Consider the following 144,179-nt stretch of genomic DNA (forward strand, 5'->3'; position numbering starts at 1 on the left):
AACACTTAGTGTTTGAATCTAATCCTAACTATCTAATTCTAGTAGAAGTAGGAAAACTATACTTAAGGTCCAAGTTACTTGTTACCTAAGTAATCGTGCAAGGCTTGGTGCACAAGATGCTCGCCACCAACGCAACTACGAAGGCCCACTCTGGCGCGCGCGCCTGGCCAGGCCCAAGCATCGCTCGCAGCTCGCCTTCGGCCCACTGCTTGTCGCTGCTTGTTGCTGGCCTTCGCACGCTGCTTGTCGCAGCTGGCCCATCGCACACAGGCCGACCCATCGCACACAGTCAGTGCCCAGCTGGACGCACGGTCCAGCGCTGGCGCTGGGCCTTTGTGCTTGGTGTTGGCGCTGGGCCTTGTGCCTAGCGTTGTGCGTACGGCCCTTGCCCGTCGAGTGATGGGCCGGCTCCCTTGCCGGCTTGTCGCTCGTCATGCTTCCGATTCGTTTTCCGATTCCATAATTTATTTCCGTTTCGAACAATATTTACGTTCCATTAATATTTCCGACTCCGAAAATAATTTCCTATCCCGACAATATTTCCGATTCCGGTAATATTTCTGTTTCCGGCAATATTTTCGATTCCGGCAATATCTCTATTTACGTTAATATTTTCCGAAACGAACCATGTTTCCGTTTCCGGCAACATCTACGACTTGGGTAATATTTATATTTCCGTCATGAACCATATTTCCGTTTCCGTCAACATCTTCATTTCCGGAATATTCTTTACTTTTCCGTTTGACAATTTCAGCTCCCACTGGAACTGAGATCCGTCATTTCCGAATGATCAGAAATAGAGTACTTTAATGAATAATATTTTCACTTAAATACTTGATACGTTCACGTACTATTTGTGTGACCCTACGGGTTCAGTCAAGAGTAATTAAGTTGTGGATTAATATTATCAATTCCACTTGAACTGAAGCGGCCTCTAGCTAGGCATTCAATTCGCTTGATCACACTGAATTATTAACTTGTTAATTAATACTGAGCCGCATTTATTAGACTTAGCATTAAATGCATTAAATGCAAACTTGGACCAAGGGCATTATTTCCTTCACATACATCTCAACCTTCTCTTTTTCAAGGCGCCGGACCTCGGCTCTCTAACCCCGAATGTCATCCTCCAGCACGGGAACCTTCTCAGCAGCAGCCTCAATCAGAGATCGGCTCTCCACCATCCTTGCCATAACATCCTCCTTCTCCTTGACGAATTTATCTTTGTCCTCCAGCTGTTGCTCAAACTTGGCCTTGTCTTCGGCTTTCTCCTCTTCGAGACGACGTATCTTTTCTGAATCAATCATGACTTAGATAAAAAGTTTTCCAACCTCATCACCAATCTTCTCAGCCACAACCTCCCCCTCCTTGGCGAAGTCAATGGCCATCTTCTTGACTTCATCAAGCTCGGAAACGAGATAGTTGGCCTTCTCGTCAAGGTTAGGGATGTCACGAGCATAAAGCTCCTCAAACCTCTAAAGTCGCTTCTCGTCATAATATTGGCATTCAGCCGAGAATGAAGTCCATTAGTTGGCTTAGAAGAGAAAAGAGTAGACAAAATCAGTCCATACCCGAAGGACAGGCAATAAATAAACAGAAAAGATGGACGAAGAAGTTGGAATTCTCACTCACCTCATTCAGATGGTATTGAGCCATTTGGGTAAGATGCCTCTCTTCCTCCTTGTAACTTTGAATTGAGGGATCACCCGAAGCATGCTCTCACGAGCTGCCGCAGGGCCAACCATAGACCTTGCATGAGCATAAGGATCTTCGCCCATGACCGAGGGCCGAAAAAACCTAGCCATGGTCTCCCGAACCGCAGCAGGCGCCCTCCTCAAAGGAACATTTGAGCAAGGGTCAAATTGGACCAACCCCTTTAGAAAAGAAGTGGAGGTCGAGCCCAGCGTCTCCCGATGCCTCTTAAACCGGCGCCTCGGATCAGAACCTTCCCTTTCAGAAGAAATAGGTGGAACATCCTGCATCTTCTCTTTAGAAGACGCAAGAGCAACCACCTTAGTCGCAACACCGAAGGGTCAACGAAAGCCTTCGGAGGAGTCTCCGGATCACCCCCCAAATGAATAACAGATACCTCGCCCCCCTCAGGAACGACAGGTTCAGAATTACCCAAGGGTAGTTTGGCAACTTCAGCCGCTTCAGAGGCCTCTTCGTGAGTAATGTCCTCAACCGACACCTCAATGGGATTTATTGGCTTCGGCGGCGATGGTACGGGAGTTTCCTCAACTAGGGGATGATCCACCGGTTTACTCGCAGTCGATACTATTGCACTCTTCAACTTCTGTCCAGTGAGGGGAATGAGACGTTGAAGACTTTTAGGCGAACCCATCTGGCGAGCAAGATAGCATTCACCCGCCTCAGCAAGATTCGGATCCTCAGCGACCACCTGTCGAATCAATGCCTCGGAAAGGAAGGGGCGCTGCTTTATGAATTTAATGACCTCGGGACTAGGTTTTACCTTCTTAGAAGGCTGCGAAAACTTCTTCCTCAACATCAAAGGAGACTTCCCTTCAGAAGACTTCCTCTTCTTCGATTTCTTCTCCTGAGTTGCAGAAGAAAGCAAGACGTCAGAACAGGAAGATAAAAGGAGCAAGTGAAGAAATCGAAAGAAAGAGCCAAAAGAACGAAAATGTTGCTTACCTCAGTCACGGCGAGTGAAGGAGGAGACGAGGATGACAAAAGAATAGGAGCGGCAACTGGCACCTCGGGACCCTGAAAGAAGAATTAAGCGGAGATCTGAGCCTCGTCATAAGAAACAGAGGAACGCAGACCCGAAACAAAGCAAAGGAAAAGTTAGCGGATCAGAGGTAGTTACCAATTTGCGTAAAATGGTCCGCAAAGGAAACGACTCCTCAGGGTTGGCAGAATCCCAAGGATTAGCCTGAACGTCTTTTATCCAAGCGAGCGAACGCTTTTCTCTAGCTTTGGCTGACGAGGGTTGTGCTTGTTAAAATCGTAGGACGGTCAACGCTGGAGAATCTCGTTGGTCTCCTTTACATAGCTAAGTACCCTCGGATTAATAGCAGCTCCACCAGTCTCTGCACAGAAAAAAAGAGAAGTCAGATCCAATACATTATAAAAAGGAGGCAAATAACTCAGCCGAAGCACGATCTCATCACAAGAAACCTCACCCATGTCATAAATCCGGCTGAGACATGTAGTAGCTAGGATAAGATCCCGAGTGATGTAGTGCATGTTCGAAGGCCAGAACTCGGGCTCCTTATCCGTTTTGGCTTGGAACCACTTCAGCAGGGCGGTATGGTCCGAATTCCTAGGGTTGAAAGAGCCGACCCTCGACATCTCCTGGTCAACCTTAACAAACCATTTCGGCGCCGTGTAAAAGTTGGGATGCTTCGGATCAACAGGCATCCGAACCAGATGCCACTGCCCCTTACACTCATGAACCGAGGAGACATAGGGCAACGCCGTCAAATAAGTGACCTTGTTCTTCCGAGCCCTCTTATTAACTATGGTCCACCAGCCGTACCCAAAATTCAAATTCCTCTGAAGCTCATGCATCTCTTTGAAAACGCGAATAGAAGGTCGGTACCCGAGGTAATTGTAATGTTATGAATAATATAAACAATATATTTCATGCGGAAAAACCATAAAGCCAGGAATCCAAATTAATTGCCACATAGTCAATTAGCATAATTTAGGTTACATATATACAAAGTGATGCGTGCCTTCCCTAGATGCTCCCGAAGCGAACAAGAACAAGTCTTTAGAGCTCCAAGTGTCGCCCCTCCGTAGAAAGTCCACAACACGTTCGGATCCGCCTTAGGTTCAACCAACTAGGATATTCACTAAGGTTTTATTCACTTGGGTTAGGCTATTAATTATGTTCTCCGTTGAACACAATATATGTAAAGTATATGTTATGGGTTGTCATAAATTATGAACACTAATCACCTATTTATAGAGTAGGAAATAAGGAATTAGTATTCTACTAGGATTCAATTAACTAATCCTATTAGGACTCTAGTTAATTAGTAGCATTAGAATTCTAGGATTAATTAAACACTAGGTGTTTCAAATCTATCCAATATATCTAATTTTAGTAGAAGTAGGAAAACTGATTTCTTAAGGCCCAAGTTACTTGGCGCCAAAGAAATCGCACAAGCCTTGGTGCACAAGGACTCGCCACTAACGCAGCCTTGCAGGCCCATGCTAGCGCGCTCCTTGGCTTGGCCCAAGCGAGGCTCGCTGCTGGCCGTGGCCCATTGCTTGCTGCTGCTTGGTCGTGGCCCATCGCACAACACGCCAACACCATTGTTGGGCGATAGGACTAGCGTTGGCGCTGGGCCTTGTGCTCGGCATCGACGCTGGGCCTTGTGCCTTGCGATGTGCGTGCGACCTTTTCTTGTCGAGTGATGAGCCGACTCGCTTGTCGGCTTGTCGCTCGTCGAGCTTCCGATTTGTTTTCCGATTCCGGAATTTATTTCCGTTTCGAACAACATTTACGTTTCTGTTAATAATTCCGATTCCGGTAATAATTTCCTATTCCGACAATATTTTCCTATTCCGACAATATTTTCCTATACCGACAATATATTCGATTCCGGTAATATTTTCGTTTCCGGCAATATTTTCGATTCCTGCAATATTTCTCTTTCTTAATATTTTCCGATACGAACCTTTTTTTCGTTTCCGGCAACATCTACGACTTGGGTAATATTTATTTTTCCGTCATGAACCATATTTCCGTTTCCGGCAATATCTTCATTTCCGGAATATTCTTTACTTTTCCTTTTGACGATTTCAGCTCCCACTGGAACCGTGATCCGTTATTTTCAAATGATCATAAATAGAGTACTTTAATAAATAATATTTTCACTTAAATACTTGATCCGTTCACGTACTATTTGTGTGACCCTACGGGTTTAGTCAAGAGTAAGTTGTGGATTAATGTTATTAACTCCACTTGAACTGAAGCGGCCTCTAGCTAGGCATTTAGTTCAGTTGATCTTACTGAATTATTAACTTGTTATTAATAGTGAACCGCATTTATTAGACTTTAGCATTAAATGCATTAAATGCAAACTTGGACCAAGGGCATTATTTCCTTCAGTCTCCCACTTGTCCATAAGGACAAGTGTGCATTTCCTAGTTCTTTGTCGTTCGATGCCTTCTCATGAACATAAGGTAAGATTAGTCATCCTTATTTTGTCAAGAGGTAGTCCTCGGTGTCAAAGTTCAACTGATCAAATAAATAGATAATCATAGCCTATGATTCATCTGAGCATGACCATGCATTTTTCAATTTCTAGCTCTCCGAGTTGCCTTGTATAACTTTCGGCATCTCATCCCGATTTATGGGAGGACAATCCCAATCTTGTGATGTTGAGGTTAGACTTTGTTTGATAGGTTATTACTTGAGCGTTGCCGTTATAGTCTCCTTTTACGGTGCAACGCTTAACAATGTCAAAGTAACCAGTTTTCAAACAAGTAATCTCAAATTACTCAGGTATTGAGGATTAGTGTCTAATAATGTAATGAAATTTACTTATGATAGATTTTCATCTCTTACAGTAAAGTTTCATAGGTCTGTCCGATACTAATCTTATCAAGTAAGTATCTATGCAAATGATTGCGATATTTCCATGTCCACATAGTTCAAGAAACAAAACTACTAGTCATCTTGCATTCTAGTCGTCTAGAGTTTTCTATGCGTCCACCTTTATAGAAAACTTCCGACCAGGGACCATTTTCAACTTTTGACATTTAAGTTCACTTGGTAGACATTTCTTAGTCACAGGACTGATCCTGACAGTCTATCTTGAAAATATTGTCAAATTGAAAGGACTCATCATTTAATAAAGCATAAAATTAAATGGAAAATGAATTCTATTCATTTCTATGAATGGTTAACCAAAATGTTTTACAAAGTATTAAACTATAAAACGTTAAAACATTCATTAAGGACATCAAATCCATTCTCCAACATGCTTGGTTCCCATAGCTGCGGTGTGCGTGTTGTGCTTCGCTTGCGGCATAGGTTTAGTTAATGGATCTGATATGTTGTCGCCAGTTCCAATCTTGCTTATCTCGACTTCTTTTCTCTCCACGAACTCTCGTAGAAGGTGAAATCTACGAAGTACATGTTTGACTCTCTAGTGGTGTCTAGGCTCCTTTGCCTGTGCAATAGCTCCGTTATTGTCACAATATAGAGCTATTAGTCCTTTAATGGAGGGGACTACACCAAGTTCACCTATGAACTTCCTTAGTCAAATAGCTTCCTTTGCTACTTCATGTGCAGTAATGTACTCCGCTTCAGTTGTAGAATCCGTAATGGTGCTCTGTTTAGCACTTTTCCAGCTTACTGCACCTCCGTTGAGGCAGAAGACAAACCCAGAATGTGATCTGAAATCATCTTTGTCGGTTTGGAAACTTGCGTCCGTATAGCCTTTGAAAATTAATTCATCATCTCCACCATAGACCAGGAAATCATCTTTGTGCCTTTTCAGGTACTTCAGAATGTTCTTGGCAGCAGTCCAATGTGCCTCTCCTGGGTCTGACTGGTATCTACTCGTAGCACTGAGTGCGTACTCAATATCCGGGCGTGTACATATCATAGAATACATTATTGAACCAATCAATAATGCATATGGAATCCCATTCATTCGTCTTTGCTCATCTAGTGATTTTGGGCACTGAGTCTTGCTTAGAGTCATTCCATGAGACATGGGTAGGTAGCCTCGCTTGGAGTCAACCATATTGAACCTATCAAGCACCTTATTGATATAAGTTCTTTGACTAAGTCCAATCATCCTTTTAGATCTATCTCTGTAGATCTTGATGCCCAATATGTAATGTGCTTCTCCTAGATCTTTCATCGAAACACATTTCCCAGGCCAAATCTTGACAGAGTTCAACATAGAAATGTCATTTCCGGTAACTAATATGTCATCGACATATAATACTAGAAAACCAGTTTTGCTCCCACTTACTTTCTTATATACACAAGATTCGTCTGCGTTCTTGACGAAGCCAAAGTCACTGACTGCTTCATCAAAATGTATATTCCAGCTCTTTGATGCTTGCTTTGATCCATAAATGTATTTCTTAAGCTTGCATACCTTTTTAGCATTCTTTGGATCCTCAAAACCCTCAGGTTATGTAATAAGCACAATTTCTATTAAAATGTTGTTTAAGAAAGCGGTTTTGACATCCATCTGACATATTTCGTAATCGTAATATGCAGCCATTGCTAACATTATCCGAATAGACTTTAGCATTGCAACTGGTGAAAAGGTTTCATCATAATCCACGCCGTGGACTTGACTGTATCCTTTTGCAACCAATATAGATTTGAAAACTTCTAGTTTCCCATCCTTGTCCTTTTTCAGTATAAAAACCCATTTGCTTCCTATGGCTTGGTAGCCATCTTGCAAATCGACCAAATCCCAAACTTGGTTTTCATACATGGAGTCTAATTCAGATTGCATGGCTTCTTGCCACTGCTTGGAGTTAGGCTCGATATAGCTTGTTTGTAATTCGCAGGCTCATCGCTTTCCAGCAATAGAATTTCATGGCTCTCATTCGTCAAAATACCTATGTTTATTTCTGGTTGAGACCTATATCTCTGCGATCTACGCGGGGTTACATTTCTATTTGATTCTTGATTCTCACCAGATACTTCTAAAGATCTCTGAGTATCAACCTGAATGTCATCTTGATCATTCTCTAGAGTTTGTTGTTCGACTCGAATTTCTTCGAGGTCTAATTTTCTCCCACTTGTCATTTTGGAAATGTGATCTTATTTTAAAAAGATACCATCTTGAGCAACAAACACCTTGTTCTCATATGTAATGTAGAAGTAATACCACTTTGTTTCCTTTGGGTAACCCACAAGGATAAACTTGTCAGATTTCGGTTGAAGTTTGTCTGAAGTTAATCGTTTGACGTATACTTCGCAACCCCAAATCTTAAGAAAAGGCAGTTTTGGAGGCTTTCCAAACCATAACTCATATGGAGTCTTTTCGACAGCTTTAGACGGAGCTCTATTTAGTGTGAGTGCATCTGTGTTTAATGCATGTTCCCAAAATTCTATTGGAAGTTCTGTTAGGTTATGATACATATGACAATTCATAAATCATGCGGAAAAACCATAAAGCCAGGAAAACATATTATTTACACATAATCATTTAGCAAAGTTTAGATGCATACTCTTTGTTGCGTGCCTTCCCTAGCTGCGCCCGAACCGAACAAGAACAAGTCTTTAGGACTCCAAGTGTCGTCCCTCCGTAGATAGTCCACAGCACGTCCGGATCCGCCTTAAGATTGACCAACTAGAATCGCCCTTGAGGTACTTAGAATTTTCGGCACTTTATAGGCAATTGTATGACTGAATTTTGCTCTCAAAACTCACTTTGAATACTTCAATTCTAGATGTAAATATGTGACCCTAGGCACCTATTTATAGAGTTATGGAAAAGGATTTGGAATCCTATTAGGATACTAATTTATTTAATTATAATCCTACTAGGACTCTAATTAAATAAACTAAATCTTTTAGGATTAGATTTAATCATATGACAAATCCCGGTAGATTTAGGATTCGAGTAGCACACAAACACACACGCACGCACAGCAGCCCACGAGGGGCGCCATGTGCGCGCGCGCAGCCTGCGAGCTCGCAGCCCACTGCCGCAAGCCCACACGCTGCCGTAGCCTTGGCGCGCGCTGGGCCTGCCGTGCGGTGGCCTGGCGCAGCCTTGGCTGGTGCGTTTGTGGCGCGCTGGCTTGCTGGGCGATGGCCCGGCTTCGTGCTGGGCCTTCGTCTGGCAGGCCTCGTCCGATGCTAATTCGTACGATACGCTTCCGATTAATTTCCCGATTCTGGAATTCATTTCCGATACGAACAATATTCAATATTTCCGATTCCGGAATCAATTTCCGTTTCGAACAAATATTTAATATTTCCGTTTCCGGAATTATTTTCCGATTCCGATAATATTTCCGATTCTGACAATATTTCCGTTTCCGGCAATATTTCCGATTCCGGCAATATTTCCATTTCCGATAATATTTTTCGATACGTACCATTTTTCCGTTTCCGGCAACATCTATGACTTGGATAATATTCATATTTCCGATACGATCCATATTTCCGTTTCCGGCAATATCATCGTTTCCGGAGTATTCATTTCTTGCCTGTGACGATCTCAGCTCCCACTGAAACCAAGATCCGTCGATTCCGAATATCCATAGATGGAGTATTTAATGCCATTAAATACTTGATCCGTTTACGTACTATTTATGTGACCCTACGGGTTCAGTCAAGAGTAAGCTGTGGATTAATATCATTAATTCCACTTGAACTGAAGCGGCCTCTAGCTAGGCATTCAGCTCACTTGATCTCACTGAATTATTAACTTGTTAATTAATACTGAACCGCATTTATTAGACTTAACATTGAATGCATACTTGGACCAAGGGCATTATTTCCTTCAGTCTCCCACTTGTCCTTAGGGACAAGTGTGCATTTCCTAATTCCTTTGTCGCTCGATGCTTGCTCTTGAACATAAGGTAAGAGTTGTCATCCTTATTATGTCCAAAGGTGTTCCTCGGTTTCAGAGTTCAACTGATCAAATAAACAGATAATCATAGCCTATGATTCATCCGAGCACGGCCATGCATTTCACAGTTTCTAGCTCTCCGAGTGGCCTTGTACAACTTTTTAAGCATCTCATCCCGATTTATGGGAGGACAATCCCAATCTTGCGATCTTGAGATTAGACTTCGTTTGATAGGTGATTACCTGAGCGTTGCCTTTATAGCCTCCTTTTACGGTGCGACGGTTGGTCAACGTCAAAGCAACCAGTTCCCAAACAAGTAATCTCAAATCACTAAGGTATTGAGGATTTAGTGTCTAATAATTTAATGAAATTTACTTATGACAGATTTTCATCTCTTACAGTAAAGTTTCATAGGTCTTGTCCGATACGAGTCTTCCCAAAGTAAGTATCTATGCAAATGATTATGACATTGCCATGTCCACACAGTTCAAGAAACAGAACTACTAGTCATCTTGCATTCTAATCGTCTAACGTTTTCTATGCGTCCAATTTTATAGAAAACTCCGATTAGGGACCATTTTCAACCTTTGACATTCAAGTTCACTTGATAGACATTTCTTAGTCACAGGACTGGTCCTGACAGTCTATCTTGAATATATATCGTCAAATTTGAAGGGACTCATCATTTAATACTAAACCAAGATTAAATGGAATATGAAAATACATTTCATATATGATAAATGTTCAACCCCATTGTTTTACAACCATGGGCCTCAAACCCATCTTTAAAACAGTTCATGGAATTCAAAGCTATGCTTGATTTCCAGTGCTACAACGTGAGTGTTGCTTCTCACTTGTTGCATAGGTTTAGTTATCACGCTTTGCCAATCTTAACATCCTTTTCATCGAATGTTCTTCGAGATATGATGATAAGAACTTTTGAGTATGTTTATTTTGTGATCTAGTCTTTCTTGCTACATTAGTGGTTCTACGCATTTTGCAATGAAGAACCATTAAGTCAACAGACATGTGATCTTCCCAAGATCAATGAAGAATTAATATAAACAATTCTATTTTATTGCTTCTTAGGCAATAATTACTTTTACTTCAACTGTATAGGTTGCTAGTGATGCTTTGTTTGGATCTACTTATCCAAGCAGTTCACAGATATGTGGAAGACTCTCCAACTATATTTTAGAACATAGAAATTATTATTTTAATTTCCCACGCAACAACTCATGGTCTTCAATCCATGTTGCCATTTCAAAACACGATGCTCTTTAGCTCGTCCTTGTCAATGGTTAACTCCAAAGGGTCTTGCTTGATCCTTTGCCAGTGTTTATGCGTGTAGCATCAATATTTAGCATATCTTTATTTCCTTGAATCAAGAACTATTCCTATGTACTTTTTCAAGTACCATAAGTGTTCTTGATCTCAATCTAGTTGATCTTCACTTAGATCAATAGAGATTGGTATATGTTCGTCATGCCTAAAGTCATACGATACGTTTTTGGCGATCCTCATATTATATCATACATGATAAATTCTTTTGCAGAATAATTCCCAATTGAATTCTATTCATGTAACTTTAGCTCATTCAGTTACAGTAGATACTGAATTCAACTAAATTCTTTGACATATAATATAGGTGAAGAATCTCATTAGATTCTTTGATGTTTAACTTAGTAAATGCTTATACATAGTTCAACCATTCATTACTTAGATTTATTCATATGGATCGAATATCTCCAATGGAGTCTTTCGTGTTTGATTTAGTAAATGCCATTACTTAATCCAAAACAATATCATAAGATCTTTGTAAATAGATCTTAATACCCAGTATGTACTAAGTTCCGCCATGGTCCATCATTGATGAATAATCTCAAATCTAAGTCATTAGCATTTGAATGTTATTTCACAATAGAGAGATATGTGTGATACACATAGGACCAATTAAGTTTTACGTACTCCCACTAAACTTCTTATATATCTATAAGAATCATGTACATTTTATGAAACTAAAATACTTATTAGCTTCACTAAAATACATTTCTAATTCCCAATTGCTTGCTTAAATCTGTATTAGATTTCATAAGCTAGCTTTCCCTTTCAAGTATTTATTTGGATCCACAAATCCTATGACATACCATGTACATAGTTTATTCCAACATTTTATTGAGGAATTGTTTTGTCATCCAATTGCCGTGAATTTGCGTGTAACCTTTAGCAACTAATCTAGCTTTGTGTGTGAACACAATTTCATGTTTGATGGTTTTTATCTTTAAAACCAATTTGCAACCAATAGGTGTGAAACTATTCTTGCAAATCAACAAAATTTCAATTTTGTCATCAAAACATTGAGTATGTTTTATGGCCTCTAACCATTTAAAACATTTGAGTCTATATATGGCCTCTAACCATTTTAGGGAATCTGGGTTTCGCCATAGCTTTCTTACAAGTCACAAACTCATTAATCTACATGATAATAGTTTGACTGCAAGTTGTAGGTTTCTTCACTATCTAATAGAAGAATCTCATAGTTTCATTGACCAGAACTCTATGTTTCTTTACTATCTAATAGAAGAATCTCATAGTTCCAGTGACTTGAACTCTATGCCTACTTGGGTATAGAACATCAAACAATAGAATATCAATAGCCACTTGAAAGTCCTTTGAATATTCTGTTCTCCTTGAAGCACTTGTAAAGTCTTCTAAGAGATGTCTATTCTTTAAAGCCACTTCTAAAGTCCTTAAAGAATACGTGTTCGGATTTTCTAAAGAACTTCGAAAAGCCTCCGGAATGTCCGTCTATGTTTGTTGTTCGCCTCGAAGACTTTCGAGGTCTTATTTTCTCCCACTTGTCATTTTGGAAACGAATCTCCAAAAGGACATTATTTCGAGCAAACAAACATTATGTTCTCAAAAATTCGTGGTAGAAACAATACCCTTGTGTCTCATTTGAATAAATCACAATGAAACATATATCTATACTTGGGCCTTAGTTTGTTGAATAACAAACACTAAGCTCCCACTGAGTTTAGGAACTCTTTAGATATATTATGAAAAGATATTCTGAAATTACTTTTCAATAGCTTTGACGAATTTGGTTTAGTTTGGTGGTAGTTGAGCATTTTGTTTTAGAAATTAAAGGAAAAGTCTTTATGATCCATCATTGACCGAATCAAGTACTAATCGACTTCGATCATTCCAACTTAGATATGCCATATCTTATGGAGCTAGATTGTGAATTTTACTACACAATCATTGATGATCATTCTTGATTTAAGTAATCATCAACATGATCTAACCTAGATCTTTATGATTTCTTACCAAGTGGGATTTATACTTCTGAATCTTTGAACTAGCCAAACAGATTCAAACTTATATCACATTGAGTAAATAAACCTATATTCACTCAAATCTGTGTGAAATAATAAAGTCATAAAACCTTTCTTTAGCTTTGAACTCTATTGTCTAGGCGTTCTAACAATAGTTCATATCTTTTGTTACTTTCAACAAGTAAGACTAGTCGTCTTAAATTGATCTAGAAATCAATGAACTTTCAAAAGTCCATCAAAATAGAGCTTTTGAATGTTAATTTGTTGATATGGTCTAAGCAACAATGCCAAAGATTAGTGGAACTCAAATCAAGGGGTTGATTTGAACCTAGTAAAGTTCTTTAAAGAGTTGTTTGTTTTAATCAAGCATATTGACTCAACCTGTAATTGACCATTTCATTCAAATAAACAAACAAACATTGTTTTTGTTTTTCTTGAATGTGAGTCTTTATGTGTTTGAAAACAGAAATTTAGGTATGTTGATTATGGAACAAAATAGCCATTAAGTTCCAGCCTTTGAAAGGACTTAAAACAAACTAGATGACCCTACAACTAATGTAGCATTGCCATGCTTCATTTCCCACTTGTAGGTCATTAGTATATCCTAGCTTCCATTGTTTGAGTTATTACCGAAGTAAGAACCTCAAGCGGTATATGATACCAACGAAGTTTAATTTCTAGGTCACTTCTCTTTAAACATAAACTTATAGGCAGAAACGGAATCGTAAATTCCTTTCATTCGTTCCTCGTTTTCCTATTTCTTGTACCCTTTCTTATAGTCTTAAGAATTGATTTCTTTAGTGTTGACTTTTATACTTTGTTAGACATGTCCAATGTCACCAACAAGGTTTTTACCATTTTAATTTATGTTGAATATTTTGCTTCAACTAGATGATCTTACCAGAAGCTTCTAAAGTTCTCTAAGCATCGATCTATTCGAATGTCTAGGGACTAGACTCATTCGAGAATTAAATGGACAAAGATGTTTAGGTTGTTAACCATGGGTAAAGCTGAGCGTTTAAGCTCAATGCTTTATGATCTCAAAACTACAGTGTATTTTGAATTCACAAGCACCAATTGGTTTGCCATTCGATTTTGATACTCGAAAACAACCATAAAAGTCGCTATAAGAAACGTACATTTTAAATTGCTCATTTTCTCTCATTTCCGTGAATCGTTCTTGGATTCACTACCAATCAAGGAAATTTACTGTTACCTTTCTAAAAGGATTTATTGCAGTGCAAGATATTTAATTATAAACAATAATTAAAACATACATTGAAGCATGCAAAGTCTAAACATTTATCATGAATAATAACTTGAAAATTAAAGCAATCATGCAACAAGTCATTAGCATTTTATTCGAGTTATGTGTTCCGGCAGGTGTGAATAAAATGATTCCAAGACCTTAAAACCATTGAAGAATTAAGCACAGTTTGTCGACTCAATTCTAAAACATTTTAGGTAAGCAAAAGCCTTTTGCTAATAGTCTAGAAACTACTCTTGGTTGATAGGTACGTCTAAGAACTTATTAGGTAAACCTATCGATTTTGCCACGACATAAAAGGACTCCTTACTTATATCGTTGAGTTTCACCAAAACTAACATGTACTCACAATTATTTGTGTACCTTGCCCCTTTAGGACCAATAAGTAACACCTCGCTGAGCGAAAACTATTACTAGATTGATGTAAAGGATATCCAAGCAAGTGTATATTTTGGCATGGCACCTTTTAACTCAATTTTTAAGTTTGGAACTTAAGGCTCTTACTATGTTGGTTAGATTTTAAGTGAACTAAAATCCTTAATCATGCAACATAATCAAGCTTTTGATCTCATGCATTTTAAGACATATTTAAAAGCAATAAATAACTTAAAACATGCATAAGATAAATGTGATCTAGTATGGCCCGACTTCATCTTGAAGCTTTAACTTCAAAGTGTTAGGTTATGATACATATGATATTACATAAATCATGCGGAAACAACCATTAACCCAGGAATACATATTATTTACACATAATCATATAGCATAATTTAGATGCATACTCTTTGTTGCGTGCCTTCCCTAGCTGCGCCCGAACCGAACAAGAACAAGTCTTTAGGACTCCAAGTGTCGTCCCTCCGTAGATAGTCCACAGTACGTCCGGATCCGCCTTAAGATTGACCAACTAGAATCGCCCTTAAGGTAATAGAATTTTCGGCACTTTTGAGCAAGATGTGTGGCTGAATTTTTCTCTCAAAAACTCACTTTGAATACTTGAAAACTCGTTATAAATTGTGAACCCAGGCCACATATTTATAGGGGTATGGAAAGAGAATTGGAATCCTATTAGGATACGAATTAATTAAATTAAAATTATATTAAAACTCTTATTTAATTAATTTATCAAATAGAATTAGGAATTTAATCATTAACCGAACTCTGCACGTTTTAGGTTTCGTATGCGAACACAAACACTTACGCGAGCATGACCCGCATGCGTGCAGGCCATGCCCGCGCACAGCCCACACGGCCGCACGGCCCACGCGAGCTACAAGCCCACACAAGCAGCTGCGCGCGCTGCCACGGCCTGCTGGGCCTGGCCTTGCGCTGGGCCTGGCGTGGCCTTGGCTGTTCGTGTGGCGCGCTTGGCTTGCTGGGCGATGGCCTGGCTTCGTGCTGGGCCCTCGTCCGGCAGGCCTCGTCCGATGCTTATTCGTACGATACGCTTCCGATTAAATTCCCGATTCCGGAATATATTTCCGATACGAACAATATTTAATATTTTCGATTCCGGAATTAATTTCCGTTTCGAACAAATATTTAATATTTCCGTTTCCGGAATTATTTTCCGATTCCGATAATATTTCCGTTTCTGACAATATTTCCGATTCTGGCAATATTTCTATTTCCGATAATATTTTCCGATACGTACCATGTTTCCGTTTCCGGCAACATCTACGACTTGGATAATATTTATATTTCCGATACGATCCATATTTCCGTTTCCGGCAATATCATCGTTTCCGGAGTATTCATTTCTTGCCTGTGACGATCTCAGCTCCCACTGAAACCAAGATCCGTCGATTCCGAATATCCATAGATGGAGTATCTAATGCCATTAAATACTTGATCCGTTTACGTACTATTTGTGTGACCCTACGGGTTCAGTCAAGAGTAAGCTGTGGATTAATATCATTAATTCCACTTGAACTGAAGCGGCCTCTAGCTAGGCATTCAGCTCACTTGATCTCACTGAATTATTAACTTGTTAATTAATACTGAACCGCATTTATTAGACTTAACATAGAATGCATACTTGGACCAAGGGCATTATTTCCTTCAGTCTCCCACTTGTCCTTAGGGACAAGTGTGCATTTCCTAATTCCTTTGTCGCTCGATGCTTGCTCTTGAACATAAGGTAAGAGTTGTCATCCTTATTATGTCCAGAGGTGTTCCTCGGTTTCAGAGTTCAACTGATCAAATAAACAGATAATCATAGCCTATGATTCATCCGAGCACGGCCATGCATTTCACAGTTTCTAGCTCTCCGAGTGGCCTTGTACAACTTTTAAGCATCTCATCCCGATTTATGGGAGGACAATCCCAATCTTGCGATCTTGAGATTAGACTTCGTTTGATAGGTGATTACCTGAGCGTTGCCTTTATAACCCCCTTTTACGGTGCGACGGTTGGTCAACGTCAAAGCAACCAGTTCTCAAACAAGTAATCTCAAATCACTCAGGTATTGAGGATTTAGTGTCTAATAATTTAATGAAATTTACTTATGACAGATTTTCATCTCTTACAGTAAAGTTTCATAGGTCTTGTCCGATACTAGTCTTCCCAAAGTAAGTATCTATGCAAATGATTATGACATTGCCATGTCCACATAGTTCAAGAAACAGAACTACTAGTCATCTTGCATTCTAATCGTCTAACGTTTTCTATGCGTCCAATTTTATAGAAAACTCCGACTAGGGACCATTTTCAACCTTTGACATTCAAGTTCACTTGATAGACATTTCTTAGTCACAGGACTGGTCCTGACAGTCTATCTTGTATATATCGTCAAATTGAAGGGACTCATCATTTAATAAACCACAAATTAAATGGAAAAATGAATTCTTTTCATTTATTGTGAATGATTAACCAATAATGTTTTACAAAGATTTAAACTCTAAAACTTTAAAACATTAAACAGAGACATCAAAGCCATTCTCCAATATGCTTGATTCCCATAGCTGCAGTGTGCGAGTTGTGCTTCGCCTGCGGCAGAGGTTTAGTCAATGGATCTGATATGTTGTCATCAGTTCCAATTTTGCTTATCTCGACTTCTTTTCTTTCAACGAACTCTCGTAGAAGGTGAAATCTACGAAGTACATGCTTGACTCTCTGGTGGTGTCTAGGCTCTTTTGCCTGTGCAATAGCTCCGTTATTGTCACAATACAGGGCTATTGGTCCTTTAATGGAGGGGACTACACCAAGTTCACCTATGAACTTCCTTAGCCATATAGCTTCCTTTGCTGCTTCATGTGCAGCAATGTACTCCGCTTCAGTTGTAGAATCCGCAATGGTGCTTTGCTTAGCACTTTTCCAGCTTACTGCTCCTCCGTTGAGGCAGAAGACAAACCCAGACTGTGATCTAAAATCATCTTTGTCGGTTTGGAAACTTGCGTCCGTATAGCCTTTAACAATTAATTCATCATCTCCACCATAGACCAGGAAGTCATCTTTGTGCCTTTTCAGGTACTTCAGAATGTTCTTGGCAGCAGTCCAATGCGCCTCTCCTGGGTCTGACTGGTATCTGCTCGTAGCACTGAGTGCGTACGCAACATCCGGGCGTGTACATATCATAACATACATTATTGAACCAATCAATGATGCATATGGAATCACATTCATTCGTCTACGCTCATCAAGTGTTTTTTGGCACTGAGTCTTGCTTAGAGTCATTCCATGAGACATGGGTAGGTAGCCTCGCTTGGAGTCCGCCATCTTGAACCTATCAAGCACCTTATTGATATAAGTGCTTTGACTAAGTCCAATCATCTTTTTAGATCTATCTCTGTAAATTCTTATGCCCAATATGTACTGTGCTTCTCCTAGATCCTTCATCGAAAAACATTTCCCAAGCCAAATCTTGACAGAATTCAACATAGGAATGTCATTTCCGATAAGTAATATGTCGTCGACATATAATACTAGGAAAGCAATTTTGCTCCCACTGACCTTCTTGTATACACAAGATTCGTCTGCGTTCTTGATGAAACCAAAGTCACTGACTGCTTCATCAAAACGTATATTCCAGCTCCTGGATGCCTGCTTCAATCCGTAGATTGACTTCTTTAGCTTGCATACCTTTTTAGCATTCTTTGGATCCTCAAAACCTTCAGGCTGTGTCATAAACACAGTTTCTGTTAAAACGCCGTTTAAGAAAGCAGTTTTGACATCCATCTGCCATATTTCGTAATCGTAATATGCAGCGATTGCTAACATTATCCGAATAGACTTTAGCATTGCAACTGGTGAAAAGGTTTCATCGTAGTCCACACCGTGGACTTGCCTGTAACCTTTTGCAACCAATCTAGCTTTGAAAACTTCAAGTTTCCCATCCTTGTCCTTTTTCAGTTTGAAAACCCATTTGCTTCCAATGGCTTGGTAGCCATCTGGCAAATCGACCAAATCCCATACTTGGTTTTCAGACATGGAGTCCTATTCAGATTGCATGGCTTCTTGCCATTGCTTGGAGCTAGGGCTCGTCATAGCTTGTTTGTAAGTCGCAGGTTCATCACTTTCAAGTAATAGAACGTCATAGCTCTCGTTCGTCAAAATACCTAAGTACCTTTCCGGTTGAGATCTATATCTTTGCGATCTACGCGGGGTAACATTTCTAGATTGACCATGATTCTCACCAGATTCTTCTAAAGATCTCTGAGTTTCATCCTGAATGTCATCTTGAGCATTCTCTAGAGTTTGTTGTTCGACTCGAATTTCTTCGAGGTCTACTTTTCTCCCACTTGTCATTTTAGAAATGTGATCTTTCTCCAAAAAGACACCATCTCGAGCAACAAACACTTTGTTCTCAGATGTATTGTAGAAGTAATACCCCTTTGTTTCCTTTGGATAGCCCACAAGGATACATTTGTCAGATTTTGGATGAAGTTTGTCTGAAATTAATCGTTTGACGTATACTTCACATCCCCAAATCTTAAGAAACGACACATTTGGAGGCTTTCCAAACCATAATTCGTATGGAGTCTTTTCGACAGCTTTAGACGGAGCTCTATTTATAGTGAGTGCAGCTGTATTTAGTGCATGTCCCCAAAATTCTAATGGAAGTTCGGCCTGACCCATCATTGACCTGACCATGTCTAGCAAGGTTCTGTTCCTCCGTTCCGACACACCGTTCCATTGTGGTGTTCCAGGAGGAGTCAATTCTGATAGAATTCCACATTCTTTCAGATGGTCATCAAATTCATAGCTCAGATATTCACCGCCTCTATCAGACCGCAGTGCTTTAATCTTCTTGCCTAATTGATTCTCTACTTCACTATGAAATTCCTTGAATTTGTCAAAGGATTCAGACTTATGCTTCATTAGGTAGACATAACCATACCTACTGAAGTCATCAGTGAAAGTGATAAAGTAGCTGAAACCACCTCTAGCATTTGTATTCATTGGTCCACATACATCTGTATGGATTAAACCCAATAGTTCATTTGCTCTTTCTCCAACTTTAGAGAAAGGTTGCTTTGTCATTTTGCCAAGTAAACATGATTCGCATTTACCATAATCCTCTAAGTCAAATGGTTCTAGAATTCCTTCCTTTTGAAGTCTTTCTAGGCGTTTCAAGTTTATATGGCCTAATCGACAATGCCACAGATAGGTGAGATCTGAATCATCCTTTTTGGCCTTTTTGGTATTTATGTTATATACTTGTTTGTCGTGATCTAATAAATAAAGTCCATTGACTAATCTAGCAGATCCATAAAACATCTCTTTAAAATAAAACGAACAACTATTGTCTTTTATTAAAAAGGAAAATCCCTTAGCATCTAAGCAAGAAACTGAAATGATGTTTTTAGTAAGACTTGGAACATGGAAACAATCTTCCAGTTCCAAAACTAGCCCGGAGGGCAACGACAAATAGTAAGTTCCTACAGCTAATGCAGCAATCCGTGCTCCATTTCCCACTCGTAGGTCGACTTCACCCTTGCTTAACTTTCTACTTCTTCTTAGTCCCTGTGGATTGGAACATAAGTGTGAGCCACAACCTGTATCTAATACCCAAGAAGTTGAATTAGCAAGTATACAGTCTATAACGAAAATACCTGAAGATGGAACGACTGTTCCGTTCTTCTGATCTTCCTTTAGCTTCAAGCAATCTCTCTTCCAATGCCCCTTCTTCTTGTAGTAGAAGCATTCGGATTCAGAAGTGGGTTGACTGACCTTCCTCTTTACAGATTTGGCGCCAGTTTGCTTAGTTGGGCTGGCCTTGTTGCCACCTTTCTTAGCATTCCTCTTCTTTCCAGATTTCTTGAACTTGCCCCCACGCACCATAAGCACATCCTGCTTATCACTTTTGAGCGTCTTTTCAGCGGTCTTCAGCATACCGTGAAGCTCAGTGAGCGTTTTTTCCAGACTATTCATACTGTAGTTCAGTTTGAACTGATCATACCCGCTATGAAGAGAATGGAGGATGGTGTCTATAGCCATTTCCTGAGAAAATTGCTGATCCAGCCGACTCATATTCTCAATGAGTCCAATCATTTTGAGAACATGTGGACTTAGGGGCTCGCCTTTCTTAAGCTTGGTCTCAAGAATTTGCCTATGAGTCTCGAATCTTTCGACTCGAGCCAGATCTTGGAACATGTTCTTCAACTCACTGATGATTGTGAAAGCATCTGAGTTGATGAACGTTTTCTGCAGATCCGCACTCATGGTGGCGAGCATTAGACATTTCACATCCTTGTTGGCATAAATCCAACGATTGAGGGCTGCCTGAGTGACCCCGTCGCCTGCGGCTTCGGGCATCGCCTCATCTAGGACATACTCATTTTCTTCCTGCATAAGAACTATTTGCAAGTTCCTTTGCCAGTCAAGGAAGTTTTTCCCGTTCAACTTCTCCTTTTCGAGAATTGATCGAATGTTGAATGAATTGTTGTTTGCCATATTAAAAACTACAATTGAAAAGAATAAACAAATAAATAACCATTCACAGTTTCTCTTAATAAACTTAAATTCTAGCATACATGCATAATTCAATGTTTATTAAGCATTTTATTCAAGTTATGTGTTCCGGCAAGTGTGAATAAAATGATTCCAAGATCCTAAAATCATTGAAGAACTAAGCACAGTTTGTCGACTTAATACTAGAACATCTTAGGTAAGCAAAAGCCTTTTGCTAATAGTCTAGAAACTACTCTTGGTTGATAGGTACGTCTAAGAACTTATTAGGTAAACCTATCGATTTTGCCACGACATAAAAGGACTCCTTACTTATATCGTTGAGTTTCACCAAAACTAACATGTACTCACAATTATTTGTGTACCTTGCCCCTTTAGGACCAATAAGTAACACCTCGCTGAGCGAAAACTATTACTAGATTGATGTAAAGGATATCCAAGCAAGTGTATATTTTGGCATGGCACCTTTTAACTCAATTTTTAAGTTTGGAACTTAAGGCTCTTACTATGTTGGTTAGATTTTAAGTGAACTAAAATCCTTAATCATGCAACATAATCAAGCTTTTGATCTCATGCATTTTAAGACATATTTAAAAGCAATAAATAACTTAAAACATGCATAAGATAAATGTGATCTAGTATGGCCCGACTTCATCTTGAAGCTTTAACTTCAAAGTCCGTCTTGAAAATCTCCGTGGGAGGCACCATTTTCTTCAAATAGGATAAGCTATAACTAATTACAACTATTTGATTGTACGCAGACCATATTTGAATTGAAAAATAACTTTGGTACTTTAGACCAATTACATTCAAATTAATGGTACGCAGACCATATTTTCTATCCTATTTGGGCCATACTAGTCACTTCATAACCTGCAAAACAGTACATATACAATATATACCATTCACCCATTCATTATCATGAATGGCCCACATAGCTGGTTAGTAAAACACATTATGCATCACTTAAACATTTGCAGCAATTAATCAAGGGCACCAATAATCTACCAATTATTCAGTCCTTATTAATTCTAATCAAGTTGTTTTAACCTTAAGAATTTGTAGACCTAATCAAGAGTTTTATGACTAAAAGGGCTCCCACTTAAACCAATAAATTCATATGCTTTACTAATTTTAAACATAAAAATGTATTTCAAGTCTAACCGGAAACATACAAATTTAAATAAAATTTAAAGCTCATATAAATTTATAATTGAATCCAAAAAGTTTAATTTAATTTCAGTCGTATTTAAATTAATTCATGATTTTAATTTTAGTAAAATAATTAGAATAAATAAAATTTATTATAATTACAATATTCAAAATTAAAATCCAAGAAAATAATTTAAATTATTAATTTTAAAATTAATTAAAATTACGTAAACTGAAAAATTTCAAATTAAACATTCAAAACGATCTAATCGCAACGCAAACACCCTACGCATTGCACGCCCATGGGCCGTACGCACACAGCCATCGCTGGCCATGTGCGCGCAGCCCATGCGCTCGTGGCATAGCTGCTGCATCTCCATCGCAAGCCATCGCACGCTGTGGTGCTTGCTGTGCGCGCGCCAGCGCTCGACGCACGCGAGCCATCGCTCGCTGTGCGCGCTCGCCAGCGCACGCTGCGCGCGCTCCGTCGCTCGCTGTGCGCGCGAGCCATTGCTCGCTGTGCACGCGAGCCATCGCTCGCTGTGCGCGAGCAATTGCGCGCGTTCAACACTGGGCGCAGCGCTCGTGGCACGCGAGCTTGCGCTCGCTGCGCGCGAGGTTGCGCGCGCTTGCGCGAGGCAGTGCGCGTCGTGGCGCAGCTCGCTTGCTGCCCACACGCGACTGCCTTGGCTTGCCTTTTGCCCATGCCCATTTGTTCATAGCTCGTGGCCCACGACACAAGGCAGGGCTGCTGCCTTGTGCTCGTGCACCATGCCTTGCTCATTGCATTCGTGCCGCACGGGCGACGAGCTCCCTTGCTCGTCGTCGCATGCCCGCACTATACAACACCCCTTAAGGGTAACACGAAGCGTCCATTGCTTTGTGCGTGCAAGTTATATGAACGAATCGCATAAAAATTTAAAATTTATATTTAAAATTAATGACAAATTAATAAATAATATTAATTTCATAATTTTAGGGCGAAAAATCGAAAATTTATTATTCAATTGATTTCCGATTTACATGGATTCAAGTCTAGGTCATAAAAATTTAAAATTTATCATAAATTTACAATTTTTATAGGTGGTTTTTAATCATAGGTTTCTAATTAAATTGTAATTAATTATGAAAATCAAATTAATTCTAAATTATTCTAATTTTCAACAAATTAATCATAATTACAAATTAGATTGCATAATTAACAAGGCTAGGCATTCAAACTTGTTAAACATATACAGTAGGTCAATCAAAAATTCAAGATTTATCAACAAGAATCGCAAATATTTAATTTAACATCTTAAATTTACGAAATTTTGCATTCGAAAAACTAAAACCTTCGAAAAGTCATAGTTAGGCTTCGAATTTGAGAATTCTGGGTTCGGCAGAAAAATATAATTTTTGTCAAAATTTTAGAATGCCTTTTACATGCGGAATTGACACAAAAATCACTCGATTTGGATGAGTAACGAAGAAACTGCCGAAAAACTGCGTACGTATAATTAAATAAACGCAATTTGCAATTAATTAACAATTACGAAAATTAATCACCCCTTTTAATTCTTGCAAATTTGTAATATTTAACCATGTTCATGCAATTTAGATTATGAAAATAATAAGGGGCTCGTGATACCACTGTTAGGTTATGATACATATGATATTACATAAATCATGCGGAAACAACCATTAACCCAGGAATACATATTATTTACACATAATCATATAGCATAATTTAGATGCATACTCTTTGTTGCGTGCCTTCCCTAGCTGCGCCCGAACCGAACAAGAACAAGTCTTTAGGACTCCAAGTGTCGTCCCTCCGTAGATAGTCCACAGTACGTCCGGATCCGCCTTAAGATTGACCAACTAGAATCGCCCTTAAGGTACTAGAATTTTCGGCACTTTTGAGCAAGATGTGTGGCTGAATTTTTCTCTCAAAAACTCACTTTGAATACTTGAAAACTCGTTATAAATTGTGAACCCAGGCCACATATTTATAGGGGTATGGAAAGAGAATTGGAATCCTATTAGGATACGAATTAATTAAATTAGAATTATATTAAAACTCTTATTTAATTAATTTATCAAATAGAATTAGGAATTTAATCATTAACCGAACTCTGCACGTTTTAGGTTTCGTATGCGAACACAAACACTTACGCGAGCATGACCCGCATGCGTGCAGGCCATGCCCGCGCACAGCCCACACGGCCGCACGACCCACGCGAGCTACAAGCCCACGCAAGCAGCTGCGCGCGCTGCGCGCGCTGTGCGCGCTGCCACGGCCTGCTGGGCCTGGCCTTGCGTTGGGTCTGGCTTGGCCTTGGCTGTTCGTGTGGCGCGCTTGGCTTGCTGGGCGATGGCCTGGCTTCGTGCTGGGCCCTCGTCCGGCAGGCCTCGTCCGATGCTTATTCGTACGATACGCTTCCGATTAAATTCCCGATTCCGGAATATATTTCCGATACGAACAATATTTAATATTTTTGATTCCGGAATTAATTTCCGTTTCGAACAATTATTTAATATTTCCGTTTCCGGAATTATTTTCCGATTCCGATAATATTTCCGTTTCTGACAATATTTCCGTTTCCGGCAATATTTCCGATTCTGGCAATATTTCTATTTCCGATAATATTTTCCGATACGTACCATGTTTCCGTTTCCGGCAACATCTACGACTTGGATAATATTTATATTTCCGATACGATCCATATTTCCGTTTCCGGCAATATCATCGTTTCCGGAGTATTCATTTCTTGCCTGTGACGATCTCAGCTCCCACTGAAACCAAGATCCGTCGATTCCGAATATCCATAGATGGAGTATCTAATGCCATTAAATACTTGATCCGTTTACGTACTATTTGTGTGACCCTACAGGTTCAGTGAAGAGTAAGTTGTGGATTAATATCATTAATTCCACTTGAACTGAAGCGGCCTCTAGCTAGGCATTCAGCTCACTTGATCTCACTGAATTATTAACTTGTTAATTAATACTGAACCGCATTTATTAGACTTAACATAGAATGCATACTTGGACCAAGGGCATTATTTCCTTTACAAAGTCCGTCTTGAAAATCTCCGTGGGAGGCACCATTTTCTTCAAATAGGATAAGCTATAATTAAAACTAATTACAACTATTTGATGGTACGCAGACCATATTTGAATTGAAAAACAACATTGGTACTTTAGACCAATTACATTCAAATTAATGGTACGCAGACCATATTTTCTATCCTATTTGGGCCATACTAGTCACTTCATAACCTGCAAAACAGTACATATACAATATATACCATTCACCCATTCATTAACATTAATGGCCCACATAGCTGGTTAGTAAAACACATTATGCATCACGTAAACATTTGCAGCAATTAATCAAGGGCACCAATAATCTACCAATTATTCAGTCCTTATTAATTCTAATCAAGTTGTTTTAACCTTAAGGATTTGTAGACCTAATCAAGAGTTTACGACTAAAAAGGGCTCCCACTTAAACCAATAAATTCATATGCTTTACTAATTTTAAACATAAAAATGTATTTCTAGTCTAACCGGAAACATACAAATTTAATTAAAATTTAAAGCTCATATAAATTTATAATTGAATCCAAAAAGTTTAATTTAATTTCAGTCGTTTTTAAATTAATTCATGATTTTAATTTTAGTAAAATAATTAGAATAAATAAAATTTATTATAATTACAATATTCAAAATTAAAATCCAAGAAAATAATTTAAATTATTAATTTTAAAATTAATTAAAATTACGTAAACTGAAAATTTCAAATTAAAATTTTAAAACGATCTAATCGCAACGCAACAACCCCACGCAACGCACGCCCATGGGCCACACGCACACAACCATCGCTGGCCATGTGCGCGCAGCCCATGCGCTGCGTCGCATCGCTGCTGCTGCTCTCCTTCGCAAGGCATCACGCGAGCTGGTGCTCGCTGCGCGCGCCAGCACTCGATGCACGCGAGTCATCGGTCGCTGCGCTCGCTCGCCAGCGCTCGCTGCGCGCGCTCGCCAGCGCTCGCTTTATGCGGGCCATTGCTCGCTGCGCGCGCTTGCCAGCGCTTGATCCTGCGAGCCATCGCTCGCTGCGCGAGGCATCGACGCTGGGCGTAGCACTCGTGGCACGCGAGCTTGCGCTCGCTGCGCGCGAGGCTCCGCACGCTTGCGCGAGGCAGTGCGCGCTGTGGCGCAGCTCGCTTGCTGCCCACACGCGACTGCTGTGCCTTGCTTTCGCCCTTGCCCATTCGTCCATTGCTCACAGCCCACGACACAAGGCAGGGCTGCTGCCTTGTGCTCGTGCACCATGGCCTTGCTCATTGCATTCGTGCCGCATGGGCGATGAGCTCCCTTGCTCGTCGTCACATGCCCGCACTATACAACACCCCTTAAGGGTAACACGTAGCGTCCATTGCTTTGTGCGTGCAAGTTATATGAGCGAATCGCATAAAATTTAAAAAATTTATATTTAAAATTAATGACAAATTAATAAATAATATTAATTTCATAATTTTAGGGCGAAAAATCGAAAATTTATTATTCAATTGATTTCCGATTAACATGGATTCAAGTCTAGGTGATAAAAATTTAAAATTTAACATAAATTTACAATTTTTATGGTGGTTTTTAATCATGGGTATCTAATTAAATTATAATTAATTATGAAAATCAAATTAATTCTAAATTATTCTAATTTTCAACAAATTAATCATAATTACAAATTAGATTGCATAATTAACAAGGCTAAGCATTCAAACTTGTTAAACATATACAGTAGGTCAATCAAAAATTCAAGATTTATCAACAAGAATCGCAAATATTTAATTTAACATCTTAAATTTACGAAATTTTGCATTCGAAAAACTAGAACCTCCGAAAAGTCATAGTTAGGCTTCGAGTTTGAGAATTCTGGGTTCGGCAGAAAAATACTGTTTTTGTCAAAATTTTAGAATGCCTTTTACATGCGGAATTGACACAAAAATCACTCGATTTGGATGAGTAACGAAGAAACTGCCGAAAAATTGCGTACGTATAATTAAATAAACGCAATTTGCAATTAATTAACAATTACGAAAATTAATCACCCCTTTTAATTCTTGCAAATTTGTAATATTTAACCATGTTCATGCAATTTAGATTATGAAAATAATAAGGGGCTCGTGATACCACTGTTAGGTTATGATACATATGATATTACATAAATCATGCGGAAACAACCATTAACCCAGGAATACATATTATTTACACATAATCATTTAGCATAGTTTAGATGCATACTCTTTGTTGCGTGCCTTCTCTAGCTGCGCCCGAACCGAACAAGAACAAGTCTTTAGGACTCCAAGTTTCGTCCCTCCGTAGATAGTCCACAGCACGTCCGGATCCGCCCTAAGATTGACCAACTAGAATCGCCCTTAAGGTACTTAGAATTTTCGGCACTTTATAGGCAATTGTATGACTGAATTTTGCTCTCAAAACTCACTTTGAATACTTGAATTCTCGATGTAAATATGTGACCCTAGGCACCTATTTATAGAGTTATGGAAAAGGATTTGGAATCCTATTAGGATACTAATTTATTTAATTATAATCCTACTAGGACTCTAATTAAATAAACTAAATCTTTTAGGATTAGATTTAATCATATGACAAATCCCGGTAGCTTTAGGATTCGAGTAGCACACAAACACACACGCACGCACAGCAGCCCACGAGGGGCGCCATGCGCGCGCGCGCAGCCCGCGAGCTCGCAGCCCACTGCCGCAAGCCCACACGCTGCCGTAGCCTTGGCGCGCGCTGGGCCTGCCTTGCGGTGGGCCTGGCGCAGCCTTGGCTGGTGCGTTTGTGGCGCGCTGGCTTGCTGGGCGATGGCCCGGCTTCGTGCTGGGCCTTCGTCTGGCAGGCCTCGTCCGATGCTAATTCGTACGATACGCTTCCGATTAATTTCCCGATTCCGGAATTCATTTCCGATACGAACAATATTCAATATTTCCGATTCCGGAATCAATTTCCGTTTCGAACAAATATTTAATATTTCCGTTTCCGAAATTATTTTCCGATTCCGATAATATTTCCGATTCTGACAATATTTCCGTTTCCGGCAATATTTCCGATTCCGGCAATATTTCCATTTCCGATAATATTTTCCGATACGTACCATGTTTCCGTTTCCGGCAACATCTACGACTTGGATAATATTCATATTTCCGATACGATCCATATTTCCGTTTCCGGCAATATCATCGTTTCCGGAGTATTCATTTCTTGCTTGTGACGATCTCAGTGCCCACTGAAACCAAGATCCGTCGATTCCGAATATCCATAGATGGAGTATTTAATGCCATTAAATACTTGATCCGTTTACGTACTATTTGTGTGACCCTACGGGTTCAGTCAAGAGTAAGTTGTGGATTAATATAATAAATCCACTTGAACTGAAGCGGCCTCTAGCTAGGCATTCAGCTTGTTGTGGGCAAAATTACCATGCCTTCGTGTACCAATGAGGATGTGACACATGGCACGTATTACGCCCCCTAAGCAGAAATCATACGAAGTCTACTCCGGGGCATGAGTATTAATCTAGGTATCTACAATGTATGTATTTAAGTGTGTATAAATGTATGGATAAAACCTATACCTGGAAAGGGGCTTAATTAGTATGTATCCCAAGTGAATGACTAAGCACAGTAGGCCCAAATAGCCCACTATTGCCAAAAGGGACCAGAGAATTGTAAGGAGAAAGGACACGTGTCCTCCTCCCATTCCCCAGCCAATCATGTAAGGGGAATATTAGGTCATTCCCACAAAAACCTAGTACTATAAATATTCCCACTTCCCTAGAAAAAGGGGTCACAATCAATACATTCAAGAGCAATTGCTGCTCTGCCTTCTCTCTACTTTCTCTCTCTATAAAAATACAATCTTGTTAAATCCTTAAAAGTTACCGGAAAACCTCCAAGGTATCTCAGCGGAAAAACCCCACAACATTTGGCGCCGTCTGTGGGGAGGTACGGTAACATGGAAGATCAACGACAGGACAACGATACTAGGCGGCCTACGCGAGTAGAGCGGCCACCCCTCGAAAGAGAAATGCCGACTGAACATCATACGCCGGCCACAAGAGTCACCGAAGATGCCGCGCGTATATTTGCGGCCGGGCACACCCCTCGTCACGCTGCCGAGGTAGAGGTGCTCAGCGAGGAGGACGACCAGGCCAATCGCACCCCTCCTGGAGGACACCTGGATCCTCGGGTGGATACGGTAATAGAGGAGAACCCTGATATGCCTGTCTCTGTGGGTGCTCTTCGGGCTATTTTGGCTGAGTTCCAAGCTGATGTGGGAAAGACAGTTAATGCTGAGGTACAGAAGAGTATGCTGATCTACACCACTGCTGTGGCTGCAAATCATGAGAGGCCGGCAAGCAATAGGCCAACACTTTCTTTGCGCCCCCCAAATGTCTGGACCAGGCTGACAGGCGAGGACCTGAGGAGACAACCGCCAGCAAGTCAGCCCAATCAGGCAATGTCTTACCTACCACGCCGAATGCCACGACGGCTGATCGGAGAAACGTCCCGAGGACGTGAGCAGCCACGCGCAGAGCAATTGCCTGACTCTGAATCTGAACTTTCTGACACGGGGTCAACCCCCGTCATGCCGGATAGACCTCTCCCTCATCCAACTTATACGCATCTGAGCCAGGCGTGTCCAGGGGTCACCCGTCCAACCCGTCAAACTCGCGGACGCGAGTCTTCCCAGCGGCTACCCTACTCAAGGCGTCAAGATCCTGTGTATCACATTCAGGAGGGGGTGTCCAACATGGCCCTAGGGCACACCACCCCTTTTGCAGACTCCATCATGAGAGCCCCGAGGGAACCCAAAGTCAAGCCGCCCAACATTGATGCTTACGATGGTACCACAGATCCAGACATGCACCTCTTGGTTTACCGGCATCACATGTATGTCCAAGGAACAACTGACTCAACCTGGTGTAAGTATTTTCCGGGCACACTCAAAGGAGTAGCATCTAAGTGGTTCGAGAGACTTCCAGCCGGAACTATTCTCTCTTTTTCGGAGCTCGAGCTATTGTTCTCTACTCGGTTCATGGCTCACAAGGAAGAGAAGAAGACGAGCATGCATCTGAGTAGGATTCATCAAGGGAAGGACGAGTCTCTGAGGAGTTATGTGAAGAGATTCAATCTAGAGGCAGGGCAAATTCCGGATTTGCCAGATGGTGTTGCATTCGATAACTTCATTCGAGGGCTTAAAAAGGGCTCTTTCAAGTTTGATCTGGTAAAGAAAAGCGTCCGAACAATGGCAGAAGTGCTGGATGAGGCCGAGGCCTTCATTCATGCAACAGAGATTTGCAGCGTCCCGAAAGATCCCAGAGGAAGTGATACCGCCGAGCTAGCGGCAAAAAAGGAGAAATTCGAAAAGAAGAACCGGCCTAACGGGACGTGGGCTATTGCAAAAGAGTCAGACAGGGCCCCCGGAGCGGCAGGTCAGAAACGGCCCAGAACTTATGATCGGGAGCGATTCGAGTATAACACAGACATGTACACAATTCTGATGGACGTCGGGTCCAAATATGACATTGATCGTCCATTTCCCATGAAGTCGCCACCAGAAAGTAGGGACCCCAAACTGTACTGTCACTTTCACAGTGACATTGGGCATGACACCAATGAATGTAAGAGCTTGAAAAGGGCATTGGACGGCCTAGCCACCAAGGGATTCTTAAAAAGTTATATCAGCAGGAACACGGGAGGTTCTGGCAAACCCTTCTACAAGAAAAACAAATCCCCTCCCTCGGAGGAAGATGGGAATCGTACCGACCCAGAGTGCGTGGCAGTCATCTCAGGAGGATTGGCCGCCGGCGGGCCGACCATGAGGGGCCAGAAGGATTATGCCAAGCGATTGGGGCAAGTGATGCTGTCCGGCAAGGCCACAGTTGACCCGTTTCCAAAAGTTGAAATCGGCGAGGCCGACCGTGGGAAAATCTCCACCCCGCATGACGATCCTTTGGTAATTGAGTTAAAAGTTGCTAACCTGAGGGTTAGGCGTATTTTGGTTGATACAGGAAGTTCGTCGGACATAATTAGTCTAGAGTGCTTGAATCGGCTGCAACATGATTCCTCAAATATTGAGAAAATCCACTATCCCATTATAGGCTTCGGAGGTAGTATCATCCACCCAGTCGGCATAATTACCCTTCCTCTGAGGATGGGAAATAAAAAGGAATCTCGGCAAATGGATGTTCGTTTTCTCATAGCGAAAGACCTGACGGCATATAACATCATCTTGGGGCGTCCCACGTTGAATAGGGCAAAGGATGTCATTGTGACTCATCTGATGCTTCTTAAGTTCATTTGTGACGATGGGAGTGTCAGCACTATACATGGTGACCAGCAACAAGCTAGAGATTGCTACCTAACCACCTTGAGTCCAGAAGCATGGGGGACGGGTGAAGAGAAAGGGACATCGAGCAACAAACGAAAATGTGGCGACACGCAACCCAAGGTCGTCAAAGAAACATTAACTATCTCAGCAGGGCACATGGAAGAGAGACGCCCAGAGCCTGTTGGGGCCCATTTCAATGTGGTATTAAACACAGATAAACCTGACAGAGTAGTGCCCATCGGGATTTCTCCTGACGACCCGCTGGCGGCAGAGTTGGTCTACCTTTTGAGAGAATTTGAAGATATCTTTGCTTTCACAGTGGACGAAATGCCGGGTATTGACCCTGCTGTGGCCGTCCATAAGCTGAATGTGGACCCAAACTTCAAACCGGTTCGTCAGAAGAAAAGGAACCATGGGGAAGATAGAAATCAGGCGGCAGCCGCGGAAATACAAAAGTTGATGGAGGCTGGGTTCGTCAGGCCTAGTCAGTACCCCGACTGGGTTGCTAACGTGGTCCTCGTCAAAAAACCTAATGGTACCTGGAGAATGTGTGTTGACTACACCAACCTCAATAAGGCATGTCCAAAGGACAGTTTCCCATTGCCCAAGATTGACCGGCTCATCGACTCTACAGCAGGGCATGCTATGATGAGCTTTATGGATGCATACTCAGGGTTTCATCAAATTCCGTTGTGGCCTGACGACCAGGAAAAAACGTCATTTGTTACTGAACAAGGCCTTTACTGCTACAAGGTGATGCCGTTTGGGTTAAAGAATGCACCGGCCACCTTTCAGCGTCTTATTAACACTGTGTTCATTAAGCAGCTCGGCAGAAATATTGAAGCTTACATTGATGATATGATCGTAAAAAGTAAGCTGAGGGCGGCGCACATAACTGATCTCAGGGAGACATTTGAGACTATTCGAGCTTACAACATGAGGTTGAATCCTAAGAAGTGTGTGTTCGGGGTGACGGCAGGCAAATTCTTAGGTTTCTTGATTGATGAAAGAGGAATTGAAGCCAACCCAGACAAAATCCAGGCAGTAATTGATATGAGCTCACCAAAGACAGTGAAGGAGGTCCAGCGGCTCACAGGTTGCTTGGCCGCCCTGGGCAGATTCCTTTCCAGGGCTGGAGACAAGTGCCACTACTTTTTTAGGTCTGTCAGAAAGAAGGCCAAGTTTGAATGGTCGGACGAGACCGAGGCGGCATTGGTCAGATTAAAGGAGCACTTGCATACCTTGCCTCGTCTTGTTAGTCCCTTGCTAGGAGAGACTTTGTACATGTATCTCGCCGTGTCCGAGCACTCGTTGAGTGCCGTTCTACTGACAAAGAGGGAGGGAATACAGATGCCGGTATACTTTGTCAGTCATGTTCTTCAAAATGCTGAAGTTAGATACCCTACAGTGGAAAAGTTTGGCTTAGCTCTGTTCATGGCCAGCAAAAAGCTCCGTCCTTATTTCTTAGCTCACAAAATAGTGGTCTACACAGATCAACCGCTCAAACTGCCCTTCACAAAGCTGGAGGCGTCAGGACGAATGCTGAATTGGGCAATAGAGCTGAACGCCTTTGATATCACCTATGAGCCGAGGAAAGCTGTCAAGGGGCAGGCATGTGCCGACTTTATTGTTGAAATGACGAGGCCAGACTTTGCCAAGAATACAAACACGGTGTGGACAGTGTATGTAGACGGCTCATCCACACAGAATGGATGTGGAGCAGGGATAATCTGTCACTCCCCAGAAGGAGATACTTTTGAGTATGCTATGCGATTTAACTTCCAGGCGTCAAATAATGAAGCCGAATATGAAGCCCTGCTTTGTGGCATTAAAATGTGCAAGGCGTCAGGCGCCGAGGAGATTGTAGCACTATCTGACTCCCAACTGATTGTGAGCCAAGTTAATGGGACCTACGAAGCTAGGGATCCGACTATGGTCAAATACATGCAGGCCAACCATCAGGAAGTAGAGCCACTGAAAAGTTTTGAAGTAAGGCAAGTCCCTCGCTTGGAAAATAACCAAGCTGATGCCCTGTCAAAATTGGCAAGTTCCGCGTCTTGTGATACCCCTTGGCACGTGTTTTGGGAGGTAAAAGAGCACAAAAGTGTTGAGCAAATGGAGGTGGAAACTCTTGACAGAACGTTCACATGGATGGATGACATAGTAAACTTCAAAATGAATGGAGTCTTGCCCGAAGACTCAAGGGAAGCGGCAAAACTTCAAAAGAAATGCTCTTGGTTTGAAATGTGGAACGGCACCCTCTATAAAAAGGCCTACTCCCGTCCTTTGTTAAGATGTGTAACACCTGAGAAGGGGCAGAAAATTCTAGAAGACCTTCATCAGGGGTTGTGCAGCTCGCATATTGGTGGAAGGGCTTTGGCTGAAAAGGCACTTCGAACCGGCTATTACTGGCCGACTCTTAAGGAGGACGCAATTTCACTGGTCAAGAAGTGTGACAAATGCCAGCGTTTTTCTCACCTAATACACCAACCGGCACGACTTCTGACGCCCATTACAAGCCCAATTCCATTTGCTAAATGGGGGATGGATCTTCTAGGCCCATTTACGACCGCACCAGGAGGAAGGCGTTATGTCATCGTTGCTGTAGATTACTTCACCAAATGGGTGGAGGCAGAAGCGCTCAAAAACATAAAAACTACTGATGTGAGAGCATTCATTTGGAAGAACATCATGACTCGCTTTGGGATTCCACAGGCTATCGTCTTCGATAATGGGCCCCAGTTTGAGACGCCTAAGCTGAAAGAGTGGCTGGCAGATCACGGTATACACACTTGTTTTGCATCAGTCGGACGACCCCAAGCCAATGCTCAGGTTGAGGCGTTCAACAAAATTATCTCCGAAGGAATGAAAAAGAAGCTTGACGAAGCCAAAGGTCTATGGGCTGATGAGCTGCCAAATGTCTTATGGTCCATCCGCACCACGGCTAAGAATTCAACCGGTGAAACACCCTTCTTGCTAGCCTATGGCGCCGAGGCTGTCCTACCCATAGAAATGTGTGAACCAACGTTGAGAGTCATGCTGTATGACGAAAATGCTAACTGGGAGACAATGAAAGCAGCCTTGGACTTTCTGCCCGAGGTTAGAGGAAATGCAGCGCTCAGACAGCAGCTGTACAAGATAAGGATGGCAAGAGAATACAACAAGAGAGTCTCTAATAGAGTGCTCAAAGTGGGAGATTTTGTCCTCGGGAAAATGGAGTCCACAGGACGAGCAAATGAACAGGGTAAGCTGACGCCCACTTGGGAGGGACCTTACGAGATCTATGATGAGGTTAGAGATGGAACCTACCACATTCAAGACATGCAAGGCCGGCCTATTTTGCGCACTTGGAATGCCGACAATCTCAAGAAGTATTTCTTCTAGATATGTGCTAAGCTTTGTCTTACTTACCACGATCCATTGCCCAAGGGGCGGCCTCTAATGGTCATAGTAGGGTAGTAACTACTTTTGTAACCGGCTAAATTCGCCTTGCAAAGTTATAAATAATACTACTCTATGTATCTCGTAATATTTATTGCTCGCACAATGAATATAAAAATGTACACTCCAATGCATAAACAAAGCCTAATTATATGACGGCCTGAGAAGTGGCCCAGATTAGCAAAAACTCTCAGCAAGACTAATTGTTTGAAGCCTAAGAAGTGGCCCAGATTAGCACCAAGTTGTAGGCTGATCACCTATCCAACTCCCTTCCCAGTATAGCAAGCCGCTGGCCAACCAGTACGGCATAGTAAGTGCCAGCGGCACAAATAAACTAAAATCATAGGTTGTTTGCTCAAAAGCGCAGCGGCACCAATAACTTTGAGACAGGTTGTTTGCTCAAAAGTGCGGCGGCACGAACATTTGGCCGTCCAGTCCATTTGACAAGCATGTCTAGCGGCAATCATACCTATTGATTGACTTGCGTCAATCAATATCGTTATAGACACGCTCGCCAAAGAAAGAGACGACCACAGTAGTGCCTAGCGAATGCTCAGTTGCCTGCGGCACCAATATCTTTGAGACAAAGGTTGTTTGCTAAAAAGTGCGGCGGCACCCAGCGGCATGAACAACTTTGAAACATAGGTTGTTTGCTCAATAGCTCAGCGGCACAAATAACCATAAATCATAGGTTGTTTGCTCAAAAGCTCAGCGGCACCAATAACTTTGAGACAGGTTGTTTGCTCAAAAGTGCGGCGGCACGAACATTTGGCCGTCCAGTCCATTTGACGAGCATGTCTAGCGGCAATTATACCTATTGATTGACTTGCGTCAATCAATATCGTTGTAGACACGCTCGCCAAAGAAAGAGACGACCACAGTAGTGCCTAGCGCATGCTCAGTTGCCTGCGGCACCAATATCTTTGAGACAAAGGTTGTTTGCTAAAAAGTGCGGCGGCACGCACGTTTCGCCGACCAGTCCATTTGACGAGCATGTCTAGCGGCAATCATACCTATTGATTGACTTGCGTCAATCAATATCGTTATAGACACGCTCGCCAAAGAAAGCGACGACCACAGTGGGGCCTAGAACATGCTCAGTTGCCAGCGGCACCAACAACTTTGAAACAAAGGTTGTTCGCTCAAAAGTTCAGCGGCACGATTAACTTCGAAACAAAGGTTGTTTGCTCAGAAGTTAGGCGGCACGAACGTTTGGCCGTCCAGTCCATTTGACGAGCATGTCTAGCGGCAATCATACCTATTGATTGACTTGCGTCAATCAAAATCGTTATAGACACGCTCGCCAAAGAAAGAGACGACCATAGTAGTGCCTAGCGCATACTCAGTTGCCTGCGGCACCAACGTGCTTAGTGTACACTCAGTTGCACCTTGGCTACCATACCTATTGATTAAGCCTATTGATTAAGGAATAATCAAATTATGAAGAGAAAATAAATGCGAGATAAGAGAAGCATCAAAAACAACCTATTTACTTATAAAACAACGCCCGTAGAAAGGCGTGTAAAGTAGCTCAGAATTCAAAAACAAAAAAGAAAGAAAATTGTTGTGTGCTCAGCAGGCACAATGGTACAGACGCCAGCAGCGCCAAAACTTAACAAAATAATTGTTTTTTGCCCTTAGGCACGGGAACACTTGAATAAAATTTTAAAGAGCGGGAAAGGAAGCAAATCAGGGAGCGGCCGCATCGTCCTCATCATCAGATGATACAAACTCAGGGGGCGGCTGACCAAGACGCTCAGCAGCCAACACAGCGGCACTGTGTTCCATTCGCCGCTGGAACCACGCAAGATCATACTCTGACATGTGGCTCTCCCAGGCGTGCTTAACAGCGTCCTTGGTCGCTTGCTCCCCCTGATCATAGGATTCCAGAAGACGCTCACGCAAGGTGCGAACTTGCGATCTGGCCGTCTCCAGCTCCCCACGAAGATGCTCGGTTCCTCAGCCGCCTCTTTGACCTGAGGGTACTCCCGCAACTGGTCCTGAAGCGTCCGTATTTCCGCCGCCGCTGTCTTGGCCTCCTCGACCATTGCCACCATGTCTTTGTCTTGCGCCAAGATCTTCTTAAGCAGCTCGGCCTTGTCAGACCTCAACGCAGCTACCTCCTTTGCTTGAAGGTCTATGGTCGTCTGCATCTGCAGGCGGACCTCTTCAATGGATTTGAACGCATAGTCGCCATGGTGGGTGGACTCAGCCACCTGAGCTTTGAGCTCCTCAGCAGTGCGGGTCTTCCAACTCTTGCAAAATTCCATGCGGCAGAACAACTGCAAAAGGAGATACATGTTAGTAAATGACTCTAAAAGAGAAGACAAGTACAAGCAAGTTGGAAATAGACTTACGTCGAGAAGAGTGGCCTGGATCGCACCAAACTGGGCGTCAGTCTTGCGGCCAGGAAGAGAAGCAACATACTCTGCGGGGACGGCCTTAAAAACCTTACGGCATATAGCCACCCTATCCTTTGACGAATAGTGGGGAGTAGCGGGTACGTTCTCGTCCTCTGCAGCAGCTGCATCCTTTCCTTTGTCTTTGGCTATAGGAAAAACAACGGCCTTAGGATGACGCGGAGAGTAAGAAGAACTGCCAGAGGAGGCTCGATACGTCTGAACAACGTTCGAATAATACTTACCGCCCGATGACCTAGCTCGGCGGGCCACCTCCGCAGGTATCTGAGAGCGAACGTCGGCCGGGTTTCCAGAAAGAGGGTCCTCCAGCTCGTCCGGATGCCCACCGGACTTCGATTTGGACACCAAGTCCGCAACCAGAGACGGCTTGTCCACGCCAATCTCATCGTAATCAGGGCAACCCCCCTCAGCAACCTTCGACTCGTCCTTCTTCACGAGACGGCGGGGTATGGGTTTGGGCTTTTTGAAGGTACTCGGAGTCTCCGAGCCAGCTGGCACAGCTCTCTTCTTCAGCTGGGACAGAGTCGTCCCCTTCTTCTTCCCTGACGCCCTAGCCGCGTCCTTAGCTTGCTAAAAAAGAAAGTAAAGGACAGTCAAATATTGGGCCTCGTCATCAATCACAAGTCACTCACCAGATAGTGGCTCGTCATCACAAAGGACGCCCGTCTCAAAAATGACGAGGCGTACCTTATCAATCACAAGTCACTCACAAGATAGTGGCCCGTCATTAAAAAGGACGCCCGTCTCAAAAATGACGAGGCGTACCTTATCAATCACAAGTCACTCACTAAATAGTGGCTCGTCATTAAAAAGGATGCCCATCTTAAAAATGACGAGGCGTACCTTATCAATCACAAGTCACTCACAAGATAGTGGCCCGTCATTAAAAAGGATGCCCGTCTCAAAAATGACGAGGCGTACCTTATCAATCACAAGTCACTCACTAAATAGTGGCTCGTCATTAAAAAGGACGCCCATCTTAAAATGACGAGGCGTACCTTATCAATCACAAGTCACTCACAGAATAGTGGCTCGTCATTAAAAAGGACGCCCGTCTCAAAAATGACGAGGCGTACCTTATCAATCACAAGTCACTAAATAGTGGCTCGTCATTAAAAAGGACGCCCGTCTTAAAAATGACGAGGCGTACCTTATCAATTGCAAGACACTCACAGAATAGTGGCTCGTCATTAAAAAGGACGCCCGTCTCAAAAATGACGAGGCGTACCCTATCAACCACGAGTCACTTGTAAAAAAAAAAAAAAAAAAAAAAAAAAAGAGGACGACCCGTCTTAAAAGGTGACGAGGCGCACCTTGGCAACCGCAGGAAAAACACTAACTAAGGGGCCCGTCATTAAAAAATGACGAGGCCTACCTTAGCAAACACGGGTCACATGTCAGGATATCGGCTCGTCACTAAAAAGACGTCCACTGTAGACACTGGACGGGAGAAGCTTAACTTGTAAAAACAACCTAAGAGAATACTCACCTTCTCCTCCAACTCGGCCTTGGCTTTCTGCATCTTGGCCTCATAGATGTCCGCCATCCAATCGGTCATATCGCCCTTCCCAGTATCCACCGCCGATAACTTGCTCATTCCTTCCTCTGTGAACAAAAGAAATCCAAAGTTAGAAAAATGAATAGACCAAGGCGGAACGGCACATAAATTGGCATACAACCTCGAGTCATAGAATATCCTAAGCCTACGGCCGCTAGAAAGGCCTCGATCCGAAACTGGCTAATGTGCGGCAACCACTCGGCCGGCACATGGAAACTCTTGTCCACTGTTAAGTGGTAAGTGTTGGCCCTGAACAGGACCATTATCTGATCCCACTCTTCGGCAGTAAGGGGTGGAAGGGGCTCGTCACGGTCCATGTAGTTGGCGTTGCAGTTCCAGCGGCTCATCCTCTCATACATCTCCTGGTCGTCCGTGTAAAACACGACCCACCTTTTCCTCCACATATGCCATTTGCTGAGCTTGCCGACCACTGTCTGGTAGGTACCACGGCTGCTCAGATTAAACCACCCTTTGGCGGCACTGGGGGAACGAGAGAGGGAGACCAGATGCAGAAAAGCGTTGAAAGACGGCTCCACGTCGTTCAGCGCACATTTGGCAATATAGCCAAAGATATCCTCCCATGAGTTGGGGGTCAGCTGGGCCACCCCAATGTTAAATCCATCTAACACCTCCACAACGAAGGGGTGTGGAGGGAATCTCATGCCGAGTTTGATGGATGCGGCATACACGGGGAATTCTCCCTCGGCAAGCAGGCTGATTGTCGAGTCCAGACCGGCCGGCACGCGCATTTGGTACCCTTCCCCCACGCAGAGGTCATCCCTCATCTTGGCCCCGTGCCTGTCTAGCCACCGCATCCAGCCCACGTCTGGGTGAATCTCCGACGGAAGCAATTGGGCCTCCTCCCGCCCTCTGGGCCTAATAGGCTGGGGAGCAGCCTCTTGCTCCTGGGCGGCCAATGACAATGGAGCGACGCTTGACTCCCCCACTGCCTGACTCGCTGTACCCTCTGACGAGCTTGCCGCTTGCTCCCCCGCCTCGACAACTCGTCGATCTCTTGAAAGAGTTCGGCATATTCTTCGTCGACTGCCGGGGCGGTGGAAGAATATCTCTCCCTAGGGGGTGTCGATGCTTCTTCCCGCAAGCGCAGGCGCGTAGGATCTGCCGTTTGCTTGGTTCTAGCCATGCCTTCTGCATAGTGAACGAAGCACGGCTTAGGAGTGACCAACAATGAAGAAAAAGACGCGATTGGACGTCCGCCCCGACAAAAGATGAACGGCGGAAAAATCTTAAATAAAACCTTCAAACCCTTACCTAGTACTAAGAGGTCGGCCGCTAACAAAGAGAAAAATGACGAGAGGATAACAAAAACAAGAAAGAAAGGCGAAAACTAACCTTGAAAGATCTGCGAAGTACTCGGTGAAGAACAGGATGAGTTTCGCGAAGAACAGGATGAGTTTCGCGAAGAACAGGATGAGTTTCGCGAAGAACAGGATGAGTTTGACGAAGAAAAGGATGAGTCTCGTGGTGGCCGGAAATCGCCTGATGGTGGTGGGAATACGCCGAAAATCGCCTATGAGACAGCTCTGTGAAAACGAAATGTAAAAAAATGAAATTTACCCCCCCTCTATATATATAGGGAGGGGCAAAATGGAGAAAGGTGACACGTGTCACCACCTCAACACCTGACCCAAAGATGAAGATGCAAATCAAAGGTCAAGAAGCGATACCCGGAAAGTGTTTCCAGAAATGCCCTTCTTGAGGGGCAAATGTTGTGGGAAAAATTACCATGCCTTCGTGTACCAATGAGGATGTGACACATGGCACGTATTACGCCCCCTAAGCAGAAATCATACGAAGTCTACTCCGGGGCATGAGTATTAATCTAGGTATCTACAATGTATGTATTTAAGTGTGTATAAATGTATGGATAAAACCTATACCTGGAAAGGGGCTTAATTAGTATGTATCCCAAGTGAATGACTAAGCACAGTAGGCCCAAATAGCCCACTATTTCCAAAAGGGACCAGAGAATTGTAAGGAGAAAGGACACGTGTCCTCCTCCCATTCCCCAGCCAATCATGTAAGGGGAATATTAGGTCATTCCCACAAAAACCTAGTACTATAAATATTCCCACTTCCCTAGAAAAAGGGGTCACAATCAATACATTCAAGAGCAATTGCTGCTCTGCCTTCTCTCTACTTTCTCTCTCTATAAAAATACAATCTTGTTAAATCCTTAAAAGTTACCGGAAAACCTCCAAGGTATCTCACCGGAAAACCCCCACAACACAGCTCACTTGATCTCACTGAATTATTAACTTGTTAATTAATACTGAACCGCATTTATTAGACTTAACATTGAATGAATACTTGGACCAAGGGCATTATTTCCTTCAAGTTCGGCCTGACCCTGTTAGGTTATGATACATATAACTGAATATAAATCATGCGGAAAAACCATTGAAGCCAGGAACTCAAATTAATTGCCACATAACAATTAGCATAATTTAGAATGCATAATCTTTGTAGCGTGCCCTCCCTTGCTGCGCCCGAACCAAACAAGAACAAGTCTTTAGGACTCCAAGTGTCTTTCCTCCGTAGAAAGTCCACAGCATGTCCGGATATCCATGCCCCAAAGGTACTATGTTTTTCGGTTATTGTGAAGCAAATAAGTGACTGAATTTTATGCCTAAAACTCTCTTGAATACTTGGAAAACTCGTTATAAATTGTGAGCATTGATCACCTATTTATAGGGTATGGAAAAGGTATTGGAATCCTACTAGGAAACGAATTAATTAATTTGAATTTAATTAAAACTCTATTATTTAATTTATCTAGTAGATATAGGAATTTAATATTTAAACGAATCCTACACGTTTTAGGTTTCGTACGTAAGCACAAACAACACACGAGCATGACCCGCACGCGCGCAGGCCTTGCCCGCGCATACGCATAGCCCACGAAGCCCACGCGTGCTTCCTTGTGCTCGCAGCCTAGGCGCTCGCTGGGCCTGGCCTTGCGCTGGGCCTGGCGTGGCCTTGGGCTGTTTGTGAGGCGCGCCAGGCTTGCTCGAAGTGGGCCTGGCTTTGCGCTGGGCCTTCGTCTAGCAAGCTCGTCCGATGCTAATTCGTACGACGCGCTTCCGATTAATTTCTCGATTCCGGAATTCATACGAACAATATTTAACATTTCCGATTCCGGAATTAATTTCCGTTTCGAACAAATATTTAATATTTCCGTTTCCGGAATTATTTTCCGATTCCGATAATATTTCCGATTCCGACAATATTTCCGTTTCCGGCAATATTTCAGATTCCAGCAATATTTCCATTTTCGATAATATTTTCCGATACGTACCATGTTTCCGTTTCCGGCAACATCTACGACTTGGATAATATTTATATTTCCGATACGATTCATATTTCCGTTACCGACAATATCATTGTTTCCGGAGTATTCATTATTTTCCTTTGACGATCTCAGCTCCCACTGAAAACAAGATCCGTCGATTCCGAATATCCATAGATGGAGTTGAAGGAAATAATGCCATTGGTCCAAGTATGCATTCAATATTAAGTCTAATAAATGCGGTTCAGTATTAATTAACAAGTTAATAATTCAGTGAGATCAAGTGAGCTGAATGCCTGACTAGAGGCCGCTTCAGTTCAAGTGGAATTAATTATATTAATCCACAGCTTACTCTTGACTGAACCCGTAGGGTCACACAAATAGTACGTAAACGGATCAAGTATTTAATGGCATTAAATACTCCATCTATGGATATTCGGAATCGACGGATCTTGGTTTCAGTGGGAGATGAGATCGTCACAGGCAAGAAATGAATACTCCGGAAACGATGATATTGCCGGAAACAGAAATATGGATCGTATCGGAAATATAAATATTATCCAAGTCGTAGATGTTGCCGGAAACGGAAACATGGTACGTATCAGAAAATATTATCAGAAATGGAAATATTGCCGGAATCGGAAATATTGCCGGAAACGGAAATATTGTCAGAATCGGAAATATTATCGGAATCGGAAAATAATTCCGGAAACGGAAATATTAAATATTTGTTCGAAACGGAAATTGATTCCGGAATCGGAAATATTAAATATTGTTCGTATCGGATATGAATTCCGGAACCGGGAATTTAATCGGAAGCGTATCGTACGAATAAACATCGGACGAGCTTGCTAGACGCAAGGCCTAGCACGAAGCTAGGCCTAACGCCTAGCAAAGCCCGCGCGCGACCAAAGTAAGCAAAGCCCAAACGCGAGAGCAAGGCCAGCAGGCGCGCGCCCCTCGTGGGCTGCGAGCACTTGCTGGGCCAAGGCTCAGCGCGCGCGCGCGCGCAAGGCGCCCCTCGTGGGCTGCTGCTCCTGCGTGTGTGTTTGTGCTTGCGTACGAAACCTTGATCGGTTAGGATTCGTATAAGATTGATTTCCTAAGTCTACTAGATAAATTAAGTGATTGAATTTTAGATTAATTCAGATTCACTAAATCGTTTCCTAGTAGGATTCTAATATCCGATACCCATGCCCTATAAATAGGTGATCAATGCTCACAATTTATATCGAGTATTCAAGTATTCAAAGTGATTTTTGAGAGCAAAAATTCAGTCATACAATTGCCTATATGTGCCGAAAATTCTAAGTACCTTAAGGGCGATCCTAGTTGGTCCAGCTTAAGGCGGATCCGGACGTGCTGTGGACTATCTACGGAGGGACGACACTTGGAGTCCTAAAGACTTGTTCTTGTTCAGTTCGGGCGCAGCTAGGGAAGGCACGCAACAAAGTGTATGCATCTAAACTATGCTAAATGATTATGTGTAAATAATATGCTTTCCTGGCTTTATGGTTTTTCCGCATGATTTATGAATTGTCATATGTATCATAACCTAACAGTGGTATCACGAGCCTCTTATTATTTTCATAATCTAAATTGTATGAACATGGTTAAATATTACAAATTTGCAAGAATTAAAAGGGGTGATTAATTTTCGTAATTGTTAATTAATTGCAAATTGCGTTTATTTAATTATACGTACGCAGTTTTTCGGCAGTTTCTTCGTTACTCATCCAAATCGAGTAATTTTTGTGTCAATTCCGCATGTAAAAGGCATTCTAAAATTTTGACGCTACGTGTTACCCTTAAGGGGTGTTGTATAGTGCGGGCATGTGACGACGAGCAAGGGAGCTCGTCGCCCATGCGGTACGAATGCAATGAGCAAGGCCATGGTGCACGAGCACAAGGCAGTAGCCCTGCCTTGTGTCGTGGGCTGTGTGCGATGGGCGAATGGGCGAGGGCGAGAGCAAGGCACGAGCAGTCGCGTGTGGGCAGCAAATGAGCTGCGCCACAACGCGCACTGCCTCGCGCGCAGCGAGCGCAAGCTCGCGTGCCACGAGTGCTACGCCCCAGCATCGACCGCTCGCGCGCAGCGAGCGCTATTGTGCGTGCGACAAGCGCTGCGCCCAGCGATGGCGTGCAGCGTGCTTGTTGCGACGTGCGACGAGCGCTGCGCCCAGCGATGGCAAGCAGCTTGCTTGTTGCGACGTGCGACGAGCGCTGCGCCCAGCGATGGGCTGCGGCAGCATGCTCGTGCGTCGAGCGCTGGCGCGCGCAGCGAGCACCAGCTCGTGTGATGCCTTGCGATGGTGAGCAGCAGCGATGCGACGCAGCGCATGGGCTGCGCGCACATGGCCAGCGATGGCTGTGTGCGTGTGGCCCATGGGCGTGCGATGCGTGGAATTGTTGCGTTGCGATTAGATCGTTTTGAAATTTTAAATTTGAAATTTTCAGTTTACGTAATTTTAATTAATTTTAAAATTGATAATTTAAATTATTTTCTTGGATTTTAATTTTGAATATTGTAATTATATTAAATTTTATTTATTCTAATTATTTTACTAAAATTAAAATCATGAATTAATTTAAATACGACTGAAATTAAATTAAACTTTTGGATTCAATTATATATAATATGAGCTTTAAATTTTAATTAAATTTGTATGTTTCCGGTTAGACTAGAAATACTTTTTTATGTTTAAAATTAGTAAAGCATATGAATTTATTGGTTTAAGTGGGAGCCCCTTTTAGTCATAAACTCTTGATTAGGTCTACAAATCCTTAAGGTTAAAACAACTTGATTAGAATTAATAAGGACTGAATAATTTGTAGATTATTGGTGCCCTTGATTAATTGCTGCAAATGTTTATGTGATGCATAATGTGTTTTACTAACCAGCTATGTGGGCCATTCATGATAATGAATGGGTGAATGGTATATATTGTATATGTACTGTTTTGCAGGTTATGAAGTGACTAGTATGGCCCAAATAGGATAGAAAATATGGTCTGCGTACCATTAATTTGAATGTAATTGGTCTAAAGTACCAAAGTTGTTTTTCAATTCAAATATGGTCTGCGTACCATCAAATAGTTGTAATTAGTTTTAATTATAACTTATCCTATTTAAAGAAAATGGTGCCTCCCACGGAGATTTTCAAGACGGACTTTGAAGTTAAAGCTTCAAGATGAAGTCGGGCCATACTAGATCACATTTATCTTATGCATGTTTTAAGTTATTTATTGCTTTTAAATATATCTTAAAATGCATGAGATCAAAAGCTTGATTATGTTGCATGATTAAGGATTTTAGTTCACTTAAAATCTAACCAACATAGTAAGAGCCTTAAGTTCCAAACTTAAAAAATTGAGTTAAAAGGTGCCATGCCAAAATATACACTTGCTTGGATATCCTTTACATCAATCTAGTAATATTTTTCGCTCAGCGAGGTGTTACTTATTGGTCCTAAAGGGGCAAGGTACACAAATAATTGTGAGTACATGTTAGTTTTGGTGAAACTCAACGATATAAGTAAGGAGTCCTTTTATGTCGTGGCAAAATCGATAGGTTTACCTAATAAGTTCTTAGACGTACCTATCAACCAAGAATAGTTTCTAGACTATTAGCAAAAGGCTTTTGCTTACCTAAGATGTTTTAGGATTAAGTCGACAAACTGTGCTTAGTTCTTCAATGATTTTAGGATCTTGGAATCATTTTATTCACACCTGCCGGAACACATAACTTGAATAAAATGCTTAATGAACATTGAATTATGCATGTATGCTAGAATTTAAGTTTATAAAGAGAAACTGTGAATGGTTATTTATTTGTTTATTCTTTTCAATTGTAGTTTTAAATATGGCAAACAACAATCAAAACATCATCATGGGTTCTGAGCTTATGGTCAAGCTGAACTTGGCAAATTTTCTTGAATGGGAAGCTATGCTAGTTGAAATAGTCAAACTCAATGGACTTGAGTATGTACTATCACATCCCATGCCAAGCTACTATGCCAGAGACATGACCCCTGAGAGATTTTACGCCTGGGATGCGGATCTCAAAAAGGTTATGAGTCTCATGCTGAACAATATCCCTGATGATTGGGCTAGAAGGTTTGTAGCCTATGAACCTTTTACGCTCATCAAGAATCTGGGGGATATCTGTCGTGGAAGCACGGAGGACAGGGACCTGAACGTCCATGAGTTGATTGAATCAATGTCTGGTCTAAAGGTTAGTTCTCCCAACAGGTGTTATAGGATGGAAGTCCAAGAAACACATGTTCAGCTCCTTCGCACTAAACAGAGGGTAGGCGTCCCACTGAGGTTCCATGTGGATCTTATGCGTTCATACTTTGATCGCCTAAGTCTACTAGGAACACCAATAAGCGAAAGGATGGCAGTCTCTATCTTGCTCAATTCACTACACAGTGGGTTTGGTCGCTTCAAGCAACTATACCTAAGTGAACCAAGAGAAGAAACAGTTGCAGAATTTGTTCACCTTGTCAGAAAGGCTGAAATAATACTAGACTCTGAAGCTAAAGATTTACTCAAGGCTAGAAGGAGACCGTTCAAGAAAAGTGGAAAGTCCAAGGGCAATGCTAAATCAAAGCAGGACAAGTCCACATCAAGCTGTCTTTATTGTGATGGAATAGGCCATTACAAAAGAGAATGTCCAAAGCTAAAGGAAGATCAGAAGAACGGAACAGTCGTTCCATCTTCAGGTAATTTCATTATAGACTGTATACTTGCTAATTCAACTTCTTGGGTATTAGATACAGGTTGTGGCTCACACTTATGTTCCAATCCACAGTGACTAAGAAGAAGTAGAAAGTTAAGCAAGGGTGAAGTCGACCTACGAGTGGGAAATGGAGCACGGATTGCTGCATTAGCTGTAGGAACTTATTATTTGTCGTTGCCCTCCGGGCTAGTTTTGGAACTGGAAGAATGTTTCCATGTTCCAAGTCTTACTAAAAACATCATTTCAGTTTCTTGCTTAGATGCTAAGGGATTTTCCTTTTTAATAAAAGACAATAGTTGTTCGTTTTATTTTAAAGAGATGTTTTATGGATCTGCTAGATTAGTCAATGGACTTTATTTATTAGATCACGACAAACAAGTCTATAACATAAATACCAAAAAGGCCAAAAAGGATGATTCAGATCTCACCTACCTGTGGCATTGTCGATTAGGCCATATAAACTTGAAACGCTTAGAAAGACTTCAAAAGGAAGGAATTCTAGAACCATTTGACTTAGAGGATTATGGTAAATGCGAATCATGTTTACTTGGCAAAATGACAAAGCAACCTTTCTCTAAAGTTGGAGAAAGAGCAAATGAACTATTGGGTTTAATCCATACAGATGTATGTGGACCAATGAGTACAAATGCTAGAGGTGGTTTCAGCTACTTTATCACTTTCACTGGTGACTTCAGTAGATATGGTTATGTCTACCTAATGAAGCATAAGTCTGAATCCTTTGACAAATTCAAGGAATTTCAGAGTGAAGTAGAAAATCAATTAGGCAAGAAGATTAAGGCACTGCGATCTGATAGAGGCGGTGAATATCTGAGCTATGAATTTGATGACCATCTGAAAGAATGTGGAATTCTATCAGAATTGACTCCTCCTGGAACACCACAATGGAACGGTGTGTCGGAACGGAGGAACAGAACCTTGCTAGACATGGTCAGGTCAATGATGGGTCAGGCCAAACTTCCATTAGAATTTTGGGGACATGCACTAAATACAGTTGCACTCACTATAAATAGAGCTCCGTCTAAAGCTGTCGAAAAGACTCCATATGAATTATGGTTTGGAAAGCCTCCAAATGTGTCTTTTCTTAAGATTTGGGGATGTGAAGTATACGTCAAACGATTAATTTCAGACAAACTTCATCCAAAATCTGACAAATGTATCCTTGTGGGCTATCCAAAGGAAACAAAGGGGTATTACTTCTACAATACATCTGAGAACAAGGTATTTGTTGCTCGAGATGGTGTCTTTTTGGAGAAAGATCACATTTCCAAAATGACAAGTGGGAGAAAAGTAGACCTCGAAGAAATTCGAGTCGAACAACAAACTCTAGAAAATGCTCAAGATGACATTCAGGATGAAACTCAGAGATCTTTAGAAGAATCTGGTGAGAATCATGGTCAATCTAGAAATGTTACCCCGCGTAGGTCGCAAAGATATAGATCTCAACCGGAAAGGTACTTAGGTATTTTGACGAACGAGAGCTATGACGTTCTATTACTTGAAAGTGATGAACCTGCGACTTACAAACAAGCTATGACGAGCCCTAGCTCCAAGCAATGGCAAGAAGCCATGCAATCTGAATTAGACTCCATGTCTGAAAACCAATTATGGGATTTGGTCGATTTGCCAGATGGCTACCAAGCCATTGGAAGCAAATGGGTTTTCAAACTGAAAAAAGACAAGGATGGGAAACTTGAAGTTTTCAAAGCTAGATTGGTTGCAAAAGGTTACAGGCAAGTCCACGGTGTGGATTACGATGAAACCTTTACACCAGTTGCAATGCTAAAGTCTATTCGGATAATGTTAGCAATCGCTGCATATTACGATTACGAAATATGGCAGATGGATGTCAAAACTGCTTTCTTAAACGGTGTTTTAACAGAAACTGTGTTTATGACACAGCCTGAAGGTTTTGAGGATCCAAAGAATGCTAAAAAGGTATGCAAGCTAAAGAAGTCAATCTACGGATTGAAGCAGGCATCCAGGAGCTGGAATATACGTTTTGATGAAGCAGTAAGTGACTTTGATTTCATCAAGAACGCAGACGAATCTTGTGTATACAAGAAGGTCAGTGGGAGCAAAATTGCTTTCCTAGTATTATATGTCGACGACATATTACTTATCGGAAATGACATTCCTATGTTGAACTCTGTCAAGATTTGGCTTGGGAAATGTTTTTCGATGAAAGATCTAGGAGAAGCACAATACATATTGGGCATCAAGATTTACAGAGATAGATCTAAAAAGATGATTGGACTTAGTCTAAGCACTTATATCAATAAGGTGCTTGATAGGTTCAAGATGGCGGACTCCAAGCAAGGCTACCTATCCATGTCTCATGGAATAACTCTAAGCAAGACTTAGTGCCCAAAAACACTTGATGAGCGTAGACGAATGAATGGGATTCCATATGCATCATTGATTGGTTCAATAATGTATGCTATGATATGTACACGCCCGGATGTTGCGTACGCACTCAGTGCTACGAGCAGATACCAGTCAGACCCAGGAGAGGCGCATTGGACTGCTGCCAAGAATATTCTGAAGTACCTGAAAAGGCACAAAGATGACTTCCTGGTCTATGGTGGAGATGATGAATTAATTGTTAAAGGCTATACGGACGCAAGTTTCCAAACCGACAAAGATGATTTCAGATCACAGTCTGGGTTTGTCTTCTGCCTCAACGGGGGTGCAGTAAGCTGGAAAAGTGCTAAGCAAAGCACCATTGCGAATTCTACAACTGAAGCGGAGTACATTGATGCACATGAAGCGGCAAAGGAAGCTATATGGCTAAGGAAGTTCATAGGTGAACTTGGTGTAGTCCCCTCCATTAAAGGACCAATAGCCCTGTATTGTGATAATAACGGAGCTATTGCACAGGCAAAGGAGCCTAGACACCACCAGAGAGTCAAGCATGTACTTCGTAGATTTCACCTTCTACGAGAGTTCGTTGAAAGAAAAGAAGTCGAGATAAACAAGATTGGAACTGATGACAACATATCAGATCCATTGACTAAACCTCTGCCGCAGGCGAAGCACAACTCGCACACTACAGCTATGGGAATCAAGCATATTGGAGAATGGCTTTGATATCCCTGTTTAATGTTTTAAAGTTTTAGAGTTTAAATCTTTGTAAAACATTATTGGTTAATCATTCACAATAAATGAAAAGAATTCATTTTTTCCATTTAATTTGTGGTTTATTAAATGATGAGTCCCTTCAATTTGACGATGTATTCAAGATAGACTGTCAGGACCAGTCCTGTGACTAAGAAATGTCTATCAAGTGAACTTGAATGTCAAAGGTTGAAAATGGTCCCTAGTCGGAGTTTTCTATAAAATTGGACGCATAGAAAACGTTAGACGATTAGAATGCAAGATGACTAGTAGTTCTGTTTCTTGAACTATGTGGACATGGCAATGTCATAATCATTTGCATAGATACTTACTTTGGGAAGACTAGTATCGGACAAGACCTATGAAACTTTACTGTAAGAGATGAAAATCTGTCATAAGTAAATTTCATTAAAATTATTAGACACTAAATCCTCAATACCTGAGTGATTTGAGATTACTTGTTTGAGAACTGGTTGCTTTGACGTTGACCAACCGTCGCACCGTAAAAGGAGGCTATAAAGGCAACGCTCAGGTAATCACCTATCAAACGAAGTCTAATCTCAAGATCGCAAGATTGGGATTTTCCTCCCATAAATCGGGATGAGATGCTTAAAAGTTGTACAAGGCCACTCGGAGAGCTAGAAACTGTGAAATGCATGGCCGTGCTCGGATGAATCATAGGCTATGATTATCTGTTTATTTGATCAGTTGAACTCTGAAACCGAGGAACACCTTTGGACATAATAAGGATGACAACTCTTACCTTATGTTCAAGAGCAAGCATCGAGCGGCAAAGGAATTAGGAAATGCACACTTGTCCCTAAGGACAAGTAGGAGACTGAAGGAAATAATGCCCTTGGTCCAAGTATGCATTCAATGTTAAGTCTAATAAATGCGGTTCAGTATTAATTAACAAGTTAATAATTCAGTGAGATCAAGTGAGCTGAATGCCTGACTAGAGGCCGCTTCAGTTCAAGTGGAATTAATTATATTAATCCACAGCTTACTCTTGACTGAACCCGTAGGGTCACACAAATAGTACGTAAACGGATCAAGTATTTAATGACATTAAATACTCCATCTATGGATATTCGGAATCGACGGATCTTGGTTTCAGTGGGAGCTGAGATCGTCACAGGCAAGAAATGAATACTCCGGAAACGATGATATTGCCGGAAACGGAAATATGGATCGTATCGGAAATATAAATATTATCCAAGTCGTAGATGTTGCCGGAAACGGAAACATGGTACGTATCGGAAAATATTACCGGAAATGGAAATATTGCCGGAATCGGAAATATTGCCGGAAACGGAAATATTGTCAGAATCAGAAATATTATCGGAATCGGAAAATAATTCCGGAAACGGAAATATTAAATATTTGTTCGAAACGGAAATTGATTCCGGAATCGGAAATATTAAATATTGTTCGTATCGGAAATGAATTCCGGAACCGAGAATTTAATCGGAAGCGTATCATACGAATAAACATCGGACGAGCTTGCTAGACGCAAGGCCTAGCACGAAGCTAGGCCCAACGCCTAGCAAAGCCCGCACGCGACCAAAGCAAGCAAAGCCCAAACGCGAGAGCAAGTACAGCAGGCGCGCGCCCCTCGTGGGCTGCGAGCACTTGCTGGGCCTGGGCTCAGTGCGCGCGCTTGCAAGGCGCCCCTCGTGGGCTGCTGCGCCTGCGTGTGTGTTTGTGCTTGCGTACGAAACCTTGATCGGTTAGGATTCGTATAAGATTGATTTCCTAAGTCCACTAGATAAATTAAGTGATTGAATTTTAGATTAATTCAGATTCACTAAATCGTTTCCTAGTAGGATTATAATATCCGATACCCATGCCCTATAAATAGGTGATCAATGCTCACAATTTATATCGAGTATTCAAGTATTCAAAGTTATTTTTGAGAGCAAAAATTCAGTCAAACAATTGCCTATATGTGCCGAAAATTCTAAGTAGCTTAAGGGCGATCCTAGTTGGTCAAGCTTAAGGCGGATCCGGACGTGCTGTGGACTATCTACGGAGGTACGACACTTGGAGTCCTAAAGACTTGTTCTTGTTCGGTTCGGGCGCAGCTAGGGAAGGCACGCAACAAAGTGTATGCATCTAAACTATGCTAAATGATTATGTGTAAATAATATGCTTTCCTGGCTTTATGGTTTTTCCGTATGATTTATGAATTGTCATATGTATCATAACCTAACAAGAGTATTTAATGCCATTAAATACTTGATCCGTTTACGTACTATTTGTGTGACCCTACGGGTTCTGTCAAGAGTAAGCTGTGGATTAATATCATTAATCCACTTGAACTGAAGAGGCCTCTAGCTAGGCATACAGTTCACTTGATCTCACTAAATTATTAACTTGTATAACTAATACTGAACCGCATTTATTAGACTTACCATTAAATGCATACTTGGACCAAGAGCATTATTTCCTTCAGACCCATCATTGATCGAACCATGTCTAGCAAGGTCTGGTTCCTCCGTTCTGACACACCGTTCCATAGAGGTGTTCCGGGAGGAGTCAATTCTGACAAGATTCCACATTCTTTCAGATGGTCATCAAATTCATAGCTCAGATATTCACCGCCTCTATCAGACCGTAGTGCTTTAATCTTCTTGCCTAGTTAATTCTTTACTTCACTCTGAAATTCCTTGATTTTGTCAAAGGACTCAGACTTATGCTTCATTAGGTAGACATAACCATATCTACTGAAATCATCATTGAAACTGATAAAGTAGCTGAAACCACCTCTAGCATTTGAACTCGTTGGTCCACATACATCTGTTTGAATTAAACCCAATAGATCAATTGCTCTTTCTCCAACTTTAGATAAAGGTTGCTTTGTTATTTTGCCAAGTAAGCATGATTCGCATTTACCAAAATCCTCTAAGTCAAATGGTTCTAGAATTCCTTCCTTTTGAAGTTTTTCTATGCGTTTCATGTTAATATGGCCTAATCGACAATGTCACATATAGGTGAGATCCGAATCATTCTTTTTGGCCTTTTTGGTATTTATGTTATATACTAGTTTGTCATGATCTAGTATATAAAGTCCATTGACTAATTTAGCAGATCCAGAAAACTGAAGGAAATATGTCCTTCACCCAAGGTGCATTAAGTCTAATACCAAGGTTCAGATTAATTGCGAACAATTAATTCAGTAAGATCAAGTGATCGGAACAGCTAGCTGGAGCAATGCTTCCGATCAGTGAGTTCTAATGGATATTGAACTCACAACTTACTCTTGACTGAACCTACAAGGTCACACCAATGACACGTAACAGATCACCGGATTAAATGAATCGGAAATTCATTTAATAGCTTTTGGGATTTAAGTTGGAAACGTATTATACGATACGACCTTGCATCGGAATCGTATATCGTATCGCGAATATTCGTAAGCTAGGCGAGACGAATAAATCGTATCGTACGACGGTGATTCGTCGTATACGAAACGATAAATAAATATATCGGAAATATATTTAGTCGCGAATACAAGGAGCGGCCCACGAGCCGAGTGCACGAAGCACTCGAGGCCCATGGGCGCGCGCATAGGCGAGCAAGCAAAGCGCGGCAGCAGCGAGGCCAAAGTGGCTAGGGCTGTGCGCGTGCGAGCTGAAGTTAATAATGCCCTTGGTCCAAGTATGCATTCAATGTTAAGTCTAATAAAAGCGGTTCAGTATTAATTAACAAGTTAATAATTCAGTGAGATCAAGTGAGCTTAATGCCTAGCTAGAGGCCGCTTCAGTTCAAGTGGAATTAATGATATTAATCCACAGCTTACTCTTGACTGAACCCGTAGGGTCACACAAATAGTACGTAAACGGATCAAGTATTTAATGGCATTAAATACTCCATCTATGGATATTCGAAATCGACGGATCTTGGTTTCAGTGGGAGCTGAGATCGTCACAGGCAAGAAATGAATACTCCGGAAACGATGATATTGCCGGAAACGGAAATATGGATCGTATCGGAAATATAAATATTATCCAAGTCGTAGATTTTGCCGGAAACGGAAACATGGCACGTATCGGAAAATATTATCGGAAATGGAAATATTGCCGGAATCGGAAATATTGCCGGAAACGGAAATATTGTCAGAATCGGAAATATTATCGGAATCGGAAAATAATTCCGGAAACGGAAATATTAAATATTTGTTCGAAACGGAAATTAATTCCGGAATCGGAAATATTAAATATTGTTCGTATCGGAAATGAATTCCGGAACCGGGAATTTAATCGGAAGCGTATCGTACGAATAAGCAACGGACGAGGCCTGCCGGAAGAGGGCCCAGCACGAAGCCAGGCCATCGCCCAGCAAGCCACACGCATCCAACAACACGCCAATGCCTCGACCAGGCCCAGCGCAAGGCCAGTCCCAGCCAAGGCTGGCGCGCGCGCACAAATGGGCTGCGGGCAGTGGGCCTGTGCGCCATGCGCACAGCGTGGGCCGCAAGGCTTGCGCATGGGCGTGCGATGCTCGTGCGGTGCGTGTGTACGTGCTATACGAATCCTAAAGCTATCGGGATTCGTGCATAGATTAAATCCTAATCCTAAAAGATTAAATTAATTATTTAGAGTTCTAATAGGATTCTAATTAATTAATTAGTATTCTAACAGGATTCGAAATCCTTTCCAAGGTTCTATAAATATATGCCTAGGGTCATAAATTTATACACAGTTTTCAAGTATTCAAAGCTAGGATTTTTAAGCAGAAAAATCAGCCATAACTCTTGCACATTTAGCCGAAAATAAGTAGTACCTTAAGGGCGATTCTAGTTGGTCAATCTTAAGGCGGATCCGGACGTGCTGTGGACTATCTACGGAGGGACGACACTTGGAGTCCTAAAGACTTGTTCTTGTTCGGTTCGGGCGCAGCTAGGGAGGGCACGCAACAAAGAGTATGCATCTAAAATATGCTAAATGATTATGTGTAAATAATATGTTTTCCTGGCTTTATGGTTTTTCCGCATGATTTATGAATTGTCATATGTATCATAACCTAACAGTGGTATCAGAGCCTCTTATTATTTTCATAATCTAAATTGCATGAACATGGTTAAATATTACAAATTTGCAAGAATTAAAAGGGGTGATTAATTTTCGTAATTGTTAATTAATTGCAAATTGCGTTTATTTAATTATACGTACGCAGTTTTTCGGCAGTTTCTTCGTTACTCATCCAAATCGAGTGATTTTTGTGTCAATTCCGCATGTAAAAGGCATATTAAAATTTTGAAATTCGAAGCCTAACTATGACTTTTCGGAGGTTTTAGTTTTTCGAATGCAAAATTTCGTAAATTTAAGATGTTAAATTAAATATTTGCGATTCTTGTTGATAATCTTGAATTTTTGATTGACCTACTGTATATGTTTAACAAGTTTGAATGCCTAGCCTTGTTAATTATGCAATCTAATTTGTAATTATGATTAATTTGTTGAAAATTGGAATAATTTAGAATTAATTTGATTTTCATAATTAGTTATAATTTAATTAGATACCTATGATTAAAAACCACCATAAAAAATTGTAAATTTATGTTAAATTTTAAATTTTTATGACCTAGACTTGAATCCATGTTAATCGGAAATCAATTGAATAATAAATTTTCGATTTTTCGCCCTGAAATTATGAAATTAATATTACTTATCAATTTGTCATTAATTTTGAATATAAATTTTAAAATTTTTTATGCGATTCGCTCATATAACTTGCACGCACAAAGCAATGGACGCTACGTGTTACCCTTAAGGGGTGTTGTATAGTGCGGGCATGTGACGACGAGCAAGGGAGCTCGTCGCCCATGCGGTACGAATGCAATGAGCAAGGCCATGGTGCACGAGCACAAGGCAGCAGCCCTGCCTTGTGTCGTGGGCTGTGTGCAATAGGCGAATGGGCGAGGGCGAGAGCAAGGCACGAGCAGTCGCGTGTGGGCAGCAAGCGAGCTGCGCCACAGCGCGCACTGCCTCGCGCAAGCGTGCGGAGCCTCACCCGCAGCGAGCGCAAGCTCGCGTGCCACGAGTGCTGCGCCAAGCATCGATCGCTCGCGCGGAGCGAGCGCTGTTGTGCGTACAACGAGCGCTGCGCCCAGCAATGGCGTGCGAGTGCTTGTTGCGACATGCGACGAGCGCTGCGCCCAGCGATGGCGTGCGAGTGCTTGTTGTGCGTGCGACGAGCGCTGCGCCCAGCGATGGCAAGCAGCTCGCTATTGCGACGTGCGACGAGCGCTGCGCCCAGCGATGGGCTGCGGCAGCATGCTCGTGCGTCGAGCGCTGGCGCGCGCAGCGATCACCAGCTCGCGTGATGCCTTGCGATGTTGAGCAGCAGCTATGCGACACAGCGCATGGGCTGCGCGCACATGGCCAGCGATGGCTGTGTGCGTGTGGCCCATGGGCGTGCGATGCGTGAGGTTGTTGCGTTGCGATTAGATCGTTTTGAAATTTTAATTTGAAATTTTCAGTTTACGTAATTTTATTTAATTTTAAAATTGATAATTTAAATTATTTTCTTGGATTTTAATTTTGAATATTGTAATTATAATAAATTTTATTTATTCTAATTATTTTACTAAAATTAAAATCATGAATTAATTTAAATACGACTGAAATTAAATTAAACTTTGTGGATTCAATTATAAATTTATATGAGCTTTAAATTTTAATTAAATTTTTATGTTTCCGGTTAGACTAGAAATACATTTTTATGTTTAAAATTAGTAAAGCATATGAATTTATTGGTTTAAGTGGGAGCACTTTTTAGTCATAAACTCTTGATTAGGTCTACAAATCCTTAAGGTTAAAACAACTTGATTAGAATTAATAAGGACTGAATAATTTGTAGATTATTGGTGCCCTTGATTAAATACTGCAAATGTTTATGTGTTGCATAATGTGTTTTACTAACCAGCTATGTGGGCCATTCATGATAATGAATGGTTGAATGGTATATATTGTATATGTACTGTTTTGCAGGTTATGAAGTGACTAGTATGGCCCAAATAGGATAGAAAATATGGTCTGCGTACCATTAATTTGAATGTAATTGGTCTAAAGTACCAAAGTTGTTTTTCAATTCAAATATGGTCTTCGTACCATCAAATAGTTGTAATTAGTTTTAATTATAGCTTATCCTATTTGAAGAAAATGGTGCCTCCCACGGAGATTTTCAAGACGGACTTTGAAGTTAAAGCTTCAAGATGAAGTCGGGCCATACTAGATCACATTTATCTTATGCATGTTTTAAGTTATTTATTGCTTTTAAATATGTCTTAAAATGCATGAGATCAAAAGCTTGATTATGTTGCATGATTAAGGATTTTAGTTCACTTAAAATCTAACCAACATAGTAAGAGCCTTAAGTTCCAAACTTAAAAATTGAGTTAAAAGGTGCCATGCCAAAATATACACTTGCTTGGATATCCTTTACATCAATCTAGTAATAGTTTTCGCTCAGCGAGGTGTTACTTATTGGTCCTAAAGGGGCAAGGTACACAAATAATTGTGAGTACATGTTAGTTTTGGTGAAACTCAACGATATAAGTAAGGAGTTCTTTTATGTCGTGGCAAAATCGATAGGTTTACCTAATAAGTTCTTAGACGTACCTATCAACCAAGAATAGTTCCTAGACTATTAGCAAAAGGCTTTTGCTTACCTAAGGTGTTTTAGGATTAAGTCGACAAACTGTGCTTAGTTCTTCAATGATTTTAGGATCTTGGAATCATTTTATTCACACCTGCCGGAACACATAACTTGAATAAAATGCTTAATGTACATTGAATTATGCATGTATGCTAGAATTTAAGTTTATTAAGAGAAACCGTGAATGGTTATTTATTTGTTTATTCTTTTCAATTGTAGTTTTAAATATGGCAAACAACAATTCATTCAACATTCGATCAATTCTCGAAAAGGAGAAGTTGAACGGGAAAAACTTCCTTGACTGGCAAAGGAACTTGCAAAAAGTTCTTATGCAGGAAGAAAAGGAGTATGTCCTGGAAGAGGCGATGCCCGAAGCCGCAGGCGAAGGGGTCACTCAGGCAGCCCTCAATCGTTAGATTGATGCCAACAAGGATGTGAAATGTCTAATGCTCGCCACCATGAGTGCAGATCTGCAGAAAACGTTCATCAACTCAGATGCTTTCACAATCATCAGTGAGTTGAAGAACATGTTCCAAGATCTGGCTCGAGTCGAAAGATTCGAGACTCATAGGCAAATTCTTGAGACCAAGCTTAAGAAAGGCGAGCCCGTAAGTCCACATGTTCTCAAAATGATTGGACTCATTGAGAATATGAGTCGGCTGGATCAGCAATTTTCTCAGGAAATGGCTATAGACACCATCCTCCATTCTCTTCATAGCGGGTATGATCAGTTCAAACTGAACTACAGTATGAATAGTCTGGACAAAACGCTCACTGAGCTTCACGGTATGCTGAAGACCGCTGAAAAGACGCTCAAAAGTGATAAGCAGGATGTGCTTATGGTGCGTGGGGGCAAGTTCAAGAAATCTGGAAAGAAGAGGAATGCTAAGAAAGGTGGCAACAAGGCCAGCCCAACTAAGCAAACTGGCGCCAAATCTGTAAAGAGGAAGGTCAGTCAACCCACTTCTGAATCCGAATGCTTCTACTGCAAGAAGAAGGTGTTAGGTTATGATACATATGACAATTCATAAATCATGCGGAAAAACCATAAAGCCAGGAAAACATATTATTTACACATAATCATTTAGCATAGTTTAGATGCATACTCTTTGTTGCGTGCCCTCCCTAGCTGCGCCCTAACCGAACAAGAACAAGTCTTTAGGACTCCAAGTGTCGTCCCTACGTAGATAGTCCACAGCACGTCCGGATCCGCCTTAAGATTGACCAACTAGAATCGCCCTTAAGGTACTACTTATTTTCGGCTAAATGGGCAAGAGTTATGGCTGATTTTTCTGCTTAAAAATCCTAGCTTTGAATACTTGAAAACTTGTGTATAAATTTATGACCCTAGGCATATATTTATAGAACCTTGGAAAGGATTTCGAATCCTGTTAGAATACTAATTAATTCATTAGAATCCTATTAGAACTCTAAATAATTAATTTAATCTTTTAGGATTAGGATTTAATCTATGCACGAATCCCGATAGCTTTAGGATTCGTATAGCACGTACACACGCACCGCACGAGCATCGCATGCCCACGCGCAAGCCTTGCGGCTCACGCTGTGCGCACGGCCCACAGGCCCATTACCCGCAGCCCATTTGTGCGCGCGCGCCAGCCTTGGCTGGGACTGGCCTTGCGCTGGGCCTGGTCGAGGCATTGGCGTGTTGTTGGATGCGTGTGGCTTGCTGGGCGATGGCCTGGCTTCGTGCTGGGCCCTCGTCCGGCAGGCCTCGTCCGATGCTTATTCGTACGATACGCTTCTGATTAAATTCCCGGTTCCGGAATTCATTTCCGATACGAACAATATTTAATATTTCCGATTCCGGAATTAATTTCCGTTTCGAACAAATATTTAATATTTCCGTTTCCGGAATTATTTTCCGATTCCGATAATATTTCCGATTCTGACAATATTTCCGTTTCCGGCAATATTTCCGATTCCGGCAATATTTCCATTTCCGATAATATTTTCCGATACGTGCCATGTTTCCGTTTCCGGCAAAATCTACGACTTGGATAATATTTATATTTCCGATACGATCCATATTTTCGTTTCCGGCAATATCATCGTTTCCGGAGTATTCATTTCTTGCCTGTGACGATCTCAGCTCCCACTGAAACCAAGATCCGTCGATTCCGAATATCCATAGATGGAGTATTTAATGCCATTAAATACTTGATCCGTTTACGTACTATTTGTGTGACCCTACGGGTTCAGTCAAGAGTAAGCTGTGGATTAATATCATTAATTCCACTTGAACTGAAGCGGCCTCTAGCTAGGCATTCAGCTCACTTGATCTCACTGAATTATTAACTTGTTAAGTAATACTGAACCGCTTTTATTAGACTTAACATTGAATGCATACTTGGACCAAGGGCATTATTTCCTTCAGAAGGGGCATTGGAAGAGAGATTGCTTGAAGCTGGAAAAGTGCTAAGCAAAGCACCATTGCGGATTCTACAACTGAAGCGGAGTACATTGCTGCACATGAAGCAGCAAAGGAAGCTATATGGCTAAGGAAGTTCATAAGTGAACTTGGTGTAGTCCCTTCCATTAAAGGACCAATAGCCCTGTATTGTGATAATAACGGAGCTATTGCACAGGCAAAGGAGCCTAGACACCACCAGAGAGTCAAGCATGTACTTCGTAGATTTCACCTTCTACGAGAGTTCGTTGAAAGAAAAGAAGTCGAGATAAACAAGATTGGAACTGATGACAATATATCAGATCCATTGACTAACCCTCTGCCGCAGGCGAAGCACAACTCGCACACTGCAGCTATGGGAATCAAGCATATTGGAGAATGGCTTTGATATCCCTGTTTAATGTTTTAAAGTTTTAGAGTTTAAATCTTTGTAAAACATTATTGGTTAATCATTCACAATATATGAAAAAAATTCATTTTTCCATTTAATTTGTGGTTTATTAAATGATGAGTCCCTTCAATTTGACAATATATTCAAGATAGACTGTCAGGACCAGTCCTGTGACTAAGAAATGTCTATCAAGTGAACTTGAATGTCAAAGGTTGAAAATGGTCGCTAGTCGGAGTTTTCTATAAAATTGGACGAATAGAAAACGTTAGACGACTAGAATGCAAGATGACTAGTAGTTCTGTTTCTTGAACTATGTGGACATGGCAATGTCATAATCATTTGCATAGATACTTACTTTGGGAAGACTAGTATCGGACAAGACCTATGAAACTTTACTGTAAGAGATGAAAATCTGTCATAAGTAAATTTCATTAAAATTATTAGACACTAAATCCTCAATACCTGAGTGATTTGAGATTACTTGTTTGAGAACTGGTTGCTTTGACGTTGACCAACCGTCGCACCGTAAAAGGAGGCTATAAAGGCAACGCTCAGGTAATCACCTATCAAACGAAGTCTAATCTCAAGATCGCAAGATTGGGATTGTCCTCCCATAAATCGGGATGAGATGCTTAAAAGTTGTACAAGGCCACTCGGAGAGCTAGAAACTGTGAAATGCATGGCCGTGCTCGGATGAATCATAGGCTATGATTATCTGTCTATTTGATCAGTTGAACTCTGAAACCGAGGAACACCTCTGGACATAATAAGGATGACAAATCTTACCTTATGTTCAAGAGCAAGCATCGAGCGACAAAGGAATTAGGAAACGCACACTTGTCCCTAAGGACAAGTGGGAGACTGAAGGAAATAATGCCCTTGGTCCAAGTATGCATTCAATGTTAAGTCTAATAAAAGCGGTTCAGTATTAATTAACAAGTTAATAATTCAGTGAGATCAAGTGAGCTGAATGCCTATCTAGAGGCCGCTTCAGTTCAAGTGGAATTAATGATATTAATCCACAGCTTACTCTTGACTGAACCCGTAGGGTCACACAAATAGTACGTAAACGGATCAAGTATTTAATGGCATTAAATACTCCATCTATGGATATTCGAAATCGACGGATCTTGGTTTCAGTGGGAGCTGAGATCGTCACAGGCAAGAAATGAATACTCCGGAAACGATGATATTGCCGGAAACGGAAATATGGATCGTATCGGAATTATAAATATTATCCAAGTCGTAGATGTTGCCGGAAACGGAAACATGGCACGTATCGGAAAATATTATCGGAAATGGAATATTGCCGGAATCGGAAATATTGCCGGAAACGAAAATATTGTCAGAATCGGAAATATTAACGGAATCGGAAAATAATTCCGGAAACGGAAATATTAAATATTTGTTCGAAACGGAATTTAATTCCGGAATCGGAAATATTAAATATTGTTCGTATCGGAAATGAATTCCGGAACCGAGAATTTAATCGGAAGCGTATTGTACGAATAAGCATCGGACGAGGCCTGCCGGACGAGGGCCCAGCAAGAAGCCAGCCATCGCCCAGCAAGCCACACGCATCCAACAACACGCCAATGCCTCGACCAGGCCCAGCGCAAGGCCAGTCCCAGCCAAGGCTGGTGCGCGCGCACAAATGGGCTGCGGGCAGTGGGCCTGTGCGCCGTGCGCACAGCGTGGGCCGCAAGGCTTGCGCATGGGCGTGCGATGCTCGTGCGGAGCGTGTGTACGTGCTATACGAATCCTAAAGCTATCGGGATTCGTGCATAGATTAAATCCTAATCCTAAAAGATTAAATTAATTATTTAGAGTTCTAATAGGATTCTAATTAATTAATTAGTATTCTAACAGGATTCGAAATCCTTTCCAAGGTTCTATAAATATATGCCTAGGGTCATAAATTTATACACAAGTTTTCAAGTATTCAAAGCTAGGATTTTTAAGCAGAAAAATCAGCCATAACTCTTGCCCATTTAGCCGAAAATAAGTAGTACCATAAGGGCGATTCTAGTTGGTCAATCTTAAGGCGGATCCGGACGTGCTGTGGACTATCTACGGAGGGACGACACTTGGAGTCCTAAAGACTTGTTCTTGTTCGGTTCGGGCGCAGCTAGGGAGGGCAAGCAACAAAGAGTATGCATCTAAACTATGCTAAATGATTATGTGTAAATAATATGTTTTCCTGGCTTTATGGTTTTTCCGCATGATTTATGAATTGTCATATGTATCATAACCTAACACGAGCGGGCCGAGACCACGACACAAGCAGCAGCGCGGCCCACGACCCTTCGCTGTGCGTGTCCGTGTGACTTGGCTTGCAGGCTTGCTAGCCGGCCTTGCCTCTTGGCTTGGTCGGTTAGTAAGGTTATGTAAATAACCTTACAACCTAATTTCCAACTTAACACAATCACAATTCAGAATACACACAACCCTAGGAGAAAAAAGAGAACCCTAATTCTCTCTGTGCCTCCATAGTGTGTTCATCCCAAAAAGCAAAGTATCTTGATCAATTGCCCAAGCTACGATAATCAAGACGGATCTGAACGTGTCGGTGAACCAAGTAGAGGAACGACAAGTGGAGTTCTTTGTTCGTGTTCGTTGACAGATTATTGTGGAAAACACGCTTCGAATGTAAGTTTGCTTAATCTGTGCTTGATACATGTTTCCTGGCTTTGGGGATTGTTCCGCACATGTTATTATGTTTAACTGTATTCCCCTACAGTGGTATCATGAGCCTTATGTATTCAAAGCATGAATTAGCATGATTTTATTGTTTTTGCATCTGTCGAAAATTTTGAATTTTTTGTTGAATTTTCGGAATTTTTACGAATTATTGGATGAATTGCGTAATAATCAGGTCCGAAATAAAAAATATTCGTTTTTTCGAGTTTTAATACCCTAATCTGATGGAAAACGATTTTCTAAGATCAACTCATTGAACAGAATTGCGAAAACAGGCCTCGAAGTATCGTTTTTTGGGCGTTTTTGTTAATTTTTCATTAAAAATTAAAAGTGTCCGACAGTAATTCAATTAAAAGGTCGACCTAAACTACTCGGAATTGCTTGAAATTTTGACACAATGTTACTAGGTACATGCTTAATCTATGGTAAAAATTGTTGTTTTTCGAAAATAAAAATCGTAACTTTTTTGAAAAATAAAATTAATGCAAGTTCGTGAATTAAATTTAATTTTAATTAAGTTGGTCCGTATTAGGAACCAAAGGCACGAACATGAGCATGGTGGAAGTATGGCTCGTCGAGCCATACGAGGCCATTGTGCTTAGGCCGAGCCATGCGACACGGGCAGCAGCAGCTATGCTGCGTGCCTCGTGCGCGCTAGGCGAGGAAAGGGCAGGCGAGGGAGCTTGCGGGGCTACGACGAAGCAAGGCGCAAGCCTTGCGACGTCCAGCACACACACGATGCGCAACACGCAGCGCAGGGGCAGCATGGCTGCGGGGACGCGGTGCGCGCGCGCGATGGGGCTGGGGGTGTGCGAGCCTTGCTCGTGCGCTCTTGGGCCTCACGCAAGGCACGGGGCTGGGCGCAAGCCTAGCCCGACTAAGTAATTGGACTTTTTTTATTAAAAATCGTTTAATTTCGTTGGGCTTCGTATATTTGCATTAATTTGGGCTAACGGGATATTTAATTTAATATTTTATTTGCTTGGGCCGGGCCGCGAGTTTTAATTTAATATTTCATAAATAATTATCCGGAATAATTATTGGTTTGAGTGGGAGCCACTAAATGAAATTAAAATGAAATAATTATTTTAATTATTTTCGTAGGTCGCATTATTTTAATTAAATTCAAGTTTAATTAGAATAAAGTCTAAGGATTAATAATTTGGAAATTGATTAATCTTTTAGGACGCGTTTATGTGAACGTGAATTTTAATTAATTCACGTAAATACTTGCATATTTACATGGGCCATTCGTTTTAGCACACGAATGGGTGAATGCATAGAATGTATATTTTATGTAATGCAGGTACTTCAAAGTGACTAGTATGGCCAATTTAGGATAGTTAAATACGGTCTGCGTACCGTTCTATCTTTGAATGTAAAGTTTTAAATATGGTCTGCTTACCATGGAAATTTTGATGTAATTTTATTATTTTCAAGTATTTCTAAGTTTAGAACTTTAAGTTAGCATTTGAACGAAGATTCAAGACGATGCCAAGCTAACAAGGAGGTGATGAAGATTGGATGCTTCAAGACAAGATGTTTTGGGCCATACTAGATCACCATTTATTTATGCACTTTTATATATACATTATGCGTGAATGTTTGAATGTATGTATGCTTTGCATGAACAGGTTGTTTCATATGACTCGATTAGATTGAGTTCACTAAGTAATCGAACCAACATAGAAACAACTAGGTCCAAGTAATATTGAGTTTTAAAAATTGCCTTCCAAATCAAGAACTTACAAAAATCTAAGGATCTAAGATAGTAGGTTTACGCTAAAGCGAGGTGCTATTTTAGTTGACTTAGGTGGTAAGGCGTCCTAAAGGAGCACGTTGATTGTGGTTTCAACTCAAACAACAATGGCATTATGTTGTGGCAATGGGATAAATTATGGAATTAATTTATTAACCAAGAGTAATTTGGAGATTACTAGCAATAGGTTTTGCTTACCTAAAATCTTAAACTACTTAAGACATGCCAAAGCTCCTTAAGGATTTAGGACTTTTGGGATCTTGGAATCGTTTCATTCATTTTGGACCATGTTTTATTTTTTGCATGAATGAAATGTTTAATAGCTTTGATGATTGCGTGAATGCTTTTATTTCAAGTTATTAAAGTATGATAAATGTTTTCTTTGCTAGTTCATTTTGTAGAATAGTCAATCTTCAACCTTATTGCGTTCGGACAATAGAACTGCGATATTTCCTCGATCGATTGGTAACTATTTTGAGAGCGATTCTCAAAGAAAAGGAGAGTGAGAGCGTATCTTGAATGCTATTTTCTTATAGTGATCTTCATGGTTGTTTTCAAACTAGAATTTGAATGGTAGACCAATTGGACCTTATATATTCAGAATACTGGGTAGTTTTGAAATAATGAAGTATTGAGTTAAAGACTCATGTATAACCAATGGTTAACAACCAATTTTCTTTTGATTCGATGATGAATTAGACTCATTGGATGTTGTCATTCAAAGTGAACAAAAGAAAGGGAATTTATAAGCGTAACAAAGTAAGAAGATCAAGCAAAGAGTAAAATATTTAGGACTATAAGAAAATGTGCTAGAAAGGATAGGAAAGGGGAACAAAAGAAATGAATTCAATATTCAATTTCTACCTTGAAGTAATGTTAAAGAGAAACGACTTAGCAAATAGACTCCTATGGTATTAGATTACCGCTTGAGATTCTAACTCTTGTTAAGAACTCAAATTCCGGGAGCTAAGTCTGGTTATTGACCTATAAGTGGGAAATGAAGCAAAGTTGTGCTACATTGATTGTAGGGTCATCATGTTTGTTTTAAAGTCCTTCTAAAGGCTGGAACTTAATGGTATTTTGTTCCATTAATCATCATAATCAATTTCTGTTTGGACAACGGAAAGACTCACATTCAAAGTAAACAAAAACATTCGTTGAGTGTTTATTTGAATGAAATGGTCATTTAAGGGTTGAGTCATATGATTGATTAATAAACAAACGAATCTCTTCACACTCAAGCTTCAGAAGGTTCAAATAAAACATTTTGATTTGTGTTCCACATATCTTTGGCAATGTCATACGACCATATCAACAAGTCAACATTCTAAGATTCCATGGCATGGATTTCTGAAAGTTGGTTAATTAAAGACACATGGGTCTTGCTTGTTGAACATGACATAGAAATGGACTATTGTTAGAATTTTCTAGACAACGAAGTTCATGGGCCAAAGATGGATTTTATGACTTACCTATTTCACAAGAATTTGAGAAAATATGGCTATATTTACTCAAAGTGAAATGTGTGAAATGCTTCAATGCAATTCACAAAAGGGTATAAAATCAACTTGGCAAGAATTTTGGAACATCTAGGCTGGGTCAAGGTGATGTTTGCATGAGCCAAGAAAGATTATCTAGATTGTTTATATGGCATTATAACAATCGAAGCTCCATAAGAATATGGTATGTCCAAATGGAGAAATCGGAATCCATTCGATTAACGATAATCACGACTATTTTCCTATATAGTTTCTAAATGATACTCTCAAGTAACTTTCACACTAAACAAAGTTGTCAAAGCTAAAGATAAGATGTCATAAGGATTGAACTTCGGTTCAGTACATCTTTTCAGTACATATATATCTAGGGTTGTCGAACCCAGTGGGAGTTAGTGTTTACATCAAACAAACTCAAGGATAGATATATGTTTCTTTATGAGCGACTCATAGAAACAAAAGGTATTGATTCTACCACAAATCTAAGAACATATGGTTGTTGCTTAAGATAATGTCTTTTAGGAAACCATCATATTTCCAAAAAGGCAAGTGGGAGAAAAATGACCTCGAATGGACTTCGAGTCAAGCAACAAACAAATGTAGGATACTTAGGAGTCTTTGAAAAGCTCCGTACTTAGAAGCCTTTGGAAGAGCTTCATGAAGACTTTAGAAGTGCTTCAAGAGAATCCTAATACTCAAAGGACTTGAGTAATGTCTTTATAGACACTAACGTTTGATGTTCAATACCTAGGCAAATCGTATAAGGAATAGAATTCAACCAAGATAGATACATAGATATCTTGAGGAATGAAAACTTGCTTAGCATTCTACTTCTTCTTAGTCCATGTGAATTGGAACATAAGTGTGAGCCACAACCTGTATCTAATACCCAAGAAGTTGAATTAGCAAGTATACAGTCTATAACGAAAATAGTTGAAGATGGAACGACAGTTCGATTCTTCTGATCTTCCTTTAGTTTCAAGCAATCTCTCTTCCAATGCCCCTTCTTCTTACAGTACAAGTATTTGTTAGGTTATGAATAATGCAATAATATAATTCATGCGGAAAAACTATAAAGCCAGAATCCAAATTAATTGCCACATAGTCAATTAGCATAATTTAAGTTACATACAGTGTGATGCGTGCCTTCTCTAGCTGCTCCCGAACCGAACAAGAACAATTCTTTAGAGCTCCAAATGTTGCCCCTGCGTAGAAAGTCCATAGCACGATCCGCCTTAGGTTCAACCAACCAAGATTTTACTTAAGGTTTTATGTATTCGGGTTAGGCTATAAATTATGTTCTCCCTTGAACACAATTCTAAGTAAAGAATATTGTTTTTGATGTATTAAATTATGAGGGCCTAGCCTTATATTTATAGGGTAGGAAATAAGGAATTTGGGTCTTACTAGGAAAAGAATTACCAACCCTACTAGGATTGAAATTCTTAACCAATTAGAATTATAGCAATAATTAAACTCTTAATTAATCCAATTCTAGTAGGACTAGGAAAACTAATACTTAATGCCAAAGTTAGTTGGAAACTAAGTGATCGGACTTTTCTTGGAGCCCAAGACGAAGCAACCAATGCAGCCACAATGGGCCACGCTGGTGCGCGTGCCTGCCTAGGCCCAACCGCAGCCGCATGTGGCCGAAGGCCCAGCGCGCTGCAGCCTTGCCTTGGTGGGCTTGCTGCTTTCTTGGCGGGCTGCATGGCTGCTGCTGCCTTGCTTTCTTGGCGCGAACCACTATGCTGCTAATCCATCGGCTGGGCGCTGGCGCTGGGCTTCGTGCTCACTGCTATGCGCTCGACCATTGCTTGTCGAGCGATGGGCTAGCTCGCTTGCCGGCTTGTCGCTCGTCGAGCTTCCGATTTGTTTTCCGATTCCGGAATCCATTTCCATTTCGAACAAATATTTACGTTTCCGTTAATATTTCCGATTCCGGAAATAATTTCCTTTTCTGAAAATATTTTCGATTCCTGTAATATTTCCATTTCCGGCAATATTTCTGATTCCGGCAATATTTCTATTTCCGATAATATTTTCCGATACGAACCATGTTTTCGTTTTCGGCAACATCTACGACTTGGATAATATTTATATTTCCGTCATGAACCATATTTCCGTTTCCAGCAATATCATCATTTCCGGAGTATTCTTTATTTTGTTTTTTGACGATTTCAGCTCCCACTAGAACCGAGATCCGTCGTTTCCGAATGATCATAAATTGAGTACTTAATGAATAATATATTCATCACTTAAATACTTGATTTGTTCACGTACTATTTGTGTGACCCTACGGGTTCAGTCAAGAGTATGTTGTGGATTAATATTATTAATTCCACTTGGACTGAAGCGGCCTTTAGGTAGGCATTCAGTTCACTTGATCTCACTGAATTATTAACTTGTTAATTAATATTGAATCTCATTTATTAGACTTAGAATCAAATGCATACTTGGACCAAGGGCATTATTTCCTTCAGTTTCCCACTTGTCCTTAGGGACAAGTGTGCATTCCCTAATTCCTTTGTCGTTTGATGCATGCTCATGAACATAAGGTAAGAGTAGTCATCCTTATTATGTCCAGAGGTATTTCTCGGTTCTAAATTTCACCTGATCAAATAAATAGATAATCATAGCCTATGATTCATCTGAGCACGACCAATCATTTTTCAGTTTCTAGCTCTCCGAGTGGCCTTGTACAACTTTCGACATCTCATCCCGATTTATGGGAGGAAAATCCCAATCTTGTGATCTTGAGGTTAGACTTCGCTTGATAGGTGATTACCTGAGCGTTGCCGATATAGTCTCCTTTTACGGTGCGACGTTTGACAACGTCAAAGTAATCAGTTCTCAAACAAGTAATCTCAAATAACTCAGGTATTGAGGATTAGTGTATAATAATGTTATGAAATTTACTTATGACAGATTTTTATCTTTTACAGTAATTTTTCACAGGTCTGTACGATACTAATCTTCTTAAGTAAGTATCTATGCAAATGATAGCAACATTGCCATGTCCACATAGTTCAAGAAACAAAACTACTAGTCATCTTGCACTCTAGTCGTCTAGCGTTTTCTATGCGTCCACCTTTATAGAAAACTTCCGACCAGGGACCCTTTCAACTTTTGACATTCAAGTTCATTTGATAGACATTTCTTAGTCACAAGACTCGTCCTGACTGTCTATCTTGAATATATTGTCAAATTGAAAGGACTCATCATTTAAAACTAAACCAATATTAAATGGAATATGAAAATACATTTCATAAATGATAAATATTCAACCCCAATGTTTTACAACCATGGGCCCCTAACCCATATTTAAAACAACTAATGGAATTCAAAACTATGCTTGATCTCCAATGCCACAATGTGAGTGTTGTTTCTCACTCGTTGCATAGGTTTAGTTATCATGCTTTGCCAATCTTAATATCCTTTTCATCGAATTCCTTTCGAGATAGGATGATAAGATCTTTTGAGTATGTTTATTTTGTGACCTAGTCTTTCTTGCTTCAATAGTGGTTCTACGCATTTTGCAACGAAGAACCATCAAGTCCGCAGACATGTGATCTACTCAAGTTCAGTGAAGAACTCTTTAACATAAAAAAACTCTGTTTCATTGGTTCTTAGGCAATAATAACTTTTACTTCAACTGTATAGGTTGCTAGTGATGCTTTGTTTGGATTTTACTTATCCAAGCAGTTCACAAATATGTGGATGACTTTCCATCTGCATCTTAGAACATAGAAATTAATGTTTAATTCCCACGCAACAACTCATGGTCTCCAATCTATGTTTCCATTTCAAAACACAATGCTCTTTAGCTCGTCCTTTCCAATGGTTAACTCCAAAGGGATCTTGCTTGATCCTTTGCCAGTGTTTATGCGTGTAGCATTAATATTAGCATATCTTCATTTCCTTGAATCAAGAACTAATCCTATGTACCTTTTCAAGTACCATAAGTTTTCTTGATCTCAATCTAGTTGATCTTCACTTAGATAAATAGAGATTAGTATATGTTCGTCATGCCTAGAGTCATACGATACATTTTTGGCGATCCACATATTATATTATACATGATAAATTCTTTTACAGATAATTCCCAATTGAATTCGATTCATGTAACTTTAGCTCATTTAGTTTCAGTAGATATTGAGTCCAGCTAAATTCTTTAATATATAATATAGGTGAAGAATATCATTTAGATCCTTTGATGTTTAACTTAGTAAATGTTTATACATAGTTCAAACATTCTTTACTTAGATTTATTCATATGGGTCGAATATCTCTAATGGAGTCTTTCGTGTTTGATTTAGTAAATTTCATTACTTAATCTAAAACAATATTATAAGATCTTTGTAAATAGATCTTAATACCCAGTGTGTACTAAGTTTCGCCTTGGTCCATCATTGATGAATAATTTCAAATCTAAGTCATTAGCATTTGAATGTCATTTCACAATAGAGAGATATGTGTGTGATACACATAGGACCAATTAAATTTTACGTACTCCCACTAAACTTCTTATATATCTATAAGAATCATGTACATTTTATGAAAATAACTTATTAGCTTCACTAAAATATAGTTTCAATTCCCAATTGCTTGCTTAAATCCGTGCTTAGATTTTATAAGCTAGCTTTCCTTTTCAAGTAATTATTTGGACCCACATATCCTATGACATGCCATGTCCATAGTTTCTTCCAACATTTGATCGAGGAAGATTTTTTGTCATCCAATTGCCATATGTACCAATTTTTTGTCATCCAATTGCCATATGTACCAATATGCAATCATTGCTTGATTCATAGACTTGAGCATTACGATTATGCATGAGGTTTCAACACAATCTACGCCATGAATTTTCTTGTAACCTTTAGCAACTAATCTAGATTTGTGTGTGAACATAATTTTATATATTGGTTGTTTTTATTCTTAAAACCAATTTGCAACCAATAGGTGTAAACCTTTCTTGCAAATCAATAAAATTTCAATTTTGTCATCAAAACATTGATTATGTTTTATGGCCTTTAACCATTTAAAATATTGAGTCTATATATGGCCTCTAACCATTTTAGGGAATATGGGTTTTGTCATAGCTTTCTTACAAGTCACTAAGTCATTAATCTACATGATAATAGTTTGACTGCAAGTTGTAGGTTTCTTTACTATCTAATAGAAGAATCTCATAGTTTCAGTGACCTGAACTCTATGCCTACTTGGGTATAGAACATCAAACAATAGAATATCAACAGACACTTTAATGTCCTTTGAATATTCTGCTCTCCTTTGAAGCACTTGTAAAGTCTCCTAAGAGATGTCTATTCTTTAAAGCCATTTCTAAAATCCTTAAAGAATAAATGTTCGGATTTTCTGAAGAACTTCTAAAAGCCTCTGGAATGTCCGTTTATGTTTGTTGTTCGCCTCGAAGATTTTCGAGGTCTATTTTCTCCCACTTGTCATTTTGGAAACGAATCTCCAAAAGGACATTATTTCGAGCAAACAAACATTATGTTCTCAAAAATTCGTGGTAGAAACAATACCCTTGTGTTTCATTTGAATAAATTACAATGAAACATATATCTATACTTGGGCCTTAGTTTGTCGAATAACAAACACTAAGCTCCCACTAAGTTTATATATATATACATATATATATATATATATATATATATATATATATATATATATATATATATATATATATATATATATATATATATATATATATATTATTGAAAAGATATTCTGAAATTACTTTTCAATAGCTTTGACGAATTTGGTTTAGTTTGGTGGTAGTTGAGCATTTTGTTTAGAAATTATAGGAAAAATCTTTATGATTCATCATTGATCAAATCAAGTACTAATTGACTTCGATCATTTCAATTTAGATAAATTATATCTTATGGAGTTAGATTGTGAAATTACAACACACAATCATTGATGATCATTCTTGGTATAGGTAATCATCAACATGATCTAACCGGCCTAGATCTTTATGATTTCTTGCCAAGTGGACGTTTTTATACTTTTCTATGAAGCTTTGAACTAGCCAAACAGATTCAAACTTATATTACATTGAGTAAATAAACCAATATTCACTCAAAACCAGGTGATATAATAAAGTCATAAAATCTTTCTTTAGCTTTGAACCTATTGTCTAGGTGTTCTAACAATAGTTCATATCTTTTGTTACTTTCAACAAGTAAGACTGCCTTGTCTTGAATGATCTAGAAATCAATCAACTTTCAAAAGTCCATCAAAATAGAGCTTTAGAACGTTAACTTGTTACCATGGTCTAAGCAACAATGCCAAAGATTAGTGGAACTCAAATCAAGAGATTTATTTTAACCTAGTAAAGTTCTTATTGTTAAAGAGTTATTTGTTTTAATCAAGCATACATGACTCAACCCGTAAATGACCATTTCATTCAAATAAACAAACAAACATTGTTTTTGTTTTTCTTGAATGTGACTCTTTCTGTGTTTGAAAGAAGAAATTTAGGTATGATGCTTATGCAACAAAATAGCCATTAAGTTCCAGCCTTGAAGGACTTAAAACAAACTAGATGACCCTACAACTAATGTAGCAATGCCATGCTTCATTTTCCACTTGTAGGTCATTAGTGTAACCTAGCTTCCATCTTTTGAGTTATTACTGAAGTAAGAACCTCAAGCGGTATATGATACCAAAGAAGTTTGATTTCTAGGTTACTTTTCTTTAAACATAAACTTATAGGTAGAAACGGAATCGTATGTTCCTTTCACTTGTTCCTTGTTTTCCTATTTCTTGTACCTTTTTCTTATAGTCTTAATAAGAATTAACTTCTTAAGTTTTGACTTTTATACTTTGTTAGACATGTCCAATGTCACTCCAACAAAGTTCTTACCATTTTATTTATGTTGAATATTTTTCTTCAACTAGATGATCTTACCAGAAGCTTCTAAAGTTCTCTAAGCATCGATCTTTTTGAATGTCTAGGGACTAGACTCATTCGATAATTAAATGGACAAAGATATTAGGTTGTTAACCATTGGTAAAGCTGAGCATTTAAACTCAATGCTTTATGATCTCAAAACTACATTGTATTTTGAATCTATAAGCACCAATTGGTTTTCCATTCGACTTTGTTACTCGAAAACAACCATTAAAGTCTTTATAAGAAACGTACATGTTAAATTTCTCATTTTCTCTCATTTCCGTGAATCATTCTCGGATTCACTACCAATCGAGGAAATTTACTATTACCTTTCTAAAAGGATTTACTGCCGAGCAAGATATTTAATTATAAACAATAATTAAAACATACATTGAAGCATGCAAAGTCTAAACATTTATCATGAGTAATAACTTGAAAATTAAAGCAATCATGCAATTAAACAAGCCATTAGCATTTTATTCGATTTTATTGTTCTGGCAGGTGTGAATAAAATGATTCCAAGACCCTTAAATCATTGAAGAATTAAACACATTTAGACTCAATTCTAAAATATTTTAGGTAAGCAAAGCCTTTGCTAATAGTCTAGAAACTACTCTTGGTTGATAGGTACGTCTAAGAACTTATTAGGTAAACCTATCCCATTTGCCACGACATAAAAGGGCTCCTTACTTATATCGTTGAGTTTTACCAAAACTAACATGTACTCTCAATTATTTGTGTACCTTACCCCTTTAGAATCAACAAGTAACACCTCGCTATGGCGGAAAACTATTACTTAGATTGATGTAAAGGTTATCCAAGTAAGTGTTATTTTGGAATGGCACCTTTTAACTCAATTTTTTAAGTTTGGAACTTAAGGCTCTTACTACGTTGGTTAGATTTTAAGTGAACTAAAATCCTTAATCATGCAACATAATCAAGCCACAATCTCATGTATTATTAAGACATATTTAAAGCAATAGTAACTTAAAACATGCATAATATTTAAATGTGATCTAGTGTGGCCCGACTTCATCTTGAAGCTTCAACTTCAAACTCCGTTTTGAAAATGGATTGGAAACTCCGTCTTGAATTTCACCATGAGAGGCGCCATTTCCTTCAAATAGGATATTTGATGGTTCGCAGATCATATTTAATTAAAAACTTTGGTGCATAAGATCAATTTTACATTCAAATTAATGGTACGCGGACCATATTTACTATCCTATTTGGGTCATACTAGTCACTTTCCATAACCTGCAAAACAGTAAATTTATCAATGAATGGCCCACATAGCAAGTTAGTTGAAAAATCATGCATCACATAAACATTTGCAGCAACTAATCAAAGGTTCCAACAATCTACAAATTATTCAACCTTATTAGTTCTAATCGAGTTGTTTTAACTTTAAAGGAATAAAGATCTAATCAAGAGTTTAATGACTAAAAGCTCCCACTAAAACCAAGAATTTACATGCTTTACAAATTTCAAACATAAAATTGTATTTCCTAGTCCAACCGGAAACTTACCAATTTAATTAAAATTTAAAGCTCACATAAAAAAAAAATTAAATCCCTTTATATTATTTTCAGTTGATTAAAATTAATTAATTATAATTTTACCATGGTTTTAATTTTATTAAAATAATTAGTATAAAATAATTTATAATAAATAAATTAATCAAAATTAAATTCCGAGAAAAATTAAAATTACGAAATTAAATTTGATTAAAATCGTCAACCGAAAATTTTAAAAAACAAAACGAAACAAGTTAATCGGCCAAGGCAAGGCACATGGGTGCAAGGCCCATGCCTCGCCAAGGCCAGCAGTTTCGCATAAGCCGGCCGCACGCATGGCCAAGGCCATCGCACAGCCAAGACCATCGCACAACCAAGCCCACGCCAACGCCATTGGCTCGACGCCATCGTTGGCTGCTGCTGCATGCTTGCTTGCTTTGCGCGCATGGCACGAGGGCATCCATCGATGCCTCGTCGCCATCATTGTTGGGCACAACGCGGGCTGGTAGCGTTTCCCACTCGCCTTGCTAGATCATCCGCACAGCACACACAATGCACAGGGGTTGTCCTCTCGCGTGTGGCTCGATCATTGCTCGCTGCCTCGTCCCGCATGGGCGACGAGCTCCCTTGCTCGTCGTCGCATGCCCGCGCTATGCAACACCCCTTAAGGGTAACACTTAGCTTCCATTGCTTTGTGTGTGCAAGTTTGTGAACGGTTTATAAAAATCAAAACTTTTATATTTAAATTTAAAGACAAATTAATAATCCATATTAATTTCACTAAATTTAGGGAAAAAATCGAAAATTTATTATTCAAATTAATTTTCAATTACATGTTTTCTTAGGGATTAAAATCTAGGTCATAAAATTTTAAAATATTTTAATTTTAACAAATTTTAAGGTAGTTTTCAATCATAGGATCCTAATTAAATTATCAATTAATTATAAAAATCAAAACAAATTCTAAATTATTTGAAATTCAACAAATTAATTATAATTACAAATTAGGTTGTATAATTAAAAAAAATTAGAACTAAAAATTGTTAAACATAGTAGGTCAATCATAGAATAAAGATTTACATACAAGATTCGCAAATATTTAATATAACCTCATAAAAATTACAAATTTTGCATTCGAAAAACTAAAACCTCCGAAATGTCAGAGTTAGGCTTTCAATTTGGGAATTCTGGATTCGGCGTCAAATCTATGATTTTTGTCAAAATTTTAAAACATCGTTTACATGCGAAATCACTATAAAAACATAAGATTTCGACCGTTATTGACAAAACTGTCGAAAAATCCTGCGAACATATAATCAAATAATTAATCGCACGAATTTGCAATCAATTACATTCACGAAAATAATCACCCCTTTAATTCATTGAAAATTTATAAAATTTAATCCATGTTAACTATAATTGATTATGGAATTAATTAGAGACTCTGATACCACTGTTAGGTTATAAATAATACAATAATATAATTCATGCGGAAAAACCATAAAGCCAGAATCCAAATTAATTGCCACATATTCAATTAGCATAATTTAGGTTACATACAATGTGATGCGTGCCTTCCCTAGCTGCTCCCGAACGGAACAAGAACAAGTCTTTAGAGCTCCAAATGTCGCCCCTCCGTAGAAAGTCCACAGCATGTTCGGATCCGCCTTAGGTTCAACCAACTAGGATTTTACTTAAGATTTTATGTATTCGGGTTAGGCTATAAATTATGTTCTCCCTTGAATACAATTCTAATTAAAGAATATTGTTTTTGATGTATTAAATTATGAGGGCCTAGCCTCATATTTATAGGATAGGAAATAAGGAATTTGAGTCTTACTAGGAAAAGAATTACCAACCCTACTAGGATTGAAATTCTTAACCAATTAGAATTGTAGCAATAATTAAGCTCTTAATTAATCCAATTCTAGTAGGACTATAAAAATTAATACTTAATGCCAAAGTTAGTTGGCAACTAAGTAATCGGACTTTTCTTGGAGTCCAAGACGAAGTAAGCAACGCAGCCACAATGGGCCACGCTGGTGCGCGTGCCTGCCTAGGCCCAACCGCAGCCGCAACTGGCCGAAGGCCCAGGGCGCTGCAGCCTTGCCTTCCTTGGTTGGCGCGGCCCACCGTGCTGCTGATTCCGGAAATAATTTCCTTTTCCGACAATATTTCCGATTCCGACAATATTTCTATTTTCGATAATATTTTCCGATACGAACCATGTTTCCGTTTTCGGCAACATCTACGACTTGCATAATATTTATATTTCCGTCATGAACCATATTTCCGTTTCTGGCAATATCATCATTTCCGGAGTATTCTTTATTTTTCCTTTTGCCGATTCCAGCTCTTACTGGAACAGAGATTCGCCGTTTCCGAACGATCATAAATGGAGTACTTAATGAATAATATATTCATTTAAATACTTGATCCGTTCACGTACTATTTGTGTGACCCTACGGGTTCAGTCAAGAGTAAGTTGTGGATTAATATTATTAATTCCACTTGAACTGAAGCGGCCTCTAGCTAGGCATTCAGTTCACTTGATCTCACTGAATTATTAACTTGTTAATTAGTACTGAACCGCATTTATTAGACTTCGCATTAAATGCATACATGGACCAAGGGAATTATTTCCTTCAGTATTCAGATTTAGAAATGGGTTGGCTCACCTTCTTCTTTTCAGATTTGGTGCCGCCTGTTTGCTTAGGTGGGCTGACTTTCTTCCCACCATTCTTAGCATTCCTCTTCTTGCCAGATTTCTTGAACTTTTCCCCACGCACCTTAAGCACATCCTGCTTATCACTTATGAGCGTATTTTTAGCGGTCTTCAGCATACCGTGAAGCTCAGTGAGCGTTTTGTCCAGACTATTCATGTTGTAATTAAGTTTGAACTGATCATACCCGCTATGAAGAGAGTGGAGGATGGTGTCTACAGCCATTTCTTGAGAGAATTGCTGATCCACCCGACTCATATTCTTAATTAATCCAATCATCTTGGGAACATGTGGACTTACGGGCTCGCCCTTCTTGAGCTTGGTGTTAAGAATCTGCCTATGAGTCTCGAATCTTTTGACTCGAGTTAGATCTTGGAACATGTTCTTTAACTCACTGATGATTGTGAAAGCATCTGAGTTGATGAACGTTTTCTGTAGATCTGCACTCATGTGTAGACACCTACTTTTGTCCCCATTCCCGAAAGGGAAAGGTTCGATGATGAAAGCATAAATCTCCACTTGACAACGCATCTCCTATAAAATAAACGAATCTCAATTCCCCTTTTCATTTCACCCGAAACCTGCTATTTATAGAAACCTGCTATTTATGGAAACCTGCTAAAAATAGTAACTGCCGTAAAAGGTAGCTTCTAAAAGTGGCAAGTCATAAAAGATAGAAACCTGTCAGAATTAGGTGTTGCATTCCAACATAAATCCTAAATGAGATAGGAAACTGCGAGAATCCTATTCCTAATATGATTCAGAAATAAGAGTTACGTATTAATTAAAATCCTAACGAGCCTAGAGTTCGTAACGGGCCCAGACGCATTCCGTCATGACATTGATACGCGCTAAAAGACTCCATTAAGTCTCAAACTCTACGGATTTCAGGAATCCGAATCTGACTAAGAAAACAGCCCAGACCCTATTTTCAACGCCTGGCTCTGGGCGCCGAAATCTTCGGCGCCCAGGCCTGGGCGCTGAAAATACCTGGGTACGTGTTTTTTCCTAATTCTTTGTGGATTAGAATTCTGCAATTCTATCTTTCCACGAACTCTTCCCTATAAATACAGCCCCAAATTCGACGTGAAAAACACACACAATTCATATTCTGAGTATTGACTCCAACCCTTAGCCTAAGCCTCACGCTGCGAAATTGTTCATGCGTTATGTCGCAATCGATCCATAAATCGAATAGAACGTATCCTGTCCCATAATTTGAGATTCGTTAAATAAAAAGGAGAAATAGCAAAGTCAAAGTGGTTAGTTTTCTGAGAACCGTGACGCACCTCTCAAGGGTGCGTCGTAATGTGTGCCTTTTCGATGATTTAATTGCTTTCCTCGCCCTTTTTATGAACTGTTAAACTAACTAAATCTGATTGTTCTATCACGCCTAACAAATATAATATTTTTGGGAAATTGGATTAGAATGCTAGGTCCCTTAATGCTATTTAAATCAGATAATCACGATCTATCTAGTATTATATGTTGCATATTGCTAAAATCAACTCAGATTAGTTTAATAGTTAACGCATGTCCCTTCAATTATTTATGCTGAGCTAGTAAGGATACCCTGCCTCTGGAGTTATCGACGAGCGAGTACTCCTCTCGGTAGTTACAGTTCCCCGAACCCTCAATCTCTACCTTGCGGGTGTATGTTGAGAGATCCCCACACCAGGGATCACAAGGGAACCTACGACCGTCGTGGTCAAACATAATTGCACTCCCTTTATGTCACGATAACCGGGTTTTGTCAGTTTTTCTCATTGTTGTTAAAAACTGAATGGCGACTCCTATATTACTAGTCAATTGGGTGTATACTCACAGGAAATCCAATTACACTTGATTGAATAAAAAGAATCGTCACACCCACGAGGGACGAGGTCACGCATTAGCCTCGTGCTTTTTCGACCCCCCTCACAGTGGCGACTCCACTGGGGATAGTGAAGGAAATACTCGTGCTTGTAGGTAATCAAAATAGCCGAAGGGTGAAACGATCCTACCCCGCGTTTATTTCCCCATCAAGTTGGGACGACCTGAAAATCAGCATATTAATGTGAACGGGCAGAACCGCATAACGAATCTCGGCTCCCTCGGGAGTTGGGACTAAGGATAACTTTTTTCGCCAATAGGGGGGTGCATACGCCGCACATGTTACCCACTCGGTACTTGTGCAGGTAGTACACCTATCCCGAACCCAATCGCTCGCTCATTAGGTCCCTCTCGCCTGCATGCCCCCTTGGCTTGCACTTGCGGGTTGGCCTCTTGGGTGAAATTCGTCTGTTGAAGACACTACCTCGACCGGGGCATGTGTTGGATCTACGATAGAAGCGGTACCAAGCCAGGCGCAAATAACTACCCATAGAAGCCTATCATAAACTACATGACATGTTATTATCGCCTCATGATGAATGTTAGTTATGTGTAGCGAAATATGTGATTGTGTGTGACAAACTATCCTAGAAAACCAACGACCTTTAAAATTGCCCAAACATTCATAGACTAATTTGCCAAAGAGTTATACCGAAATACGTGTTCCGCAAACCCGAATGATCGCCACAAAAATAAGCGACGCTCGGGATGGCCTGTAACGAATCCCACAAACGCTGCTACGCGTAAAGGACGTTATTAGGCAAGCACGCAAATCGAAGTCACATAAACAGAAGACAGAAAACGAGAACCAGCCAGGGACGCATTTTCAACGCCCCTGGCTGGGCGCCAGAATTTCTCACGCCCCTCGCTGGGCGCTGAAGTTGCTGCTTGGCCTTCTGGTCAGGCGCAGCAGCCTCGGTGCCCGCGCAAAAGGAAAATACGTAGCACAAAAAAAATGTCCGTAGAAAGAATTGCTACGAGAGAGTAAGAAAAGCACTCGATTTCAAAAGCGACTCGTAAAAAATTTAATAAATCTTTGCGTCGTTGTTAGGCCTCCTACGACGGCAATGCTCGACACTAAAAGTCGACCATGCAAATAATTATGAATGTCACACGGGCAGAGATTTTCGAAAATATAAAGAGTTCAAAGTGCACACATAGCAGTCCAGATATACTGGTCCGACTTAAGGGTAGTCATAGAATGTCTAAAAAACCGACTCACGAAACAAACTAATGTGTCTCCTACTCCACAACAATAATGCAGGGCCCCTGAGTACCTGCCCGTGATAGCCATCAAGGAACGCGATGGAAGAAGCATATCCCGAACATCTATACCTAGAGGTCACATAAACCCAAGAGATGCATGCTCTGGGACACGACCCTTTACGTTCTCAAAGGCCACTCGCCCCAAAGAATCGTGATATGCCAAAAACGCTCCCCAACTCACATGCTTTCGGGCTATTGTTTGGGTTAGAAAAGAAAAGAGCGAAGAATGAAACAGAAATTATGGCATTAGCTCTCCAAGATGAAGTGTTCGATCCTACTAAATTGATCGCTCCATCACCCTCAAAAGATGACCAAATTCAACGAGGGTGGCGCAAGACTTTCAAATGGACTAATGCTCGTGGGATGAAGTTCAAGATATCTGCGGGAGAGGGTCCGATGTACGAAGACTTAGAGTCTGAATCCGAGTCTGACTCCGAGTCCGAACCTAGCAAAATTGTAACCCCTCCCAAAAATAGTTTAGACCCGGAAATCTCTACTCCGGGAGATCTTTTTGATGTAATGCTTCATGACTTTAATAAGATAAACAAAACTTTTGAGTATGTGCCGCTTAAAAATCCGAGTAATAATGCAGAATGTCTCGCCACTAATGAGCACGAAAAAGAGCCAGAAGAGGAATATACCGAACTAATAAAAGTTGTAAGTGAACAAGAACTCAAAACTCCTATAATTGAGGACACATAATCGGTAAATATTGGAACAGAAGAAAATCCTAAAATCATTAAAATTGGCCTCACCTTAACTCCCACTGAAAAGGCCGATCTAATCTCCACTTTGCGGGGATTCGAGGGTGTCTTTGCTTGGTCCTACAAAGACATGCCAGGAATAGATCGAGAAATCGCTGAGCATAAAATTCCGCTAGATCCCAAAATGACGCCAGTAAAACAAAAGCTACGGCGGCTCAAACCAGAGATAGCGTTGAAAATAAAAGAAGAAGTCACTAAACAATTAGACGCCGGCTTTATAAAAGTCTCCAACTACCCAGAATGGGTGGCCAATATTGTCCCCGTAGCTAAAAAAGATGGACGAGTGCGAATGTGCGTAGACTTTCGAGACCTCAACAAGGCCAGTCCTAAAGATGACTTCCCTCTACGTCACATTGACATACTAGTAGACAACACCGCAGAGCACGCTCTCCTCTCCTTTATGGACGGGTACGCCGGATATAACCAAATACTCATGGCAGAAGAAGACATGGAAAAAACAACTTTCATTACCCCTTGGGGTACATATTTTTACACTGTAATGCCTTTTGGTTTGAAAAACGCGGGGGCCACCTATCAAAGAACAGCCACCACGTTACTCCAGGACATGATACACAAAGAAATCGAGGTCTATGTGGACGACATGATCGTCAAATCTAAAGACCGACACGGTCACCTCCCGGCACTTAAAAAGTTCTTCACCCGAATCTTGAAATATAACATGAGACTAAATCCACAAAAATGTGTGTTCGGGGTAACCTCGGGAAAATTGCTAGGATATGTTGTTAGTACGCGAGGAATCGAGATTGACCCATCTAAGATCAAAGCCATTACCGAAATGCCCCCACCAAAAACTGAAAAACAGATAAGGGGCTTCCTAGGAAAGCTGCAATACATTAGTAGGTTCATTTCCAAGCTTACTATGACTTGTGAGCCAATATTCAAAAAATTAAGAAAAGAAGAAAAAGTTGAATGGGATGAACAATGCCAAACTTCCTTCGATAAAATCAAAGAATACCTAAGCAAACCACCCGTCCTCTCCCCGCCTTTGCCTGGAATCCCTTTACGCCTATACCTAACCGTCACGGATACTGCAGCGGGAGCTATGCTCTCACAGTGTGTACATGGATCCGAGCGAGCCATTTACTACTTGAGCAAGAAGTTCATACAGTACGAGACGAGATACACAGAACTTGAGAAAACCTGCCTCGCCCTCGTCTGGGCATCCAAAAAACTCAGATATTACCTATTGGCCCACACTGTTCATATAGTGTCACAACTAGACCCCTTAAAATACATGTTCGAAAAGCCCTCCCTTAATGGTCGCCTGTCCAGGTGGCTAGTCATGCTCTCAGAATTTGACCTAAAATTCATGCCAGAAAAAACAATCAAAGGAAGAGCGGTAGCCGAATTCCTGGCCGAGCATGCCACGAATGAGGAAACCACGAAAGCTTACCTCCTCCCCGACGAGGAACTTCTGATGATACGAGACGACTATTGGACACTATACTTCGATGGCGCGTCCAACCAGAAAGGATGCGGCGTCGGAGTTCTCCTAGTCAGTCCCGAAGGGGCCCATATACCAATTTCCGTCAAACTTGACTTCGAGGCCACAAACAACGCCGCCGAATACGAGGCCTGCATAGTTGGGCTAGAGGTCGCAGTTAGCCTCGGAGTCAAACATCTAAAAGTCTTCGGGGATTCTTCCCTAATAATCAACCATATATCCAAAAGATGGAAGGTCCGAAGCACTAGTCTCTCAAAATATCAAGCTCACTTAGACCAAATAGTCGAGCAATTTGAAAAAATTGAGTATACGTACTTACCAAGAGACGACAACCAATTCGCGGATGCACTAGCGAAGCTAGCTTCAATGCTCAACATCCCGAATGAATGAGAAGGAATGACCCTTCGGGTCGAGCGAAGGAAAGAGTCGGCTTATTGCTGTGCCATAGACTCCGAACCTGAAAACATCGAAGAAGAACCATGGTACACGGACATCCTTCGTTACAAAACAAGTGGGGAATTCCCCCCAAATACCTCCCCGCGAGCACGAAAGGCCCTACGCCTCCTCGCTTCACAATATAGCATAATTCTGGGAGAACTGTACAAATATACGCCGAATAAAATCAAGTTACTTTGTGTCCACCAAAACCAAGCCCAAAGACTAATGGAAGAATACCATAATGGCGTGTGCGGACCCCATATGAACGGAAAAATGCTATCCCGAAAAATATCCCGCTCAGGGTACTATTGGACCACTATGGAAACCGATTGTCACCACTTTGTAAAAACTTGCCCAAAATGCCAAATCTTCAGTAACCTTAACCATTTGCCTCCCTCGGAACTATACACCTTCACTTCTCCATGGCCCTTTTCCACCTGGGGTATAGATATAATCGGCAAGGTAACACCAACAGGCGTAGGGGGACACGAGTACTTTTTAGTCGCAATTGATTACTTCACTAAATGGGTAGAGGCAGTCTCCTATGCAAAATTAACGGCCAAACATGTCGCTCGATTCCTAGAAAAGAACATATTCTGTCGATACGGGGCTCCACATGAAATCATAAGTGACCAAGGTTCCCACTTTAGGGCCGAAGTCCAAGACATGCTCGAAAAATATCATGTCAAACACCATAAATCCTCTCCCTACAGGCCACAAATGAACGGCGCGGTAGAGGCGGCCAACAAAAATATTAAAGTCATAATCGAAAAAATGGCCGAAAATTATTAGGATTGGCCCAACAAATTACACTTCGCATTATGGGGCTATCGAACCTCAATCCGCACCTCCATTGGAGTAACACCCTACTCCTTGGTATACGGAATGGAAGCAGTTCAACCGATTGAGTTGGAAATTCCCTCCCTCCGGATCGTCCTAGAAAGCAAGCTACCCGAAGCTGATTGGGTTCAAGCTAGGTACGACGAGCTCGTCCTTTTAGAAGAACGGAGGTTGAGAGCTTTACATCACGTGCAAGTGTATGAAAAGCGCATCGCAAGGCAATTCAACAAAAGAGTCAAACCTCGAAATATCAAAGAAGGCGATTTTGTATTAAAAGAAGTCCGCGCACCTACTACGGACCCTCGAGGAAAATTCCGGCCTAACTGGACAGGACCATATTTTGTAAAGACCATCCTACCTGGCGGAGCAGTCCAACTAGCTGACATAGATGGAGCGGAATTCGCTAACCTCACGAACTTAGACCAATTGAAAAAGTACTATATTTAATAAAATCCAGTCCGGAGTTAAGGCATATAATAAAACACGTTAAGACTCATAAGCGAGCATTCTGTACATTACTCTAAGCAAACGGCATAAAACTCAATAAAGTAGGAAAAAGAGAAGGAAAAAACTTCAACGCCCAGGACTGGGCGCTGTTATTTTTCACGCCCAGGCCTGGGCGCCGATATTTCTTCCGCCCTTGAACGGGCGTCATTCTCTCTTACCACCTATCCTCCCGATTCTGCAAGTGTTCGTACTCCTTTTTCGAACCATCAAAAGAACCACGAACAGTTGGGGGGGGGGGGGAAGCAGACGTGTAATGAACACCCTTTCAAAAAAATTTCAAAAGCTAGAACTACGCGCGACTTGATTCTGACAAGATACGTAGGCAATCCTTATCAAGGATTCGGTCCAATAAAAATTAAAAAAATAATAAAGTCATGCAACGCATCAAGAAGAAAAGATATTGCAAAGGGCACTATACCCTAACCCATGCACGGGCAAGACCAAATAGAATGAAAAACAAAGCCACAAGAATTTTCAGGAACAAGCCCAACAAAGGAGTATGGCACGAGTCGGCAAAAAACAAAAAAAATAGTGAACATGCATATGTAATACCCCAAGTAGTCGGTTAGTCTAAAAATATGTGTGCACTCTTGTATGAACTCATTATTTTTACGAAATTCTTTCCCTTTTCAAAATTCGGCGTTGGTTTAGAAAGCTAATATTACTATAATATGTTAAAGCAAAGCCCACGGAAGGCTCAAAACGTTCTTGCACCAAAAATCGCAAAAAAAATATATATACATGCGGAATACAAGAATGAATATGTACAAAACAGGAGGTAAGCCTAAGACTCGTCATCGGCTCCATGTCTCCAAGCCTTGCCGGTCCATCCACTCCACTCCCCGTGGTATGAGGGCCCCCAGCCAGAATCACCCCAAAAATGAGGCTGTGACTGCAACTCAGGGCTAGGCTCTCGGGCCACCGACACGGAACGTCGCCTACGCTCCGGCTCAGACCTCTCCCTGGAGGAACTCACCCCCGCGTCTGAACGACGATGCCGTAGGGGCGAGTGTCGTGCCCTCTCTCTCTCACGACCGTGTCCCCCACCCGAGGGACCCGCGTCGTCATCCCCGGCTCATCCAGCACCCGTCTACAAGAAAAGACAAAAGGAGAGTGAGTAATAGAAAGCCAAACAAGAGATACAGATCAAAAGAAAAAAAGAGGGCACATTACCCGAGTAGAGTGGGGGCTCCTTCAAGAAAGTGCAGATCGGGCTCGAACCAACGCGCACTTCAACCGGTTGATCACCCCGACCATCGCGTTGGCCGTATGGACCGGAACCTGAAACAGGAATGTTAATAACAAAAGAAAAAAAGAAAGATATAAGAAGAGTGCACAAATAAAAGGTGCATACCGCCTGTACTCCCTCAGGGAGCGGAGCATGGAAAACTCGGTCTTCCGGGAAAGTCTCCACAATCTCGGATCCGCTCTCTCCGGTATACGAGATCCGAGCATCGGGAAGCACCCATCCCCCCAACGAAGGGTCAGGACACTCCTGCACAAAACACAGTAGACATAAACACATGGGTACGAGCATGCAAACACTAAAATCAATACGAAAAGAGAGGGGAACTTACAGCGCCAGGCTCCGGGAGACGAAGAGAATCCTGGATAAACTGATGATAGCTAGCTCCCTCTATCACCAACTCCGTCGCCGGCACGCCAGTCCTCGAGTGGACCCTCCACGACTCGCCTATCGAGCGAGTAGACAGCATGGTCGCAGGCGGAGGCCTAGGCACCGAAAAAGCCCCGACCGTCTGCATACGTACCCGCTCTCCCAGGTACCAGACAGGGTCCCGACGGCCAACGAACAAGACCCGCATCTGGCTCAGGGCATAACTATCCCTGACCGAAGCATGAGTACCCCTAAAAGAGAGCCATGGGGTCCAAACCACCTGTTTTTGTACAAACACGGTCAGATCTCGCACATAGAAAATAAAAAGAATGACGAAACACGAGATAGAGGATAAGATTCTGTACATGCTCAGGGTTCCCGTCCCGAATAAGATCCCACACGGTATCGGGCGGTGGACGCACTGTCAGCTTCTTCTTCCAACCCCAACAGCGACCGACAGGGAACTCCAAAGGCCTCTGCCCCTTTCGGGGAGCCAGCCAAGGTAAGTGCTCAAAGGCCCACAGCTGCAAAAAATAAACCACAATAAAACATCAAAAAAAGAGGCCCGGTAAAAGCGAGAAAACAAAAGAAAGTCTAGGCACATACCTCGATCAAACGCGGCACTCCCGCTAATGTAATCACAAAGTGACGTCTACTCGGGTCCGAGTCGCGCACCGCCAAACTCATCTGGTCGACGATCGTCGCATAGCCCAAATCGCCCCAGCGATAGTCACCCAGTGTAGAACGTCCTCCACCATGCCTATCCACCTCGGGTCAAAGGTGTCAGTCGGACCCGATAGAAAAGTGGAAGTAATAAAATGGAGGTAGAACAGCCGAGCCTGTCTCGAAGGCGACTCCTCTACCCCATGCTCTAAGGCCCACATCAGGTCAGCGAAAGGTATCCCACGGGGCTGGTACGAAGGTAATCTCCTACTCATCCACGAGCCCAGGAGCCTGGTACCCTTTGCAACAGTAGGCGATGGGCCATCCGACCTCAGACGAACGGGATTCCCTGTAAAGGTCAAGCCCGTCAAAGCCGTGTAGTCCTCAGGAGTGATCGTCATCTCGCCCCAAGGAAAATGGAAGGTGTTGGTGGTATCCCACCACCACCTCATGAACGACCGCAGAAAGGGCAGGGAGATGTTAAGCCGCAGTATCTCCCAGAAGGTCTCGACCACCGGAAACATTGAGCTCGCCCTCACCAAAGCCTGGGCGTCCGAGCTCAGGAAGCTAAAAACGGTCTCACTCGTCGCTGCGCCATAGCCGCGAACCGTAGTCTCTCTCCTCGCGTGAAGGCGGGAAGTCACGTGGTGCTCTAGGTCATAGTGCAGATCACGACCGTCGTAGAGCTCAGGGCCCACCCATAGGGGACCCGCGCCAGTAGACTGACGCGTCATGCCATGCTCCTCGTGGGCACCAGAAGGGGGTGACGACTCGTCAGGCATGCTGATCAATAATACAATAAGGCATTATACCTTTAACAAAACTGGCACTGACACCAATCACTAAAGGAGTGCATTCCGCTCATAAAATAGAGTCATACAATTTTTGTTCCCTAAGACATGATACTAAGTTCATATTCAGCAAAAATTCCCTAAGTGAATTTTTTTTAATTAACTCCAACAAAATGAAAATTCTTCCATAATTTGTCATTCCTGAATCATGAGGAATGCAAGCAATATACCAAGAACACCTACATTGCAAGAAAACACTAGAGTCGTAGGTATACTTGGGGGCTAGCATGAAAATGCCCAAATTCAACAAGAATCAGCATACTTGCGAAAATTAACATGCACAAACTAATTAACATGTTATGAGGAACATTTCCAACTATCTAATTAAAGGAAAGGGGCACAAAATCAAAAACCCCCAAATCAATTTCATGCATAAAAATACTTGACAAAAATATTGAAATTGACAAAAAAGCTTAAAATTACTGAAGATTACTTATATTGGGAAGATTAGGAAGTGATTTGGAGTAGAATTCGTAAAGAAAAGTGAAGAAACGAGCAAGAAATCAGTTGAAAGAGATGAGGAGCTTGAGCGAAAATGGTGGAAATGTGAAAAGAAGGAGACGGTCCGCGAATTTAAAGACCCGTCTCCCCTTTCGCATTTGCAACGCCCAGCTCTGGGCGTTAGAAATTCTCGCGCCCAGAGCTGGGCGCTGAAAATGCTTCCCAGACAGCGAATATTCGCTGTCGGGCACGCGCAATCCCCTATTTTGTGTAAGATATCTGTTATCTTGATATTTCTTTCCCAAAAACGGTATTTTGCAATATCGTTAAAAATATACACAGTGTGGACCCACTTATAGGACACACCTGATCAGGAAATATTGCGACCCACCAACAGGTTGTAATCACAAAAGCCCTTCTACGTAGGCAAAATAAGAAATTCAAAATGGGCTCGCCCACCCTCAGCGGGCGGGGTCTGCGTCACTAGCCGCGCAGGTCCTCAGTTTTCGAAAAATAACGTCTTCAAATTTAAAATAGGCTCGCCATCTTCAGCCGGCGGGGTCTACGTCACGAACCACGTAGGTCCTTATTTTCAAAAAAGCACAAACAAATTTCAAAATAGATTCGTCCACTTCTATCGGACGGGGTGTCCACCCTTAGCGGACAGGTTCGCCATCTTTAGCCGGCGGGGTCTACGTCACAAACCGCGTAGGTCCTTATTTTCAAATTTCAAAAAACAGATTCGTCCACTTCTATCGGACGGGGTGTCCACCCTTAGCGGACAGACTCGCCATGTTTAGCCGGCGGGGTCTGCGCCACTAACCGCGCAGGTCCTTAGTCGCTGCAGCGATAACTTTTTTCTGGTTTTCCCTTTTCCAAAATTTAAAAGGATTGGTTTTCCGTTTTTTCCAAAAAAGAGCGATGTATTGGATTTTCCTTCGTTTTACGTCCCATAAAAACAAGGGGGTTTTCTCGTTTAGCTAGCCCTGAAAATGAGAATCTTTAAAAACATTTTTACCTCGTGATTGGGCTTGGCCAGACCCAATTACACTTTATAGCTTTGATTTCGAAAACATCTGTAGCTACTCCCAATGACAAAGTGAGGGAGTTTCTACGCACCTTTAGATCCTTCCAATGACAAAGTGAGGAAGTTTCTATACTATCAGTTGACAAATCCCAATGACACGTGAGGGAGATGTCGACGTTTCAAGTGATGACCCTTAAGTCAAATGTTATCACTCGGGGGCTCGTGAGACCCTCGCAAAACAGGTCACATACACCATGGCTTGTGTGACGCACTCCGTCTAGTATTTTGACCATCGTCTTACCCCAAGACTCAGTCAAAGTGGGGGCTAACTGTAGACACCTACTTTTGTCCCCATTCCCGAAAGGGAAAGGTTCGATGATGAAAGCATAAATCTCCACTTGACAACGCATCTCCTATAAAATAAACGAATCTGAATTCCCCTTTTCATTTCACCCGAAACCTGCTATTTATAGAAACCTGCTATTTATGGAAACCTGCTAAAAATAGTAACTGCCGTAAAAGGTAGCTTCTAAAAGTGGCAAGTCATAAAAGATAGAAACCTGTCAGAATTAGGTGTTGCATTCCAACATAAATCCTAAATGAGATAGAAAACTGCGAGAATCCTATTCCTAATATGATTCGGAAATAAGAGTTACGTATTAATTAAAATCCTAACGAGCCTAGAGTTCGTAACGGGCCCAGACGCATTCCGTCATGAAATTGATACGCGCTAAAAGACTCGATTAAGTCTCAAACTCTACGGATTTCAGGAATCCGAATCTGACTAAGAAAACAGCCCAGACCCTATTTTCAACGCCTGGCTCTGGGCGCCGAAATCTTCGGCGCCCAGGCCTGGGCGCTGAAAATACCTGGGTACGTGTTTTTTCCTAATTCTTTGTGGATCAGAACTCTGCAATTCTATCTTTTCACGAACTCTTCCCTATAAATACAGCCCCAAATTGGACGTGAAAAACACACACAATTCATATTCTGAGTATTGACTCCAACCCTTAGCCTAAGCCTCACGCTGCGAAATTGTTCACGTGTTCTGTCGCAATCGATCCATAAATTGAACAGAACGTATCTTGTCCCATAATTTGAGATTCGTTAAATAAAAAGGAGAAATAGCAAAGTCAAAGTGGTTAGTTTTCTGAGAACCGTGACGCACCTCTCAAGGGTGCGTCGTAATGTGTCCCTTTTCGATGATTTAATTGCTTTCCTCGCCCTTTTTATGAAATGTTAAACTAACTAAATCTGATTGTTCTATCACGCCTAACAAATATAATATTTTTGGGAAATTGGATTATCATGCTAGGTCCCTTAATTCTATTTAAATCAGATAATCACGATCTATCTAGTATTATATGTTGCATATTGCTAAAATCAACTCAGATTAGTTTAATAGTTAACGCATGTCCCTTCAATTATTTATGCTGAGCTAGTAAGGATATCCTGCCTCTGGAGTTATCGACGAGCGAAGTACTCCTCTCGGTAGTTACAGTCCCCCGAACCCTCAATCTCTACCTTGCGTGTGTATGTTGAGAGATCCCCACACCAGGGATCACAAGGGAACCTACGGCCGTCGTGGTCAAACATAATTGCACTCCCTTTATGTCACGATAACCGGGTTTTGTCAGTTTTTCTCATTGTCGTTAAAAACTGAATGGCGACTCCTATATTACTAGTCAATTGGGTGTATACTCAAAGGAAATCCAATTACACTTGATTGAATAAAAAGAATCGTCACACCCACGAGGGACGAGGTCACGCATTAGCCTCGTGCTTTTTCGACCCCCCTCACATCATGGTTGCAAGAATTAGACATTTTACATCCTTGTTGGCATCAATCCAACGATTGAGGGATGCCTGAGTGACCCCCTCGCCCGCGGCTTCGGGCATCGCCTCTTCCAGGACATACTCCTTTTCTTCCTACATAAGAACTATTTGCAAGTTCCTTTGCCAGTCAAGGAAGTTTTTCCCGCTCAACTTCTCTTTTTCGAGAATTGATCGAACGTTGAATGAATTGTTGTTTTCCATAATTAAAACTACAATTGAAAAAAAATAAACAAATAAATAACAATTCATACATGCCTTTAATAATCTTAAATTCTAGCATACATGCATAATTCAAAATTTATTAAGCATTTTATTCGAGTTTTTGTGTTCCTTCAGGTGTGAATAAAAGGAATCCAAGATCCTTAAATCATTGAAGAATTAAGCACATTATGTATTTTGACTCAATTCTAAAATATTTTAGGTAAACAAATTCTTTGCTAATAGTCTAGAAACTACTCTTGGTTGATAGGTACGTCTAATAACTTATTAGGTAAACTTATCCCATTTGCCACGACATAAAAGGACACCTTACTTATTGAAGGAAATATGTCCTTCACCCAAGGTGCATTAAGTCTAATACCAAGGTTCAGATTAATTGCGAACAATTAATTCAGTGAGATCAAGTGATCGGAACAGCTAGCTGGAGCAATGCTTCCGATCAGTGAGTTCTAATGAATATTAAGCTCACAGCTTACTCTTGACTGAACCTATAAGGTCACACCAATGACACTTGATAGATCACCGGATTAAATAAATCGGAAATTCATTTAATAGCTTTTCGGGAATTAGTTGGAAAACGTATTATACGATACGACCTTGCATCGGAATCGTATATCGTATCGCGAATCGTAAGCTAGGCGAAACGAATAAATCGTATCGTACGACGGTGATTCGTCGTATACGAAACGATAAATAATATATCGGAAATATATTAATCGCGAATACGAAGAGCGGCCCACGAGACGAGTGAGCAAGGCACTCAAGGCTCATGGGCGCGCTGGGCATGCAAGCAAGGCCGCAACAACACGGCAGAGCTGGCCCATGGCCGAGCGAGCTGCGCGTGTATGTGCGCGGGCCGAAGCAGCAACACAGCAACAGCAAGCGCGGCCCACGACCCAGCGCGTTGTGCTCGTGTTTGCTCTTGCGCGGGCTTGCTGGCCGGCCTTGCCCTTGTGGCTTGGTCGGTTAGTAAGTTTATGTTAATAACCTTCTAACCCTTTTTACAACACACACAATTCAGTCACACTCAAACCCTAGAGTCATAGAGAACCCTAATTCTCTCTGTGCCTCCAAAGTGAGTTCTTCCCAAAAGCAAAGTATCTTGATCGATTGTCTAAGCTACGATAATCAAGACGGATCTGGTCGTGTCGGTGAACCAAGTAGAGGAACGACAAGTGGAGTTCTAAGTTTGTGTTCGTTGACAATTTGTGGAAAACACGCTTCAAACGTAAGTCTGCTTAATCTGTGCTTTATACATGCTTCCTGGCTTTGGGGATTGTTTCCGCACATGTTAATATGTTTAACTATATTCCCCTACAGTTATATCGTTGAGTTTTACCAAAAATAACATGTACTCACAACTATTGTGTACCTTACCCCTTTAGAATCAATAAGCAACACCTCGCTATGGCGGAAAACTATTCCTAGATTGATGTAAAGGTTATCCAAGTAAGCGTTATTTTGTAATGGCACCTTTTAGCTCAATTTTAAAGTTTGGAACGTAGGGCTCTTACTATGTTGGTTAGATTTTAAGTGAACTAAAATCCTTAATCATGCAACATAATCAAGCCACAATCTCATGCATAATATTAAGACATATTTAAAACAATAAATAACTTAAAACATGTATAAGATTTAAATGTGATCTAGTATGGCCCGACTTCATCTTGAAGCTTCAACTTCAAACTCTGTCTTGAAAATGGATTGGAAACTCCGTCTTGAATTTCACCATGGGAGGCGCCATTTTTTCTTCAAATCGGATATGATATAATTAAACTAATTACAACTGATTGATGGTACGCAGACCATATTTAAATAAAAACTTTGGTGCATAAGACCAATTTTACATTCAAATTAATGGTACGCAAACCATATTTACTATCCTATTTGGGCCATACAAGTCACTTTCCGCAACCTACAAAATAGTACATTTACAATATACCATTCATCCATTCATTTATCAATGAATGGCCCATTTAGCAGGTTAGTAGAAAACAATATGCATCACATAAACATTTGCAGCAACTAATAAAAGGTTCCAACAATCTACAAATTATTCAACCTTATTAGTTCTAATCGAGTTGTTTTAACCTTAAAGGAATAAAGACCTAATCAAGAGTATAATGACTAAAATCTCCCGCTAAAACCAAGAATTTACATGGTTTAATTTACTAATTTTAAACATAAAATTGTATTTCCTAGTCCAACCGAAAACTTACAAATTTAATTAAAATTTAAAGCTCACTTAAAATAATTTTAATTCCCTTAATTATTTTACATTTGATTAAAATTAAATAAATTATAATTTTACCAAGGTTTTAATTTTATTTAAAATAATTAGTATAAAATAAATTATAATAATTAAATTAACAAAATTAAATTCCGAGAAAAAATAAAATTACGAAATTAAATTAATTAAAATCGTTGTTCAACGGAAAAATTAAAGCGAAACGACCCCACAAACTAAGGCAAGGCAGTAGGCCAAAGCCCACGCCTCACCCAAGCCGTACATCAGCAGCGCCCATGGGCCGCTTGCGCGAGTGCAGCGCCCACGGCCTGCTCTGTCGATGGTCATGTGGTGCATCGCAGCGAGCAACGCAACAGCCAACGATGTGCTTGCTCCTGTGCGCTGGGCAGTAGGCTAGGCGCAGTGGCACGCGAGCTCCCTTGCTCAGCGTGTTTCCGCACATGTTAATATGTTTAACTGTATTCCCCAACAGTGGTATCATGAGCCTTATGTATTAAAAGCATATTTTAGCATGATTTATTTGTTTTTGCATCTGTCGAAAATTTTGAATTTTTTGTTGAATTTTCGGAATTATTATGAATTATTGGATGAATTGCGTAATAAGCTGTTCCGAAATCAAAAATATTCGTTTTTTCGATTTTTAAAACCCTAGTCTGATGGAAAACGATTTTCTAAGATCAATTCATGAGAACGGAATTACAAAAACAGGCCTCGAAGTGTCGTTTTTTGGACGTTTTTGTTAATTTCTTAATAAAAATTAAAAGTGTCGGAAAGTAATTTAATTAAAAGGTCATCCTAAACTACTCGGAATTGCTTGCAATTTTGACACGATATTTCTGGGTATATTCTTGATTTATGATAAAAATTTCAGATTTTTCCGATAAGTATAAACCCTAACTTTGCCTTTCCCCAATTCGTAAAATTTGGAACACTAATTGTTTTTTATTTAATTTTGGTTTAATAATTCGGTTGATTGGGAAAGGGGATATAATTTCATGGGTCAGTGGCTAATTTTAAAAATTATTGGACCAAAATTTTGAATGGTTTCGTTAATTTTAATCGCACTTAAACCTAATTATTAAAATCTGAAATTTAAATGTTAATGAACGATTTAAAGTTTTGGATTTTATTATTTAAAAGTTCAAAATTTTCAAGTTAATTCGTTCGTTCTTAAAAATTTGAATAATGTTCGCCTTTGATTTAATATTTTACGAAATTGGATTGTCGTTAAAGTTTATTAAATCGTTAAAAATCGTTGTTTTTCGAAAAAACAATCGTGACTTTTTTTTGAAAAATAATATTAATACAAGTTCGTGAAATTAAATTTATTTTTAATTGAGTTGGTCCGTAGGCACGAACCAAAGGCACGAACACGATGTGTGGTAGACGTATGGCTCGGCGAGCCATGCGGGCTGCTGTACGAGAGCCGAGCCACAGCGACACGGGCAGCAGCAAGCGAGCTGTGTGCCTCGTGCGCGCTGGGCGAGGAAAGGGCAACGATGCTTGCGGGTGCTGCGATGAAGCAAGGCGCAAGGCCTGCGACGAGCTGTGGGCACGCGCGCGCGCGCCAGGCTGCGGGGTGTGCGAGCTTGCTCGTGCGCCTCGTAGGCCACACGTAAGGGCGATGGGCTGGGCGCAAGCCTAGCCCAACTACGCAAATGGACTTTTTTGTTGAAAATTTGTTTATTTCGTTGGGCTTCGCATATTTGCATTAATTTGGGCTAACGGGATATTTAATTTAATATTTTATTTACTTGGGCCGGGTCGCGAGTTTTAATTTAATATTTCGTAATTAATTATCCGGAATAATTATTGGTTTGAGTGGGAGCCACTAATTGAAATTAAAATGAAATAATTAATTTTAATTATTTTTGTAGGTCGCATTATTTTAATTAAATTCAATTTTAATTAGAATAAAGTCTAAGGATTAATAATTTGGAAATTGATTAATCTTTTAGGACGCGTTTCTGTGAACGTGAATTTTAATTAATTCACGTAAATACTTGCATATTTATATTGGCCATTCGTTTTAGCATACGAATGGATGAATGCATAGAATATATATTTTATGTAATGCAGGTACTCCAAGTGACTAGTATGACCATTTAGGATAGTTAAATACGGTCTGCGTACCGTTCTATCTTTGAATGTAAAGTTTTAAATATGGTCTGCGTACCATGGAAATTTTGATGTAATTTTATTATTTTCAAGTATTTCTAAGTTTAGAACTTTAAGTTAGCATTTGAACGAAGATTTAAGACGATGCCAAGCTAACAAGGAGGTGATGAAGATTGGATGCTTCAAGACAAGATGTTTTGGGCCATACTAGATCACCATTTATTTATGCACTTCTATATATATATATATATATATATATATATATATATATATATATATATATATATATATATATATATATATATATATATATATATATATATTATGCGTGAATGTATGAATGTATGTATGCTTTGCATGAATAGGTTGTTTCATATGACTCGATTAGATTAAGTTCACCAAATAATCGAACCAACATAGAAACAACTAGGTCCAAAGTAATATTGAGTTTAAAATTGCCTTCTAAATCAAGCACTTACAAAAATCTAAGGATCTAAGGTAGTAGGTTTACGCCAAAGCGAGGTGCTATTTTAGTTGACTTAGGTGGTAAGGCATCCCAAAGGAGCACGTTGATTGTGGTTTCAACTCAAACAACAATGGCATTATGTTGTGGCAATGGGATAAATTATGGTATTAATTTATGAACCAGGAGTAATTTGGAGATTACTAGCAATAGGTTTTGCTTACCTAGAATCTTAAACTTCTTAAGACATGCCAAAGCTGCTTAAGGATTTAGGACTTTTGGGGTCTTGGAATCGTTTCATTCTTTTTGGACCATGTTTTTTCTTTTAGCATAAATGAAATGTTTTAATAGCTTTAATGATTGCATGCTTGCTTTTATTTTAAAGTTATGAAGTTTATAAGTGGTTATTTATTGCAAATTCTTTTCGATTGTAGTCATCAAAATGGCCGCAATCAAAACACAACTCAAAGTTACCGAAATTCTGGATGTAAAATTGAACCTATCAAACTTTCTTGATTGGGAGAGGAAGCTTCGGCAAGTCCTCAGGTGGAACAACATTGAATATGTAGTTGACCATCCCATCCCCAGCTATTACTCAAAGGATATGACCCCAGAAAAGCACTGTGCGTGGGCGAACCACATGACACTAGTGATGGATCTTATTCTTGGCTCTATCCCCAAGGATTGGAGTGCAAGGTTCGTTGCATACGAGCCATGGGCACTCCTAAGGAATCTTAGGGATATATGTCGTGGTAGATTCCAACATGGTGGTCAACATGTCGACCAAAATGTTTTTGAATTGGTAAATTCATTTGAGGATCTAAAGCTTAATGCTCCACTGGGTTGTTGCTTTGACGTCAAAAGACAAAAGGCAAGGGAAAGGGTCATTGATCTTGAAATGACAGCGCGGATGCCAATCAGAACTCATACAAAGAAAATGGTTGGGCTTCTCAACCGGCTTGAGTTACTTGGTGATCCATTCCCAGATTCTGTAGCAGCGGGAATACTTTTGAATTTTCTTCACCCTGGTTATAAGAAATTCAAACTACTCTATTTTTCCAAGAAAAGGGAAAACACTCTTAGTGAACTAATTTACTTGCTTCATCAGTATGAACTGGACTTTGTAAGTGATAAGCAAGCATCGCTAAAAGTAAAGAGTAAGAAAATCAAGAAAAAGGTTCCGGGGAAGATCCAAAGCAAGGGTGCATTTCCATCTACTTCAGGAAGGCAAGTGGCGCCATCCAAGAAGAAGATGAAGAAGGGTCGTTCTCCATCTACATCGCAATGCTTCAATTGTAATGAGATTGGTCATTACAAGCGAGATTTCCCCAAACTAAAGCAAGAGAAGAAGGACAAAAACGTTGCTTCTCCTTCAGGTATATATGTTATACATTGTAATCTTGCTAATTCTACTTCTTGGGTATTAGATACTGGTTGTGGCTCACACTTATGTTCCAATTCGCAGGGACTAAGGAGAAGTAGAAAGCTTGATAAAGGCGAGATGGATCTACGCGTGGGAAATGGAGCACGGATTGCTGCATTAGCCGTAGGATCTTATTTTATTTCTTTGCCTAGTGGTTTTGTTTTGGAACTAGAAAACTGTTACTATGTTCCTAGTATCACCAGAAACATTATTTCCGTTTCAAGTTTGGATTCTAAAGGTTTTAGTTTTCAATTTAAAGACAATAGTTGTTCTTTACTTTGAATGGAATGTTTTATGGTTCAGCACAACAAGAAAACGGTCTTTATGTGCTAGATACGAGCAAACACATTTATAACATAAATACCAAAAAGGCTAAAACTGGTGATTCGGATCTCACATTTCTGTGGCATTGTCGATTGGGCCATATAAACACAAAGCGCATGGAATTACTTCAACGAAAGGAATTCTAGAATCATTCGACTTAGAGAAGATTGATCAATGCGAATCTTGTTTACTTGGCAAAATGACAAAGCAACCTTTCTCAAAGGTGGGAGAAAGAGCAAGCGAACTACTATGGCTAATACATACGGACGTATGTGGGCCTATGAGTACGAAAGCTAGAGGTGATTTCAGCTATTTCATAACGTTTACGGACTACTTCAGTAGATATGGCTATATTTACTTAATGAAGCACAAGTCTGAATCGTATGAGAAATTCCGAGAATTTCAAAATGAAGTAGAGAATCAACATGGAAAGATAATCAAAGCTCTAAGATCGGATCGAGGAGGTGAATATCTTAGCCACGAGTTTGATGACCATTTAAAAGAATGCGGTATTCTTTCTGAATTGACTGCTCCAGGGACACCTCAATGGAATGGAGTGTCGGAACGGAGAAACAAGACCTTACTCGATATGGTCAGGTCAATGATGGGTCAGGCCGAACTTCCTTTACAGTTCTGGGGACATGCGTTGCAAACTGCAGAACTCACACTGAATCGTGCTCCGTCAAAAGCTGTTGAAAAGACTCCATACGAATTATGGACTGGGAAACTTCCAAAGTTGTCTTTTCTGAAGATTTGGGGTTGCGAAGCATATGTCAAGCGATTAATTTCGGACAAGCTACAACCTAAATCTTACAAATGTTTCTTTGTTGGGTATCCAAAAGAAACAAAGGGGTATTATTTCTACAACAAGTCAGATAACAAGGTTTTCGTTGCTCGTGACGGTGTCTTTTTGGAAAGAAATCATATTTCCAAATTGACAAGTGGGAGAATAATAGACCTCGAAGAGATTCGAGACGAACAACGAACTCAGAACTCTTTAGAAGCAGTTCAAGTTGATGAACCTCCAAGGTCATTAGAAGAGCCAGTGGGAGTAGTTCCTCAAAACGTTGTTGCCCCTTGTAAGTCAAGTAGAACTATTTTTCAGCCGGACAGATGGACAGGCATCCTCTTGACTGAAAACTTAGACGTTCTCATATTGGATAGTGATGAACCTATGACTTACAAGCAAGATATGACGAGCCCAAGCTCCATTAAATGGTTAGAGGCCATGCAATCTGAAATAGACTCCATGTCTGAAAATCAAGTCTGGGATTTGGTTGATTTGCCGGATGGGTTCACACCTATCGGATGCAAATGGGTCATCAAATTGAAGAAAGACAAAGATGGAATCGTATACATATATGATGAATAGGGTAGTAATTTAGGCATTATTTGAGACGGTTTTATTCTATTTTTAGCATTTTTAGTCTTTATTTTACTTGATTTCTTATTTCGATTATTTATAGCTTAGTTTAGCGTTTTTAGCTATTTTTGTTAGTTTTTAGATCTTAATTTCGTAATTTCGTAATTTATTTATTTTATAATTTTATAGTTTAATTATTATAGTTTTCGTTATTAATTTTCTATTTCATATTTTATTTTATTTTCTATTTCTATTATTATTATTATTATTATTATTATTATTATTATTATTATTATTATTATTATTATTCATTTTACTTTCATTCGTTTCTCCCTTCATTTTTTTTGTTTTAATTTTGTAGGTTGCTTGTGTATGGAGTTCGGAGTAGACGTTTCAAGGGCCGAAATCAATTGCATATCATATTGGTCAAGAAAAGTCAACTATGGTTCAAAGAACAATAAGCTACAACAAGTCAACAACCCTTCCACCTTAACCTACACCGCACCACATATCCTTCACCACATCACAACAAGCCCAACAACATCAGCAAACCACCACGAGCAGCTGCTCTCTCTCCTGCTCACCTCAACTCCATCCATCTCCAGCCTAAGCAGGCACCACTCGCCTTCCCACATTCACCACTCTAGCCTAAGCACCTCCAAACCGTCGCAACAATGACCAACAACAACCACCATTTTCATCATTCATCAACAACTACAACAGCTACGCAACACACAACCAACAACAATACCAAAACAGCAGAAAACGCAGGCATTATCATCCAAGAACAGAGCAAAAAACAGAGGAATTGAGTTCGTAATTATGTTCGACCGAACCTAAAATTTAGAGTTCCTGATTGTATGAGGTTCGGTCGAACCTCAATGGAGTTCGCCCAAACCGAAAACAAGTTCGTCCAAACCCTCATTAGAGTTCGTCCGAACATTAGAGCGCTCAAATTTGGTACGGAATCAATGAAAGTCACGTGCCGGCTTGCTTTGGTGTTTGTTGGTGGCTCGATTCATTGCCGTACACAGTGAATTGATGGCTGCGATTTTGGGTAGGAAATGATGGAGATGATGGTGGCCGTGGATGATTGATGATGGTTGATGATCAACGGTGATGGTGGATGATGGATGATCGAAGATGATGCGAAGATGGTCGATGATAATGATCGTTGGTGAGGATTTATGATTGATTAACGATGGAGGAGATGAAGACGAAGAAAAAGGGGGCCTGATTTGTTTTGATCAAAAGAAAATGCTACGGGGGTTTTGGTTTTCTTGGGCTGGTCCTCCTTTTCTTTTATTTTTTTTTTATTTTTTTATTTCTTTTTATTTTCCCTTTCTTTTAGTTTCCTTTTAATTTTACTTGAATTTTGTTTTAGTTTTTTTTCTTTTTTCTTTTTTCTTTTTTCTTTTCTCTTTTTCTTTTATTTTCTTTTATTAGTGTAGTACTATAAATAGTTAAAGGGGGTAGATTTTGGATGACAATGTACATAACTAAGCGTAGCTCTCATTTTCTCTTAGTTTTTAGGGTTTTAGTTAGTTTTTGGAGAGAGAAAGTGAGAAAAACAATGGGTTAAAGATGGATTTTGATGAATCAAAGATGGGAATTGATGATTTGGAGATTTCCACCATTTAATCAATGAGATTTTTTTTACTCCTCTCTCTTCATTTATTTCTTTAATTATTGTTTTATTTATTTATCGTTTTAATTAGTTTAATTGTTTTTGTTTAGTTTAGTGATTCATGTTTAGATTAGTTGTTGTTATTGTTTAGTTTCATGTTTCTAGTTGTTAATTTCTTTAAATTTCCTATTTTTATGTTTATGGAGTAGTGTCATTGGTTAGGGTTTGGGTGAAAACTCAACCATGATTGATTTGGGGATTTGAGTTCGAAATTAGAGATTTTGCATGATTAAATTATTCCATGTTTGAATGTACTCAAGCTTTGTTGCATATGAATTGATCACTTGTGTGTAGCATTAAAATTGGGGTAGTCAGCCTTGGGAAATCAAGGGATTGTGACTTTGTGTTGACTATTTGTTGGTTGATGTTTAATTTACCTAAGAGTGATAGAGTGTAGGATGGGAGTCCGCATTTTGTCATCCTAAGAAAGGATTCGCCTCGGGGGATGATTGGAGTCCATAATTGAACCAACATTTCATTCATGTAGTGTTTATGCATTATCGTCCCTAGTTTTGGTCCTCTTATGCTTGTATCACGATTGGTTGGCGTTTGATCCCCATTCCCTAACCTCGTTTGTCTTTGGTAGTTAGTTTAGTTGATTTAGTTTTAGTTGACTTTCCAACTCGTTCCGACCTAGCTTGTTGTTCGATTAGCATAATCTAGTGCATCTTAGTCCTTGTGGATTTCGACCCTTACTTATCGCTTTACTTGTGTTTAGTGATTAGTCTAGGTAATTTGTTTGATTAGGAGAGACTAGTAATGACCTAGTTTTCCCCTTGACCAATATACAAAGCTAGATTTGTAGCAAAAGGTTACATGCAAGTTCACGGCGTTGACTACGATGAAACCTTTTCTCCAGTTGCGACGCTTAAGTCTATACGGATAATCCTTGCGATTGCCGCTTTTCATGGCTATGAAATATGTCAAATGGATGTCAAAACTGCCTTCTTGAATGGTTTTCTTGAAGAGACTGTGTTTATGACGCAGCCGGAGGGTTTTGTCGATCAAAAGAACCAAGGAAAGGTATGCAAGCTTAAGAAGTCCATCTACGGACTAAAGCGGGCATCAAGGAGTTGGAATAAACGAATTGATGAAGCAGTCAATAAGTTTGGCTTCATCAAGAATCAGGACGAATCTTGTGTATACAAGAAGGTCAGTGGGAGTAAAATTGCATTCCTAGTCTTGTATGTTGATGACATACTGCTTATTGGAAATGACATTCCTATGTTGGAGTCTGTAAAGACTTGGCTTGGAAAGTGTTTCTCAATGAAGGACTTAGGAGAGGCACAGTACATATTGGGCATCAAGATCTATAGGGATAGATCTAAGAGGATGATTGGACTAAGACAAAGCACTTACATTGACAAAGTGCTAGCTAGGTTCAATATGATGGAAGCCAAGAGAGGCCATCTACCCATGTCACATGGCACATATCTAAGCAAGAGTCAGTGTCCCAAAACATCTGATGAGCGTAGAGAGATGAGTGGAATTCCATACGCTTCGGCTATTGGATCCATCATGTATGCTATGATTTGTACAAGGCCGGATGTTTCGTTCGCACTCAGTGCAACGAGCAGGTACCAATCAGAACCAGGTGATGCACATTGGACTGCTGCCAAGAACATCCTAAAGTACCTGAAAAGGACTAAGGATCAATTTCTGGTTTATGGTGGTACAGATGAGTTGACGCAAGCTTTCAAACCGACAGAGATGATTTCAGATCACAGTCTGGGTTTGTGTTCTACCTCAACGGCGGAGCAGTAAGCTGGAAAAATGCTAAGCAAAGCACTATTGCGGATTCTACAACTGAAGCCGAGTACATTGCTGCCTCAGAAGCAGCAAAGGAAGCTGTTTGGATTCGGAAGTTCATCGAAGAACTTGGGGTTGTCCCCTCCATTAAAGGACCAGTGGCTTTGTATTGCGACAATAGCGGAGCCATTGCCCAGGCAAAGGACCTAGGAGCCACCAGAAGTCCAAGCACGTACTGCGGCGATTTCATATACTTCGAAATATCGTTGAAAGAAAAGAAATCGAGATTTGCAAGGTTAGAACTGACGACAACGTCGCGGATCCATTGACTAAACCGTTTCCACAAGTGAAACACAACGCACATGTAGCAACCATGGGAATCAAGCATGTTGGAGAATGACTTTGATTTTCTAAGTATTGTTTTAGAACATCTGTTAGATCTATGTTTAAAACAATTGATTTAACCATTTTATATTTATGAAATTTATTATTTCATATTCATTTAATTTTGGTTTAGTATTAAATGATAAGTCCATGTGATTCAAATCATTCAAATGGGATGTCAAGATGGATTCTTCGACAAAGAAACACCCATAAGTGAACTTGAATATTGAAGTCACAAAAGGATCCCTAATCCAGGTCATTGAAAGGTAGACGACCAATGACTAATGAAGATTAGATTGCAAGTAGATTACTTAGTTCTGTTTCTTGAACTAGAGTGACTGGATTTCAGAATCTTTTGCATAGATACTTATTGGATCTTGTATCGGATTGACCATGAGAACACTTTAAGAGATTAAAGTCATGTCATAGGTAGTTCTCATTAATGGTGATTAGAAACCGTTCCTCAGAACATAAGCGATTATGTCTGCTCGTTTGAGAATTAGTTCGCTTTGATACTAGCTAAATGTCGCACCGTAAAAGGAGGCTATAAAAGCAGTTATTGGGCTACTATGAATCAAAGTGAGTGTTCATAGATTGCAAGAATGGATTGTCCTCCTATCTTTGATAGGATATGGTGTTGTTGTGTAACAAGGCCTCTCGGAGAGTTAGATACTGTAAAATGCATGACCGTGCTCAGAATGGTTAAGGCTTAACCTTCTGCAAAATTTAACAGTTGAACTCTGTAATCCGAGAAACACTTCTGGACCTAATAAGGATGGCTTGGATCTTACCTTATGTTCAGTAAGTAACACTAAGTGACAAAGGAATGTGAATGCACACTTGTCTGAATGACAAGTGGGAGACTGAAGGAAATATGTCCTTCACCCAAGGTGCATTAAGTCTAATACCAAGGTTCAGATTAATTGCGAACAATTAATTCAGTGAGATCAAGTGATCGGAACAGCTAGCTAGAGCAATGCTTCCGATCAGTGAGTTCTAATGAATATTAATCTCACAGCTTACTCTTGACTGAACCTACAAGGTCACACCAATGACACGTAACAGATCACCGGATTAAATGAATCAGAAATTCATTTAATAGCTTTTCGGGAATTAGTTGGAAAACGTATTATACGATACGATCTTGCATCGGAATCGTATATCGTATCACGAATATTCATAAGCTAGGCGAAACGAATAAATCGTATCGTACGACGGTGATTCGTCGTATACGAAACGATAAATAATATATCGGAAATATATTAATCGCGAATACGAAGAGCGGCCCACGAGCCGAGTGCGCAAGGCACTCAAGGCCCATGGGCGCGCTGGGCATGCAAGCAAGGCCGCAACAACACGGCAGCGCTGGCCCATGGCCGAGCGAGCTGCGCGTGTGTGCGCGCGGGCCGAAGCAGCAACACAGCAACAGCAAGCGCGGCCCACGGCCCAGCGCGATGTGCTCGTGTGTGCTCTTGCGCGGGCTTGCTGGCCGGCCTTGCCCTTGTGGCTTGATCGGTTAGTAAGGTTATGTTAATAACCGTCTAACCCTTTTTCCAACACACACAATTCAGTCACACTCAAACCCTAGAGTCACAGAGAACCCTAATTCTCTCTGTGCCTCCAAAGTGAGTTCTTCCCAAAAGCAAAGTATCTTGATCGATTATCTAAGCTACGATAATCAAGACGGATCTGGTCGTGTCGGTGAACCAAGTAGAGGAACGACAAGTAGAGTTCTAAGTTCGTGTTCGTTGACAATTTGTGGAAAACACGCTTCAAACGTAAGTCTGCTTAATCTGTGCTTTATACATGCTTCCTGGCCTTGGGGATTGTTTCCGCACATCTTAATATGTTTAAATATATTCCCCTACACTTATATCGTTGAGTTTTACCAAAAATAACATGTACTCACAACTATTGTGTACCTTACCCCTTTAGAATCAATAAGCAACACCTGACTATGGTGGTAAACTATTCCTAGATTGATGTAAAGGTTATCCAAGTAAGCGTTATTTTGTAATGGGACCTTTTAGCTCAATTTTAAAGTTTGGAACGTAGGGCTCTTACTATGTTGGTTAGATTTTAAGTGAACTAAAATCCTTAATCATGCAACATAGTCAAGCCACAATCTCATGCATAATATTAAGACATATTTAAAACAATAAATAACTTAAAACATGCATAAGATTTAAATGTGATCTAGTATGACCCGACTTCATCTTGAAGCTTCAACTTCAAACTCTATCTTGAAAATGGATTGGAAACTCCGTCTTGAATTTCAACATGGGAGGAGCCATTTTTTCTTCAAATAGGATATGATATAATTAAAATAATTACAACTGATTGATGGTACGCATACCATATTGAAATAAAAACTTTGGTGCACTAGACCAATTTTACATTCAAATCAATGGTACGCAAACCATATTTACCATCCTATTTGGGACATATAAGTCACTTTCCGCAACCTACAAAATAGTACATTTACAATATACCATTAATCCATTCATTTATCAATGAATGGCCCATTTAGCAGGTTAGTAGAAAAAAATATGCATCACATAAACATTTGCAGCAACTAATAAAAGGTTCCAACAATCTACAAATTATTCAACCTTATTAGTTCTAATCGAGTTGTTTTAACCTTAAAGGAATAAAGACCTAATCAAGAGTATAATGACTAAAATCTCCCGCTAAAACCAAGAATTTACATGGTTTACTAATTTTAAACATAAAATTGTATTTCCTAGTCCAACAGGAAACTTACAAATTTAATTAAAATTTAAAGCTCACATAAAATAATTTTAATTCTCTTAATTATTTTACATGCATTTGATTAAAATTAATTAATTATAATTTTACCAAGGTTTTAATTTTATTTAAAATAATTAGTATAAAATAAATTATAATAATTAAATTAACAAAATTAAATTCCGAGAAAAATTAAAATTACCAATTAAATTAATTAAAATCGTTGTTCAACGGAAAAATTAAAGCGAAACGACCCAACAAACTAAGGCAAGGCAGTAGGCCAAAGCCCACGCCTCACCCAACCCGTACAGCAGCAGCGCTCATGGGCCGCGTGCACGAGTGCAGCGCCCAAGGCCTGCTCTGTCGATGGTCATGTGGTGCATCGCAGCGAGCAACGCAACAGCCAACGATGTGCTTGCTCCTGTGCGTTGGGCAGTAGGCTAGGCGCAGTGGCACGCGAGCTCCCTTGCTCAGCGTGTTGCTTGCCCTGCCTCTTGCCTTGCGCTTGATGCTATTCGCCTTGCTCAATCACTCGCACAACACACACCGCACAGGCCCTGTGCCCGCACGCGCATGCTCGTGCCTATCTCGCTGCCTAATACCGCATGAGCGACGTGCTCCCTTGCTCGTCGTCGCATGTCCGCACTATGCAACACCCCTTAAGGTAACACTTAGCTTCCATTGCATCGTGCTTGCAAGATTGTGAAAGATTCATGAAAATCAAAACTTTTATAATTAAATTTAACGACAAATTAATAACCCATATTAATATCACTAAATTTAGGCGAAAAATCAAAAATTTATAGTCAAATTAATTTCCGATTACATGATTTCTTTAGGGATTAAAATCTAGGTCATAAAATTTTAAAATTTTTCAACTTTAACAAATTTTATGGTGGTTTTTAATCATAGGATGCTAATTAAATTATCAATTAATTATGAAAATCAAAACAAAATCTAAATTATTTGAAATTCAACAAATTAATTATAATTATAAATTAGGTTGTATAATTAACAAAATTAGACCTTAAAATTATTAAACATATACAGTAGGTCATTCATAAATTCAAGGTTTACATACAAGATTCGCAAATATTTAATTTAACATCATAAAAATTACAAATTTTGCATTCAAAAAACTAAAAACCTCCGAAAAGTCATAGTTAGGCTTCGAATTTGGGAATTCTGGGTTCGGCATCAAATCTATGGTTCTTGTCAAAATTTTAAAACATCGTATACATGCGAAATTCACTATAAAAACATAAGATTTCGACCATTATTGACAAAACTGCCGAAAATCCTGCGAACATATAATTCAAATAATCGCACGAATTTGCAATCAATTACAATCAGGTAATTAATCACCCCTTTAATTCATTGCAAATTAATAAAATTTAATCCATGTTAACTATAATTGATTATGGAATTAATTAGAGGCTCGTGATACCACAGTAATGTTATGAATAATATAAACAATATATTTCATGCGGAAAAACCATAAAGCCAGGAATCCAAATTAATTGTCGCATAGTCAATTAGCATAATTTAGGTTACATACAATGTGATGCGTGCCTTCCCTAACTGCTCCCGAACCGAACAAGAACAAGTCTTTAGAGCTCCAAGTGTCGCCCCTCCGTAGAAAGTCCACAGCACGTTCGGATCCGCCTTAGGTTCAACCAACTGGGATATTCACTAAGGTTTTATTCACTCGGGTTAGGCTATTAATTATGTCCTCCCTTGAACACAATCTATGTAAAGTATGTGTTATGGGTTGTCTATAAATTGTGAACACTAATCACCTATTTTTAGAGTAGGAAAAAAGGAATTAGTATTCTATTAGGATTCAATTAACTAATCCTATTAGGACTCTAGTTAATTAGTATCATTAGAATTCTAGGATTAATTAAACACTAGGTGTTTCAAATCTATCCAATATATCTAGTTTTAGTAGAAGTAGGAAAACTGATTTCTTAAGGCCCAAGTTACTTGGCGCCAAAGAAATCGCACAAGCCTTGATGCACAAGGACTCGCCACCAACGCAGCCTTGTAGGCCCATGCTGGCGCGCTCCTTGGCTTGGCCCAAGCGAGGCTCGCTGCTGGTCGTGGCCCATTGCTTGCTACTGCTTGGTCGTGGCCCATCGTACAACAAGCCAGCACCATTGCTGGGCGTTAGGCCTAGCGTTGGCACTGGGCCTTGTGCCTTGCGATGTTCGTGCGGCCTTTGCTTGTCTAGTGATGAGCCGGCTCGCTTGTCGGCTTGTCGCTCGTCGAGCTTCCGATTCATTTTCCGATTCAAGAATTTATTCCCGTTTCGAACAACATTTACGTTTCCGTTAATATTTCTGATTCCGATAATAATTTCCTATTCCGACAATATTTCCGATCCCGGCAATATTTCCGTTTCCGGCAATATTTCCGATTCCGGCAATATTTCTATTTCTGTTAATATTTTCCGATACGAACCATGTTTCCGTTTCCGGCAACATCTACGACTTGGATAATATTTATTTTTCGTCATGAACCATATTTCCGTTTCCGGCAATATCTTCATTTCCGGAATATTCTTTACTTTTCCTTTTGACGATTTCAGCTCCCACTGGAACCGAGATCCGTCATTTTCGAATGATCATAAATAGAGTACTTTAATGAATAATGTATTCACTTGAATACTTGATCCATTCACGTACTATTTGTGTGACTCTACGGGTTCGGTCAAGAGTAAGTTGTGGATTAATGTTATTAACTCCACTTGAACTGAAGCGGCCTCTAGTTAGGCATTTTGTTCACTTGATCTTACTGAATTATTAACTTGCTAATTAATACTGAACCGCACTTGTTAAACATTAGCATTAAATGCATTAAATGCACACTTAGACCAAGGGAATTATTTCCTTCAGTAATCGTACATCCAACGATACCCAGCGATATGCCGCATCGATTTGGGCGTCAGCTGAGCTAATGAAATATTGTACTCAATCAGCACCCGAGAGATGAAGGGATCCACGGGGAACCGAAGACCATATTCAAAGTGGTGGGTGTACACAACAATAAAACCAGGAGGAGGACGATTCACCCTCGCATTAACTTGAGTAGGGAGCACGCACAAATTGCCCGGAGCATATTGAATGTCGTACAGATCCTCGCCCAACCGATGATAGGCACCCTTCTTCGCTTCCACCAGCCACGCCCCATCAACCGCTCGGTTCACCGGACCAACGATCCCAGATTTTTCATGCAGAATGGACGCAAGTCTCCCATTCGGATCCGCCTCCTCGAAACGACGAGGGTAAAGAGCTAAAACAGGTGGGAAAGTGACCAGTAATGTCGGCTCATTGGCTCGACTCAGCACGAGCCTCTTCCTCGGATATGTCGGCAGCATCAACACTCCCCGGGGTCCCGAGATCCTGGTAAGTTTCTCTCGTCCTTTCCAAAGAAACCATATCCTCGTCTCCCTCACTAGAGGAAGAAAGCACAGTAGACTTCCTCTTCCATCTCCCCCGACCATGGTTGAAGACCCTAACCTAAGGTTTAAAGAACAGGGAGGAGGAGAAAAGTATGGAAAAGCAAGAAAAATAAAAATAAATTACCTTCCCCCGAAGAGAAATTGAGTGACAAGTCAAATAGTACAAAGCCCCAAAGTAAATTCCTAGTGAATTTGCAAAGATCTTAATAAACTCGGAAGAGAAGATCGCCGGAATTCTGTGAAGTTTTGAGAGAATGGTGTAGGTAAAGTTTGAAATGATAAATGGGATCGAGTATTTATAGGGGAGACTCGTAAAAAGCGCCCCACTTCCACTTAAACCTACACCACACAATTGAAACAAAACTGAAGAGACCATCGACACTTGTCATCAATGCATGAATTCAAAACTACCTTTTTTGAATAAAGAGGCGGGATTTTTGGACTTCTGACATATGAATACCCACCCATTTAATTCTGAATGGACCGAGTTTAGGGGGCATGTTGTTTAGGTGCCCAATTGACTCCCAATTGGGCCAACAGCCCAAAAGCCCAAATGGTTACAACAGTAAATACAAGCCATTTACCTCACAAAGGCTAATCAGCCATCCACCTGACCCAAGGCCCATCAAGTAATAAATGACTTATGGGGCATTTACTACACAAACACTATAAATAAGCCGCCAAGGCTCACACCTCAAGATACGTCCAATTTATTGCCTTAAGACTACTCTGTAGAGAAGTCTTTCTAGAATCCAAGCATTGTTCTTACTTAGGCATCGGAAGGGATTTCCTCGGAACACCCCCAAGGCCAGTTACATTGTTCATTGTGCAGGTAAATTCGGACACAACTCTCACAAGCAAGTTAGATCTTCCACATCAACGAATAGGGCCTTCATCCGAAGCCCATTATTTCAATACCGAAACAAACATTAAGTGTAATTTGAATAAGCTTCAAAACTCTTGGAACGTATATAACTTGAGTATGAACTATGGGGGGAGTACCTTGCCAAGAGGCTTGTACTCCTATGAATGATACAAGACGTTGTTTCATTTATTCTATGCGTTGGAATTCCGTCGGTATGGTCTGACAATTGGGTTATTGTTATTATATTTTGGTGTTCGGTGGGCTCCCTACACCCGTCTAATGGACATTTCTTTTCTAGGCCCGTTCGATCCTTATTCTAATTAATCTATGAGTCAAATTATTTAGTGATATTCTCCATGATGTGAATAAGATGATTGAGAGAGTGAGGGAGGTGGCCGGTGGTCTTAGACCGCCAAACCCGGACAATCAATCAACCCCTCAAATGAATTTTCCATGATGTTCAATTGAGACTTATGAATTAAATTGTAAATCAAAAGAAGAATTTTGAGAAAGAGGGAAAAAAATGAGAGAATGAAGTACTTTATAGATTATAAAGTTACATCAACGTATTTAATTTGAACTCAAAGTTTAAATCCCTAAATAATTTAATTTTTTTTAAAAAAATATGTTTAAACTTTAACCCCTAAAAATTTAGAGATATCATTGAAGGAAATAATGCCCTTGGTCCAAGTATGCATTTAATGTTAAGTCTAATAAATGCGGTTCAGTATTAATTAACAAGTTAATAATTCAGTGAGATCAAGTTAGCTGAATGCCTAGGTAGAGGCCGCTTCAGTTCAAGTGGAATTAATGATATTAATCCACAGCTTACTCTTGACTGAACCCGTAGGGTAACACAAATAGTACGTAAACGGATCAAGTATTTAATGGAATTAAATACTCCATCTATGGATATTCGGAATCGACGGATTTGGTTTCAGTGGGAGCTGAGATCGTCAAACGCAAGAAATGAATACTCCGGAAACGATGATATTGCGGGAAACGGAAATATGGATCGTATCGGAAATATAAATATTATCCAAGTCGTAGATATTGCCGGAAACGGAAACATGGTACGTATCGGAAAATATTATCGGAAATGGAAATATTGCCGGAATCGGAAACATTACCGGAAACGGAAATATTGTCAGAATCGGAAATATTATCGGAATCGAAAAATAATTCCGGAAACGGAAATATTAAATATTTGTTTGAAACAGAAATTAATTCCGGAATCAAAAATATAAAATATTGTTCGTATCGGAAATGAATTCCGGAATCGGGAATTTAATCGGAAGCGCGTCGTACGAATTAGCATCGGACGAGACTTGCTAGACGAAGGCCCAGCACGAAGCCAGGCCTACGCCCAGCAAGCCCAAGCGCCCAAAACACACGCTGCCAAGCCACGCCAGGCCCAACGCAAGGCCAGGCCCAGCAATGGCCTTGGCGCGCGCGGAGCTGCGACATGGGCTGCGACGAGTGGGCTGGCGCTGTGCGTGGGCCGTAAGGCCTGCGTGCGGTGCTAGCGTATCACTCGAAGTGTGTTACTCGAATCCTAAGGCTACCGAGATTCGTCATATGATTAAATCTAATCCTAAAAGATTTAGTTTATTTAATTAGAGTCCTAGTAGGATTATAGTTAAATAAATTAGTATCCTAATAGGATTCCAAGTCGTTTTCCATAACTCTATAAATAGGTGCCTAGGGTCACAATTTATAAGACACAATTTCAAGTATTCAAACAAAAAAAAAACTAAGATTTTTAAGTAGAAAAATCAGCCATATTCTTGCCCTATTAGCCGAAAATACATAGTACCTTAAGGGCGATTCTAGTTGGTCAATCTTAAGGCGGATCCGGACGTGCTGTGGACTATCTACGGAGGGACGACACTTGGAGTCCTAAAGACTTGTTCTTGTTCGGTTCGGGCGCAGCTAGGGAGGGCACGCTACAATGTGTATGCATCTAAATTATGCTAAATGATTATGTGTAAATAATATGTTTCCTGGCTTTATGGTTTTTCCGCATGATTTATGTTTATTCATATGTATCATAACCTAACAGTGGTATCACGAGCCTCTTATTATTTTCATAATCTAAATTGCATGAACATGGTTAAATTTTACAAATTTGCAAGGAATTAAAGGGGTGATTAGTTTTCGTAATTAATTGCAAATTGCGTTTATTTAATTATATGTACGCAGTTTTTCGGCAGAATATTCGTTACTCAACCAAATCGAGTGATTTTTGTGTCAATTTCGCATGTAAAAGGCATTCTAAAATTTTGACAAAAAAATTATTTTTCGGCCGAACCCAGAATTCCCAAATTCGAAGCCTAACTATGACCTTTCGGAGGTTTAAGTTTTCGAACGCAAAAGTTTGTAAATTTAAGATGTTAAATTGAATATTTGCGATTATTGTTGATAAATCTTGAGTTTTTTATTGACCTACAGTATATGTTTAACAATTATGAATACCTAGACTTGTTAATTATACAATCTAATTTGTAATTATGATTAATTTGTTGAAATTCGAATAATTTAGAAATGATTTGTTTTTCATAATTAATTAATAATTTAATTAGGTATCCATGATTAAAATCCACCATAAAAATTGTTAATTTATGTTAAATTTTAAATTTTTATGACCTAGATTTGAATCCATGTTAATCGGAAATTAATTAATTAATAAGTTTTCGATTTTTCGCCCTAAAATTATGAAATTAATATGATTTATTAATTTGTCGTTAATTTTAAATTAAAAATTTTAAATTTTTTATGAAAACGCTCATAAATGTTGCACGCACAAAGCAAAGGAAGCTACGTGTTACCCTTAAGGGGTGTTGTATAGTGCGGGCATGCGACGACGAGCAAGGGAGCTCGTCTCCCATGCGGTACGAATACAACGAGCAACAACCAAGAGGCGCGCGCGCGAAGCAAGGGAGCTGGGCGTGTGCGACTCTATCGGCGATGGGCGAGGGGCGATGGCGTGGCACATGGAGAGGCGCGCGCGCGAGGGCAAGTGCTGGGTCGCCCAGCGATCGCTGCTCAGCACACCAACATGCGATGCCTCGAGGGCTTGCTTGCGCGCGAGCGAGCGAGCGCTCCTTCCGTAGCTGCTGCGATGCATGCGGGCAAGCAGGCTGCGCGCAAGCGTGGCTTGCCTTGCTGCATTTGCGCGTGGCTGCTGCTGCGATGTGCCATGGGCCAGCGTTTGGTCGTGCGCATGACGGGGCTTGGGCGCAAGCCCAAGTGCCTCGTCGTGTTACGATTGACGCGTTTTTAATTTAATTTGAGATTTCAGTTCGGAAATAACTTTAATTTATTTTAAAATTAATAATTTAAATTGTTTTCTCAGATTTTAATTTTGAATATTATAATTATTATAAATTTTATTTATACTAATTATTTTACTAAAATTAAACCTTGAATTAATTTAAATTCATTTAATTCAACTGAAAAATAAAATAAATAAAATGGATTCAATTATAAATTTATATGAGCTTTAAATTTTAATTAAATTTGTATGTTTCCGGTTAGATTAGAAATACATTTTTATGTTTAAAATTAGTAAAGCATAAGAATTTATTGGTTTAAGTGGGAGCAATTTTAGTCATAAACTCCTTATTAGGTCTACAAATCCTTTAAGGATAAACAACTTGATTAGAATTAATAAGGACTGAATAATTGGTAGATTATTGGTGCCCTTGATTAATTGCTGCAAATATTTATGTGATGCATACAATGTGTTTTTACTAATCAACTATGTGGGTCATTCATGATAATGAATGGGTGAATGGTATATATTGTATATGTACTGTTTTGCAGGTTATGAAGTGACTAGTATGGCCCAAATAGGATAGAAAATATGGTCTGCGTACCATTAATTTGAATGTAATTGGTCTAATGCACCAAATTTGTTTTTCAATTCAAATATGGTCTGCGTACCATCAAATAGGTGTAATTAGTTTAATTATAGCTGATCCTGTTTGAAGAAAATGGAGCCTCCCATGGTGAAATTCAAGACGAAGTTTCCATCCATTTTCAAGACGGACTTTGAAGTTGAAGCTTCAAGATGAAGTCGGGCCATACTAGATCACATTTATCCTATGCATGCTTTAAGTTATTTATTGCTTTTAAATATGTCTTAAATATGCATGAGATCGAAGCTTGATTATGTTGCATGATTAAGGATTTTAGTTCACTTAAAATATAACCAACATAGTAAGAGCCTTAAGTTCCAAACTTAAAATTGAGTTAAAAGGTGCCATGCCAAAATAACACTTACTTAAATAACCTTTACATCAATCTAGTAATAGATTACGCTCGGCGAGGTGTTACTTATTGATCCTAAAGGGGTAAGGTACACAAATAAATTGTGAGTACATGTTAGTTTTGGTGAAACTCAACGATATAAGTAAGGAGTCCTTTTATGTCGTGGCAAAATCGATAGGTTTACCTAATAAGTTCTTAGACGTACCTATCAACCAAGAGTAGTTTCTAGACTATTAGCAAAAGGCTTTTGCTTACCTAAAAGAGTCTAGAATTGAGTCTAAATACATAATGTGCTTAATTCTTCAATGGGTTTTAGGATCTTGGAATCATTTTATTCACACTTGCCGGAACACATAACTTGAATAAAATGCTTAATGAACATTAAATTATGCATGCATGATAGAATTTAAGTTTATTAAGAGAAACTGTGAATGTTAACTTATTTGTTTATTCTTTTTCAATCGTAGTTTTAATTATGGCAAACAACAATTCATTCAACATTCGATCAATTCTCGAGAAGGAGAAGTTGAACGGGAAAAACTTCCTTGACTGGCAAAGGAACATGCAAATAGTTCTTATGCAGGAAGAAAAGGAGTATGTCCTGGAAGAGGCGATGCCCGAAGCCGCAGGCAAAGGGGTCACTCAGGTAACCCTCAATCGTTGGATTGATGCCAACAAGGATGTGAAATGTCTAATGCTTGCAACCATGAGTGCAGATCTACAGAAAACGTTCACCAACTCAGATGCTTTCACGATCATCAGTGAGTTAAAGAACATGTTCCAACATCTGGTTCGGGTCGAAAGATTCGAGACTCATAGGCAAATTCTTGAGACCACGCTTAAGAAAGGCGAGCCAGTAAGTCCACATGTTCTCAAAATGATTGGACTCATTGAGAATATGAGTCGGCTGGATTAGCAGTTCTCTCAGGAAATGGCTGTAGACACCATCCTCCATTCTCTTCATAACGGGTACGATCAGTTCAAGCTGAACTACAGTATGAATAGTCTGGACAAAACTCTCACTGAGCTTCACGTATGCTGAAGACCGCTGAAAAGACGCTCAAAAGTGATAAGCAAGATGTGCTTATGGTGCGTGGGGGCAAGTTCAAGAAATCTGGAAAGAAGAGGAATGCTAAGAAAGGTGGCAAGAAGGCCAACCCAACTAAGCAAACTGGCGCCAAGTCTGAAAAGAGGAAGGTCAGTCAACCCACTTCTGAATCCGAATGCTTCTACTGCAAGAAGAAGGGGCATTGGAAGAGAGATTGCTTGAAGCTAAAGGAAGATCAGAAGAACGGAGCAGTCGTTCCATCTTCAGGTATTTTCGTTATAGACTGTATACTTGCTAATTCAACTTCTTGGGTATTAGATACAGGTTGTGGCTCACACTTATGTTCCAATCCACAGGGACTAAGAAGAAGTAGAAGGTTAAGCAAGGGTGAAGTCGACCTACGAGTGGGAAATGGAGCACGGATTGCTGCATTAGCTGTAGGAACTTATTATTTGTCGTTGCCCTCTGGGGCTAGTTTTGGAACTGGAAGAGTGTTTCCATGTTCCAAGTCTTACTAAAAACATCATTTCTGTTTCTTGCTTAGATGCTAAGAGATTTTCCTTTTTAATAAAAGACAATAGTTGTTCCTTTTATTTTAAAGAGATGTTTTATGGATCTGCTAGATTAGTCAATGGACTTTATTTATTAGATCACGACAAACAAGTTTATAACATAAATACCAAAAAGGCCAAAAAGGATGATTCAGATCTCACCTATCTGTGGCATTGTTGATTAGGCCATATTAACTTGAAACGCATGGAAAGACTTCAAAAGGAAGGAATTCTAGAACCATTTGACTTAGAGGATTATGGAAAGTACGAATCATGTTTACTTGGCAAAATGACAAAGCAACCTTTCTCTAAAGTTAGAGAAAGAGCAACTGAACTATTGGGTTTAATCCATACAGATGTATGTGGACCAATGAGTACAAATGCTAGGGGTGGTTTCAGCTACTTTATCACTTTCACTGATGACTTCAGTAGATATGGTTATGTCTACCTAATGAAGCATAAGTCTGAATCCTTTGACAAAGTCAAGGAATTTCAGAGTGAAGTAGAGAATCAATTAGGCAAGAAGATTAAGGCACTGCGGTCTGATAGAGGCGGTGAATATCTAAGCTATGAATTTGATGACCATCTGAAAGAATATGGAATTCTATCAGAATTGACTCCTCCTGGAACACCTCAATGGAATGGTGTGTCGGAATGGAGGAACAGAACCTTGCTAGACATGGTTAGATCAATGATGGGTCAGGTCGAACTTCCAATAGAATTTTGGGGACATGCACTAAATACAGCTGCACTCACTATAAATAGAGCTCCGTCTAAAGCTGTTGAAAAGACTCCATATGAATTATGGTTTGGAAAGCCTCCAAATGTGTCTTTTCTTAAGATTTTGGGATGGGAAGTATACGTCAAACGATTAATTTCAGACAAACTTCATCCAAAATCTGACAAATGTATCCTTGTGGGCTATCCAAAGGAAACAAAGGGGTATTACTTCTTCAATACATCTGAGAACAAGGTATTTGTTGCTCGAGATGGTATCTTTTTGGAAAAGAATCACATTTCCAAAATGACAAGTGGAAGAAAAGTAGACCTCGAAGAGATTCGAGTCGAACAACAAACTCTAGAGAATGCTCAAGACGACATTCAGAATAAAACTCAGAGATCTTTAGAAGTATCTGGTGAGAATCATGGCCAATCTAGAAATGTAACCCCGCGAAGATCGCAGAGATATAGATCTCAACCGGAAAGGTACTTAGGTATTTTGACAAACGAGAGCTATGACGTTCTATTACTTGAAAGTGATGAACCTGCGACTTACAAACAAGCTATGACGAGCCCTAGCTCCAAGCAATGGCATGAATCCATGCAATCTGAATTAGACTCCATGTCTGAAAACCAAGTATGGGATTTGGTCAATTTGCCAGATGGCTACCAAGCCATTGGAAGCAAATGGGTTTTCAAACTGAAAAAGGACAAGGATGGGAAACTTGAAGTTTTCAAAGCTAGATTGGTTGCAAAAGGTTACAGGCAAGTCCACGGTGTGGATTACGATGAAACCTTTTCACCAGTTGCAATGCTAAAGTCTATTCGGATAATGTTAGCAATCGCTGCATATTACGATTACGAAATATGGCAGATGGATGTCAAAACCGCTTTCTTAAACGGCGTTTTAACAGAAACTGTGTTTATGACACAGCCTGAGGGTTTTGAGGATCCAAAGAATGCTAAAAAGGTATGCAAGCTAAAGAAATTAATCTACGGATTGAAGCAGGCATCCAGGAGCTGGAATATACGTTTGGATGAAGCAGTCAGTGACTGTGGTTTCATCAAGAACGCAGACAAATCTTGTGTATACAAGAAGGTGTGAGGGGGGTCGAAAAAGCACGAGGCTAATGCGTGACCTCGTCCCTCGTGGGTGTGACGATTCTTTTTATTCAATCAAGTGTAATTGGATTTCCTGTGAGTTTACACCCAATTGACTAGTAATATAGGAGTCGCCATTCAGTTTTTAACGACAATGAGAAAAACTGACAAAACCCGGTTATCGTGACATAAAGGGAGTGCAATTATGTTTTACCACGATGGCCGTAGGTTCCCTTGTGATCCCTGGTGTGGGGATCTCTCAACATACACCCGCAAGGTAGAGATTGAGGGTTCGGGGGACTGTAACTACCGAGAGGAGTACTTCGCTCGTCGATAACTCCAGAGGCAGGATATCCTTACTAGCTCAGCATAAATAATTGAAGGGACATGCGTTAACTATTAAACTAATCTGAGTTGATTTTAGCAATATGCAACATATAATACTAGATCGATCGCGATTATCTGATTTAAATAGCATTAAGGGACCTAGCATGATAATCCAATTTCCCAAAAATATTATATTTGTTAGGCGTGGTAGAACAATCAGATTTAGTTAGTTTAACAGTTCATAAAAAGGGCGAGGAAAGCAGTTAAATCATCGAAAAGGGACACATTACGACGCACCCTTGAGAGGTGCGTCACGGTTCTCAGAAAACTAACCACTTTGACTTTGCTATTTCTCCTTTTTATTTAACGAATCTCAATTATAGGACAGGATACGTTGTGTTCGATTTATGGATCGATTGCGACAGAACGCATGAACAATTTCGCAGCGTGAGGCTTAGGCTAAGGGTTGGAGTCAATACTCAGAATATAATTGTGTCTTGTGTGTGTTCCTTTCACGTCGAATTTGGGGCTGTATTTATAGGGAAGAGTTCTTGGAAAGATAGAATTGCAGAGTTCTAATCCATAAAGAATTAGGAAAAAACACGTACCCAGGTATTTTCAGCGCCCAGGCCTGGGCGCCGAAGATTTTGGCGCCTAGAGCCAGGCGTTGAAAATAGGGTCTGGGCTTTTTTCTTTAGTCAGATTCGGATTCCTGAAATCCGTAGAGTTTGAGACTTAATCGAGTCTTTTAGTGCGTATTAATTTTATGACGGAATGCGTCTGGGCCCGTTACGAACTCTAGGCTCGTTAGGATTTTAATTAATACGTAACTCTTATTTCCGAATCATATTAGGAATAGGATTCTCGTAGTTTTCTATCTCATTTAGGATTTATGTTGGAATGCAACACCTAATTCTGACAGGTTTCTATCTTTTATGACTTGCCACTTTTAGAAGCTACCCTTTACGGCAGTTACTATTTTCAGCATGTTTCTATAAATAGCAGGTTTCTATAAATATCAGGTTTCGGGTGAAATGAAAAGGGAATTGAGATTCGTTTATTTTATAGGAGATGCGTTGTCAAGTGGAGATTTATGCTTTCATCATCGAACCTTTCCCTTTCGGGAATGGGGACAAAAGTAGGTGTCTACAGTTAGCCCCCACTTTGACTCAGTCTTGGAGTAAGACGATGGTCAAAGTACTAGACGGAGTGCGTCACACAAGCCATGGTGTATGTGACCTGTTTTGCGAGGGTCTCACGAGCCCCCGAGTGATAACATTTGACTTAAGGGTCATCACTTGAAATGTCGACATATCCCTCACGTGTCATTGGGATTAGTCAACGGATAGTATAGAATACTCCCTCACTTTGTCATTGGAAGTATCTAAAGAGGCTTAGAAACTCCCTCACTTTGTCATTGGGAGTAGCTACAGATATTTTCGAAATCAAAGCTATAAAGTGTAATTGGGGCTGGCCAAGCCCAACCACGAGGTAAAAATGTTTTTAAAGATTCTCATTTTCAGGGCTAGCTAAACGAGAAAACCCCCTTGTTTTTATGGGACGTAAAACGAAGGAAAATCCAGCACATCGCTCTTTTTTGGAAAAAAAACGGAAAACCAATCCTTTTAATTTTTGGGAAAGGGAAAACCAGAAAAAGTTATCGCTGCAGCGACTAAGGACCTGCGCGGTTAGTGGCGCAGACCTCGCCGGCTAAAGATGGTGAGCCTTTTCGCTAAGGGTGGACACCCCGTCCGATAGAAGTGGACGAATCTGTTTTTGAAATTTGAAAATAAGGACCTACGCGGTTTGTGACGTATACCCCGCCGGCTAAAGATGGCGAACCTGTCCGCTAAGGGTGGACACCCCGTCCAATAGAAGTGGACGAATCTGTTTTGAAGTTTGTTTGCTTTTTTGAAAATAAGGACCTACGTGGTTTGTGACGTAGACCCCGCCGGCTAAAGATGGCGAGCCTATTTTAAATTTGAAGACTTTATTTTTTCAAAAACTGAGGACCTGCGCGGCTAGTGACGCAGACCCCGCCCGCTGAGGGTGGGCGAGCCCTGTCCGCTGAGGGTGGACGTCCCTGAATTCGTTTTTTTCGATTTGGGAACTCGCGCGGTTTATGACGCAATCTTGCCGACTGAAGATGGGCAAGTTCCTATTTCTTTGGTTCTTTGTGATTTCTTTTGAGAATTTCTTTTTATTCATTCTTGCAAGAGCGAATTCTTTTGAGGGATGCTCGAATTTAGTTGTAACCTGAACGTGGGCCGACAACGTGTTCAGACGGACCTTTGTCTTGCGACCGTCTGCTTTCGTGATTTTGAGCTAGTCTTTACGGCTCGACTTGGTCTTCGATCAGAGGACCGTGCACAAGTGTCAATGATGACCTTTCGATGAGGTCGAACCTGTTGTTTTTTTTGAGATATCCAAACATGATATGGTGTATGGCGCAGTCCGGGAATATGATTTTGATCGTGCGCTCCTTGTTGGAGTCTATTTTTCGCGACCCCCCAAGCACTGGGGCTCGTCGGTCGTTTTTCGCATCTTGTAATCATGTTTGGGGTCATGCTCGTATGTGCGAGCGACCTTTTATAGTGGTGTGCTACTTTAGCGAAGCCGTGGAGTGCGACTTTAGTTTTCAGGCGACATCCAGTTTCGGCTTGGCCCGGATTAATCCTTTGACTGACAAACATTTTTTGGAAAACCAATGACTTAACGATACACATTTTTGGTGTTTCGAAGAATGACCATGATAGTTAAATTGTTTTTTGAAAAGTGTACATAAGCATTTTCTAAGACGAGTCTCGGTTTCGACCAAGTTTTTAATGTTTATTTTTTTTGCTTATTTGGGAGCTAAAGGTGCTTTGGGCTTGATCCTTCTTGCAATAGGGCCTCGTGTTTAACAACACGGTCTTAAGTCCTTTCCTGTTGCGTGTTTTGTGAAATCTGGGCCTTGGGCTGCATTTTCAGCGCCCAAGGCCAGGCGTTTAAACATTTCGGCGCCCAGCCGTGGGCGCTGAAAGTCTTTTCCTGGTGATATTTGACTTTCGGATTTCCTAACACGTTTCCGAATGGGATCAGGATGTCATTGGGTGCGTTCAGCTATATATAGGGGCTAGATACGTCCCTATTTTCCACCACTCTCAAATTCTTTCTCTCCTTTTTGCTGTGCTTTAATTATTCATTGCTTTTTCCATGTCGATCCCTACTTTCTCACTCCAACGGACTGTTAGGCGTTGGCTACGGGCCCTTACTCCCACAGAAAAAGCTTTGTTAAAAGAATACCACTTAGAGGCACTTTTAGGCTTACAACAAATTAATATTGATTATAACTTTCTACATGCTGCCCTAAGCTTTTGGGACTCCGATCATCATGTTTTTGCCTTTCGGGGCAACAAAATATGTCCTTTGCCCGATGAATTTGCTGCGATCCTTGGTTCTCCTACTAATGCTACTCCTGTTACCCCTGGCACTATTGAAGAGGGTAAAACAACCATAAGGGCTTTCCTAGGACTAGATGATAACATGTTTGCTGAAATTGTTGTAGATGATAAGTTTAACTTGGCAAAACTTGTAAAAAATCACTTTAGGCCTAGTAAGAATATGACCGAACAGAAATTGAATATTCGAGCCCTTGTATTTTGCTTGTTGAATAATTATTTGCTATCGAATAACAATGGTGAGTTTGGTGACATAAGGTTGATCCCCTTGATTAGCCAGATGGAAAGTTGTTATTCTATCATGCCGTTGGTTGTTGCCGAGACTTTGCTGAGTGCGGATGAGCTGAAGAAGGATGCCAAATCTGAACATTTTAAGGGAAGCCCCCTATTACTGCAGGTAATCAATTTTCTTCTTTGCGCACGCATACGCCACTTTTGCATATTTATTTTTTTGCCTGGGGCTGAGTTTCAGCGCCTAGGACTGGGCGCTGGAGTTTTCGGCACCTGGTCCTGGGCGTTGAAACTGCGCCCCAGGGACCGTTTTTTTTTTCATTCTTTTGATTCGATTGTACCTGTTTTCGCGGATTTGGCTTGCGGAACGGCTTAGACTTTTGGAAGCTCCTGTCGATCCTAAACATTATCGCCCTATAGCCTTGGGTAACCGAAAATACTTGCACCAAGGCCAGGACGAGGCCGAATGGACCTCCTTTTTTACTTATGGAATTTGTTCTATTAAGTGGGTGGTACCATGGTGGGGTTTGACTACTATGACAGGTGGTTCTGATGTATCGGTTTATGTTTCTTTGTTGGGGCTATCTCGTCCCATTTATATTTTCCCTTACCGAGTCATGCGTCAATATGGTTTAAGGCAGACTATCCCCTTTTCTGATACGGTACCACCTAAGGTAGCGGCCTTTTCACAAACACGGGTCTTCGCGGGGGCTAAGTATTATGATGGTCTCCCGCGTTGGGCCATAGCTACAAATGGCTTTGTGGGTCTTTCTGAAAACTACAAGTTGTGGAGGAGCTCCGATGATAAAGATGTGAGGACCGAGGCTCGAAATGGGGAGCCGGCTGAGCTTTTGATACCTCGTATTCGTGTTAAATATGAGGGTCCTGATTCTGCCAGACCTCGTACCTATAGTATTAAGACTGTGAAAGCTCGTCCTGATCGAAAGCGAAAGGAAGTTCCTCCCCGTTCCAGTTTCAGGCCTAAAAAGATGCCTAACATGAAGGGGCCTGCTGTTGTTAAAAGAAATGCAAGCTCTCGCGGAGATCGTCGCCGGAACAATGTATGGGTTAGGAAGGCTCAGCCGCCTGTAGAAACAGTGGCTAGTCTAGTTGATGATAATAATCCTTCTCCCACCATTGCCTGTGCCCTCGAGGCTGAGCGGGCTATAACTGAGAATGTTTCTGAAGCCTTGGCATCTTTGGAAGTTAGTGTCCAGGAGCCGGTTCTTATGGAGATTGACATTGGGGCAGCGCAGAAGACTGTGGGGGGTGGATCCTGCGAATATTGCCCTCTACAAGACTTTATTTGATGATCCAGAAGAACTAGAGTAGTGTAGTTCTTGCTAGGGTGTAGGTGCCCTCCATTTATTTCAGTTGTGTTTGTTTTTATTTTTAGCACTCTGTTTTCCTTCTTATTATTTTTTAATAAAGGCGTATTTGTATTTTTCATATTCATTTATTTTTGTTTCTCCTCTTTTTTTATGTATTTTATATGTCTAACACTTTTTGCACAAAGAATATTTGTTTTTTTTTTATTGGACCGAATCCTTGGTAAGGATTGCCTACGTATCTTGTCAGAATCAGGTCGCGCGTAGTTCTAGCTTTTGAATAAGTTCTAGTATGCCGGATTTCGGTAGATATGCCCTGAGGTGGAAACATATTACTTAGTCGGTCAAATGAGTGAAGTATTATCATTATTTTGATCTGCCATTTTTTTGCCATAAGTCACGTAAAATATGAAATTCGAAATTCGACTAATTTGTATGGCTATATTCTTGGTTGGTAAGCCTATTTGGATACGTACTGTACCCCCCAAGTGTTCGTTATTTTTCCGTTGTGTGCGGATAAAATGGCGAGCACTTCTGAAAAGAAATTTTTTTATTTTTTTTGTCAGGCAGAGAGTTTCAACGCCCAGGCTGGGGCGTCAGAGATTTCGGCGCCCAGCCCTGGGCGCTGAAAATGACTTGGGCGGTCAATTTTTGACGCTTTGCTTCACATGTTCTTGCATTTCTTTTTTTGTGCCTTGATATTTTGCTCGTATTTAAAGGCCAATTTTGAGGCTACTTTGGAGGCTTTTTTGACTGTTAGCGTGAAATGCGTTTTTGTCCGAATCAATTTTTTATATTCGTGACTCGAAACAGTTTTGAAAATGGGGTTAGGGTGCGGAAGTTATGAAGATCTTTGTGTAGGTTTTTGAGGTGTTGTTAGTGAAGGGTATGATGGAATCTATGTTTTATGAATCTGTTTTTTTGGTAACATTTGCATTGTTTTGGATTTTGATTTCCTTTGATTCTGGGTTTCATGGATTGACTCTTATGATGACACTGGTTTGGCTTTTTAGGTTTTGGGGATATGAATGGGATAGTGTGGTTTATTTTGTGGGTTTCGGGAATTGGTTCCCATGGCACTATTTCAAAACCGAGTGGGCTTTGTTTGTTGGGCCTGGAGTGGGCCGCCTCTTTATTTTTGTATTTTGCAAGTACATTTGGTGTTTATTTAGTGTTAAAATAAAATTTTAGGAGAAATATTACGCCTTTATTGATTCGGAAAGTAAGGAAAACACACTGAAATAAAACTGACCCATATTCTAAGGGGCCTTAGGACCATCTAAAGTCTCTATTTTTTTTTTTATCAATCTAAAGAACTACTAGGCGCTTTTTACTAATGGTGCTCTATGTGGCTCAAGCCTGGGGTTTAGTCTCATAAAACTTCGGTCCTTCACCGGTACTCATCTTGAATTCCATTCCTTTTGCATTTACCCACTGATATGTCTTCACCCATCCGTTCTTGACCTCTTCTAGTGTTGATGCAGGAGAGATTAACCGGGTTGGATCGAAACCTTCATCTTGTAAAGCTAGGGTAGTCATCACAGTCTCATTCTCCATAGGTCTCGATTCGTTAAACAATGTCCATAGAGCCTGGTTGTCCAATATTTCAGCTGTTTTAGTCTTGGTGGGGTGGGGTGCCTCATCCAAGGTGTGGCAGTCATGGAAAATTTCAAATCCGGGTTTTAGCAAGCCATCCTTAACGAAGGGTTCAGGGAAATCACAGCATGGGTGTTCTTCTCCTTCCCGAACGAACATCCCGTTAAGGGTCCTTTGATATGGGGGAAGGAGGGTGGTTTGTTTGGCTTTGTTAAGGCGTAGCCTAGACAGGCGGTCAGCAATATCTTCCTCCGTTGGTTCATAACCTAAGCCAAAGGGAGTAGATTTGTCGGGAAAAGGATGGAATGTGTATTCCTTCTTCCTTATGCCCAATGGGGTTCCTGGGAAATAACCTTGACCTAACAGCATTCTAGGGATGACTCGGGATGCATGCGGGTCTAGGAATGCTGGGTCATAATCTTCGATGAACTGGATTGTTTCTTCCATTTGAAACCCGTAAAGGTCGTCTGCAGTTTCGGCCGTTCCAACCATAGTGCAACTGACATCGAGAGGAGGGGTGCGGATTTCTAGTATTACCCCGTTATGGTTAAGTTTAACCATTTGGTGCAAGGTAGAAGCCACACCTCCTAAGTCATGGAGCCAAGGTCGCCCCAAGAGGAGGTTGAAAGTGGGCTTGATGTCGATTATTTGAAACTCCGTGGTGCGTGCCACAGGCCCGGTTTGTATGGTAAGGTTGATTTTTCCCAATACAGTCCTTCAGGAGTTATCATAAGCTCGTACCCCTTGCGTGGAGGTTTGGAAGTCATCGTTTCCTAGCCCCAAGCAATGGGCGGTTCGCAATGGGCAGACATTAACCGCCGAACCATTATCTACGAGCGCTAGGGGGATGTTTTGTCCTTTGCATCCAACCACTAGGTAAAGGGCTTTATTGTGAGCACCCCCCTCTTTGGGTAAGTCTTTATCAGTGAAAACTATGGCCTTTTCTCCGGCATCTCTCGTGACATGGCTAACCAATGAGTCAGGTGTGATATCCGTAGGTACTGAGATGAGGTCAAGTGAGCGAATAAGCTTTTCGCGATGTTCCTTTGAAGTACACATAAGATCCCAGATGGTAATCTCGGCCTTGGTTCTTTTTAGTTATTTCAGGAGAGGATTTTCAATGACTTCTGCGACGGTGGCATGCCGTCCATTCTCAGGAGTTTGCCTAACCGGGATGTCGTCCATAGGAGGTGGGTGAATATCCGGTTGGTATATTCTTCCGGATCGGGTGAGGTTGTCGACCTCGGGCTCCTGAGGGGTGGTGTCAATGAGAGCATACCCGGGCCAAGTTTTAGTGAAGAGGTCCTGGCCCGACACTTGAGATAGGTAAATATCTTCAGCATCATCATTCCACACACCGCACACCTCCCTCTCGATTCGATCCATAGGGACCACAGCGAGTGGTGCACCTTGAGGTGTAATATACACCGTGGGGTCGAAATTCTCTGGTTGGTCGAGACAAGAGCCGAGTGGGCTCTTGTTGTTGTTGGGTTTGCCAACGTTAGGGAGAGGTATCACTTCATCCTCTATCATATCCTGGATCGTATGTTTTTGATTCCAGCAGTTTTCAGTGTCATGCCCATTTCCTTGATGGAATTTGCAGTAAGTACCTTCGACCCAATATTTTCTTTTGACAGGAGGGTCACGGGTGGGGCCTATAGGTCTCGACTTTCCTTGATTGGTTAGTCTTTCAAAGGCTTGTACCAAAGTCGACCCGAGTGGGGCAAACTTTCGGTCTCGGACCCATCTTCCGGGGCTTCTTCGGGCGGGAGTCTCTTCTACAGCATGGACTTCTTGGGCTTGGGATGTGTTACCCCGATTATAGGTGTTGTTCTTATATGTGGGTTTGCTTTGTATGGTTTTGGCGAGGTTGTCCTCGATCTTTATTCCCACATCATAAACTCTTTTGAAAGTGTCAAGTCCCAGGTACCTAAGGTGTTGTCTGTAAGCCGGGTCCAGGTTGTCAATGAATTTTTGGACCAATTCTGTTTCGGGAGGCCTATTGATTAGCTGGGCCGCCTGATCCCTCCATCTAGCAAAGTAGGTCGTGAAACCCTCATTTTTCTTTTGGCAGAGAACTTCCAGCTCGCGCATGGTGACTTGGAAATCCATGTTCGACGAGTATTGCTTGATGAAGACATTGACAAAGTCTTCCCAAGTGGGGAAGAGTTTAGGGTCCTGGTGATAGTACCATTTGAGCGGCACAGGTTCCAAGGACAAAGGAAAGGCAGGTAAGTACATGGACTTGTCCACGCCTTTCAAGTTCATGGCATTCACAAAGCTCAGTAGATGATCACGGGGGTTGTCCGTGGCCTTGAACTTTGGTAAGTCAGATGAACTGAACTTTTCTGGTAGTTTGCCAGGAAAAGGTTCAGGATCGAGGGAGAAGTATTTGCTCCCCATGGTTTGCTGTAGGACCATTTTTTCAATCCTCTTCTCGTTATCGAGGTCATTTTTAGCTTGCGCAGCCGCTAAAGCTTCATTTTCCATTTTTAGTTGGCCCATGAGTCGGGTCATTTGAGCCATCTGCTCTTGCAAATCTTCGATGGACATGTTTGAAGGTGCGAATCGAGGTTGGGGAAGCGGAGATCCTTGAAATGAGGGATGACAGACGGAGCTTGGAGCCACTAAGCCTGATGTTGGCGATGTATCTTCGAGACGCACTAACCGTTGATTCCCTGATCGGCACCAAGTGGCAGGACCAGTCCTAGGCATAAGATAAGCTAAAGTTTAGGTTCCCAAAGTTTCAAGCATTACTTAGTCTAGACTTCGACTCTCTAAATTGGTTTTTCACTCTTTCTTTTGTCGGTACACTTTTTGGTTTTTTTTTTATTTTGGTCATTCTTTGGATTTTCGAAACACTTGTCCGTGTGACATTCATAGTTATTAGCACGTTCGGTTTTGGTGCCGAGCATTGTCGTCGTAGGAGGCCTAACAACGACACAAAGAGTTATTAATTTTTTCACGAGTCGCTTTTGAAATCGAGTGCTTTTCTTACGCCCTCGTAGCAATTCTTTTTACGAACATTTTTTGTGCTACGTATTTTCCTTTCGCGCGGGTACCGAGGCTGCTGCGCTTGACCAGAAGGCTAAGCAGCAACTTCAGCGCCCAGCGAGGGGCATGAGAAATTCTGGCGCCCAGCCAGGGGCGTTGAAAATGCGTCCCTGGCTGGTTCTCGTTTTCTGTCTTCTGTTTATGCGACTTCGATTTGCGTGCTTGCCTAATAACGTCCTTTACGCGCAACAGCGTTTGTGGGATTCGTTACAGGCCATCCCGAGCGTCGCTTATTTTTGTGGCGATCATTCGGGTTTGCGGAACACGTGTTTCGGTATAACTCTTTGGCAAATTAGTCTATGAATATTTGGGCAATTTTTAAGGTCGTTGGTTTTCCGGGATAGTTTGTCACACACAATCACATATTTCGCTACACATAACTACATTACAAACATGGATTTGAAAGTTAAACATGTCACATAGTTTATGATAGGCTTCTATGGGTAGTTTATTTGCGCCTGGCTTTGTACCGCTTCTATCGTAGATCCAACACATGCCCCGGTCGAGGTAGTGTCTTCAACAGACGAATTTCGCCCAAGAGGCCAACCCGCAAGTGCAAGCCAAGGGGGCATGCAGGCGAGAGGGACCTAATGAGCGAGCGATTGGGTTCGGGATAGGTGTACTACCTGCACAAGTACCGAGTGGGCAACATGCGCGGCGTATGCACCCCCCTATTGGCGGAAAAAGGTATCCTTAGTCCCAACTCCCGAGGGAGCCGAGATTCGTTATGCGTTTCTGCCCGTTCACATTAATATGCTGATTTTCAGGTCGTCCCAACTTGATGGGGAAATAAACGCGGGGTAGGATCGTTTCACCCTTCGGCTATTTTGATTACCTACAAGCACGAGTATTTCCTTCACTGCCCCAGTGGAGTCGCCACTGTGATGGGGGTCGAAAAAGCACGAGGCTAATGCGTGACCTCGTCCCTCGTGGGTGTGACGATTCTTTTTATTCAATCAAGTGTAAGTGGATGTCCTGTGAGTTTACACCCAATTGACTAGTAATATAGGAGTCGCCATTCAGTTTTTAACGACAATGAGAAAAACTGACAAAACCCGGTTATCGTGACATAAAGGGAGTGCAATTATGTTTGACCACGACGGTCGTAAGTTCCCTTGTGATCCCTGGTTTGGGGATCTCTCAACATACACCCGCAAGGTGGAGATTGAGGGTTCGGGGGACTGTAACTACCGAGAGTAGTACTTCGCTCGTCGATAACTCCAGAGGCAGGATATCCTTACTAGCTCAGCATAAATAATTGAAGGGACATGCGTTAACTATTAAACTAATCTGAGTTGATTTTAGCAATATGCAACATATAATACTAGATCGATCGCGATTATCTGATTTAAATAGCATTAAGGGACCTAGCATGATAATCCAATTTCCCAAAAATATTATATTTGTTAGGCGTGGTAGAACAATCAGATTTAGTTAGTTTAACAGTTTATAAAAAGGGCGAGGAAAGCAGTTAAATCATCGAAAAGGGACACATTACGACGCACCCTTGAGAGGTGCGTCACGGTTCTCAGAAAACTAACCACTTTGACTTTGCTATTTCTCCTTTTTATTTAACGAATCTCAATTATGGGACAGGATACGTTCTGTTCGATTTATGGATCGATTGCGACAGAACGCGTGAACAATTTCGCAGCGTGAGGCTTAGGCTAAGGGTTGGAGTCAATACTCATAATATAATTGTGTCTTGTGTGTGTTCCTTTCACGTCGAATTTGGGGATGTATTTATAGGGAAGAGTTCGTGGAAAGATAGAATTGCAGAGTTCTAATCCATAAAGAATTAGGAAAAAACACGTATCCAGGTATTTTCAGCGCCCAGGCCTGGGCGCCGAAGATTTCGGCGCCCAGAGCCAGGCGTTGAAAATAGGGTCTGGGCTGTTTTCTTTAGTCAGATTCGGATTCCTGAAATCCGTAGAGTTTGAGACTTAATCGAGTCTTTTAGTGCGTATCAATTTTATGACGGAATGCGTCTGGGCCCGTTACGAACTCTAGGCTCGTTAGGATTTTAATTAATACGTAACTCTTATTTCCGAATCATATTAGGAATAGGATTCTCGCAGTTTTCTATCTCATTTAGGATTTATGTTGGAATGCAACACCTAATTCTGACAGGTTTCTATCTTTTATGACTTGCCACTTTTAGAAGCTACCCTTTACGACAGTTACTATTTTAGCAGGTTTCTATAAATAGCAGGTTTCTATAAATACCAGGTTTCGGGTGAAATGAAAAGGGAATTGAGATTCGTTTATTTTATAGGAGATGCGTTGTCAAGTGGAGATTTATGCTTTCATCATCGAACCTTTCCCTTGCAGACGAATCTTGTGTATACAAGAAGGTCAGTGGGAGAAAAATTTCTTTTCTAGTATTATATGTCGACGACATATTACTTATCGTAAATGACATTCCTATGTTGAACTCTGTCAAGATTTGGCTTGGGAAATGTTTTTCGATGAAGGATCTAGGAGAAGCACAGTACATATTGGGCATCAAGATTTACAGAGATAGATCTAAAAAGATGATTGGACTTAGTCAAAGCACTTATATCAATAAGGTACTTGAAAGGTTCAAGATGGCAGACTCCAAGCGAGGCTACCTACCCATGTCTCATGGAATGACTCTAAGCAAGACTCAGTGCCCAAAAACACTTGATGAGCGTAGACGAATGAGTGGGATTCCATATGCATCATTGATTGGTTCAATAATGAATGCTATGATATGTACACGCCCGGATGTTGCGTACGCACTTAGTGCTACGAGCAGATACCAGTCAGACCCAGGAGAGGCACATTGGACTGCTGCCAAGAATATTCTGAAGTACCTGAAAAGGCACAAAGATGACTTCCTGGTCTATGGTGGAGATGATGAATTAATTGTTAAAGGCTATACGGACGCAAGTTTCCAAACCGACAAAGATGATTTCAGATCACAGTCTGGGTTTGTCTTCTGCCTCAACGGAGGTGCAGTAAGCTGGAAAGGTGCTAAGCAAAGCACCATTGCAGATTCTACAACTGAAGCGGAGTACATTGTGCACATGAAGCAGCAAACGAAGCTATATGGCTAAGGAAGTTCATAGGTGAACTTGGTGTAGTCCCCTCCATTAAAGGACCAATAGCCCTATATTGTGATAATAAGGGAGCTATTGCACAGGCAAAGGAGCCTAGACACCACCAAAGAGTCAAGCATGTACTTCGTAGATTTCACCTTCTACGAGAGTTCGTTGAAAGAAAAGAAGTCGAGATAAGAAAGATTGGAACTGATGACAACATATCAGATCCATTGACTAAACCTCTGCCGCAGGCGAAGCACAACTCGCACACTGCAGCTATGGGAATCAAGCATATTGGAGAATGGCTTTGATGTCCTTGTTTAATGTTTTAAAGTTTTATAGTTTAATACTTTGTAAAACATTATTGGTTAATCATTCACAACAAATGAATAGAATTCATTTTCCATTTAATTTGTGGTTTATTAAATGATGAGTCCCTTCAATTAGACGATATATTCAAGATAGACTTTCAGGACCAGTCATGTGACTAAGAAATGTCTATCAAGTGAACTTGAATGTCAAAAGTTGAAAATGGTCCCTGGTCGGAGTTTTCTATAAAGATGGACGCATAGAAAACGTTAGACGACTAGAATGCAAGATGACTAGTAGTTCTGTTTCTTGAACTATGAGGACATGACAATGTCGTAATCATTTGCATAGATACTTACTTTGGGAAGACTAGTATCGGACAGACCTATGAAACTTTACTGTAAGAGATGAAAATATGTCATAAGTAAATTTCATTAAAATTATTATACACTAATCCTCAATACGTGAGTGATTTGAGATTACTTGTTTGAGAACTGCTGACTTTGACGTTGACCAACCGTCGCACCGTAAAAGGAGGCTATAAAGGCAACGCTTAGGTAATCACCTATCAAACGAAGTCTAATCTCAAGATCGCAAGATTGGGATTGTCCTCCCATAAATCGGGATGAGATGCTAAAAGTTGCACAAGGCCACTCGGAGAGCTAGAAACTGTAAAATGCATGGCCGTGCTCAGATGAATCATAGGCTATGATTATCTGTTTATTTGATCAGTTGAACTCTGAAACCGAGAAACACCTCTGGACGTAATAAGGATGAAAACTCTTACCTTATGTTCAAGAGCAAGCATCGACCGACAAAGGAATTAGGAAATGCACACTTGTCCCTAAGGACAAGTGGGAGACTGAAGGAAATAATTCCCTTGGTCCAAGTATGCATTTAATGTTAAGTCTAATAAATGCTGTTCAGTATTAATTAACAAGTTAATAATTCAGTGAGATCAAGTGAGCTGAATGCCTAGCTAGAGGCCGCTTCAGTTCAAGTGGAATTAATGATATTAATCCACAGCTTACTCTTGACTGAACCCGTAGGGTCACACAAATAGTACGTAAACGGATCAAGTATTTAATGGAATTAAATACTCCATCTATGGATATTCGGAATCGACGGATCTTTGTTTCAGTGGGAACTGAGATCGTCAAAGGCAAGAAATGAATACTCCGGAAACGATGATATTGCCGGAAACGGAAATATGGATCGTATTGGAAATATAAATATTATCCACGTCGTAGATATTGCCGGAAATGGAAACATGGTACGTATCGGAAAATATTATCGGTAATGGAAATATTGCCGGAATCGAAAATATTACCGGAAACGGAAATATTGTCAGAATCGGAAATATTATCGGAATCGGAAAATAATTCCGGAAACGGAAATATTAAATATTTGTTTGAAACGGAAATTAATTCCGGAATCAAAAATATTAAATATTGTTCGTATCGGAAATGAATTCCGGAATCGGGAATTTAATCGGAAGCGCGTCGTACGAATTAGCATCGGACGAGACTTGCTAGACAAAGGCCCAGCACGAAGCCAGGCCTACGCCCAACAAGCCCAAGCGCCCAAAACACACGCTACCAAGCCACGCCAGGCCCAGCGCAAGGCCAGGCCCAACAATGGCCTTGGCGCGCGCGAGCTGCGACATGGGCTGCGACGAGTAGGCTGGCGCTGTGCGTGGGCCGTAAGGCCTACGTGCGGTGCTAGCGTATCACTCGAAGTGTGTTACTCGAATCCTAAGGCTACCGGGATTCGTCATATGATTAAATCAAATCCTAAAAGATTTAGTTTATTTAATTAGAGTCCTAGTAGGATTATAGTTAAATAAATTAGTATCCTAATAGGATTCCAAGTCCTTTTCCAACTCTATAAATAGGTGCCTAGGGTCACAATTTATAAGACACAATTTCAAGTATTCAAACAAAAAAAAGCTAAGATTTTTAAGTAGAAAAACCAGCCATATTCTTTCCCTATTAGCCGAAAATACATAGTACCTTAAGGGCGATTCTAGTTGGTCAATCTTAAGGCGGATCTGGACGTGCTGTGGACTATCTACGGAGGGACGACACTTGGAGTCCTAAAGACTTGTTCTTGTTCGGTTCGGGCGCAGCTAGGGAGGGCACGCTACAAAGTGTATGCATCTGAATTATGCTAAATGATTATGTGTAAATAATATGTTTCCTGGCTTTATGGTTTTTCCGCATGATTTATGTTTATTCATATGTATCATAACCTAACAATCATATAGCCTTATTGTTTCTTAAACATAACTTTTTTTAAAATTTTCCCTGAAAAAAGTGAAAAAATATTGAACAGATTATGATCTATATGTATTTTGCACGTACATATTACATCGTCCACCGGTCACGTTTAATTAATATTGACCAATTTAAATTAATTATGTTTTACACAAATATAAATTTTTAATTTGTATCTCATATTTTGTCAACTACACGTTTTTTTTTTTTTGAAAGGAAGGAAAGGAACTACACGTTTACAACTTTACACATAACAAATTAAAAAAATATTTAAATAAAAATATTTCTTTAATTTATTTTAAAAATAAATAATTTTTCAACAATTAATCTATTACCTGCTATTTCTAGATTCGCTAACAACCACAAATTCGCTAACAACAATAGCCAATTCAGGCCGACGTTGGAGCTGAGCATGAGGGGCTGAGGATACTGGTGTGTTGAACTGTCTGCTATTTTAATTATCGAGTATGGATCATAAATCGTTTCCCCTTCCGTATGAGGTTTTTTCACTGCTTGTATAGTCTCCGGACTTGTTCTTACAACCATATATCTATTTGGTCAACCGAGGAACTAGTATATAATCTATCTACAATGCCTAAAAATCATCAACAATATATGGAAAATAGTTAGTTCTGTTACGTGCATACGTAGTACAAAATTACTTTAAATGTTTAGTACTCAAGTATTTAGTGAAATATTCCGTTATGTGAATGAGATGATTAATTTTAATATAGATCAGGATTTCAGTCCTACATATTTAAAGAGAAAGTTAATTTTAAAGAAAAAAGTATAGTAAAGTACTCAAGTATCCAGTGATATTTTGCATGATGTGAATGAAATGATTGTGGGAGTTATGGAGGTGGCCGTTGATATTAGATCGTCGAGCCCGAACAATCAATCAACTCCTCAAATGAATTTTCCAGAAATTTAATTAAGACTTTTAAAATAAATTGTAAATCAAAAGAAGAAGTTTGAAAAAGAGGAAAACAAATATGAGAGAAGGGGAGTACTTAGTATATTACTCCTTCTGTCCCTTAATACTCGACCTGTTTTGACCGGACACGCTTGTCAATGCACAACTTTGACCATCAATTTCTTTAACTACATATTATAAAAACTTATAACATATTAATTTTTTGAAAATATATATTAAGATGGATCCAACAATATATTATATGCTAACTTTTTTTCATATACTAGAAATAAAATAGGGTCAAATTGAATTATGTGAATAGTACAAAAAGTCAAAACAGGTCGAGTATTAAAGGACGGAGGGAGTATAAAGTTACATCAACATATCTAAATTGGACTCAAAGCTTAAATCCCTACACAATTTATTTTTTAAAAAAATGTCTAAACTTCACCCCCTAAAAATTTAGAGATATCATGTAGCTTTATTGTTTCTTAAACATAATATTTTTAAAAAAAAATTCCCCGAAAAAAGTGAAAAAATGTTGAATATATTATGATCTATATGTATTTTGCATGTACATACTACATCGTACACTTGTCACGTTCAATTAATATAAATCAACTAGATTTTAGCAATGAAAATTTCCTCTCTGCATTTCTCCTTTCATCCCTCTTTATCTCTTCGTTCTTTTTCCAGTAGTATATGATAAGTTTTTTCCTTGTTCTTTATGTAATTCCAAGATGATGAAATAAAAAAAAAATTATGCTTGTGCTGCACAAGTAGTTCATAAATGAGAAGTTGAATATAATGTAAAGAATCAACGAAAACAAAAATAAAATTACAGTATGTTAGAGTACTTTCTTGTTCTGATTTGTTTGATTTTCGGGACTCTCGGGGACTTGGACACGAACCCTTATTTGATACTTGGATATGACTTGAGACTTGGACATGTACCCATATTTGATCCCCTGGATTCGGGTATGACGTACTCAAAGACTTGGCCACGTACTCGTGTACGATATATTTACGAGTAGCCTCAAAATAACATAGTCAAAAAATCATAAATCAAGATAAAAATATGTCTGCTGAAATTAGCACAAATACATTTCATCCTGATTCAAAAAAAAGGCATAGTCAAACATTTTTGACATAATACGTGTTTCACATTTCACACACTAATTGAGACCTATAGTTTCAAGCCGAATTGTTGACTGCAGTTGCTCGGTTTTTTGCTTCCCTTTTCCTTTCTTCTGTTTTGTAGTAATTCCACCTTTGTAATACTTGCATTGTGTCCAAATGCCATATATTTTCTGTATGTGACAGTCTTAGCTCTCTTCCCTTTCTTCTCTTCATCATCTGCCCTTTTTCCTGTTGAGAATTCCGTAAGGAGCAAGGAGTTAGTGATGGTGGGGGTGATTAACCGTAGGTTAGGCTTCAAGTGTGTAATTGTGTCGAATTTAGAATAGTAATTAAGAAAGTAGGGCTACCAAGAATAATCTAAATCTTTTTTGGCTACCATTGAGAAAATGCAAAAGTAAGGGGTCACCAATGGGAATTTCCCATAATTAATTAATAAAAATATCTGCGTGGCACTTGACTTTTTTAATTCAATTTTTTTTTGAAATCTTATTTTTCATCTGCAGAAACCAGTAGATTTCCTACATCAGGCTCTAATATTGGATCAATGTTAAATTTTAAATTGAATTTTATTTATTTTATTTTAGATTAGTGTTTGTTTTTTGATGAATTTTATTTTAGAATTATTTTTTAATTATTAGAGTGTTTGATTTTAGATGGAGTTGTATATATTAGTAATTAATTAATTAAAATATCTATGTGGCACCTAATTATGTGTCTATGTGGCAATCGATTTTTTTAATTCAAAAATAAATTAGAAATCTTATTTTTCATTGGCCGAAACCATTCGTAATCCTGCGTGGCGCTCTAATAATTTAGCAAATATGCCTCCTTTATATATATATATTAGATTTAAATTAATTATGCTTTACACAAATATAAATTTTTAATTTGTATCTTATATTTTGTCAACTACACATAATAAATACAAAAAAAGTTATTTAAATATAAATGTTCCTAAAATATAAATTATTGTTTACGAGTAATTAATAATATTCCGTAAACAAATTTAGTATCATTCGTGCGTTGCTAAGCTAGTAGGCAATATATACTTATGATGCATGCACATTTTCTTTAATATTACGAAATATAAATTTGATTAATAATGGAGGTTTAATATTTTCTTAAAATAATATTAAAATTACTCGCATAAGATGTACCCTTTTTATTTTAGAGGATATAAAAAAGATTTAAGGTACCTACCAACAAAAATAAAGGACATTACCATCACAAAATCCAACAACAATGTTCATCTATATTATGGTTTGGCAATGACCATCTATATCGTAAGTAGCTTCCTCAAGAAATATTTAGATCAAAGTGTTCAAAATTAAGTGTTCTTTTTATCGTGTAAATTATTCTATGAACTATGGACTTGAATTGATATTCAAGTATGTGATTTAGATCCTGAAAAATACCAATAAAGCCGATGAGAGAATTGAGAAAAACGAAAATAAAATAGTAAAACCACGAGTTACTAAAATAAAAAAAATAAAAAAAAATAAAAATAATTCAACTATAAATAACTAAAACAAGGAAAACAAATCTTAATTATCACTAATTATGTTTTTACCTATTTTTGAAATTAATTATTGATTTTCACAAAAATAAATAAATTGATTTTTCATATTTTCTAAAAATCAAAAAAATGATTTTTGGATAAAAAAAACAAAGATAAAAGAAAATTAAAAAAAAAAAGATAAAAGAAAATCAATTTTTGTGGTCTATATTAATTCCCTACCATGGTCATTTTTATGATGACTATCTTAGAATTTTTGCTGAATAAGCTACCAGTAGAACTTCATGTCCCGCTATTTATATGAACCGTTATAATATTTCCACTTTCATTCAGAGTTGATGCTTCCGAAGAACCTTTACCTACCGACAAATCTATACTACTATTTAATAACATGGAGTTTGGAATGCCAAGTGTCCTCCTTTCAAGCCAGGATATAATTTTTATTTTTATTAATTCTTAAACCCTTCTTTTCTGACTTATTAGTTATGGTCTTACGGAGTATCACAAGAACCAGTTTGCACTTGCGTCTTTTTGTTCCCAACATATTGTCTATCTGAGATTATTGACGCTTCCCACTCTAAATATTCATTTCATTTTTTATGTTTAACTCTATTCCCTTTCTTTATTTTTCTTTCCATTACCATTAATAGCTTTTTCTAAATTTTATTTCTCCCTTTCTTGCATATGTAAACTCTCTGTACCTATGATTCTATGAATTTATGTTCATCGTAATAATTATATATCTTCATTGCAATTCATCAAATTTGACTATATTATTTAATATCGGTTTGAGTTGATTCTTGGTTATTACTAATTTTTTTGTTTGGGTCTTGATATTTGATGTTTGGATTGTGTTTATTTAGTTAAATCCATTGTTTATATTGATTTAGTAATTCGTGTTTCTTTGACTGGTAATTGATTGATTTATTTGGCTAAGGGTAATGATATGATAATTTATGTGATACTATTATTCCAGTGAATCCAAGATTCCAATACCATTGTTAATTAATGCGTAGTTAGATGTAATTGCAGTTCTTGCATAATTGATTCTTTTTGGCTATTTCTTTGACCAATTTCATTCTCTGATGTTGGATTTTTTCAGTGCCAGGCATTCAACTTTGAATGGTATGAAGATTTTTCTCAATTCAGTTTACAAATTTTTATTTTTTATTCTGAAAAATCTCTTAAAATTCATAAAAAGCTATAGCATTTATTTAATTCGTTTACTTTTATTTTCTTATACGAAGTACTGATAGGTCCGTCGTCAAGCCTACCAAAAAATAAAAAAACCTAACTTGGTCTCTCTAATGGGTAGAAAGGGCAAGCAAGGGTCGATCCACAGGGACTAAGGGGAGCACTGTTAAAATATTGACTATGATAAGCTAGGCCAAGTCTTTTTGGGGTGATGATTTTTGGGTTAAAATGAACAACAATTAAAAAAGGCCTTGGGAAAGGGTATCCACCAATCAAATAATTCACAAACCAAGCAATCAAAATGAGAAAGAAACAAAGGGGATCAATTGAGGGGAATCGTTCATCCAAGGGTACTCTAACTACTCTTTCAAGCTAGTTAGATTGGCCTAATATCCAACCAAATACCTATTTTCATGGCTAAGGCATTCAACTAAGCATATCCATATACATGATGAACATAAACAATCAAAGAAAGTCCCCTAGACTATGTAGTCCCTATTTTCATGGTCCTCCAAGTCTAATGATCGATTTGAGGCAACCCCTTAACTTCATCTTTCGATCTTTCACTAAGGGTATCTAAATAATGCTTTTATGATGGCCAACCACGCAAGCATTCATGAAATACCAAATCAATCAACCAAATTCATCCCAAGTGAAAATCCCATGTTCAATTTATAGGTTCATAATCTCATCAATGGCTTCAACCAATTCCCAAGTAAAACAACTACTCACAAATCATTATAAATAGCAAGAACATTGATATCACAACTAATAACATGAGATCCAACACTAAACTAAGACAAACAAGTAATTAAAAGTGAAACAATATAAAAATAAACAAATTAAACAATAACAAGAGATAGAGTAAGAAATTCTCATTGAAATTGCAAGGAGCCTCCAACTTTTCAAGTTTCCTCCTTAGATTCTTCAAAATCCAAACATTCAACAAGTTTTTCTCACTTTCTCTCTCTAGAAAACGAGAGTTTCTCTCTCTAAAAACCTTAACCTAAGCTAAAATCTGCTAATAAATGGCTTCCCCCTTTAAAAAGGCCGTACAATGATTATTTATACCAAACAACATACACTACAAGAAAGCGCGTTATTACCAACCGTTTTTACCGACCGCCAAAAAAACAGTCAGTAAAATTAAATTTATCGACCGAAAATTAAGCAGTAGCTAAATTTACCGACCGAAGGAAGAGCGGTTGGTAAATTTAGAATTTACCAACCGCCTTCAAAACGGTCGTAAATTTAGCGACTGCTCTACCCCCATTATGACTAATTAGCAGTCGGTAAATACCCGACTATTATAAAAATAAATTTTAAATTTTAATAACCGCTTTTTAAATATCTCCAACCAATAAGCGGTCGCTAAAAAAAAAAAAAAAAGTAACTAATCATATGACTTTTACTGACCAACTTCTCTTTCTCCTTCAAGGTCTGCGACCATTCAAAAAAAAAAAATCAAAATTGCTTGGCTCTCAACCTCACGTCGCAGCCACCCTAAACGTCGCCGTCACCCAGCCCACGACGCAGCCACCCTAAACGTCGCCGCCACCCAGCCGCTCACAACCGACCCTCCCCACCGGCGCAAGGCGCCCCCCAGCCAGTTGCGCGCCCACCCAGCTGCGCGCCCCCCAGCCAGCTGCGCGAACTCGACAGAAAGGTACCCGCGCACCACCTCCGCCCACCGGCGCACAACTCCACCCACCGGCGGCGCACAACTCCGCCCACTGGCGCACAAACCCGTGAGCTTTTTCAGTTTCTTAATTTTTCATAATATTACTCAAATGCTTCAATTTTTCAAACCCTAACTTTGTTGTTTGTATCAAATGTAGATTTTCTATGTGAACTCTGTGAACTCTTCGATCTTTGAAGGTAAACCTTTTTTTCTCTTCTAATTTAGTGACCCATAATTATGGAATGACTTGTTAGATAATCAATGTTTATTTTTTTCAATGAATTTATGGAATGACTTGTTGGAAAATTATGGAGATGTATGGAAATTATGGAAATTTTATGAAATTTTCAAGGAATGACATATTTAATTTGATGTATGTGTAAGATTTTATGAAATTTAAATTTATACCAAAATTTCAAGGAATGCCATATTTAATTTGATGTATGTTAATGTTATGAAATTTTCAAGAAAGTTTCAAGGAATGTCATATGAGAAACAACGAATAATTTAGAGAATGAATTTGAGTAGTAAGTAAGTGTATTGAATAAATTTGTGCATGTTTAGGTGTTTATTGTAAATGCATTTTATTATTTATATTTGATTTTTATCCTTATTGGCTTGTGTTTAAGTAATTATTGATCTTTATATAAATTATAAGTAAATTATTGAACTTCATATAATTTATAAGTGCGTTTGAATAAATTATTGATCTTTATATCATTAATAAATTATTTAACTTTATATCATTAATAAGTATTGATTTTTATATAATTAATAAAATCAATTATTTGATTGTTTATTTAGAAAACTTCGAGCGGTAGTTAGACTATATAGTAGGTTTAGTAACATGATTAGTGTGAGATGTGTAGAGATTTTTGTGAGATGTGTAGAATTTGGTATCATGAAAAGAAGAGAGCGTAGTTGGATGTATGATAGACTCGACGGGCGCAATCTTAAGCCCGACTTTCTCAAGGGGGTTGGAGAGTTCATTGAGTTTTGCAAAGAGCATCCAACATGCAATAATGGTGACAAAATAAGATGCCCATGCCCCTTGTGTGATAACAGACGTTTTCATGATACTGAAACAGTTAGAGTACATTTGTACAAGAAGGGGTTTATTCGTAATTACTATCAATGGATATGTCAAGGGGAAAGCTTAGTAGAGTCCTCGCGTGTTCAGCCAAATCAATATCGGGATATGGTTATTGATGCTCTTGGAAATAATCAAGAGCACTTGTTGAATGAAGAGGGTAATTCAGTTGAAGAAGAACCAAATGATGAAGCTAAGAAGTTTATAGACCTTCTAAAGGCAGCTGGAGATCCATTATATGAAGGGAGCAAACTCTCTGTGTTGGAGATGGCATCAAGAATTGCAAGTTTGAAATGTGAATTCAACTTACAACACAGGTGTGTGGATGGGTTTGCATCTTTGATGAATGATGCGATTCCAAATAACAACCAAATGGGTAGAACTTTCAATAGCACAAAGAAGGTTCTTGAGGGTTTGGAACTTCCTCATGAGAGGATCCACACATGCCCTAAAGGTTGTTTGCTCTTCTGGAAAGGCGATGCATAGTTAGATAAATGTAGAGTATGCGGAAGTGATCGGTATAAGAAGACAGCAAAGGGTAAGCTTATTCCAGCAAAAGTTCTAATCTATTTTCCAATCACACCGAGGTTGCAAAGGTTGTATGCTACCAAGAACATTTCGGAGGATATGACTTGGCATGCCAAGAATCCCCGAGTTCAAAACACCTTCGCACATCCTAGTGATAGTCAAGCGTGGAAGCACTTGGATACAACCTTTCCTAATTTCGCATCAGAGCCACGAAATGTCAGGCTTGGTTTGTGCACGGATGTGTGAGGGGGTCGAAAAAGCGCGAGGCTAATGCGTGACCTTGTCCCTCGTGGCTGTGACGGTTCTTTTTATTCGATCAAGTGTAATTGGATTTCCTGTGAGTATACACCCAATTGACTAGTAATATAGGAGTCGCCATTCAGTTTTTAACGACAATGAGAAAAACTGACAAAACCCGGTTATCGTGACATAAAGGGAGTGCAATTATGTTTGACCACGACGGCCGTAGGTTCCCTTGTGATCCCTGGTGTGGGGATCTCTCAATATACACCCGCAAGGTAGAGATTGAGGGTTCGGGGGACTGTAACTACCGAGAGGAGTAATTTGCTCGTCGATAACTCCAGAGGCAGGATATCCTTACTAGCTCAGCATAAATAATTGAAGGGACATGCGTTAACTATTAAACTAATCTGAGTTGATTTTAGCAATATGCAACATATAATACTGATTCGGTCGTGATTATCTGATTTAAATAGCATTAAGGGACCTAGCATGATAATCCGATTTCCCCAAAAATATTATATTTGTTAGGCGTGATAGAACAATCAGATTAGGTTAGTTTAACAGTTCATAAAAGGGGCGAGGAAAGCAGTTAAATCATCGAAAAGGGACACATTACGACGCACCCTTGAGAGGTGCGTCACGGTTCTCAGAAAACTAACCACTATGACTTTGCTATTTCTCCTTTTTATTTAACGAATCTCAAATTATGGGACATGATACGTTCTGTTCGATTTATGGGTCGATTGCGACAGAACGCGTGAACAATTTCGCAGCGTGAGGCTTAGGCTAGGGGTTGGAGTCAATACTCAGAATATGAATTGTGTGTGTTGTGTGTTCTTTCACGTCGAAACTAGGGGCCTATTTATAGGGAAGAGTTCGTGGAAAGATATAATTGCAGAGTTCTAATCCACAAAGAATTAGGAAAAGTGACGTACCCAGGTATTTTCAGCGCCCAGGCCTGGGCGCCGAAGATTTCGGCGCCCAGAGCCAGGCGTTGAAAATAGGGTCTGGGCAGTTTTGTTTAGTCAGATTCGGATTCCTAAAATCCGTAGAGTTTGAGATTAATTCGAGTCTTTTAGCGCGTATCAATTTTATGACGGAATGCGTCTGGGCCCGTTACGAACCCTAGGTTCGTTAGGAATTTAATTAATACGTAACTCCTATTTCCGAATCCTATTAGGAATAGGATTCTCGCGGTTTTCTATCTCATTTAGGATTTATGTTGGAATGCAACACCTAATTCTGACAGATTTCTATCTTTTATGATTTGCCACTTTTAGACGCTACCTTTTACGGTAGTCACTATTTTTAGCAGGTTTCCATAAATAGCAGGTTTCGGGTGAAATGAAATAGGGAATCAAGATTCGTTTATTTTATAGGAGATGCGTTGTCAAGTGGAGTTTTATGCTTTCATCATCGAACCTTTCCCTTGCGGGAATGGGCACAAAAGTAGGTGTCTACAGGATGGATTTGCCCCCCATGGTAAATTTGGATCCCAATATTCATGTTGGCCAGTTATTCTTACACCATACAACTTGCCTCCATCGATGTGTATGAAAAGACCATTCATGTTCCTTTCATTGCTCGTTCCCGGTCCTAAAAATCCTAAAGGAAACTTGGATGTGTACATGCAACCACTCATTGAAGAGTTGAAACAGATATGGGAGGTTGGGGCTATGACTTATGACATCTCAAGCAAGCAGAATTTCAACCTCCGCGCAGCCCTTTTGTGGACTATTAGTGATTTTCCTGCATATGGCATGCTATCTGGATGGTCCACCGCCGGAAAGAAGGCTTGCCCTTATTGTATGGATAAAAGCAAGGCATTTTGGCTTGAACATGGAGGTAAAGTTTCATGGTTTGATTGCCATCGACAATTCCTTCCACATGATCACCCTTTTCGAAAGAATAAAACAGCTTTCTGCAAAAACAAAGTTGAAAATGGCATGGGTCCGCATATAATGTGTGGAGAAGAATTGTGGCAATGTGTGAAGGACTTGCCTAAAGCAACTGATGGTCCTGAAGCTCTTAAGAAGTTGAAGAGTGCCAAAAAGGGTTGGTTCAAACAAAGTATTCTATGGGAACTCCCATATTGGAAGGATTTG

Source organism: Spinacia oleracea, chromosome 1 (genome assembly GCF_020520425.1).
Source record: "Spinacia oleracea cultivar Varoflay chromosome 1, BTI_SOV_V1, whole genome shotgun sequence".
NCBI lineage: Eukaryota > Viridiplantae > Streptophyta > Magnoliopsida > Caryophyllales > Amaranthaceae > Spinacia > Spinacia oleracea.